The 144179-nt window shown below is 33.5% G+C and overlaps 14 protein-coding genes across 15 annotated transcripts; 11 read left to right on the forward strand and 3 right to left on the reverse strand.

The window, feature by feature from the left end:
* Positions 1-10456: 10456 nt before the first annotated feature.
* Positions 10457-12113, reverse strand: LOC105790598 (E3 ubiquitin-protein ligase ATL4). Its single transcript, XM_012618293.2, has one exon. The coding sequence runs from the start codon at positions 11749-11751 to the stop codon at positions 10729-10731; it is 1023 nt and encodes a 340-aa protein (XP_012473747.1). The 5' UTR covers positions 11752-12113; the 3' UTR covers positions 10457-10728.
* A 2905-nt stretch (positions 12114-15018) lies between these two features.
* LOC105790600 (40S ribosomal protein S11) lies at positions 15019-16717 on the reverse strand. The gene is made up of 6 exons (XM_012618295.2): positions 16573-16717; positions 16447-16487; positions 16263-16363; positions 15578-15722; positions 15358-15447; positions 15019-15270 (listed from the first exon to the last, which is right to left on the reverse strand). Exons 1-6 carry the CDS (start codon positions 16582-16584, stop codon positions 15180-15182), a joined length of 480 nt encoding a protein of 159 aa, XP_012473749.1. The 5' UTR covers positions 16585-16717; the 3' UTR covers positions 15019-15179.
* Positions 16718-17599: 882 nt separating this feature from the next.
* Positions 17600-20172, forward strand: LOC105790599 (ATP synthase subunit delta', mitochondrial). The gene is made up of 2 exons (XM_012618294.2): positions 17600-17984; positions 19651-20172. The coding sequence occupies exons 1-2, from the start codon at positions 17727-17729 to the stop codon at positions 19993-19995; spliced, it is 603 nt and encodes a 200-aa protein (XP_012473748.1). The 5' UTR covers positions 17600-17726; the 3' UTR covers positions 19996-20172.
* A 2897-nt stretch (positions 20173-23069) lies between these two features.
* LOC105790601 (FCS-Like Zinc finger 3) lies at positions 23070-23755 on the forward strand. The gene is made up of 2 exons (XM_012618297.2): positions 23070-23263; positions 23356-23755. The coding sequence occupies exons 1-2, from the start codon at positions 23151-23153 to the stop codon at positions 23516-23518; spliced, it is 276 nt and encodes a 91-aa protein (XP_012473751.1). The 5' UTR covers positions 23070-23150; the 3' UTR covers positions 23519-23755.
* A 4011-nt stretch (positions 23756-27766) lies between these two features.
* On the forward strand, positions 27767-28473 carry LOC128043103 (FCS-Like Zinc finger 3-like). Its single transcript, XM_052635136.1, has 2 exons — positions 27767-27991; positions 28084-28473. The coding sequence occupies exons 1-2, from the start codon at positions 27879-27881 to the stop codon at positions 28244-28246; spliced, it is 276 nt and encodes a 91-aa protein (XP_052491096.1). The 5' UTR covers positions 27767-27878; the 3' UTR covers positions 28247-28473.
* Positions 28474-35927: 7454 nt separating this feature from the next.
* Positions 35928-36584, forward strand: LOC105793100 (uncharacterized). Its single transcript, XM_012622030.1, has one exon. The coding sequence runs from the start codon at positions 35928-35930 to the stop codon at positions 36582-36584; it is 657 nt and encodes a 218-aa protein (XP_012477484.1).
* A 1027-nt stretch (positions 36585-37611) lies between these two features.
* LOC105790602 (rac-like GTP-binding protein ARAC4) lies at positions 37612-39787 on the forward strand. Of its 2 annotated transcripts, none has more exons than XM_012618300.2 (8): positions 37612-37830; positions 37950-38136; positions 38231-38318; positions 38480-38589; positions 38705-38768; positions 39092-39156; positions 39234-39299; positions 39472-39787. In XM_012618300.2, the coding sequence occupies exons 2-8, from the start codon at positions 37999-38001 to the stop codon at positions 39568-39570; spliced, it is 630 nt and encodes a 209-aa protein (XP_012473754.1). In that variant the 5' UTR covers positions 37612-37830; positions 37950-37998; the 3' UTR covers positions 39571-39787. The 2 variants fall into 2 exon arrangements, with proteins under 2 accessions (XP_012473754.1, XP_012473753.1); XM_012618299.2 differs by having other exon boundaries at positions 37961-38136.
* A 13001-nt stretch (positions 39788-52788) lies between these two features.
* LOC105790603 (uncharacterized protein At1g28695) lies at positions 52789-55952 on the forward strand. The gene is made up of 3 exons (XM_012618301.2): positions 52789-53045; positions 53146-53538; positions 55216-55952. The coding sequence occupies exons 1-3, from the start codon at positions 52905-52907 to the stop codon at positions 55747-55749; spliced, it is 1068 nt and encodes a 355-aa protein (XP_012473755.1). The 5' UTR covers positions 52789-52904; the 3' UTR covers positions 55750-55952.
* Positions 55953-58951: 2999 nt separating this feature from the next.
* LOC105790604 (uncharacterized protein At1g28695) lies at positions 58952-60875 on the forward strand. The gene is made up of 3 exons (XM_012618302.2): positions 58952-59221; positions 59319-59711; positions 60225-60875. The coding sequence occupies exons 1-3, from the start codon at positions 59081-59083 to the stop codon at positions 60747-60749; spliced, it is 1059 nt and encodes a 352-aa protein (XP_012473756.1). The 5' UTR covers positions 58952-59080; the 3' UTR covers positions 60750-60875.
* A 6994-nt stretch (positions 60876-67869) lies between these two features.
* Positions 67870-68253, reverse strand: LOC105793101 (uncharacterized). The gene is made up of 2 exons (XM_012622031.1): positions 68058-68253; positions 67870-67994 (listed from the first exon to the last, which is right to left on the reverse strand). The coding sequence occupies exons 1-2, from the start codon at positions 68251-68253 to the stop codon at positions 67870-67872; spliced, it is 321 nt and encodes a 106-aa protein (XP_012477485.1).
* A 34352-nt stretch (positions 68254-102605) lies between these two features.
* Positions 102606-103392, forward strand: LOC128042850 (ankyrin repeat-containing protein BDA1-like). The gene has a single exon (XM_052634110.1). It carries the CDS (start codon positions 102640-102642, stop codon positions 103300-103302), a length of 663 nt encoding a protein of 220 aa, XP_052490070.1. The 5' UTR covers positions 102606-102639; the 3' UTR covers positions 103303-103392.
* Positions 103310-104226, forward strand: LOC105790605 (uncharacterized; the record flags this gene model as incomplete). Its single annotated transcript, XM_012618303.2, has 1 exon — positions 103310-104226. A coding segment is annotated over one exon (792 nt), but the record flags the coding sequence as incomplete, so codon positions are not given.
* A 29309-nt stretch (positions 104227-133535) lies between these two features.
* Positions 133536-134843, forward strand: LOC128043122 (ankyrin repeat-containing protein BDA1-like). The gene has a single exon (XM_052635320.1). It carries the CDS (start codon positions 134142-134144, stop codon positions 134769-134771), a length of 630 nt encoding a protein of 209 aa, XP_052491280.1. The 5' UTR covers positions 133536-134141; the 3' UTR covers positions 134772-134843.
* On the forward strand, positions 134776-135764 carry LOC105793543 (uncharacterized; the record flags this gene model as incomplete). The annotated part of the gene is made up of 1 exon (XM_012622440.2): positions 134776-135764. A coding segment is annotated over one exon (828 nt), but the record flags the coding sequence as incomplete, so codon positions are not given.
* Positions 135765-144179: the final 8415 nt, after the last annotated feature.

The following is a 144179-nucleotide window of genomic DNA, read 5'->3' on the forward strand; positions in this document are numbered from 1 at the left end:
AGAGAAAAGAGTTAGGGAATTAGAGAAATTTTAAGGCATGGAAGTGATATGAAAATATTGTATTAATATGTAAATGTTGTGTATGTTTATTTTGTTAATGAAGAGAAAGAGAAGAGAAGTGAAGAACAAATTAGGGATAAAGGAAAAGGAGTAAAGAAGGAAGAAAATATTTATTCAAGCATTTTATAGTAAGTATATCAAGAATTTCTCATTTAATCAAACCCTAAGTAGAAAATTTTACAAATTGGTTTAGCATTTTATTTGAGATTTATTTACATATGAAAATGATGATTTGATTTTATGGAATTATTTGAATATGAAATTGTATTTTGTTATGAATTGGAAGGAGTACATGTAGTGAGTTTGATGAAAATGACTAAATTGTAAAGAGTGTAAAAGTTAGATAGGTGAAGTAGCTATTGGTACTAGGTATTTAAGTGAAATGTTGAGTGTTAATAAATAAATGTCAAAGTGTAATTTGATGATCGTTAATTCAATTCAAATAAGGACTAAATTGTAAAACTAGTAAAGTTTGAATTGTGTTAATTGTTGAGAAAGTGCAATAAAGCTGTATAGCTCAAATGCCTTTGTAGACAAAATGTGAACTATTAGGATATAAATGGCATACAATTAGCAAAATTTCTATGCGCGCAAGTGATAGTGGCATTACGGTACAAGTGAAATCGGTACTACGTTATAAGTGTTAATGGCACTTCAGTGCAGAGTGACATCCACACATCCGTGCGAAGATGAGGGGAACTTCAGTGCATGTGATCGATATTTCTACATATCCTATAGTTGTAACACTCCTAACCCGTGTCCGTCGCATGATTGGGGTTACGAGGCATTACCGGGCATAACGCCTATTACAAGTGTTTTTTTTTTTTTACCAAATCAAATAATGTACTGTATATACATAAATATTTAGATATACAAAATGAAACAAATAAATTATACCAAATTTACATGCTTAATAATTAATCCAATTACATATACTAACCCACGTTTTGCCATTACAACTAAATCAAAATACACTATACTTATTCCAACCTATAATAATAATTTACTAACAACTTTTATACTTAAAATATACTTACTGTTAACATTTTAAAACTAATCATAACCTAAAACCAAATGACTAAAAAAAAACATATACTATATTGAACATTTCAAAGAACCAAAGATATACACTTTAATTATTTACTAACTCGTACACATATTTATGTATATATATATACCATTAACCAGTAAACCCATAATTCAAAATTATTATAAAGTTAATTATTGCATATACGATTATTATAAACTCTCGATCCATAGAATATTTGTGTCTTCATATATATATATATATATGTCATTAAAAAAATTTCAAGCTTTAGCCAATTATACCATTTTATCTATTAAGATATAATACATGCTCATTAATATAATATAAGCACCAATCCAAATCCCATAGTCACATACATCATCGAATCAAACATGTTCAATTATACTCCATTAATAATTACTATATTCCCAGATACCGAATTACCTCATATCAATATCTTAATTAACAAACCGAACACAAGCATGAAAAAAAAGATAGGTTGTTTTCATAGGGCTATTTATAAGTTCGTGATTTTAAATAATCAAAATTATAAGCAAACCAATACACATTCAACTTAAAAACATTTGATCCATGATCCATTCACATTCGATCCTATAACAAATTTCATGGACAAAACACAAAACCAAATCCATTTGCATCACATTTAATTGTCTATTACAAGCTTACACCATAGCCGAATAAACATAACTAACAATATTAATTCAAACTAATTTATCAAAGATTTAAGGACCTAACATAACTTTATACCTATTTACCATAACCGAACCTATATAATACCAAAACCAAATATTACCACACAAGTAAGACATATTTTTCTAATACCTATCCACACATACATTTCACTTAACATCAACCAATATATAAAAATATACATATACTAATTACTCAACCGAAATCAATATGTCCAAGTTATAAACATCACACTTACTTACCTATCACAAAATTATACCATAATCAAATAGGCATAAATATAAACTCCATTTTAATAACTATTAAAACCATATGCATAGACACCAAACTCGATTAAAAGAAGATAAGCCATTTTCGCATGACTATTATTTACATTTACGAGTACTTGATCCAAAATCAATATTCCAACTATGCTATACATGCCATATATTCAAAATCAACTTAGTAAAGTACCAAAAGAAACTGTCGATAGCGTGATAAGTCTTGCTGATGATCCCCAAGCTCGTAACCACTTCTAAAATCTATAAAGCGAAGAATAAATATACACAGTAAACTTTCGCAGCTTAGTAAGTCATAAGCAAACATTATTCATATTAACATTAATTTCAAACCAATTTGCCAAGCCAGCTAAATCAACTATAACTAAGCATTTAGCTTTAATAAGTTAGATGCCTAAATACTCATATACATGTTTATTCATCATTTCATAAGTTACAACTATAATAATAAGCCAAATCTTCTTATATCACAATTACTTCAATAAGCCAAGTCACTTGGTAATACAAACATACTTACCTAAATTTCATAGCATGGTATAAATACATACCTGAAACTTTTATTTCATTTTCACATTCGGTCTCACACCTAACATTGCTCGTTGAACTGTTCAGAATTAAAAAGGATACGCGGATAATCGAAATGCTCATACAATGCCAACGTCCCAGACGTGGTCTTACATGTGATCACAAATCGACGCCACTGTCCCAGACAGGGTCTTATACGTAAACACAAGTTGATGCCAACGTCCCAGACGTGGTCTTACACGAAAACACATTTCGAAAATCCTATGTGATGACATAAGTATCCTATCTATTCCTAGGGTTCGTACGGGCTTTCGGATACTGAAACCTGATCAAATCAAACTCAAAATACGTCTCTCTTGCTCAATTTATATTCGGCCAACACCAATTAAATTGCATAAAATTTCATTTTTCATGTAATCCATATATATAATTAAATTTAACAGTATTTATATGCTTATAAACTTACCTCAGATATCGACGGACGAAATCGACTAAACAACTACTTTCGACTTCCCCAGATCTAATTCTGTTTTCTTCGGTTCTCGATATAAACATATTCAAATTTAACCCTTTCATTAATCAAATCATTCAATTTTATCCAAAAACACATAAATGGGAAAATTACCGTTTTGCCCCAGACATTTTACACTTTTTGCAATTTAGTCCCTATTGCATAAAACATAAAATACAAAAAATTTGCACACATCATGCTAGGGCTGAATATTCATAGTCTTCATACCAGCCCACACATTTCATTTATTTCTCATTTGAGTCCCTCAAAAATTTATTTTCACAATTTAGCCCTAATTACTCAAATTCATCAAAATTCAAAAACAAAACATGTTAATCTAACACATATATTTCATTTTTCATCAAATAACATCATAAAACTCAAACATTCATCAATGACACATTTCAAAATCATCATCAATTCACAAAATTAAGACATGGGTTTTGAAGTATTCGAAGCAACGATCTCAAAAATGTAAAAATAATCAAAAACCGAACAAAATCCATACCTTAATCAAGCTTTGCATGTGCCGAAAATACCAAAGCTTAAAGCCTTTCTATTTCTTTCTTAGTTTCGGTCAAAAGATGATGAATATGGCTTAATTTTTGTTATATTTAACATATATTAACTTTAATAATTAATTTACCTAATTAACCTTTATATAAATAAATAAACACACACATATATAAGGTTATACTTGTCCTTTGCCACCCACTAACTATATATTGGCCTTATTGCATCATAAATCCTCCACTTGATAAAGGCAACAACAATTAGGCACTTTTAAATTTAACCCCTAAATTTTCATTTTACACGATTAAGTAATTTTCTTTAATCGGTCACTCAAATGACAAAATTTGTAACACCCCTAACCCGTATCCGTCGCCAAATTAGGGTTAATCAAAATACAACTCAGAACAGACATTCATTAAAGTTCAATAATTATAACAGTTACATATGATAAGCTAGGTCTAATATTAAACATGCACAATTTTAAGCTTCTCTTTTGACCATTTAAAACAAAACAAAGACATTACAAACTAGCAAAACCATAAGGAAATAAATCATTTTCGTATGGCTATTAAATTCATATACAATATAACAAATTACGACCTTCAAAATATTTATCTAGTCTGTACATGCCATAGTTAGAATTTAAACATTTTAATACCGAGACAATAGATAGAGTGATGATCTTGCTGACGATCCCCGAGCTTGAAGCTTGATCTTTAAGTCTATAAAACGGAAAGACATAAACAAACAAAATAAGTTTTTATAACTTAGAAAGTCTATAGCATGACAAAAATATATAAATAATTATAAAATTTCCAGGTACACTTAGTGGATTTGCAAACACCATATATGTTAACAAATTCCTAGACAGATGTATACATAATTATCCACATTTAAAACCAAATGTATATACACTTTAACATAAATAGCCGATTTCATCAATATATATATTTGTCCCATGCATACAACCAAATGCTCATATGTGCATATAATCAATCATGTGCATATATACCAAACACATTTCAATCCGTTTGTATACATATGTGCTCATTAAAATTATACCCGAACGCATAGCTAATACATTTAATCGAATATATATATCTACTTATTCTTCAGATACTTATAGATGAATACATTTATATTTAACTCTCAATTTCATACATAGATAATTATCAAACACATTGGCTCAATGTATGTATATTTAACAACCGCATATCACCATATGCATTTGTAAATTCAACAATCGCATATACCTAATGTACATATGCCTTTATTAAATGCATATACCGAATGCATACATTTATATTTAACCAATGCAAATCCCAGATGTATGTGTATACTCATCAAACATGTAAAAAATGAATAATTATGTTTCATCAATTTCCTATAATTAAAATCATAGACATATCAAGTGCATGTACGCACATAAGCTAATGATTCACTAAGACTTAGCCCGCTAGGTTTAAAACTCGATTCAAGACAAGCTTTAAGCCTGCTAGGTTTAAAACTTGATTCAGTACACCGGCTTTAAGCCTGCTAGACTTATAGTCTGAATTTACTTCACCGGCATTAAGCCTGCTAGACGTAAAGTCTGAATTTATTTCACCGAAATTAAGCCTGCTAGACGTAAAGTCTAAATTTATTTCACCGGCATTAAGCCTGCTAGGTACTGAGCCTGAACACTCAATTCACATAAGATATAATTCATTTTCGAGCTATATATGCATACAAAATCCCTGCATAAAGATTCAGCTTAAAATTCATAACTCATATTCTTTGATACACATGAATATATAATAAGCTCGATCATCAATTCCAACTTACTAATTCAATGATTCAATCGAATACATATATATAACTTTATACTATAGATTTCTAATATTACTATCATAATATTCAACTTATATTATACTTAAATAATATACATTTAACACTCGAACATATTAAATAAACTAAGCAAACAATTTCATACGTTTGATTCAATGCAAATCTTATACATATACATTCGACTTCATATGTACATATATAATTCCAAACCTAACTTTGACACAAGAAATTATACTGTCAGTATATATATACATATTCAATTTATAATATACATAAATAAATTCATACTTAATTTCAAAACAAGACCTTATTTATATATAATTCTATACTTATTTTCAAACAAGAACTTGTACCTTTATACATTATACACATACATATTCGAAATTAACACATATATATAAATATAATTGCATACTTATACTCAATATAAGTATTTATTCATATATATACATACTTATTCAATCCAACTTATACAAATATTTGATACACATATATATATATATATATATATATCTTTATATATCTATTCGAACATCATGTAAACATATATAACAAACAACATTAACTAAATTCAAACTTTATTCACACATATACATACCTATGTTCGAATACATCACATACCTATATGGTTCCATACCTAAATTATTTACAAGGACATTGATGTATATATATATTTGTATATTCATACTCATTCGAACCTAACACATACATATATATAATTTTCATACTTTCCATTCGATTTATATACTTTTAATTTTAACTCAACATAAATACAATTGATATTCATACATATAAATTGATTTAATAAAATAAATAGCTAATAGACTTACTTCGGACAGTGAAAAATTGAAACCGGACAGTTAGTTGACGACTTTGGCTTTTCCCCGATCTAACTATGATTTCTTTGGTTCTTGATCTAGACATATTCAAAATGAGCTAGTTTAAATATTATTACATTCAATTTAGTCCAAAAGCACATAAATGGGCAATTTACCATTTGCCCCTGACATTTACACTTTTTGCAATTTAGTCCCTATTGCATAAAACACAAAATACACAAAATATGCCCACACTATACAAAGGCCGAATATCCCTAGTCACATATTTCATTTATTTCACATTTTAGTCCCCAAAAATTTAATTTCACAATTTAGCCCTAATTACTCAATTTCACCAAAAATTCAAAGACAAAATATGTTAATCTTTCACATATCTTCCATATTTCACCGTTAACTAACAAAAAGCTCAAGCGTTCATCAATGGCATATCTCAAAATCACCATCAATTTCTAAAATTAAAGCATGGGTTTGATAGAACACGAAGCAACGATCACAAAAACGTAAAAATCATCAAAAATCGAAATCAAACCATACCTTAATTTTGCTAAGGAAGTGCCGAACATTCAAAAGCCATGGATGAGTTCTTCTCTTCCACTTTCGGCTTTCAAAGATGAACAAAATCATCTTTTTTTTTCATCTTATTTTAACTAATATGTAATATATTTACTAAATGACTAGTTTAATTTTAATTAATTTAATTTATATAACATATATATTAAGGTCACTTATGTAATATGCCACCCACTAACTATTAAATGGCCTAATTTCCATTTAAAACCCTCATTTTTAAGAGACATCTACAATTGGGTGCTTTCAAAATTTAATCCTCTAAATTTTTATTTTACGCGATTAAACTCTTTTTATCAAATTGAACAGTAAAATGATCAAATTTTCATACGAAATTTTCACACATAGCAATTCACTTACTGCAGATGTCAAAAATAATTTTAAAATATTTTTCTGACTCAGATTTGTGGTCCCAAAACCACTTTGTCCGATTAGGGTCAAAATCGGGCTGTTACAAAATTAAAACACGAAAATTTCACACAATCAAATTCATACATAATAAACACAGAAAATAATATTAAATATTTTTTTACTCGGATTTGTGTTCCCGAAACCACTATGTCCGATTAGGGTCAAAAGCGGGCTGTTACAATAGTGTTCTATTAAGTCTACAATTGGACAATAGAAATATAAGGTAAGTGAACTTAGAAATGATATCAATAAGTTATTTGTAACTTGTGGAATTAGTGTTTTACTATAGTTACTATTGTAACAAAATTTGTGCATGATGATTTTAATTAATAATAGTAATATATATACATATGGTTATGTATGTGTGAGTATAGGAAATTAAATTTTTTTTTAAATGTTCAGTTGAATTCTTGATATGCTTACTAAGCTCTCGTGAGTTTAACGTGTTTCTTTCAAACGTGTAGGTGAAGATCATCTCCAACTCATCTCATCACATCTCAAACCTTGGTGGAAGTATGAATTTAAATTTTGGGCATTATATTTGACATGTACATAGGGTTTCATTGAGAATGTTATTTATATTATGTAAAGGATAAAATCGTTGGATATTGATCTTTATTGTGAGCTTTATATTTTGGTTATGTATGAAGTTGTTTTATGTTGAATTGGGTAGTGTTTGAAGTTGGTAATTGGTATATTTGATTGTGGTATTCGATGTTGGGAGGTTATATGGCATACAGAAGTAGTTTTAGGCGTTAGGGAACAAAAACGTGCAGGTTTTGAGGTTGCAGGATTGAGGTCGTGTAACAGCCTAATTTTCAGTGGAGTCAAAAACAGTGATTCAAGATCACTAAATCCGACCAATGAGTCTTAAAATTTAATAAACTAATAATTATGGGTCAAGTGTGAATTTAGAAGAATTTTTGAATTAGTGAATTTTGTGATTTATTGAATTTTGTGATTTAAGTTAGACTGCATGCCCACACTACATAAATAATCATGCAGTTGTCACAAATATTAGAAGTTAATCGATTGACTAATTATCTAATTGACAAAGCAACCATTTTAAGCTATCAAATGTTGGCCAACTATTTAACTAACTTGAACAATTGTAATTAACCAGAAGACATGCAAATACTAAAGAGCAAATAAAGATTAGAAGCAATTCGATCTCACAAATTTCTAGAATCAAACTTCGAATAATACTTCAACTAGAAAAAAAAAGGTTTAGAAACCCATAAAATGAAGAAAACAAAATAAAACTAAAAACGGCTAGGTCTAAGTCTCACTAATGTTAACCTAATCATGTCTATTTATATGACTAAAATAATATAATGGAGAAAATACAAAAGTGTCTTTAATTAAATAAAGTATAGTTTTTTTTAAGTTTTTCGACTATTTTCGCGTCAAACTTTGAAGCCATTTTTGGATGTCTTCCTAATATTTTGGGGCTTCATTCGTGAAATGACTTTACGTAGATTTTTCAATTCCCTACGAATCAATATATTATAGGCTCAAAACGAATATCTGCAGCTCAAGTTATGGCTAAAATATTGAAAATTTTGAAAAATATTCACTAATTAATTTCCATAATTGATGTTTTAATTCCTTGGCAATAGTGTTCTATTTCAATAATTTTACCCAATAAAGACATTAACGTATTATAAACAAATAAATACTTGACAATAAAATATATCATGCACTTATTTGTCATTTTACACATATAAACTTTCAGCTATCAGCTAAGTTTTATCAAACACTTTTAAATAAACAGTTAATAGAATCAATTGGTCAAACCAACCATTGCAATCAGTTGCCAAACAGGATCTAAATTTTAATGTAAGAATAATTGTCAAGGTCATGGATTAAATTAGATAACAAGAATTATGTCTGAATATGAAATAATTATCAAGCATTAACCATTTTTGTCCACTATTTTTTTTTATCTTCAAACTTGATTTGCTTATGCCATGGTATCGCTTATTTAAACACTGACCAAGTCAACTAGTGATGTGAGAGTGTGAAAATTAATAATAAATAAATAAACACCACAATTTGAGTGACAATGAAAATAAAAGAAAGGAAAACTTCATACGCGAAGAGTGGTCATTTTTATGTGGACTAGTTTTTTTTAAATATTTTAATATATGATTTAAATATTTTTAATCAATTAATATTAATTATTTGTAGAAATTAATTCGAATATTAAAATATAATCAATAAAAATTTAAATATATAATATTATATAATTAAAATAAATTTCAATGGAAAAGTAATTACATACCCAATATTAATATTATATAAAATATTTTATAAGGGTTAAAATTGTCTTTTGTTTCTAAAAGCATTTTTGTCAAAAAAATAGAAGCTTTTATTTTTTGGGCACTTCTGACTCCAAAAGTTGTCTGTTTAGTATTACTTATGACTTCAAAAACGTTTTTTTAACTCTGAAATCACTTTTAAGAAACAATACTAAACTAATGCTTAGTTTAACCAATAATCCCATTTAACCTTTTCAATAAAAAAGAAGAAGATGTAAATTGGAAAGAACAGAAGAGGTAAAACTTACATTGGATGCAAGCAACTAATTTGTAAATATAAAACAAACAGTCTAAAATAAAAGAAAAGGAGAATATTTATAACTAAACTACCCATCCCAATGATTTTCTCAGAAAAGAAAAAAAGGTTCCACGAACCAAACCGTTTTATTAGGTTTGGTAGGAAATTGATATTAAGTTAACCAAAAACCAAGACGTCCTTGGTTGGTACCTGCCACTTATTGCAACTACACCTTTCTTTTTAGTACTATCAAATCTATCTCCTTTTTGTTTTTTTTATATATAATTAAAACAAATTACCTCTTTGCATCCCATCAAATGCTTTCTTATAGTAATTCTGATCTTTTAAATTAATAACCATCTATATTCCACACCAAATCTATCAATACCATATTTAAAAAAAATTTATATATAGAGTGAATTTAAATAGGCGATTGGGTTTAATGTTGTACATTTAGTTTACTTTTTATCTCATGTTACAATATTTAATCTCATTATTACTGTAATTTTTACAATGACGATAATAAATGTTTCTTCTATCTAAACTCACGTAACTTTATACTCCATTCTTTTAATACCGTTAGATTTTTCCTTTGGATCATTAAACCAAATTTAACGCGCCAAACTACTTAAAAAATCACCATGGATGGTAAAATCTAAAATGTAAATGCTTTTTTTTATCTACAGCCGATAAGTTAGTAAAAAAGAAAATCACCTGGACTCAAAAATTTTGCTATCTCCACTCCATTTCTCAACATTTATTGCTCTCTCTGTTGCGTTGCGATTTTTCGATCCGTCGGGAACGGAGTGGAATGAGCAAAACAATAGAGTTAACTTATCAAAAAAAGAAAAATGAAGAAAACGGCGCGGACATGTCCATACGACCTCGTTTTTTTATCATTCATACCCCTGAGAACCAACGAAACATTTCGCTGATCTCCTCGCCGATGCGATTGGCCTCCACGTCGTAATCTGCGGTGACAACGCCGGCGATATCGCTTCGTCGACTGCTCCCGGTGAAGAATCTACCTGAGCTACGAAATGACATCGCACGAGACGATAGCGAAGAAGAGAGCCTATCTACGTATTCCTTAAGCCAACTCCTTCCGGTAGCAACCTCACCGGCGAGGCTCGCTTCCGAAGCTGCCTCAGCTCCTCCGACCACCTCTTCTTTATCGGAGACGTTTCTCTGATGAGTTTGATTCCTAGTCACCTCTGATTCTTCCTCGACGATATAATCAAAAGAGCCAATGGAATACGACCTTCTTTGCTCACCTGATTCTGAGCCTGGTTGCCGGAGACTTACAGAACCGATCTCGAGCCGGAAACTATCGCTTCCGCCACTTCCGATCGGTGCGGCTGCGTTAGAAGACTGAAGCAACGACTTCATGAGATCGGACTCGGAAGCGAAGAGAGGAGAGCGGCATAGAGGACAAGTCTGATTTGAAGTAAGCCAAGTATCAATGCACTGGGCGTGAAATGCGTGACAACAGAGAGGGAGAAGCCTGAGCTGATCCTGCTGTTCAAATTTCGACAAACAAACGGCACAATCTCCAGAAACCGTTGAATCACCGTTGGAGCGGCGGCGAGTAATGGAAGAGAAAGTAAAAAGAGGAAGAGAATCAAGCAACAAAGCCGTCGGCGATTGTTCGGGACTGACACGGTGGCTGGCAGCGGAGGCGACAATAGTGGAGGTAGAGGAACGAGAGAGGTGACGCAAGCAACGGCGGTTGAGATGACGCAAGAGGAGACAAAGAGAAACAGAAACAAGCAAGGTTATAGAAAGGATCAAAATGATTATTATAATACTCGGCTTTGCACTCTCAATTGAAGAAGAAGAATGGGAGCGTTCACTGCTATTATTTTCCGAGGAGGCCACAGGTCCTCCAATAACTCCGTATAACAAAGGTGGCGGCGATGCCATTGATGGGTTCTTGGTCCTTACTGTATCACAAGTGGAGGAGGATGACGTGTAAGGAACAGAATTGTATTTGGGGGGGTAAAGGAAGGAGAGATTGGCGTTGTTGGTTCAATTTTGGATGCAAATGAAATGCAGAGAAGGGAGGAGAGGGAAAAGAGAGAAAGAGAGGCAGCATTTAATTAGAATAAACTGTCCAAAACAATGAAGGAAAGGAGGAAGGAGGGGCAGTAAATGGGGTGTCGCAGATTTTAAAGACGCCTACCAGAGGCAACTTAACAAATTAAAGACGCTTCAACGAACAAACAGCTGGCCCATTCAATATGTAAGTAGTACTACACCCAGACCTGGTCCTACTCACTTTCATTTGGTAACTCCTCTGGTTTCGTTGTGCGTTGGAATGCTGTAAAAAGGTCCAATTTCACGTCATCTTTATCCTTTTTTAACAGGAAAATGACAAATCTCCCTGCATGCTTATCTAATAATATTAAGTGTTGCTTAGAGGATTTGTGATCTGATCATTCTCAGTCAGCTGTTAATTTAATTGAATTATATGTTATTTAATTAATTGACTTTGATGATGGGAATTAAGTATTGAATTGATCTTCCTTTGAAAAAAGAGAAAAAGGGTTGCATTGATCTAAAGTAGACAGAGCATAAAAGAATTAGAGGAATAATAGATAGCTTCATAGCCAGACTAGCAAGCCGTTATTCCATAGCATTATTATAAACGAAATAAATAAAAGTATATACACATAGTCTTAGGTTGCAGTGGAACAAGGTGTTTGGATCATGAATGTGATAAAAAAGATAAAAATAAATGTTGGCGTGAATGGTTTTAAGATATGGTCTAAATTATTACCTACTAATATTAAAAAGTCTAACCAAGATTTATATATATATATATATATAGAGAGAGAGAGAGAGAGAGAGCGAGCTGATTTTAGTTCACCTACACCGACAGGACCGGAGGCCGGGGGTTTTAATCTAACAAGTAACAACCAGTTTTGGCTAATGATATGTGTACACACACACACAAAAATGGTAAACAACAGTGTGTTCATGGTTTGGCATGTTCTACAATCTACTAATTGATGATCTTGTTAGATAAACCAATTTAAATTTCCATTTTTTTTTCTTTACTGCTTCATCTCGTAATGTGCAGCAAAGTCAAGTTTCAATGCTTTTTTAGTGTTTTTATTTTTATTTTTATTAAAGTGAAAGGAAATAATAAGGAAAAGCCAAAGTAAATTCCATGCAATTTTTTTAAAAAAACCTTGTAGTTGACGAGTCAGAAAGGTTAGGCCCAGAGTAGAGAAATATATATAGAGTTGGTGTTTTTCTTCTGTTGTATCTGTAAAAGAAGGGAAATTACGACAAGAAAGAACAGCGGTGGAATTGAACAAGAATGATGTTTTTATATATGGGTTAGGACAGCAAAACACCCTGTATTTTAATTCGTCAGAATATTAACCTATCTCATTTAAAGCTTTGATGGTTAATATTTGACCACCAATGTTGAAAGTTTTAAAAATAGAAAAGCTTCGACTCATTTTTAACCTTCTCATTCTTTCCTCACTTTGCTTCCTTTGCACTCATGGAATGTCCCCTGGAATCCTTATTGTTTGGTCCCTTGGTTTCTTTTGAATTTAATCGAAATTCAATATGAATGCAATTGGGATTGTACATTGTTAATTTCTATAGATTTGGATTATTGTATGAAATGCCAAATTTATTTGTGGGTTGATTCAGACATTGGACCAAACAAAGCAATCAAGTAGAGGGGACAATTATCTTTGAATATAATATTATAATTTGGAGACTCATGAAAGAAATGTCAAGAAAAAGGATGTGAATTTCAATCACTCACGCTTTGGTTGGATGTAATGATATATACTAATATTTTTGTCAATCCGAGAAAACCAGGAAATTTCTGGTTGTGGAATCACACCTCTAAAGTAAGGAGTCCATTTCTTACATTTATTAATTCTTGTAATACATACATACCTTTCTTCTTCCATGGATAATTACAATATTGCTTGTTTCTCCTTGTCGTTTTATATGACTTTTCCAACCTCATTAATTTGACTATCTCAATGAAATAACATTTTATGGTGAGAAAATTTTCAAATGTTATTTGTCAGATAATCAGTCAAATTTTTAATAATTGTAGGTATTATTCTCGTAGGGCTAATGGAGGGGATGGAAATGATTTATAATGCTCCCCACTCGATTTGATAATAGATAATAACATTAATCAACATGTGAATTTACATAATTAATGCTATGCTCTTGTGAAGCATATCTCTATATCTTCATGGATTAAGGTTGCTCCTCCTCTCAAGAGGAGAAGGGAGACAAAACTCCAACTAAGAACAAAAAACACCATAGTTAAGGGTTCGATTGTCTGTCCAGTAAACTTTTCTTGAAAGAATTCGCTCCAACAATAATATAAAAAGATAGGGATAGAGATTGTCTAAAGATTGAATCTAGAATCAATGTCCACGATAAACTTAAAACACAAATCCTTTATCGTTCAACTTAGTTCAAATTGTTTTTGAAGGGGTGTAGTTAGATATTATATAATCTAATCCACTCATGAGTCCAAATCAAGCAATCTAGATAAGATAGAAAAATAAGCATAACAGTGAATGAGACGTTGGATTATTGCAAGTTACAAGGAAATAATAAGTAAACGTTAAAGCACGTATATGTCTATATATAGCCATCCTTCTAGGCTTCTGACCTGTGAGCAGCATCGACATGATGGATTGGTTTAAAGGGTGGGGCAAATCCCAGCAAGCAAGCTTAATACAGAATCCCATAATATAATATATGCTCATTTCACCATCTTCCACAGGAGGTATTCCGCCTCAGAAAATAGGCAAGTCATTTTAAATGAAAAAAACGAGGGTTGAAGAGAGCGTAAAGAGGTAGGTTTAGTAGGGGGGGTGAGGCCCATTACTTTTCACCATTTGGATTGGATTTATGCTATTAAAGGACGAGAAGCTTTTATATACTTATGGTTTAATCATCCTCCATTCATCCTGCAGTTAACATTTTTAGTAAATATGAAACCTTGGTAGCACTATGCAACCGAGATTTCAGTTTCATTTTGCTGATTATTTCACTCAGTTCAATTAATTAAAACATATTTATAATTTATATTATATGATTATGGTCTTTAATTAAAGATTCTTGGCAAAGATTCTCTTTTTCCAACAAAAGGAGAAGACAGGCATCATATGTAATACCAACAATCCAAAACCCAGCAACATAAATAGATCCTCTAAATTGTAATAATGGGAGATTTCGAAAACAACAAAATTATGGTTTCCATCAAAATAAAACAGTTAAACCAAAAACCAACCAAAGTTCATACAGCTAAACACACACCTCAACACTACAATTTTTGCCTTTCAAAAGCTAACCTCTCACATGGCTGTAAAAGCTTTCTTCCCACCACCGGAAGACCCCGCTGGATTGACCTTTAGGACATTGAACCTCACCGTCTTCGACAAAGGCCTGCAACAAAGTTGTTTCATAAGTTAAGATCGGGGCACAATTGTGGCAGTAAATATGTAAAGGATAAAATGCAATCAAATAACAAACCTGCATTGCCCGATTATAACATGATCTCCTTCTTTAACACGAAAGCAGGGGGATATATGAGCTGGGATATTGCTGTGCCTTTTTTCGTATCTGAAAACAATTGTGATACCATATTGAATGACATCAATGAGGGCTTTTCATATATGTGCATAACATTCTTCTGTAAAAACCAAAATATCTAGCAAATCAATGGAAATATTAAAATAAAAAGGTATCTTGCCTTTGGTATTTCTTGATGTAGTGAAGGTAGTTCCTTCGGACGATAATGGTCCTTACCATTTTTGCACTATGGCAAGTACCGGCAAGGATACGGCCTCTAATAGAAACAGTGCCAGTAAATGGGCATTTCTTATCAATATATGTTCCTGGACAACATTGAAATCCAATGTCAGTGTCAACAAATGCAATTGTAGAAAGGATGAGGGTGAAGCAACATGAAATAGTACAATGAAAATGAATCAACAAAGGGCTAGACATCCATTAAAATTATGGATGCCCCTTGGCTCTATGACATGAACTGTTTGAGTAAAGGTAAGATCTCAGAAACATGTTAGCCAAAAACATGGCCTCCACAATGTAATCACATCGGTCAAATAAAACCCCAAGAGAAAGCATCTAACATGAAGTGCAATAAACTTACTATATCAATACCCTTAAACAGTTCCAAGCAGAAAACACAGTAAAATGGTGATGAATGTTGTCCCGAAATCTCCAAAAAGAACAACATAGTTAGACTATCTAGTTTAACAATAAAAAAATATAGCAGAGAACAAGTAATTACCATTACACATATTCAGTGATGAACACAAGGAAGCAAGGCTAAGAAGCATATATTCTAATTGCCAAATCAAATAACAATATGCAGGCAAAATAGTAATGATAAGGAAGAGCAAAGCAAAGCAAACCTTCAATGGCCTCTCTGGGTGTCTTAAAGCCTAACCCAATGCTTTTCCAGAAGCGATTCCCGCCCTTTCCAGGTCTCTTTCCTTTCCCAGTTTTTTTAGAGCTGATAGAGGTATTATAATGGTCTGAGTAAGATGAATTAGCCAGAAAGTAAAACATATATAACAATGGAAGAAGCTAGTTCACCTTAAAAACACCTTGGGTTGTTTGAGAAATGCTTTCTCCGTCTAATATACAATAAAAAGAAAGATCAAAGCAGTTTCAACACATAAAAATAAGACAGATAAAAGGCAGAGAAAGAGGAATGTGGACCTGTTCCGCCATGGCTGAGGATTGAAAGGACTACCCGATACACTGCTAAGACACAACACACAAACCCTAATGGCAGGAGGCTGCAACGCAACCGTCCTCTTTATATATGCATATGGGATTTCATTTGCAAATTTCAGTTCTCTGCTTATGGGCTATTAATGGATCGAGTTACAAATAGTCATCGTGTGGGTTGCCTATTTTCAGCCCACTTGGGGAACTATAAGGAATCCATCAATCTTGTCTTTGCCTTTATTTCTTAATGAGCCAGCTTGGATTCTTTCAAGAATTGATGATGAGATTGTGCCATGTCATCTCTTGAACTATTTTTAAAAAAAAGTATTTTTAAAATTTTCAAGTGATAATATAATACGGTACTAAAGTGCCACATCATCAAATTATTTACATTTTTTTCAAGTTCAAGTACCAGCGGATAAAAAAATGTATAGATATCAAAGTGGCCCTAAATGTCAAGTTCAAGGACTAAAAGTTATATAAACCTTTCCAGAAAATTTTGTCAAATTATTCACACTGATCATATTTAAATTAAAGATTTTAAATTGGTCTCAAACTTTAAATTTTCTAAATGAACTTTTAAAATATCAATATTGTATCAATAAGATTTTTCCATCAATTTACCTATAAACTTACATATTAAATGCCAACTCAAATCGAATGTGAAATATATTTAAAACATGAATATTAATTTGTAAACACGTATGTAATTGCCGATTTACATGTTGAATATAACATATTTAAAAAGAAAGAGATCACACTTTTATTGATACTATCTTTTTTTTAATATGTCAAAATAAAAAAATTACATGGGATAAATATATATAAATATTTAGAATTTTATCCACCTGTTTTAAATATGGTCTATACTATTTGATGATTTAATTATAAATTTTGAGTGAATAGTGACGGCCCATGGAATAAAATATATAAAACCCAAATCTTTGGGCTGAGGGTTCCTATAAGCCCAGAATCAATAAGTCCAAAAGGGGGATATTTGAGGGGAGTGGAATTGAGATTCTGCTCTCCGTTTTTCAGATCACATCACAATGCTGTGTTAGAGAAAAGAGTGAATAAAGTGAGTGAAAGACCCTCACACTCCCAGTCTCCGACCTTGCGAGAGCCGAGCGACCCCTCCCAGAATGCTGCGTCGAGCATTGGGGCTCTTGCCCCGACCCATAGCAGCTGCAAGGGCTCGATCCTTTTCCACTGATCTGCCCGCCGCTCACACTGCCGATGCCACCTTCATGGAGGCCTGGAACAAAGTCATGCCCAACATGGATCCTCCTAAGACCCCTCTATCTTTCATGCACCCTCGCCCGCCTACCCCTTCCTCCATTCCTCCCAAACTCACTGTCAATTTCGTTCTTCCTTATGCTTCTGAGTTGTCCACCAAAGAGGTAACATTTGGGTTCCTTTTTTTCCCTAATCGTTCTGATTTCTAGTTAGGGCATTTTCAGTTTGTCTTTAATGCTGAAGGTTAGTAAGGTTGGACATAGAAAATGCTACTGGGCTAAGGCTTTTTTTGTTTTGTTTTTGTTTTTGGGGTCAACAGAATGCCAATGGTGATAAACCCAATTTTGAATATTTTACCTTATAAAGCTCCTATAGGTATATATTAGTGATGATGAAACCATGCAATGCATCTCTATTCCTTACATTGGGTTACATATTTCTGAACCTAAAGTTGTTGCAGTATTGCTCTCAATTTAGAGTTTATTATTCTCTAACTTTTTAACTTCACGGTCTTCTTCACATTGCCTTGGCTGATGATGTATGCTAGACTTTCCAGAAAGTCATTTCTGGATGCCTCATACCTTGCACCGGTGCCCCATTTGTCCCCCCCCCCCCCCCCCCAAAAAAAAAAATCTTTTAAATGGGTTTTTAGTATGTGTCATGTCTTGGTTGTCCAAGCCACTTTAACTACCCCTTTTAGATGTAGGAGTTAAAGTCGTATAACATGCTTGTTCAGTTGTAACTTCATTAAAAATGGTTATTAGAAATGTGGTAATGTTGATAATGGCCATTACAAAGATAGTGAGGGGTTGTGTTTTGATTGACATCTGCTTTGTACTTATGAACTGCATTTCGTAACTTTGTCATTAAGTATAAACAGCGTATTTTGTTTGGACTTTGGAAAGCTGGATTTACTTTAGCCAGATAATTGTAAGTAATTCTGAGGCAACAACAACAAAAAGATTCAGTATTTGGTGCAATATTATTAGAATGATGCCTATTTGTTAACATATTAGTTCCTTAATATTCCTAAATATGTTACGGATTTCTGATTTTAATTTTTTTGTTTTGTCAAGACATTTTGCCATTGAATGGAACCCCTTATAAGTTGTACAAAGATAGTTATTTTCAGCCTTATGATTACAGATTGATTTTGAGAAAGTGGAGGTGTGCAACTCAAAAAGATTGCACCCTAACAGCCAAACCAATAGTGAATCTGTCACTTATTTATGTTCCATCAAGAATGGTGACCATGCTGATATTTGATCAAGTTTTTAAATCCTTGCTGTGATCGAAAGATACTGTATTTTAAACATTCTTCCATTTCCATCTATATTTCTCTCAGAAAATTCCAACACCAAGACCATTAAGGGAATTTCCTCGATTTTCAACTAAATCTGACCTTATATGGCTCTTCCATTCAACTTGGATGACTCAACCTAAGTTCACCGTTGTTTTTCTTGCTCTTTTGCTAAGTTTGAGCAATGGTAAACATAATGAAGTAAAGCGACAATAGTGAACTGTCCCTGCCCTAGAAGCCATTCTGATTGATAATAAATGAAACAATGAAAGAGAGGAATGCATGTGTGTTTTTTATGTTTTTCTTGTTTGTTTTCAATGTGGATTTGGCTGAGGGGCATGGTAGGTTCTCCCATGAATGTTAGGCCTGTGTAATTTGGAACAGTAATGCAACTTTTCATGGTGTTGTTGTACTGCGTAAGAGAAAAAAGAATGAGGTGGATGAAGGGAAAATAATAATAATGTCTGAAATCATTGACTATATGTTGCTCTTTAGATGAATCTCTTAAATCTTGAACTCCCTGTGTCCAGGTTGACATGGTTATAGTACCAGCCACAACCGGACAGATGGGTGTTCTTCCAGGACATGTAGCAACAATTGCAGAATTGAAGCCTGGTGTGCTGTCAGTGCATGAAGGAAGTGAAACTACAAAGTATTTTGTCAGCAGCGGTTTTGTTTTTATCCATGCCAACTCATTTGCGGATATAATTGCTGTCGAGGCAGTTCCACTCGATCGGATTGACGCAAATCTTGTCCAGAAAGGGCTTGCAGATTTCACCCAGAAGCTGAGCTCAGCCACAACTGAATTGGAGAAAGCTGAAGCACAGATTGGGATTGATGTTCATAGCGCACTAAACTCTGCTCTCACAGGCTAACCGTTGTTTGCCATTATGTTCATGGGTTAGTCCATTTGTCCCCTTCTCTTTTAGGTTTATCTCATGGATGCTGATGTTATTCTGAATACAGTGGTTCTATTTGTTCTGAATATTTAAAGAGATACTGCTTGATTAATAAAGAGGAAACTGGAGATTTTGATTTGATATATAATCAAATACACTAGTATTAGTGGTAGTAGCATAAAAGCAGCAACGGCCAGGGATTAAAGCTAAGGGAATTAATATAACAGAGAAAATCACTTCATAAGATCTCAGCACTAATATTTAGCATCTATAAAAATGTAGGTGGTGTGTTCTTTTTGGTCTGACACACTTTGGTATCCGTTTGCCACATTGGGTTTTGATTAAATCTAGAATCAAGTCGACGGAGGGCAAGCTCTTTCTGTACTGTTTTTTTTTTTTTAAATTCAAAAAACTTAAATTTAGAATCTTGCTTAAAGGCATTAAATTTTTTACCACTCAGACTCAAAAGGTGTCGAAGGTGATGATGTATTGTGGGCTATTTGTTGTCCGGTGATCATCCAAGTTATGACTTTAAAATAAAAGCTTGGAACTTGAAGGTGTACTTGCCATGTCAACTTTTATATATTTCATAAATAAAGAAAAGAATTATCGTCACTCCTAAAAACAAGAAAAAGGTGTTTTTTTACTTCCAAATCCAATAAATGATTAAACAAATTCCTGAGCTTGCATAGCATAGCATCTACTCACATTGCTTTTTATATTGTGTTGTTGCAGTTGGGGGGGTTTTCCTTTTAAGAAAGAATACTTGGTGAGAAAATTTTTGCCAATTGTTTAGCTTTGGAATAAATCACGTTACAATCAAAGTTTATTATTAAATATAGTGCTATAACTTCTCTAATTTAAAGCTATACTTACTTCAAAGAAAAAGCTTTACATCCCTTAAGCATTTTCCGTCAAATTGGTTAATCGTAAAGATTTTATAAAGATGCTAATTTTGGCATGGGCAGCTGCAAAAAGCTAAATATTTGATTACCACAAATTTAAAAATACAAAATTGAAATTTGGATGCATGAGGTAATGAATAAAATAATGTGAACTGATATTTTATTATGATTAAACAAAACCGAATCACAATGATAGAGATGAATGCAAGGCAACAGGGTGAATTTATCTTTTCACTTCCATAATCTCCACTCTCCACTCTCCACTCATTTATAAAATTAAATTGAATTCAATTTTCTCTACATACTGAAATTCAAACTATACCTTTTGGACAGAAAATTATACCTTTTTTTTAAAATTAAATATCGCATTAAAAGTGGAAAGGGAAAGAAAAACATTATCCTTGAATCCGACCTGTTTATTTTGATTTGAAAGTTTGTATCCTACTTTGAAATTATTGGCTTAGTTCCTTTGCGTTTTTGGACTGCTTTTCTTACAATGGTTGGAAGCTCAGGTTAGACGTTACTCTTATTTCTCCAAAAAAACCAAATCCCTCCACTTTTATACGAATTAAACAGTTCTAAGGTAAATTTGAATGGAGAAGAAGAAGATAGATTCATATGTCAATCTCTAACTTACGTCAACTTGAATGATTTAAATTCTAAACTTTAAATAATTCTAAATAATTGGAAACAAAGTGACGTGAATTTAAAACTAATACAAAATAAAATAACTTAAATCTAAAACAAAATTGATATGAAATCATCCCCCCCAAAAAAAAAGAAAAAGTTGAAATTACCTAAATTCGAAGGGATCTGATACCTAAACTAGTCAATTTAAAGAGCATTTACTACAGTGGAGCTCCAAAATAGGGGGAACAAGCATGTGCAAGCGGTCCACATCCCGCCCCCACTCAATAATTGATTCCCACTATGGCGACGACTCCACCGTGAGCACCACCAACTCATAAGCCATTGATCTCAATCCTGAGCGCTACAATAAATCCGCCACGTATGATGCGGCAAATAATTCTATGGTGCTGCGCTGGCGATCGAATCGGGACGCAACGTACACGGGCAATGGAATGGTAGAACGTTGGGGGACGCTGCCCGGGTTTCACGGGCAGCATGCATGGACCTTTAGGTGTAATAAAGCCAGCAAGATGATGAGTCAGGCGGGCCCCCTTCTTCGATCGTTTTTGTCGGGTTGTGTTCCATCGGTGGGGCCTACGTCTACTCAGCTCCTAGTTCGTTTTTTGTTTTCCTCTACTTGTGGACCCTACCAATTTCTCAATCCCAGTTGGGAAAAAAACCAGCCAAAAAAAAAAAAAACAAGTGGTCCTCTTTCCTCTGGAGAATTCAGGAACCGCCCACAACTTTGTTTTTCCCCTTCTATAGGCGTAAGTTGATAACTTATTAATATGCACAAAAAAAATATTATTTTATAATTATTGGAGAATTTAATAATTTTATTTTTAATTTATAATCAGTTTTTATAATAATTCGATTTTCATAAATATTGATAATGAAATTAGAAGCCAAAAAAACATGGCATAAACACAACATGGACCATGTCGTAAAATGACAAACGTAATTACGAACATCATTTGCCACAAAGTTTCATTTGATTGTGGCACGTGTTTTAGCTCTCCACCCAAAGATCCAACACAACGTACGGCAGAGTTTGAGTTCATTGAACCAAAACCACAATCACAAGAATCTCTTGGTGGCTTGAAGACAGATTAGAATAATAGTCATCGGTAACCCCAAACCAGTAACTAGTTAAAAACAGACACCTGGCATATTAAAAATAATAAAATTTGATTCCCATTCGTAATCATCAGAGAGAGAAAAAGCAACTCACTTTATTTAATTAATTAAAATATAAAATAAATAGCTTTGGCAGAAAGTAAGAAAGATAGCGTATCAATAATCAAGCATTTTTATAATACCGCTTTTCATTTCCAATACCGCCCTTGGATTTGTGCGTATCATAATGCACTTACTTTTACAACATCGCCACTCAAATTTACACACCTGTCCCTTTTTGGGCTACAATAGTCTTACAGTAGTCCCTGTACTACCTGATTGCACCGAGTCAAAATCTAATCTACAAGCTGACGCTTTCTTTATATATAGCTGCCAACCTTCAGCTGCCCTTCCTCCCTCAACTCACAACACTCTCTTCCACCCTTCTTCACTTCCGGCCACTCTAAACAAGCAATTAATATGTCGGGTTATTATTATTACTCAGGGTGCCCAGATCATTACGAGGCTCATTATCTGGATGCCTGCTCCGTTTGCGGCAAATCGCTTCATAATTCCGATATTTTCATGTACAGGTGGGTTGAATTTTGAATTTTGAATTTTGAACCGGATTTGATTATGAAAGAATCTTGTTTTCTGATGGTTATCCTTATTTTTTAAATTGCAGAGGGAATACACCGTTTTGCAGCAAAGAGTGTAGACAAGAACAGATGGAGATCGATGAAGCCAGAGAAAAGAAATTGAAATCTGGCCGATCTCTTAGAAAATCGGATTCAAAGAGCTCTACACCCAACAAAACTGTTCGGACGGGCATTGTTACGGTGTCGTAATTACATCTTTGCTTCTTCTTTTTTTCTTTTTATAAATGATAATTGTATCATCATCAATTTTGAAAAAAAAACGAAAAAACAAGATCGGGACAAGAAGGGAAAAAGAAAAAGGAAACCTTCAATGGAATTTTGTATTTTCGTTTTATTATTGGGTATGCTGTTTGAGAGGAGTGGATGTTTATGGGGGGGAATCGGATGTGCAGTTTTCATTAATGGAAAATGTGCAAAGATTTATAATTTCTGGTAGTCTTGAAAATTTTGAAGCATTCAAGTTCCAAAGATCCCTCTTTTATTCCTTTCCGACCAATCTGTAATAACGGGACTACGGGAGATCATACCATTCGATCTAACATGTTGTCCCTTTCATTAAGCAAATGGATATATAATTTTTTAAGGGGTATAAGGGTAAGAAGGGAGAAAAAAACCTGATTGATCAGTATTTGCTTAATTCAATGAATGTGGACATGGGTGAACAGTATATTGAGTATTGGGCAATAGCTTTTAAGGGGGAAAATCATATTTTACCGATTTCCTGTAAATTTCGGACCAGAGTTGGAGCTGGAAAGAACTTTTTGTTTTATTCTGTACTGAATGGACCCTCCCTGATTGAATCGTGTCGTTTCCATGATGGTTCGAAGGCATCTCTTCTTTAGCAAATTACAAATGGAATAAATTACCATAGCAATAGACGAAATTAAATATCGTCAAGAACTCAAGAAAAACACAACTTGTCGAGCAGAGAGATGGAAATATTTTCTAGGCTCCCAAACAGAGGAGGAGGGCATACATGACTCCTGCAAGCCATTCTTCGTCTTTGTTCCGTTCTTCTAGTTCAAATGATTTGTTTTATTTATTTATTTAATATCAATAATTGGCTTTCTGAGTCCAAAAAATTGTGGCGATTCATCTTTGTTTAATCATCATAAGCCCAAAACATAGCCCATTTATACTCCATGGATATATGCTTTTGTCCTAAAAGAAATTGTGACAATGGAGAAAACCTGGAAATAGGAAGTTAATTAATGGGACATAATAGAAATTATCGGTCAAGTTTTTGGTAGTCCCTGCACTACTCCATATGCACATGCTAGAAAAGGTTTATATATTGTTGGAATCTAAATTCGTTAATTGTTTGAATTGATTAAGTTGAATCTAAAGTGATTATCTACGTTGTTTGATTTCTTTAAACACAATAAGTAATTTCACTATCTTTTGACCCACAATAATAAAAGTGAATCACGCTTCACTCCTAGTATAGAGACCTCCCCTTTGTACTTAAAAATTAAAACTCACCTCTAAACTTTTCTTTTGAGAATTTAGATTGTAAGCACAATCTTTTTGCACTTCAATTGCACTCAAAAGTACATTCTTCAATGAAACAGATAGTACATAAAACTATTCAAGTTTCTCACATATATAGATGTTTAAGACTTGATAATATACTAGAGATCAACTACAATTCAATCCTTATTAAATAGCAAAATATAATAGATTGATAAAGTGCAATGTAAAGTAGAATCCCTGGAGATATGTCTTCAATGTAATCCCAATCTAATCTCCATATTTTAAAGGATTCGATTGCTTAATCCGATTCAATCAAATCTTCAAAAATTTGTTGCTCCACAATATGAATCTTCAAATATGAGCCAAATACACATCCATAAAATCATTGAAGTCATTGCCCAAGTGATGTGGTTGAAAAGATTTCCAATTCCAAGTATGACAAGTTATGCTGCCCAAGCCTTCCATATTTTGAGCACAATTGATAATTTTTGCTTCACAAGATAAGTTTTAATCTATCTTGGTATGCTTAAATCTCATCAAATCAATTATCTTTAATATAAGGATACACAAGATTATAAAGTCAACTCATATCTTCTTGGATTGTATATCTCAGTGTACAAGGTAAGTAACATAAGAATCCTTGAAAAGTAATCTTGCTTTATTCCATCTTTTCTCTAGTGATAAACATAAGATTGGCTGCATAAAATCCTCAAAAATAGATAACAAATCATCAAAATATTTTGATCAAACATGCCAACAAATAAGACAAGTTATATGTTTCACGCAACGATGATGAAAATGATCATTTCCATCAACCACTTCAAAAACTTATCTCAATATATATATATATATATATATATATTTTAAAATTTAACATCTAATTACTATATTTTAATTTTGAGAGTAAAAATCTACCTTCCATCCAATTTTGCCATTAGTTGGTTACCATCAACATTTATAGTTTTTATGAAATTGGTGCTTATTCTTTAAAAATTATGTAAATAAAAAAAAAGGGTTCATATTTTTTTATAAAAATTAAAAGTTTAAATTCTTATGGGTTGTTTTTCAGATGGAGACCAATCATCAAGCTGATTGTTGAAAACCCAAAGCCCATCTATGGTAGCAATACCATAAAATGGCTATGAAATTGTGAATGAAAGAAAATAAGAAGCAAGCGAGTGAACATGGAATAGTGACACAAAGTCATGTATTTTTAGGCATTTCACATCTTCCATGGTTGGAGAATGAGGGTATAATGGCTTGGAATGCAAATATGGTGTCAATCGAGTAGGTTCTCGAGGTTGGCTGAAAATGATAGGGCCTTGTAGGCGGATTATGGAAGAGCTGCTTCGGTGATTGCCATAGGTGAGCTATTGAAGTAAACTTGTGTTATGGGATAAATTTTTTTTTTTTTTGGTTATGCCTTTTTATATATACATCAAACGAGTTTTAATTGGGCATTGGCCGAATGTAAGGCGGGCGAGCAGTGACTTTGACCCTAATAAAAAATAAAATTGTCTTTTAAGTCTTATTAAAATTTAAAAAAATTTATAAATTAATATAATGATAAAAATATATTTTTATCTCTAAAAAATTTATAATTCAAAATCGACCCTCTTGAATTGATGTTCTGGCTTCGCTGCTACTTTGAAGATAATTTTAGTGAAATTTGAGTATAAATTTATTATTTCTTGAAATTATATTTTTGTTGAAAATAAGAAGATATTTAATTTTTTATTTTTGGGTTAATATATATTTGCCTCCTGAACTATGGTAGCCTCATATCATGATATATGACAAGCACTAATAAAAAATTTAAAAATATTTTACCTTTAAAATGAATCTGGACATATGATTGTCCAAATTCATTTAACTTGGATAACCATTTGTTTAAATTCATTTTGAACTGATTTTTTAGTAAACTTTATATGTTTTAATTTTTATATTATTATTTTGAAATTAAAGATACATAATATATTATTATTTTGAAATTAAAGATACATAATATATATATATATATATTTTAAAATATATAAATTTATAACTTTTTTAGGTGAATATGAACAAATTATTGTTCAAATTTCAACCTGTACAAGTACAAAAATGTGATTTTGTGAAGGTTGGTTAATTAAAGAGACGGAGGGTCAGAAAGGAATAAGAGGATAAGCTAATTAAGAGAGAGAAATAATTTGCTTAGAGTAATTTTAAGGTTTTTAAGAGTTGGTCCGTTCATCATTGTTAAAGGAGTATTTATAGGAGAGGTTCTATTGTCTACAAATGTGATGTGGTAAGATAAATACTAAGTCCCACAAAATGTATAAATGATATTCATGGGCGTGAAGGATGTGCACCATGGGATCCTATTCTATTATGCATTCAATCAATACGAGTTTATTATGCCTAAAAGTGCGTGCTATTGACCTATTTCCAATATTTTATCATAACGCTTATTTTGTAATAGAAACAATCCATCTAGAATACCCGCATTGACTAAACTGTCTAGAGATTTTTGAGTGTAACATTAGCTTGTAGACAAATTTTTTGTAGTTGAGTTCATTGAACCGTAATAAATGCACGCTCGTAAATATATGAAATAATGTAGAGAAGAGAATCTTTTGGTGATTAAAATACTTAAAAATAATATTGATGGGTGACGTAAACCCCATTTAAGTAATTGAAAAACAATGTTGCTTACGAGACACACGCACACCCTTCTTTTTAATTTGATTTGATTCCTATGCATTATCAACAGACCACTTTTATTTATATATTTATAAAAACAACTTCGGCAGAAAGTAAAAAAGATAAAACCAAACCGCTTTTACAAACATTTCCAATCAACGTCTAACACCTCTCCCATTTGTTTGGGCTACATAGTCTTACTGTACTCCCTGTACTACCTGATTGCACCAACTCAGAATCCAAGCTCTCACCTCCGTTTGCTTTATATATAGCTGCCAAGCTTTAACGCCCATCAAACTCACTCTTTTATTCTCTTCCACCCTTTTTCAGCTACCAGCGCCGCCCTCAGCTCCGGCCATACTTTACGAAATTCAACAAGTAGCAAGCAGTTAATATGTCGGGTTATTATTATCACTCAGGGTGCCCAGATCGGTACGGGGCTCACTATCTGGATGCCTGCTCCGTTTGCGGCAAATCGCTTCATAATTCCGATATTTTCATGTACAGGTTGGTTTGCTCTTTAGTATTGATTTTAAAATTCGAATCGTGTTTGAGTATGAAATAATTTTGTTTCCTGATGGGTATTTTTTAAATTGCAGAGGGAATACACCGTTTTGCAGCAAAGAGTGTAGACAAGAACAGATGGAGATGGATGAAGCCAGAGAAAAGAAGTTGAAATTTGGTAGAGCACATAGGAAATCGGATTCCAAGACCTCTACACCCAACAAAACTGTTCGGACGGGAACTATTACGGTGTCGTAGTACATATTTGCTTATTTTTTTCTTAGTAGGGTGATAATGGTATCATCAATTTTGAAAAAAAAAACGAGAAACAAGATAAGGAAAAAGAAAACCTTGAATGGAATTTTGTAATATCGTTTTTTATTGGGGCTGACAGTTGATAAGGGAGGAAGCGGGAGGTATCAGATTGTGTAGTTTCCATCAATGAAAAATATTCAGAGATCTATAATTTCCGGTATTCCTGAGAATTGAAAGCTACCTTTTAATGATGTGTGATAACTAAATTTGAATGAGATCGTAACAAGGCAAAGTTTTGTGCTCATCACGATAGGGTCTGCTTTATTAAGCAAATGAGAAAAAAACAAGATATATCAGTAATTAGTAAATGCAGTGAATGTGTACATCGTTGAACGGTATATTGTCTTGAGCAAAAGCTTTTTTGTCGGATTGAATGGACCCCTGCCTCCTACATACTTTTCACTTGTTTTGTCCCATTCAGTCAACCCTTTTCACCTCATATTAATGGCTTTTTGCCATGCTTTCTTTACCATTTCCAATGCTTATTTGACAAATCTTAACATTATTTAACAAATTACAATATAATAATTTACCATTTTTCAATGGAAATGGAATATATTTAGGGCTAGTGTTTTACTCCTTTTAAAAGGAGAAGTTTGGTTTTAATATTGCTGTTAAAAGTGATTTTGAAAAATAAAATATCTATTTTAGACATGATATTATCAAGTAATATGTAAATAATTTTCAAATTAATAATATTATTATATTTTAATAAGAAAATAAAAATAATTTATTATAGCTTGTTGTTGATATTTTAATATATGAAATATAAATTTTAAATATTTTAAGCAATAAATATTAATTATTTATAAAATTTAATTAGAATATATAAATTATATTTTAAATAATTAAGTATAACCATTAAATATTTGTAATTAGATATTAACACATTTACACTATTTAAAAAAATATTTTTTCTTTTTAATTAATGATTTTAATACATTTGTAATTAAGCACCAAGAAAGAAAAAGAAAAGTATCATGTTGTTGGAGGGGTGAAAAAGTAATTAAGCACCAAAAGTGTTTTTGGTAGAGAAAAAGCTAAAAATTTTAGCTACTCATTTTCAAAAGCTAAAAGTTTCAGTAAAAAACAACTTGTTTAGCACAAAATTTCTTTTAAAAGTATTTTTCAAGCCAAAAAGTACTTTTTTTTTTTAAGCAATACTAACAAATTCCTTAGTTTCTTTCTTATTTCTTATACTTATTACTCATCTTTACTTTGGACAAATCATTTTATAATTCTACCATTTCCCTAAGCCTTTTAAACAAGTTAAAAGAGTATACATCAATTCCTAATGCAAACATCTTCAAGTACATAAGAGAACACAACTTCTCGAGCAGAGAGAACTTATATTTTAAGAATCAAATTGATAGTCTATTAGATCATCGATCTTCGATTCATCCGATTTGATCGATCTATCTAGTTCAAAGTAAATAATTTACTAAAAATAAAAATTTAATTAAATAATAATAAAAATCTAGATCAATCGATTTGTACTACTTCATAAGTTAATTGATATTTTATCACTCTTTGAACTGATACTTTAACTGTTTCTTGATCCAACAGTCAGACCAATCAGTCCAATTCAAACAATACTGGAAAGGAGTCGAAACTAGGGAGTCCACCGCTGGTAACAATGACTAATCCCCTTATTGTGGGTGCTCTCCAAAGAAGTAAACGGTTGGTCATTAAATATGCTCCATTCTCATGGGCAAGGATCAAACCTCCAACTTTATGGTTAAGGGATGATGTGAGCAACAATCACACCACACCTCATGATTAAAGAAAATTGATACAAACTAGAATCAATTGCATAATTGAAGGCTTTAGCATATGATATTTTTAAGTGCATTATCAATACCCATATTGAAAATACATCGGCTAAGAATATTTTTAGCAACATGGCTTTTATGCATAAAGTTTCAATGATGAAACTTGTTTGTATTTCTTTTGTAAAGATTTTTTTTTATTCTATAGGCATTGTCCTATACTTCCTTTGATACTAGTAAGTTATTCATACTAACTAGTGGGTTTGAATTTAACAAAATAAATTCTGACTCAAAATATAAAATTTGTATATAGTAGTGAGTAGAATTGAATTTACAGGAATTAATAACAATCTTATGTGTTTAATAAAAACAAGTTAAAAATTGAGAAGTAATATAAATTCGAAACTAGAATTAAAAGTAATTCAACAATAATTTGGGATTAACAAAATCAGTCTAGTTTATTAAGCAAATGAGAAAAACAAGAAGAAAAGGAAACAAAGACAAAAGAAAACACTAATTTATCAGTATTTGGTAAATGCAGTGAATGTGGACATGGTTGAACAATATATTGTCTTGAATGAAGGTTTTTTTCGGATTGAATGAAACTTACCTCATACATACTTTCCACTTGTTTTGTTCGATAGAATCATCCATTTTTTTTTGGAATATGCTCTTTGTTACATTTCGAAAAATTAGGTCAATTGTCATTCTCTCCTCGTGAGTAGAACCTTCCCGAAGTCATTGCAATTTGTTGTCATTCGCCAATTTTTCTCCATTTTGTCTCCGGATCTCATTTAAGCCTTTTGTTTCCTGTTGAGATTCCTTGGTTGCTTTTGTTTCTTTAAAGATGTTAGTGATTATATTTTGTTTGAGGAAGAAGAACTGTCTCAATGCAGCCGCATCTCGCCTTTGTTCGCCAATTTTCTCCACGGGTCTTGTTGGTAGTTGGTTTTCTACCACTTCAAATCCTCTCAATTTTCGATTTCTAGTATTTGGTTCTCCTTCCTTTGGTTGGGTTTGGTGGATTTCGTCTGTTTCAGAGTTTCTATCGAATGACTAAACTGAGTTATTAGGTTTGCTTTCTTTTATTCTATTCTTAGTTCTTCTCATAGATCTGATTACAACAATTTAGGTTTATTGTGTTGTTTTCGGTTTCTGGTATTTGGTTCTCCTTCCTTTTGCTGGGTTTGGTGGATTTTATCTGTTTCAGAGTTTCTATCGAAGGAATAAGTTGGGTTATTAGGTCTACTTTCTCTTCTTTTGTTCTCAGTTCTTCTCATAGACCTGATCACAACAAAGGTCTTGTGCACACTGATACATATTGATTACCAAGATCTAGCATTTTTTGCGGACTCAAAGGTACATGTGACAGAGGTTTAGCTCAGACGATTAGTCTAATATCCTTTTAAAGGTTTAGCCCGGACGAGTAATTTGACATGTATATTGTTAGCTTGGCCAAGCAATTTGATGTGTCATTAAATTTTTAGCATGAACGGGTAACTTGACACGATTGTTGTTACATCCCTCGCCCAGTCCGGTCGTCGAACCCAAGTTACGAAATGCTTTAGTAAAATAGAGACATTCACATACACAATCATCGAATAAATTTCTTTTTAATGTCAATAAAATTTTATTTAGATCACACACATATAATAGAGGTTATAACATAAGTGAGACTAATTAAGTTTTATAACAAATATCCTTAGTTTCAGGTGATTTATAGTTTTAAACGAAGCACGCCAAGGTGGTTCGCTAGAATATGTCCGTCCAAAGCCTGACCGCCAAATGATTATCCTCCAAATGAATGCAGAAGGTTGTTCGCAAAATCCTTGTACTTAATCCGAGCATCATGACCACGCGATCTAGTCTTGTCCGCGTAATAGGCTTGCTTTTTGGCCATTATATCGCAATCGATGAAGATGACGTGGTTTGCATCTCATTTCCGTCCATACTATCCGCTGAACATTCATATTATTTTATTATTATTATCCACCCAAATAGTCTGCATTTATAAGTTCACCAATTAACTAAATTGAGTTAACATATTTAACACATCCTCCTTTGAGATCAATTTAAAAACATTTCAAATTTCACAATTTTTCTATTTAGTCCTTATCGTCATTCAATCTCTTATACTTAAAATTTCACTACTTCTTTTCCTAACAATTAATATATTTCTTCCACACTTCAGTTCACAACACTTAATCTCACTTATCAGGTTTTGCACATTTCTCAATTTAATCATCTCTTCATCATCTCATGCCATATCTATTTATAACATTATTTTCTTCATTATTTTCTCAAGTTCAACCTCTATTCTTTCTCATATATTTATATTTCATACCTATTGTCATGAATCATACTAAGATTATTATCTAGTCAGGAACAATTTAAAGCTTTTTTCACTATCTTCTCAAATTTCAGATTCACATTTCATTATTTTATATTTTATATTATATATTCTTATATATCTTGTTTTTCTAGACTCACTCATGATCATAGGATTAGTAAACCCGAGTTCTGATACCACTAAATTTAACACCCCATACCTAACCCAATCGTCAAGTCAAGGTACCGGGATGTCACATTCGTTGTTGAAACAACTACAAATATTTCAAATCGATTTATCATATTATTTGATTATTGCATACCATTTTACTCATTTTAGAAATAATTGAATTTATGACAGAACTATTTATGGGTTGAAGGAGCTCATTAAAACATGATATTCAATCAAATATAATAAAGTTTATGAAATTAACACACTTATTAAAGTTTTACAAATAAGTCCATTGGAGGACTTGCACTTTCTAAAGTAATTTACCCACTTTATGTATACTTCATGTTTATTTCTAAATTGTGTCAATTAATTTAATTATTCATAAACTTTTAGCCAATATTCTAAAATCGGATCAATTAACAATTACTCACTTATTATTTTATCAATTCGTTTAAACATTCTCACAAGTATTTATCATTCCATCACTTATAACCATTTCATAACATTTCAAATTCATCTACTATTTTTCCTCCTCCTCTCCATTCCACACCCTTTATGTATATATATTAGAATCTTTAGCTTTTAGTATGACATGCATATACGTAACATTAACTATAATTCCATTATTTACTTTTGTGTTCATATCAAAGTTGTCCACTTGTGTCATAGTTACTAAATCATTTATATCTTGAATTACGAATTTGAAATTAAGACCCGCTTGATGTTTTTGAAACTAGGCTCAAATATTTTTTACCATAAATTTTTAGAATTTCTACTTTAGCAAATCAATCTGATAATTTCTTCAAAATTTCCCTATTCTATTACTTGACAACTTTGACCTTTCTTTACTAAAAATAATTATCTCTTAAATACGGGTTCAGATGATGTTTACTTTAGATTCTCTTGAAAATAGACTCATTAGTAATTTAAACATATAAATTTCATCCCTTAATAATTTTTGTACAAGTTTTTTTATGATTTTCTAAAGTCTACAATTTCATTGCTTACACCATTTCTTTCATATGAAACTATGCTCGATAAAATTTAGTTCCATATTTAATTTGATCTCTAACTAATTTTTATGATTTTTGTGAATTATCAAAGTTAAGTCATTCTTGTTGTCCAAATTATTTTAATGAAAATATTTTCTTTTCATGGTTCTTTTCACTATCTTTTATTCAATCATACATAATCACCATACTTTTGATTAATATTCAATTTAATCACTTATGGTTATGTGTAGATTACGTATTCATTTTTAATTTGAGTACTTTTCACAATACAAATCACAATTTCTCTTACTTACCAATTTAGTGTTTTAAATCTCTATACTTTATCAAATACTTTCTATTTCTAGTTAGATTAAAATACATATTTCATACATCTCATTCACAACATATTTAACTCAATCTATTGAAATACAAGTAGGGTTAGTATAAAACTTATCCCCCTTTGTCAAGAATTTCTTCCTTTCTTCTTCATTTCCTTTCCTTCCCCATCTTCACCACTTTCTTTCCCTTTTCTTCTCTTGCTCCTAAATTGATGAACATATTCTCTAAAATCTCAACTTCATCTTTTCTCTTTGGTGTCTAAGGAAATTTTCATGAATTTTTTGTGAAAATGTGGGTTTTCATGGTAAAGGATTAAATTGTAAAAAAAAACACAACTTTCTCTTCCCTAGCTGTCTCTCACGTTGAACGTGAAAAGATGATGATTTCTTTTCATCTTTCCTCTCTTTTTATACCAATCATTTTCATAATAAAATATTAACAAAAATCTAATTAAAATATTAATATTATAACATTTATCTAATTATTTAATTTAAAATATCTCACATGTCATCATTACACTCTAGAATTCTTTCTCATGCTAATTGACCATTTTACCCTTTATAATCCTTAAAATTTCATCCTTAATAATCACTTAATTTTGTCAAATTGTGATTTAGTCCTCAAATTCTCTATTTATTCAATTTAGTCCTTATTCATCCATTTTCCTTATTTTCTAAACTCTTCCACCCTTAAGATATTTGCACTATTGACCCTTCAAATTTTTATATCTACACTTTAACCCCTCACGTTTTCAATATTTACACTTGAGCCATAGAACTTTTCATATTACAATTTAGTCTCTAACTCAAATTAATATTTCACAACATACTTCTTATTTCAAATTTTTCCTTGGTATCACTCAACCTTTCTTTTATCATATTTACATCTTTTTCTCACTTTACCGGAAAAAAATCAATTATACACTATCAATTTAATCTTGCTTTTATAATATATTGATTTTAGGGTATTACATTTCTCCCCTTAAAATAAATTTTATCCTCGAAATTTCCTTGGTTTTTCTCGACCATGAACTTCATTGTCTTTTAGCAAAGACACTATTTATCTTAATTTATCATTATTAGTACATCACATTTCTTTAATTACAATCAATTTCTTAGACTTGATACATTCTTGATTTCTTTATTCAATTTTCTTTCTTGTTACACTTTAATCACATAATTTATCTCTTCACTACTATTTGTAGTATCTTTTCTCTTAAGATTTATTGAGAACTTTTGTTAATCAATATTATCTTTACATCCTCTCTAAAATAAGACTCGTCAACTCGCTTAATTCAAAATTTTTTCATTCAATTTGGTCCAACACTACCTCTCTCTTTTATGATTGGTTGTTGTATTCGATATATTGAAGAGCACATTGTTGTGTCCAATTATGTAGTTGGTTGGATCCGTCAAGGAAAATAGCAATCGGATTTAATGACTTGCGTGGTTGAGGTTGTTGGTTCGAGTTGGATCCTTCTAGTTCGCAAGACTATCAAAGAGCTGAATAATTAATTTACACACAGAAGGGTTGATGGTTTGAGGTGTCCTCAATCACTTTAACTGACTTATTGGTTGAAGAAGAAGACTTGCTATCAAGGATTGGTTAGAAGTTGAAGCAAAAATCGAGCCCGAAACTAGAATTTCATCATATTGGTTTATTCAATTTAATTTCGTTTTCAGTTTATTTTTACTATTATTTCAATTTCAATTATCTCTATTATTTTTAGTTTTATCATATTTAAATTTCCCTTTTTATTTTTGCACAGATCGTCACCTATCGTGAGCACTATAGTTGCTTGACCGCGCGACCTTATTAAATCGAATAATAATTTTAGATATCCCAATCCGTGTAGGATCAATCCTACTCTCTATACTGTTATTTATATATGTTCAGGGGTAGGAATGTTATTTTTGGTGGATTGAACACCCATCAAACACATATTATTTTTTTGCCCCTTTGTTGAAGCTGTTCGGAAGATCTTTACCTTTAGCTATTGTCGTAAGAGGGAAGGTTTCAAGGGGATGTTCAATTGGTGGAATGATACCAGTCTATGGCTTGATTCTGTTGAAGCCAAAGATCAAGTGGGACTTCTTGCTTACATTTGTTGGAATCTTTGGAATTCTAGGAATCGATTTATCTTCGAAAACAAAAATGAAGATCCTGTCTCCATTTGGATGAAAGCCATGAGGGAAGCTATAGAATTTAACCAACGAGGGTCAGCCCCTGCTCCAAATTCAGTTAAAATCAACTGTGACGCATCTTGGAACCCCTCAAACCAAACAGCGGGAATTGCAACAGTTGCTAGAGACAGTTTTGGGAAAATCATCCAGGGCCTGAATGCTTGTGTTCAAGTGTCCTCTGTTCGGGTTGCTGAAGCGTTGGCGGTACGTTCGGGAGCTGTTTTGGCCGTTCACCGACAATGGTCAAATGTTGCTTTGGAATCGGATAACAAAGAACTTATGACCTCACTTGAAGCGGATCTCGACAACTGTTGGGGATCAAAGGCTATTGAAGCTGATATAAAATCTTTATTAGCCTCTGTTAATTATGTTTTCAGTTTTATCTCTAAATCAGGGGTTGCAAAGATGACTCGAACTTTAGCATGCCCTTTTGATTGGGTTTTGTTTCCACCTGCTGGTCTTGCTCGACTTGTGAGCAATGATTCTGTTTCTTTCTAATGAAGCTGTCTTTGCTTTTAGGAAAAGTGATTGTTACCATTTCCAATGCTGGTTCGAACGTCTCCCTTATTTGAAATATATTAAAAATATTTAACGAACTACAAATTTAATAATTTTAGCTTTACCATTTTTCCATGGCAATGGACGAAATTTAGTTTCTTCGTATCTCTTGTCACTAATCTATACTTTCCGCAACTCATTTTATAATTTTTTCTTTTCCTTCCGATTTATAGTCTTAGTTTGATTGGTATTAATATTGATATTCTTATCAATACAAGATGATATGGATTCGATTGCGGTCAAACATGTTTATCCTTTATTTAACAAATATGGATTAATTGGTGGGTTGGAATTCAACAAAATAAATTCTTACTAAGATATATAGAAGCAAGAAAAGTTGAATCCTCTTGTATTGATAACAATCTTACGTGTTTAATACAAAAAGTAAAAAAATGATGAGTTTTGAAATTAAAAACTAGAATTAAAAATTAAATTTGTCATGCTAAGAATCTAATCAAAATAAAATCTCAAATTGAACTTATGAGTTCAATCATTGATGCAAAATAAATTTCAATACCTTTTAATAAAATTGTTAATAGTTATCGATGTGTTTAGCAATAAATTTCTCTTTACTAAGTCGAGGCTTGCATATCGCATACCAAATCATGCTTTTTTTCATAGATATTAGGATGATTAATCGGATTGCCATTACCTAATCTTACTTTTACAAGACTGAAAAACTTAATCTAACTTTGAAGTCCAACGTTCATCTAGTAAAACCTAGATCCATTCCATTCCAAGATGGTGACAAAAACACAGGAGGTGTCACCAAAATGATGGGGTGACATTAATTTTCCTTAGTTCAAATGTCACTATCTCCTTATCTCCGGCCACTAATTCTCTGAGAAATATAAAACTTTGTTTTATCTTTTGCACAATGTTCAATATCATGGAAACATTAAAGTCTTGGTTATGTCATGCATTGAAAAGCAGTCGTCTCGTCAACCTTCCTACACGGTATGACGGAAAAAGAAAAAACTGGGGACAGTATTCAAACCAGAGTAACATGTCCATCTTTATTGACTCAACAAATTCATTGGAAACCTTGATTAAGTGCTCATAAAAGGAGTAAAAAGTGGAGCCAAAAGTCAAAATTCAAGAGAGCAAAGTCCTCAATCATTTCAATGGAGCCGGTTGTTCACATGCTACTTAAGGGCTTGCTATTAAAATAAAATTCACAAAGGGAGTAAGTATTCCTTTTTCTTTCTCCTTTTGGCTCTCTGACAGCTCAAATTAAATGATGAATCCCTCCATTTAAGTTTGTTTCCTCACCAAGTTCATAAAAATGTTTGGGTTTTAATTCAGAAACTTCTCAGGTTTGAGGAGAGTTCAAACAGAGGGGCATTAGCATACAATGAGTACTGCAAGTGCAGCAACAGCAGCAGCCACATCTACAGCTCAAACAAGATTCATAAAATGTGTTACAGTAGGAGATGGAGCTGTTGGGAAGACTTGTCTCCTTATCTCTTACACTACCAACACTTTTCCAACTGTATCAACTTTTCTTCTTCTTTCTCTACTATCTTCTTACATTTCATCTTTCATTTTATTTTTTAAATTTTGAGTTGCTTTCTGGGTATTTACAGGATTATGTTCCTACTGTTTTTGATAACTTTAGTGCCAATGTTATGGTTGATGGGCAGACTGTGAATTTGGGTCTCTGGGATACTGCTGGTATTATGCTCATCTGCTTTATTCTTCCATATACATTGATCTTATTCAAGTTCTTTTGCATATATCATAAAATGAATACTAGTTTCTTGAGTTAACGTCCATCGATTCGATTATAAAGCGAAACAGATTTTTCCATAATGCTGATAGTAAGAGTTGTTCAGGTCAGGAAGACTATAACAGGTTGAGGCCTCTAAGTTACAGAGGAGCTGATGTGTTTATTCTTGCTTTCTCCCTCATTAGTAGGCCTAGCTATGAGAATGTAACAAAAAAAGTAAGTTTCTCTCTTGTGCTTATGGCTTATGCTAATATACTGTATACTATTACAACTTTTCTGATTCCTTTACATGTTTTGTTCTTTTTTCATTATGGTCCTTGTGCTGGTGAAGTGGCTCCCAGAGCTGAAACATTATGCCCCAGCAGTGCCCATTGTTCTTGTGGGAACAAAACTAGGTGATGAAAATGCCTTTTTTTTTTTTTGTTCTTCTTCATGTATTCTTTGTGCAAATTAAATGAAAGTTTCAAGAACCATGCCTTTGCTTATCAATCAAGATTCAAGATGCTCTCAATAATTGAGCATGTCCTTGGTTCTTTTTTCTCCACTTCTTACACTTACAATCATTCTTTTCCCTTTCCAAACAAGTTATCATTATAAGATAGTCCTAGGTGCATGGTTCATAAGCATTCAAAATGTGAACATAAAGTGCAGCATATGAACATGCCATGATTAGACAAGCATGGCTTTGTTATATTAATAAATTTGAATGGGGATGCAGATTTAAGAGAAGATAGACAGTTCCACTTGGACTATCCAGGGGCATCAACTATTTCTACAGAACAGGTAACCACAGATGTCAAATTTGTTGTATTGTATTGTAGTATTAGATGTTTCAATATTTTTTTATCATTTTTGGGCAGGGTCTTGAACTAAAGAAACAAATAGGAGCACTGGCTTACATAGAGTGCAGCTCCAAGACACAACAGGTTTCATCTTGCATCTGTTAACCTAAAGTGGCTGTTACATACACCAACCGGATTCTTTGTCTTTTTTTTTTTTGTTTGGTCCTTCCCAAGTGAAATCTCAACACTAATTAAACAAACAGGATATTGGAGAAATTAGTGGATAATAGCATTCATTAGTGTTTGAAAATTGCAGAATGTGAAAGCTGTATTTGATGGTGCAATCAAGGTGGTTGTCCAGCCTCCAAAGCAAAAGAAGCAAAAGAAAAGACCAAGTGTATGCCGTGTTCTTTAAAATAAACACCCTTTTGGGACAACAGTGTCAAGTTGACGATGATGGTTCTCCTCTTACTATTCTCTCCATATGCTTGTCTTGTTCTTGCTTGTTACATTTTTCTTTTGTGTTGATTCCGTCAATTATAACCCCATTTATTTATCACCTTCAAGAACTCAACGGATGTTTTGGGTTCTGTAAATTGGCTGCTTATTGGAATGATTTGAGGGCATTGTCATCCTGTTTTTTTTTTTTTTTTGCTTTCCATTTTTGGTTATAGTTGAAGACATATGGCATGGGCTCTAATTGGTATTTTTTTTACCTCAACTTGGGCCATGTTAAGTAATCGTTCAAGGGCAGTATATATTGGGCTTGCACAGTAATCTTTTGCCTAAATTACATTAAGTCCTATGGTACACCTGAAAGAGAGTGTATATATATATATATGAAAAAGTATTTTAAAAATTTTAAAATATATTTCTTATTTAAATAAAAGGAAAATATTTGGTACACCATAGTGCAGTGTTTAGACTTCATAAGAAAGATTAGAAGATTGACAAGTGTCCTAAATGAGTATAGTAAAATATTAAAAGAAAGAGACATGACATATTTTAAAGGTTATTTGTGAAATAAAAAATATATTGTCAATGTATTAAATATTAATCCTTAAATAAATGGTAAAATTTTAAAAGGATGTGATTTTTTTAATGAGAAAATATTTGGTGAAGTACCAATGGAGTTTTAGACTTCACAAGTAAAGTCGAGGGGTTGACAAACGTCTTATAGAAGTATAGTAAAATATTAAAAAAAGAAATACATAATAATTTTTAAGGTTGTCAGTAAAATAAAAATAAATAAAATGTTAGTATATCAAATATTATATATTTATCGATTATGAAAGTGAACCTAACTTTTGTAACTATATTGATTGTTCACCCTAAAATCCACTATCATACATTCGAATCACATGATAGTCTATTTATGGTGGGTAAGTATATAAAATATTTTATAACAACAATAATTATTTTTAATAAATTAAAATTTTAGTTTTTTTAATTGTGCTTGTGTGCAATTAATTGATAGTACTAAATCAATTAAAATTTTATAATAGTATAAATAGCTTATTCTTTGAATAGTTTTAATGTAAAATTAGTTGCCTCAACATACATCATATATTTTCTAAAGAAATCATGTTGTTAGCCAATCTTCTCTTAAAAAATAGTTAATAGTAAGGATGACAATGGAACACGGAGGAGCAAATATTACTAAATTTATTATAAATATAGTTGGTACAGTATGCTCCACTATCTGTCCTTCTTCACTGTGGATGTATAATATTGAAAACCATTATCATCTTCATAAATGTTGGATACATCCATCCCTGTCCCACCTTGCTCCGCTTCAATTTGAATATTGTTACTTATTTTTCATATTTTCAATCTTTTTAAAGTCAAGTAAATATTAAAACATAATTCTTCACAAAAATATTTAAACATAAAGTATATGGAATTTTCTATATTATGTTATTACATTTTTGCCCTTTCAGTTGTTTACATATAAAGATAAAATCGGACTTTTATATAATGAAGTGGGTTAAGGTGAAGTAAGTAATTTCATACTAACTATTTAAAAGAGCCCTGCTCGCATCCACTTTTCAAAAGAAAACATCTGCTATCCATTCAGAGTAAATTGGTATAGAATCTATCAAACGCACTACACCAGAATAGGCTTTTAGCGGCACTTTTTGCGGCGTTTGGAACAAAAGCGCCACAACAAATCGAGCATTAGCGGCGATTTAGCCAAAGCGCCGCTAAAGGTAGAGCATCAGCGGCGATTATCCCGAAGCGCCGCTAAAAATAGGAATTAGCGGCGTTTTATATAAAGCGCCACAAAAAAACCTAAGACCAACGGCGTCGTTTTTGCGATTTTTTAAACCTTTAGCGGCGTTTTTGTCTAAGCGCCGCTAATGCTCGAGTCTTTAGCGGCGTTTTTGTCTATGCGTCGCTAATGCTCGGATATTTAGCGGCGTTTTTTTCTATGCGCCGCTAATGCTCGGGTCTTTAGCGGCGTTTTTTTCTATGCGCCGCTAATGCTTGGGGTCTTTAGCGGCGTTTTTATACAAGCGCCGCCAATGCTCGGATCTTTAGCGACGTTTCTAACTGAGTGCCACTAATTCTCTTGTCTTCAGCGGCGTTTGTATCTAAGCGCCGCTAATGTATTGACCTTTAGCGGCGTTTTTGCCGAAGCGCCGCTAATAGTAACAAATCTATTTATTATATAGTGGGACAATTTAAATTTAAATTATAATTAACAAATAATATTGATTAATATAAAAAGTTTTTATTAAAGAGAAGTCGTATATATATATATAACAACTAACTATTTATAACAGTTGATTTAAACTACTTTACGAGAGAAAATATATTAAATTATGAATAAAATAAAATATAAATAAAACTTAAATTGTTGTATTAATGTAAAGAATATATTAAAAATAGAATTAACTTTTTATAAGAGTAATAAATTTTGGTAGTATATATTGTTCGACTAATTTATACAAAATATATATATATTTTAACAATTAATTAATTATTGAGTATATATATTTTATGATTATATATATTAAACATTTAGGGAAATTTTGTTATGGACGGTATTTTAAGGAGTACGGGGTATAGATTTAAGGTAATTGGGATTTAAGGTTAATTTAGGGGTTAGAGGTTTAGGGGTTTGATATTTAATTAGGGTTAATTTCAACGGTCATGCATATGTTAGGGTTTAATTAATTAGATTTGTTTTTTATTATTTTTTATGGTGAATATATACGTTCTTATATATTTGTAAAATAAATCCAGATGATCAATAAATTTAATTAATATATATATTAATGAAGTTTACTATAGTTTATATTATAATTATTAATAGATATATATATAGGTGCGTGGTAGTTAGATGATCATTTTATGGATGCATGTTAATTTATAATTTGAAGATTGTTAAATGATACAATTAACTAATTAATAATAGTTGTATATTTAAAACATTTAACCCAAATATTTAACGGCCATTTGATATTTTTGATATTATGCATATATATATCCATATGGATATATATATATATAGTTATTAATTATTTAATTTGTATATATAGGACCAAAATAATCTTGGTATAAATAAATAAGTTGGTAATTATGTATTTGTTAAATAAATAGGTAATTAATTATTTAAATGTAAGATCACAAAAAAAGAAATTTAGCGGCGTTTGTATAGAAAAAGCATAAAAGGTAGCCTTACCGGCGTTGTAGTAAAAAGCATACAAATTTTGCAATATCTGACGTCGTTACGTGTTAGGGAATCGTTTCTATTGTGGCGTTTTATAGGTAGCGCCGCTAATATTCTTGATACTCTATCAGAACGGCGTCGTTTCAGTTGAATGATGTACTCTATTACTGGCGTTTTTCGGGAAAACGCCGCAAATATGTCTACAATCTTGTGAAAACGTCACCGTTTGTTTGTGTAATTGAAAATTTGATGTTTAGGTGTAAGGGGGATTTAGGGTTTAAGGGTTATGCTTTAGGGTTTAGGGGATTTAGGGGTAAAGGGTTAGGGGGTTATGGATTTGGGGTTTAGGGTTTCAACGGTTATGTTAGAGTTTAAGTTATTAGATTTTGCGGTATTTTTAATTTTTATATCAAATATGTTCTTATTACTTTCTAAAATATATATTAATAAATTTAATATATTGAAATTATGAGTATATAGTTTAAATTTATTTATTTATCAATAAACTTAAATATTATAAACTTCAAAATTTATACAAAAAAAATTAAAAATGTAATATTACAAATTAAAAGTTTTTACTATTAATTATTGTTTAATCAATTATAACTATTTTATGATTATTAAAGATTTAGGGATTATTTTGGATGGTTGTGCTATTTTAAGGATTAGGGGTATATGGATTTAAGGTTTGGGATATAAGGGTTAGGGGTTTAGGGTTCTGAGTTACGGGCTAAGGGTTAATGGTTTAGAATTTAGGGTTTAGGGTTTGAGGGTGGGATAAAGGTTTAGGTTAGTTTAGATTAATTTATTTAAATAATATTTTAAAAATCAATTTAAAGTACCAATTGATATAAATTATATTAATGTTTTTGTCATTTAAATATTATTTTAAATAGAATTAAGATTAATAAGTTAAAAATATAGTTTGAAATATGCATTAAGCTTTATTAAGCGGCGCGTTTGATTATAAATTCAATTTTAGTGGCGTTTTTGGAAACGCGCAAATATCTAAGAAATAGTGGCGTTTTCCTAACAAACGCCGCAATGGTGTCTTAAAATTTTGGCAAAACGACGCCGTTTCTTTCATCGTGTTTTAACTTATCATTTTCTGTATAAGGCATAAACACAGAAACAAACATCCTTCAGACAAAACATCGCGATAGAAACGAAAGAGAAAGGGCAAAGGAAAAAGGAGAGGAGAACTCATAAATCGGGTGAAAGCGAAGCAACGGTGAGCCAATCTTGAGAGGATACTATCAAGGTTTGAATTTTGGTTAAAAGGTAAGCTTTTTTTTCTTTTAAAAGCTGAATCTTGATTTAGGGTTTGGGTTAGGTCTAATATGGTAAAATTTGAAATATTTTATTCACTAATTCAAGAATATAGTACTATAAAATGGCATATCACCAAAAGCAATAGATTAGGATTTTTATCAAGCTTGAAACCGAATATATTAACTGTAACATATATTACCGATTAGGATTTTTATCGCCATTCCCTAATTTGAATTTTGTTTTGGTTGTATATTTGGGTTTGGGTTTGGGAAGAAGTACCGACCCTGTGTTTACTTTACTGCCAGTTCTTCTCATTGTTGAAGAGTTAACGATAATGATTAACATTCAGGAGGGACATAGGCTTCTAGTTTTGTAAGATGCCTTAATAAATATTTAAAATGGTATTCTTTTGCAAATAATTTGTTATATTTTGTTAACATGTTGCTAAATCGATTATGTGTATTGAAGAATCAATTCATCTTAAAATTGTTCTTTGTAATTTGTTTGAAATCGAAATTCATTTTGAATTGGTCAATAGTTTATTTGTTTTGCTCTAAAATGTTGCTCTAATCATTTTGAAATCGATTATTTGTTTGGTCAAAAGAAGCAAATCTGTCAACCGATAATTGCTTGGCATTCTAAGGTTAATCTTTGGGCACTTAATTTGGTTAATTGGCAGTTTAACGCTGACAAGTTAAACACGGTGTTTGGTTTATGAGAGTACAAACTTTGGGGATTAGGCCTCTTTTGGCGAAAATAAAATTACATAACTCACATGTTAAAGTTGTAGCTGTTATTCTTATGCATCGTTGGAGCAGATATTGAGATTATCTGGTTGCAATAATTTGCGATGATTACATTCGACTTACGCTTATTGGAGATTCCGTGTTGGAAACCCTATTCTTCTTTTGAGATTTCTTGTAAGTTTCTTGACTTACATTTCCATTTGAAAGCAAAATTCTACATTGACATGATCTTGTTTTCGTTATCATACATTCTTAGTTTCTTATATGATTGCCTGAATGTTTATATCCATGTATGATGCTAGATTGTAATAATATTTCATTAAAAATTGCCTTGCATATAACATGTGTCTTGAGAGAGTTTTGTGTGCACTTCACGAGTTAAATGACTGTTGGGACCTCTGAATCTTGCCACTATATTCATTGTGTATGAAGACATCAAACATGTGGAATTTTGGATATTTCAGATGGTTATGCAAGACAAAAGTTTGGCCTACACTTCTATGAATTTGAAGAATTTGTCTATTTTGTGTTTCATAACTTAGTTAATTTTCTTGGATAGCAAGCTTATCATTCATGTCTTTAAACCTGAACATTTACGCGGAATAATATAATTATTGGAATCTTCCAATTGCACATAATAAAAATTACCCTCCAAATCTCTCAAGCCTGGACGTTTCTAGGTTTTTTTATTTGATTCTCCAAAATTCTATCCCCGAATTTTGCTTACTCGCTTAATTGTCATTGATACTTTCTTCGTTTTCGGTCTTTTAACTACTTATTATCAACCGGGTCTCCTTATTGGAATCGGGAGATTTTTCTTTGTGTCTAAAGGTTCGTTATTTACTACTAAATTCTGATTTTGGTTTATCATTTGATTAAACTTTTATGAATAATAATAGAACAAATGTTGGGTTTTTTAAAAAAAAAATCTGGATTCTATATGGTCCCCGGGAGAATCCGTGAAAAACAAACAAGATCATATCGGTTTCTCGATTTTCTTTTCAAGTAAATATTTCGTTTTCAAGAGTTTGCAACTTTTTGCGGCTTAGCGAATCAAGTTTTCTTGCCTTATTTTGCTTCATTTATATCCTCCACTTTGAACCGATTTTGACCCATAATAATTCAGTTTTAAAGGTTATTTTGATTGAGTATTATTTTCTTGGATAGCAAAATTTGTACTAACTATTTTATTTTATTTTATGTCTAACCATTGTAATACATATATAATAAATAAGTTTTTCCTCATATTATTACTCTACTAGCCAAACGAGGCATTATTTTGTAATGATAGCAAAAAATGTACCAAACTTGAAAATGTTAATAATGACGACCAAAATTTTAGAAGTTTTAATAACAATAATAACATAAAGGGAACACATATTCTTGAAAGTTTTAACAACAATAAAAAAAGTAATAAATTTATAATACTTGACATTGATTTATGTTTATTTAGTTAATTAATATTTAAAAGCATAATAAAAGTTTTACAAAACTTAATTAAAAGCAATGGGTTTTGTTTTAGGTTTTAAATGGGTTTATATATTAAAACAATTTAGTTTTTTTCAATTTTCCAATCTGCGATACCTTGTCACCGATAATTTGCATAACTTACATAAATTAATCTCGATCGTAAGTTACATAACTTACATTAATATGATACATAAATTACATAACTTAGTTAATTAATATTATACATATGTTACATAACTTACATTAATGTGATACATAAATTACATAACTTAGTTAATTAATATTATACATAACTTACAACTTACATAACTTATAACTTACATAACTTATAACTTACAACTTACAACTTACATAACTTACAACTTACAACACACATAACTTAATTAGTTAATATACATAAATTACATAACTTAGTTAATTAATATACATAAGTTACAAAACTTAATTAATTAATATACATAAGTTACATTAATTAATTAATATACATAAGTTACATAACTTAGTTAATTAATATTACATATGTTACATAACTTACATTAATATGATACATAAATTACATAACTTAGTTAATTAATATTACATATGTTACATAACTTACATTAATGTGATACATAAATTACATAACTTAGTTAATTAATATTATACATAACGTACAACTTACATAACTTACAACTTACAACTTACATAACTTACAACTTACAACTTAAATAACTTACATAACTTACATTTTTTAATTATTCATAAAACACATAACTTAATTAGTTAATATACATAAATTACATAACTTAGTTAATTAATCAGTATTATACATAAATTACATAACTTAGTTAATTAATGTTATACATAACTTACAACTTACATAACTTACAACTTACATAACTTACAATTTTTAATTATTAAGTAAATTCCATAACTTACTTAATTTTCATAATAAATAACTTACGAACTTACAACTTACATAACTTATCGACATACATAACTTACATAGCATAATTTGACTAATACACAACTTACATAATTGCCATAATAAATAACTTACATAATACATAACTTACGTAGCTTAGTTATACTTATTCCTAAATCCTAAACCCGTGCAATTTATAATGATATTAGGTATTTCCAGAACAGAACTTATACGAAAACATCCCTAGTACTAGTACACAATTTGGATGGGTCCGCCAGGATACGGATGAAGATATTTACGATTTATAATGTAGTAAGCTTTTACGAATATGTATGTATATATTTACAAATAATGATATTTCAACTATTTTATATGTGATATTATTGTTGTAATTGTATACTAAGTTTATTACATAATTTATTTGTATTGCAGATAAAATGCCTAGAAGAAAAGTGCGATCGCACCGCATTGTTCAAGGTACTCTAAACTCGGCGGAAACAAACAGCACTGAACAACAGACTACTATTGGATCTTCGAATGTTCCGGTTACACCTGAGGAACCTATAGAAGATCAAAGTAATTTAACATTTAATTTACATGTGTGTTGAATTCTTGTTTGTTTTTTTAAAATTTCGTATATTACAATACTTTTATTTTTCAGATGAAACTGGTGGGACGCGGAGAGTTCGTGGACGTACAGTACTGAGCGATTTATACGACCTAGATCCAGTCGAGCGTGTCCAAGTATCCAATAATAGCTTTGGTCAGCCTGTTGGATCAGAAGCCCGCCTTTTAGCAGGATACATGGGCATTCTAGCACGGAATGCAAATATGTTGCCAATTAACTTCGAGTCATGGCATAAAGTGCCCGAGAGTAACAAGAACCAAGCTCTCAATAACATTAAGGTAAAAAAACGTGTATGTCATTTATAATACTTGGGTTTAAGTTTCATTTACGATTAATTTCTTAAGTTGTGTTTTTTGTAGGCGAGATTTGCTCTAGAGGTCTCCGATGCTTATGTAAAGAAGGCATTGGGGAAAAGATGGAGAGACCATAAGAGCACTTTAAAGAAACAATATTTTAAGACAAAAACAACACTCGACGAGAGATTACAAAATGTCCCGCCGGGAATGCTGAGGTACCAGTGGGAAGAGGTCGTTAGATTTTGGACTTCGAAGAAAGGAGAGGTATGTGTCCCTTATAAAATTTTGTAATTATTTTGGTGTATAGTATTTCCTAATTAACGTACTAATAATTTCATAATGTAGGATCGTGAACAAGTTGGAAAACAAAGTAGGCAGCAACAAAAATTCACTCACACAGCTGGGTCGAAAAGTTTTGCGTGTGTAGCTCATGCAGAGGTATTTTGAATTTTTTAATATTGGCATATATTTATTACTTTCTATCAATTAATATTTTTACTATTGTATTGTAGGAGCGTCGTCCGGTCAAAAGTTGGACGACTTCAACTTTTTGACATTACACATAGGAAGAAAGATGGAAACGCTATGACTCCTGAAGCTGCAGAAATTATGGTACGTTTGCTTAATACAATTTCACTTGTTTTAATTATTTATAGTGTTTACTTTCTAATTATTTATTTCATTTATTGTAATGCAAATATTATTAAGTTATGTTGCATTCGGTTTTTTAATATATATTGCGTTCCTAACAATGTGATTTATTTTTTAGGAAAAATTAAAGGATAAAAAGGCGGAGTACGAAGCGATTGCTTCCAGTGATAGTTCTGTTCATATTGACGACTTTGATAACCGGATTATCACTGAAGTTTTGGGTCCTGAAAGGTATGATCGGGTTCGATTTCAAGGATCTTTTGTTAACCCATCCCAATATTTTAGATCTAGCTCGCAACAATATATGCCTTGAGAGTCGAAATGTCAAGTTCGAGAGGTTAAGAGACCGGATGGCTCGGATGCAAGCGACAACGGTGAGCAAATTACACAACTTAAAGCGGAAGCAACATCCGAGAAGCGATGTTCAAAGAAGATATGAAGAACTCCACTACAACTTAAAACGGATCAGTGAGAGAAGCGAGGTTCAACGAAAGTATGAAGAACTCATGAAGACTTAGAGCGAGATGAGGCAACAAGAAGCGAGGGAGCGAGAGAGAATGCAATTGCGGCGAGGAAGTAGAGGCTAAAGCGAGGAAGTAGAGGCTGCGAGGAAGCGAAGCGGCGTCAAAAGTTCGATGAACTCAGCAGTGACTCAGAGTATGATGAAGATGTTTGAGCGATCATAACCGCCGCCGTCTTAGATTATCGTGTAAATATATTTCAATTTTGACTTTGAATTATCATTTTAAGTTTTAACATTTTGTAAGAATAATCTGAATTTTATTATATTTATTGATATTTATTATATTATTTGTTTAATATATAGATTTTATTACTTTTAATTTGGTTTAGATATGATTTCTTGATTTGTTTTTTTACGGGAGGTGAAAATATATAAAATTTATTTTACAAATCGCCAAATTTAGTGGCGTTTTTAAAACGCCACTAAAAGTGTTGGTCTTTAGCGGCGTTTTGGTAAAAGCGCCGCTATAGATCGAGGTCTATTAATGGCGTTTTGGGAAAAGCGCTAAAGACCTACGATCTATAGCGGCGCTTTGATAAAAAAACGCCACTAAAGACCCGATCTATAGCGGCGCTTTAACTAAAAGCCGCTAAAGACCCCGATCTATAGCGGCGCTAATACTAAAACGCCACTAAAGACCACGATCTATAGCGGCGCTTTAACTAAAACGCCGCTAAAGACCCCGATCTATAGCGCTAATACTAAAAACGCCACTAAAGACCACGATCTATAGCGGCGCTTTTACTAAAAACGCCGCTAAAGACCCGATCTATAGCGGCTTATACTAAAAACGCCGCTAAAGGTATTAGTCTTCAGTGGCGCTTCTACTAAAGCGCCACTAAAGCTCTTACTCTTCATGGCGTTTATGATAGAAGCGCTATAGACCAACACCTTTAGCGGCGCAATCTTTAGCGGCTTCTTTTGCGGCGCTTATCAAAGTGCCGCTAAAAGTTTCTGCGGCGCTAAAAAGCGCCGCTAAAGGCCTAAAAAAGCGCCGCTAAAAGCCTGTTTTGGTGTAGTGACGGTTTGAGTTTTGTCATCTCTAATTAATGAAGCAAAGTTGGGATGAAATTGAAAGGTTATAAATGATTTAAAACTTGATGTTAAATTAATGAAGTTTTGATCCGAAATTAAGGTAATGCATTCAGCCATCTCTCCAAATCTTTGGTGTCTTTTACTGCCTTCTGCCATAAAAGAGCCATAGCTCCCATGGAATTACTCTTTTTTCTTTTCAAGTTATAAGTAGAAATAATACACTTTAAGAAAATAATATATATATATATATATATATATATTTGATACAAGAATAAATTAGAACATGTCTAAATGAACGAGCTTAGCAGCTTCAACTCTCATCCATGCTCGAATCGTAGATATCCTTCTCCAACAAATCTCGCATAGACAGGGGTGGATCTTCAAGCGTGACCAAACAATTAATTTTGTCTTCGTCCATCTTAGTTAACTGATCTGCAACTTTATTACTATCCCGTGAAATGTGATGAAATTTAATTTGCCAATCATTGGAGCACTATTCATGTATCAACCTAATTTCGGCAATACTACTTATTGCTGCAAGTCCATTCCACAAAACATCAACTAATAACACATTATCACATTCCAATTCAGCCTGTCTAAAATAATATAAATTTATTTATTGGAGAGAATGAGAAGGTGTGGGTCGGTTTTTGATTAAGCAATAATAATGTGATTAAATTAAAATAAAATCATGTCCTTAGCCACCAATACAAAATTTAAAATCCATAATATATTAAAACCACTCCTATTTAAATACAGCATGAGAGAGGGCATCTTATGTGGTATGGTTTGTCAACACCTGCCACCCAATCCTAGATTTTTGCTTCTTCTTTGCTCTTTATTTTATTTTATTTGTCTCTCATTACCAATCTTTTTTATGATTATGACCCTCAAACAAAACTTGGGTTTTCTTCTCTTAAAATTTTCATTAATTGGTTGAATGATAAGTCATACTCAAGATTAATTTTAATGCCCAGGTGACAGAATATGTGTTTCTGCAAAAGCAATATTTTTCGTCTAACTTTATCATATATTAATTTATTATCTCATTATTTTTGAAGGATTTATCATAAATTAATTTAATTTCTAATGTAATTTTGCCTCTATATTTTTTATAATATTATTAATTAGTTCAAATAATTAATATTGTTAACTTTTCTTGTTAAAATATTACATGCTTATATATAATTTGAATGACGTAAAAGACTCGAAACTAATAAATTGTTTTTTAACATTATAAGATAATGGTCAAATTTTAACTTTGACTCCTATACTATGCTAAAACTTAAGATTTAATATATTTGTTTTAATTATTTATATATTTTGGTTCCTCTACTTTATAATACCATTAGTTAGTCTAACTAATTAATATTTTTAATTATTTCAATAAAATGTCGACGTCAATTTTTCTTAAGAACACTAGACTAAAAATATTTTCTAATGATGAGTTCGAAGCAGTATTTATAAGAAAAGAAATCCTAATCAAGTATTTTCAACATTATTTTTATTATTGCATGACTACTAAGTGAATATATATATTTAATTTCAAAATGTCACTCAAGTAAAATTAATAGAAGAATTTTAATAGTAATAACACTTGGATATGAATTTTAAAATTTAAAAAGTAGAAAGATTAAATTCATGAAAATAAAATTATGGACTAATTTCAAATCTACAAAGCATATAGAGACTTAAAGCATATTTTAACTTTCAAAATTTTACTCAATAATTTAATACAAATAAATAATCAACCCAATGCGAAGTGTAAGAATCATATTTGTAACGTATAACAGTAGAATATATTCATTTACAAGTTATTAACCTATAAGTAAAACCTATGCCTTGAACAAATAATAATAATAATAATAAGTAAAATGAAATTTTTGGACCTCCAACTTTATAAAAAAGTAATTTTAACTATTTATTTAATTTTTCACTTCTTTTAATCCTGAAACTTGGATTGTTTATTAAATCAACTCAAAATGAATAGAAAAATTATCGTTTGTTTATTTTGTTGATGTGTCATACACATGAATTACCACGTGTATGCCATGTATGTAATTAATTAATTTTTAAAATAAAAAATTAAATTTTTTATATTTTAACAACTTTTAAATTTTTAAAAAATTTTACAATTTTTTGAATTTTTAAATTTAAAGAATTAATTCTTGACGTAACATCCATGTGGCTATTCACGTGTATTCCATGTCAATAAAATTAACAAATATTAACTTTTTCATCTATTTTGAAATAATTTAACAAACAAACATATGTTAGAGTTAAAAAAGATGAAAAATTAAATAAAAAATTAAAATGAATTTTTTTTTATAAAACTAAAGGCAAAAAAAATCATTATACTTATATCTAAAACCCATGCCAAATCAACGGCTGGTCTGTCCCTCAGCCACTTCGTGTGACCATTCTACCAAAATTATGCATTTGACCGACCTCACCTCCTGTACTCCTGACACACCAAATATAAACCAATGCCTTTTAACTTCATCCTCTTAGCAACTTCAAACCCCAACACACCCCTCTCTCTCCTTCAATGGAACATCCAAAGAAGTTTTCCCCTGGAACTTCCGCCATTGTTTTTCTCCTTTTTGCTGGCTTTCTCTACATATGTGTATGGTCTCCTTCAAACCCTTTACTCCCCTTCGTTCAACCCAGCGGTTCTCCCAAAGATTTTGTAAGTATATATTTATATTAACTTCTCATGTATATATATATATATATATATATATATATACGTGTGTGCAGACTGTAATATCAGATTTTTTTTTATAAAGACTCCCGTAGAGTTCGCTGTGAAAGACGAGCTTGATTTGGCGTTAGAGGAAGCTTCGATGCGGAACAAGACCGTCATAATAGCGGTCGTCAACAGGGCTTACGTCGAGCAAAGCGTTAATGCGGAGACCACAATGCTGGACCTTTTCTTGGAGAGCTTTTGGCTGGGGGAAGATACGAGGCCATTGCTGGACCACCTGCTCCTGGTTGCGGTGGATCAGACGGCTTACGATCGGTGCATGTTCAAGCGATTGCACTGTTACAGGTTGGTGACGGAGGGTGTGGATTTCGGGGAGGAGAAGGTATTCATGTCCCGGGATTTTATCAAGATGATGTGGAGAAGAACTTTTTTCCTTACGGAAGTGTTGAGGCGTGGCTACAGTTTCATTTTCACGGTATGCTTCTTTCTTTGATCTTCTCTAATAGTTCTTTCATTTTCTTGAATAATTCTTCAATTATAAAATAAAATATATTGAATTATAAAATAAAAACTTAAGGCTTAAAATATGATTTAAGTTTCTTGAATAATTCATTTTCACGTAAGTATTTTAATCAAAATAAAATATTTAAATTAATTAATTATATTAAAAATATTAAGTGTTTAAAAATTAAAGTAGTCATAGAAAATTAGGCGAATATATAAATTCTAATTAATAACAAAGAAAAAGAGCTTATAATCTTTGAAAGTTATAATCCAATCCTTAATATGCCGCCAGACCAAGAATTTTATGTTTTATATGAATAATTTTCTCAAACTCGGATTTATTTTCACACTTATGATCATATTTTCAACATGCATTGCTTGGAAATTTATGGAATTCTGGGAATATATGTCCATGGCCATGGGGTTGTAGTGTAGGTGGTCCAATCGGGAGAAATGTTTAATTAAGGAGATATTAAAAATTTGGTTTTGACTTTTCAATACAACGTGAAAGACAGCTACGTCAAGGTAGCATGTGGCATTCTAGGATTGAATGCCACTGATGGTACGTGGGGGAAGGTCATTGAGCAATGGGTGCGCCCCAAAGTTTAGGCAAGCTACTCCCTGAATCACATGAAAAGGGAATATAGGATTGATACGATGAAATAATCATCTTTTGAAAATAAAATATAAATTATTTTACAGAATTTTATCTATTGAATAGGTCTTATTTAACTAACCTGTCATCATTTGTAATTTATTAATAATGCACATTTTAACGAATAACAATCATGTATGCATGCTCTAATATTTCTACTGCCGACACTATTTTAATAGTTTAAAGGGAATAGTTTATTTCTGTTTGTCTCATATTACATTTTAGTCATTTATATTTGGAATGTTACGCTTTAGTCACTTACGTAATTGTTTTGTTACGAAGTGATCACTCTACCGTTAAACTCCGTTACTTCCCTAACGGCAGTCTTATGTGACAGTTGAAATGGGTTTTAAATGTCAACTTAGATGTCTAGTTACTGGGATAAAAATATGTTTTTAATTAAATAAATTAAATTTAGATTGCCATGTAAGACATCCAAGTTGGCATTTAAAACCTATTTGGACTGCCACGTAAGATTACCGTTAGAGAGGTAATGGAGCTTAACGGTAGAGTGACCACTTCATGACAAAATGATAACGAAAGTGACTAAAACTTAACATTTCAAATATAAGTGACTAAAATGTAATCTGAGGCAAACATAAGTGACTATTTTTATAGTTTACCCTAGCTTATATATATATATATATATATATATATATAGGCTTAGTGATTTTCTCTGCTTCATATAATTTTTTATTTTTTATTTAAAATTTTAATCCAATCATTAACATTATTAATATTTTTATTTATCAAGTATATGCTAGGTGGTATAAAGGTATGGTTGTATGTTGGTCACTAACCATGAAAAATGTAACCCTATATCCCAATCAATCAATTAAACCCTGTAATTATATTAGTTGAACCACCCCTATTTCTAGCAAGTTGGTTATATGCCTTTTCTTTTCTTTAACTTTGAAGTGAAAGTTGAAAGTGACATCAAAATCAGGTTATATGCTATTTGTAGAAAGTTAAGTGTTAATAAAATTTTCTCAGGACACAGATGTAGTGTGGCTACGGAATCCGTTGACAAGGTTAAGCCTGAATGAAACCGATGATCTCCAGATTAGTGTTGATAAATACTTTGGCAGCCGACGACCCGAGCATAATTTGATCAACACCGGCTTCTATTACGTCAGATCGAACAACAAGACCATCTCTTTGTTCGACAAATGGTATTCACTCAAGGACAATTCCACCAGGAAAAAAGAGCAAGACGTGTTGTTAGACCTACTAAGACATGGGGTCGTCACCGAACTGGATCTTCGAGTAAGGTTCTTGGAGACGAGACATTTCAGTGGCTTTTGTGAAGACAGTAAAGATGTTGGTGCTGTAACGACGGTCCATGCCAATTGTTGCCGCCACATAAATGCAAAGGTTAGGGATTTGACGGCCGTCCTCCGTGATTGGAAGAGGTTCAAGGCGGCTCTGACTAAGTATCCCAAGGCTGCTCGTAATATAACTAGGAGTTTTGGGTGGTCACGACACGATGGATGCTTGAATTCATGGAAACCTCAAACATTAACTTAAAACATATAGTTTTTATTGATTTATTTTTTCTAATAAAAAAATCAATTGGATTTGATACATCCAGTTTCAATGTGTTGTCAAGGGCATAAGAAATTAGCGGTTGATTGTTTTTAGAATCTTAAATAAACAGTTTTTGTGTGGTTCCATGTAATCAAATCTTAGTTATTTTGATACGAAAATAAAAATAAATTCATATTTAGACATTTATCATGCAAAGTAGCTTGAATATTTTTAAATATCGAAAAGATTGTATGAAAAAGAGACACCATATCATTCTTTATCTCTTACCAATGATTTAATGTTATTTTAACATCTTTTTCCATATAATTGACACATCATTTTGATCATTTTTTAAATCTAGACCTTGAACCTTGGATAATAAACCCTAAACCTTGAACTGTGGATCTTGAACCCTAAATCATGGACCTTAGACCATAGATCCTAAACCCAAAACTCTAAACACTAGACCTTGGATAATGGACCTTGAACCTTAAACCTTGAACCATGGACCCTACCTTAAACCTTAGACTTGAACTTAGACCCTGAATCTTAGACTTTAGACCCTAAACTCTGGCCCCCCAAACCTTGAACCTTGGTCTAGGGTCTGGTGTCCAAGGTTTAGAGTCCATATAGTCCAAGGTCTAGGGTTTCAAGGTATAAAGTCTAGGGTCCAGGTATCAAAATGATGTGTCAATTGCATAAAAAAATACAGAAATGACATTAAATAATTAATAAGAGATACAAATGATATGACATTTTTATTTCATATAATCCTTTCCATTTTGAAAATATATAAAATTATACATTCATAATAAATTTTGCTCTTTCACCTCATTAAAATTTATTGACAGATGACATCATTCACTGTTATAAATTTATGGTATAAAGTCCTTGTGTTTACTTTTCTTTTCCTCTCTCATTTTAGCACTTTTATTTATAACATTCCCTTTAAATTTTAGATAAATTATTTTCTTTTAGATAAAAATTGATCGAAATATTAAATTTTAATGACATTAACGAGATAACTTATCATGGATAATTTTTCTAAAATTTTATGAACATTTTTAAAATTTGTTCAATTTTAAAATATTATTATTTTATTTAAATTTTTATGAATTATATGTGGAGTGTCACAAGTAGCCATGTCAGTGCAGTTAAAATTTTAATATTTTACTCAATTTTTCATCTAAAAGAAAGCATTTTGACTAAAGTTTGAAGGTTAAGGGCCAAAATAATCTAAAAAAAAAGTACGAGGGCCAAAGTGGCAAAATAAGTAAACATTGGGGAGTAAATTAATCATCACACCTTAATTTATATACAAAGAATGCATTACTTTTAAAGTTATAAATATAATTCGCTATTGCCAAGGAAATTGATAATATAAATTATTATTCTTTTCTACTCAATAGATCCATTTATTGATTGAATTCTTACTTTTAAATCTATTTTAACAAAATTGATATGATACATGAAGCGGGATTTAGAAAATTTTGATGTGATAATTGAATTATAGATGTTTAAGGAGTTAAGTTAAAATTATACTATTATATTAAATTATATACAATTTTAAAGGGATCAAATCTTAATTTTACCAATAATTAGTACAAAGTACAATTACATTTAAGATAAATGTGAAAGAAAACTCATATGGTTTGTAATGCCTTATTGGCTTTTTTCATTTTAATGAATTAAAGAACATTGAAATTATCTCGTATCAATGATTAAACTCATGAATCAAACTAAAATTTTATTTTTGGTTAGAGCTTAATCTCATTGATTTTGCTTTCGATTTTAGTATTACTGTTAACAAATTAACAACTCAAATGACCACAACAAATTATCTTAAGAATCATTAAATTTTATACCTATAAAAAAAGCAGCCTGATGTAAATAATAGTTCCAATGGAATCTTCTCTACTACCGGGGATTGGTCGTTTATCCACGAGCCAAGCCATTACTTTCTATTCGTTATTTGTACTAGTACATTCAATAATATAATATTTTAATGCTTTTTGGTGAATTACAGTAACAGGGCAAAACCCAAACAACAAACGTGACTCAAACTCAAGTCACACCTGAGGTGATGAACACCTTTGACCATTAGGACTAAGTATTAATTATTTTTATGATTACATTTTAAAATAAAACACAATCATTTAATCATAAAAGTCATGGGCTTCGCCTATTGGAGAAGTGAAAGGCGTCCTTTAGCTCTTTTAAGAAACAAAAATTCACGAGATGACCACCCAAATCCAACATCACCCTTTGTTTCAAACTTGGTTGGTATCTCTCCACTAATGCTATGAAACCCTAAATTAAGAACTCTCAAGGTCTTTAACCCACCAACACTAACAGGCAATGACCCATCTCTACATCAACTACTTCCAAATTCCACCACCAAATCTATGAAAAGGAAGTCATAAAATTCTAACACTTCCCATACAAACTCCCACTACTTTCCCCACTATTCCTTTTAGTACCAAATTCATAGAATGAAAATACACTGTAATTAGAGCAAGAAGACGAGAGAAAAGCATTTGTATTGTCGACATTACCCTCTCTTTTTTCTTTTCTTCTTCTCCTTTTCCAAACCTAGTTAAGAGATCCTTTCAAAGGCTACTCTAAAACACTATATATAAAGCTTTCTTTTAAGTTTATGCTGCAAGAATTCGATGATTATGGGCTTCCCTTCTAGTTTCGTTGTGTGTGTTCTTTTAATACCCTAACCCTAATCTTTTGACATGCTTATGGAGAGAGAAAACATGGCAGCAAATAAAAGTTGTAAAGAAATAGTTAATTAAGTAGGGTAATTGCTATAACTTGGTGCCAACTTTCATTTATACCTTATTAATTTCATCTTTAGTTTTAAAAAAAGAGAGACATACTTTTGTTGATCAGAATTAGAGTCTCATTTTTAAATCTTATCGTTAAATCAACAATTTAATTATTTGCAGCAAGAAATTAATTAAATTATCAGTTAAACAATTTATATGCAATAAATTAATAAATTAAAAATTAAATGTAATATTCACAGTAAAATTGAAAAGAAAAGAAAAAGTAAAACTACTCTTCCTATTCGTTTACCACAGCACGGCAACATCATGCGGTTAGCACACCAAACCCACGCCAAAAACCAAGTTTAATTCACATAAACATAACAGAGAATAGTAGATTATATTCATATACAAGTTATACCCCAAAACCAATTAAACTGCCATCCTCAGCTATTTCGTGTGACAATGCTACCTATATTATGAATTTAACCTACCTCACCTCCTTTCATTTCATTATAACTCCCCTCTCTCTTTCTCTCTCTTAGAACCATCGTTCAATGGAACACCCAAAGGACTTATGTCCAGGAACTTCTGCCATAGTTTTTCTCCTTCTTACTGGCCTTCTCTACTTATGTGTATGGTCTCCTTCAAACCCTTTACTTCCCTTCCATGAACCCAATGGTTCACCCAAAAATTATGTAAGTATATTTTTATATAAACTTCTTCTCATGTATATTTATATGCGTGTGTGTGCAGAATATAATATCAGTTCTTGGTTCTTTTTTTTTTTTGAAGACTGGCGTAGAGTTCCTTGTGAAAGATGAGCTTGATTTGGCGTTGGAGGAAGCTTCGATGCCGAACAAGACCGTCATAATCGCGGTTGTAAATAGGGCTTACGTTGAGCAAAGCGTTAATGCGGAGACCACAATGCTGGACCTTTTCCTGGAGAGCTTTTGGGTGGGGGAAGATACGAGGGCATTGCTGGAGCACTTGCTTCTGGTTACGGTGGATCAGACGGCTTACGATCGGTGCATGTTCAAGCGGTTGCACTGTTACAGGTTGGTGACGGAGGGTGTGGATTTCGGGGAGGAGAAGGTTTACATGTCCCGGGATTTTGTAAAGATGATGTGGAGAAGAACTCTGTTCCTTTTGGATGTGTTGAGGCGCGGCTACAGTTTTATTTTCACGGTATGTATATGCTTTCCTTCATTAAATTCTGGAAAAGAAAAAATGGTTTCCTCAACGGTCCGTAACTGTTCTTGCCACAAAAGTTTAGGCGGAAATCTCTTTACTGGTTGACCCGCTTCAACATCACTACACGAGTTTACCTTTATGAATAAGCCTAACATTTGTACGACGAGGTTTACTTTTTATTTTTTATTTTTAAATGTTTTAATTACACAAAAATAAAATTAAATAGGTTATATAAATATAAGTGCGATTTATTAACGTACCAAAGCTTATATAAATATATATACGGTCTTAAGTAACCACATTGGATTATTTTATAAAAGATTAAACTTAATTTTATCTTTCTGTTTTTTTAAAGCCGAGGGTTTCTTCCACTAAATTAAAATTCTGCTTAATTTATTAATATTTTATAAATTAATAAAATATTAATATGTTATAATATGATGGTAAATTACCATTTTAATCAAATATATATAGCTTTCAGTTAATAAATTTTGCTGATTCTATTAGGACACAGATGTAATGTGGCTACGAAATCCATTTGCGAAGCTAAGCTTAAATGGAACCGAGGATATTCAAATAAGCGTGGATAAATTTTACGGTGACCCACGACCCGAGCATAATTTGATCAACACAGGCTTCTACCATATTAGATCAAATAATAGGACCATCTCTTTGTTCGAAAAATGGTATTCACTCAACAATTCTACGTGGAAAAAAGAGCAAGATGTGTTGATAGACCTACTTCGACAAGGGATCGTCACCCAGTTGCATCTCCGAGTAAGGTTCCTAGAGACGAGGCATTTCAGTGGCTTTTGTGAAGACAGTCGAGACGTCAGCTACGTAACCACGGTCCATGCGAATTGTTGCCGCCACATAAATGCAAAGGTTAGGGATCTAACCGCCGTCCTCCGCGATTGGAAGAGGTTCAAGGCGGCTGTGACCAAGTATCCCAATGCTGCTGGTAATATAACTATGAGCTTTGGCTGGTCACCGCACAGTGGATGTTGGAATTCATGGAAGCCTCAACATTAACTTAAACGTATTGGTTTAGTTTTGCATTTATTCTTTCTAATAAAAGATAGATCCATTGTTCACGGTGTTGTTAAGGTAAATCTTAGTTATTTTGATGCGGAAATATAAATCAATTTCATACGTCAACATTTATGATGTAAAACTTTTTTTTTTATAGGATAAACAACATTATCGACGTATAAATTTTCACAAACAGTTTATATTTGATACATTGTGAATCTATAAATTTATACAAAAAGTTGTTAACATTTCCTAACTTTATTTATTGTCAAATTACAACTATAATTATTCATAATTTTGAAGTAATTTTATTGTCAAATTAGTTTTACTGAATCTACCAAAAATAATATAAGAGTACACTTAAACAAAAAATAAATAGCAATATAGGGAGTAGGGTCGATCTCACATAAACTAAGATATTTACAATTGTTATTCGGTTCAACCATGACAATATGTGCAAAAATAAAATAAGGGATTTAAATCTATAAAGTAAAAATAATTGAAATAAAAATAAAAATAAAAGAAACAAAATTTAATTAAATAAATTGATATGATTAAATTCTAACTTCAGACTTGATTTTGCTCTGGTTTCGGATCGATCATTGATAACAAATATTCTCTTTCAACCGATAAGTTAGTTATAGTGATTGAGGACGCCTCAAACAACCAACCCTTTCATGTGTAAATTAATTGCACAAATACCCAACAACTAACCCTTACCGTACAAACAACCACGAAACACGTGTCCACAATTTAGCTCTTTGGTAGCCTTGCAAATTAGAAGGGCTCATCTTGAACCAATGACCTCAACTGAGCGGGTTGTTTAGATCTGATTGTTATTTTCCTTGACAGAATTCAACTAACTACTTAATTGGATACTCGATACTTCCAACTGTACGCCTACTAATACAAAATCAACGAGCTCTTTTTAACTTGATGTCAATATAACTTTAAGAGATGACGATGTATCTCTTAAATCAGAGAAACAACAAATACCAGAATACCAGAATGAGAATTTTTAAGTACGGGTTTGAATCTCATTACTATCTGCCAAATTATTTATGAGCCTAAAGTTAGATGAAAAGTTTAGCTTAAAGATTTAATAAAGAAGAATTAAAAGAAAAAAAGTAAAAGTCCACGGGTTCAACGTCCCCCCATTTTACGCGCATATATATATATATTAAAAATATAATAGCCTAATATAAAAAATACCAAAATTAAGATACTATAAAATTAAAATATTATCCTAATGAAAAATTAAAAATATTATTTTTATAAATAGATCCCAAAATAAAATAAAAATAACCAAAGTTTTGTAGGTTCACTAATTTCTATTGAGGTCAAAAATCTTTTTGCCACCCACATTTTTTTATTATTTTCGACTTTTTCGAGTTCAATCACTATAATCTTCAATTCAATCAAGTAAATAGGCATTAGTAAAATCTCAATCTCATAACCGTCTCCCTCAAGCTAACATGTTGATTCACAATTCAATTAAGCACACGATTATCAAATATTTACATAATTAGACACTATAATATCAATTTATGCTAAATTATCAAGAAACCAAAATTAAACAAAAATTTGCAACCATAAACAACTCTTTGTTCAATTTCTTTTTTTTTTAACGAAGAAAATGAAAACCTTGTCTAGAGTGTCACTAAATCTTTTTAAGTGAAGAAGAGTGGCAACCCAAGCACCTCACTCCAATTACTTAATTCGTCACATCTATGGATGACTACTAACTCTACTCATAATTGTTAAGATTAGATGTCTACTAATGTATAAAGATTAATTTGTCCATTTTTTAGTAGAGTTATCAAAATACAATTCAACTTTTAGTACAAGGCCTCTATTATACTTTTCTTGCTAAATAGGTTTTCTATATGATTACACAATTTTTTATTTTATGTTATAAGATTGGACTAGAAGTGGTTTTGACTAGAAATGAAATAAGTCATATGTATATTCATGGTTAATTTTTCTAGTCAAGGTAGAATAGTGAAAAGCATTAGCTAATATTACAAAATCTCAATTTTGGTATTGAATCTTCTAGTGGAAATGTGAACATGGTAATCATATATTTAAAAATCGAGATCATATTGTGCATATCTATGATGATTTTTATGATGGTGTACATGATATATATGGCTTGTGTGTGATCTATAATCTCATGGTTCTATAATTTTGAGATATAGTGAAATATGAAATATATTTTAGAAGCCATAAATAAATGATACCGGGTATGAAAATGGCAATATGAAGCTATTTAACCCATTTAAGTGATGTGCATAGTTTTGATTGTAATCACAAAATGACTACAAAATGTCCATAATAAAAGGAGTATAAATATGTGATGTTATAGTAAAATGGTTGGACAGTTGATGGTCTTTTAATATGACTATGTACAAAAATATATGAAAGACCCTTAGTTTGTCGAGAAATAATGTTATTTGAATATGCATACATGATAAATTTTAAAGGTCATGTATTAATTATGAAGAGAAACTATCAAAATAATAAATATGTTGTCTTATTTCACCAAGGGATTTGAGTTATCTTTACAACAACTTGATAAAAAGACATGATAATAACAATGAAGTGATCAATATGAATTCGAATCATACAAATGATATTCTTAGCATTTTTTGTGAAAGAATAAGTAATTGAACATGGTGAGAATGTTGGTTTTATGAACTTTTAAGACACAAATAAATCTAAAGTTTTCACTATGTGATATAGAAAATTAATATAACTATGTTGGAAATTTGAAAATATAGGGATGAGGTACAAACCCATACTATTTGAGTCACCCATAATGGAAACTTGATTCAACGCTTGGTATAACATCAAGTCTTGAGTTCAATAAGACAAAGTGTATCATCAGTACGTGACTGCTAGTACTATAAAATATTATATAATATATCATAATGGGTGAAAATTGCTAGGTACTTGTAACAATAAGGGGAAAGATGAGTATTACACTCTTAATAATCTCATAACATAAATATATTAGAGTGTTGTAATTACGGGAATACTCTCGATGGGATCTACCTATGTGAGTGGAACTGTGGTTTCTTCTAGGAGCACAAGAGCTTGACTCTAAGAACACTAATAAAAAGAGGTTATGTAACAACCCTAACCCTCATCCATTATTAGAACAGGGTTACGGAGCATTATCAAACTTTACGATTTAAATACGGACATTTCCCAAATTTTATTACACATATTAAGAGTCAATTATATAACACTTATATTGTCCCTTAGATGGACCTTCAAGGCCTAATATTCACCTTAAAAGTGAATAGGGACTAAACCGTGCATTCAGGGAATTTTTCCTAAAATTTCAAAAATTTTCTTAGAAGTAGGGGACACATGCCCGTGTCTCTGCCCGTGTGAACGAAAATAAGCCATTTTACAAGCCATATTTCTCACCCAATTTTGTGTCTATCTACAATCAACATTACATATATCAACAAGCCATAATTAGACATTCAAAACAAGCCAAGGTAAGTGGCTAAACTCAACACACTACATATAAGCCATCATTAAACAAAATACCTATACATGCCATTTTAACCAAAATTAAAACATTTGAAAATACCGATAGAGCCAATGGATAGTGTGATATATCTCCGACAATGCTTCCAACCCAATCAAGCTTCCGATAATCTAAAAAGTAGAAGAAAACAAATACATAAGCAATGAATGCTTAGTAAGCTCGTATAATCTTTAATCATAATACTTCCTTTTCAAATATGAAATTTATACTTATCAAGAATAATCTAATGTTGCTACCACAATACTCATGAAGTTATATTTAACAACTCACTAAGTGAATAAATGTAACAGCCCGGTTTTAGTTAAATCGGAACAGTAGATTTGGAACCACAAATTCGAGGTCAAAAAATTATTTTAATATTATTTTTGGTATTTAAAGCACATGATTATATATGTGTGAAATTTTCAGAAATAAATTTTACTGTTTGAATGCTTAATTTGGTAAAAAGGACTAAATCGCGTAAAGCGTAAAAGTTGTGTTCTATCAGCTAAAGGTGTCTAATAGCTATAGAATATTAAAGTAAAGGTCTTTAAGTGGTAAATAGGTCATTTGTGAGTTAGTGGATGATAGTGGGGTGACATTTGGTGTAATTACTAATGTTTTTAATGGTAAAATAGTAAATAAGTAAATTAATGATAAAATAAATAAAACCAAAGCTAAAATTTTGTCCATATTTTCTTCCTTAGCCGAATATTGAATAAGAAGGACACCATTTATGAACACTTAGGGTTCGGCACACACATAGCTTGATTAAGGTACGGTTTGAGCTCAGTTTTTGATAATTTTTACGTTTTTGAGATCGTTGCTTCGTGTCCTAGCTAGCACATTGATGGGTGTCGATTCCACCAATATAATCCTACACCTAATTTGAAAACTTAAGCAGTATAGGGAGTAGGGTCGATCCCTCAGAGACTGGATTTACTGAAAATTATTTCTCTCTCTCGACCAGATTTTTGTCTGGACAGTTGTCTTACCCAAGAAATTTGGGGGGATAAAATTTGAAACCTGAAATAAATAGGGGAAAAATGCGTAAAAAGTAAAAGCTGAAAAAAATAATAAAAATAGTTAAATAAATATGAATAAAAATCAATTAAACTTAGCTTAGCTTCAGACACGGGTTTTTCCTCGTCTTTGAAGCAGTTCTCGAAATTAGATGAACTCCTCTTTTCCAATAAGCTAGTTATAGCTACCAAGGACGCCTCAGACACCAACTTTTCCTTGTGTAAATTAGTTACTGAACGTCCAATAACTAACCCGTACCGATCAAACAACCAGCGACATGTTCGTGGTTTAGAACTTCGACAACTTTACATTCTAGAAGAGCCTAGCTCGAACCAATGTCCTCAATTGCGTAAGACATTTAAATCCGGTTACTACTTTTCTTGACGGAACCAAACAACAATCCCCACTTGGCACGCCAATGTGTTCACAGAAAACCGATTAGACAATCGATCCTTTCGGAATTCTAACTGTACGTCTAACTACATAACTCAAACGACGTCTTTTTTTGACTTAGTGTTGATTTGACTTTGTGAGTTGATGAAGTCATACTCTTAATCCGGAGAAGTAATAAATACTAAAAATTAGGAATTGAATTGCTCGGGTTCGTAACTCACAGATCTTGACGAAACTAACATCGACCTGAAGCTGAAATGGGTTTAGTTAACTAAGGTTTGGGGCATATTGGAGTTGGTCATATCTTGAGTAGGTTGGATGGAAAAAAATGTTGAAATGGTGAAAAGTGGGTGGCTTAATATGTGGAATAGTTTTAGGTTGCACGTAATGAGGAAAAGGTTTGGAAAAGAAAAATGTAAGTAGTGTAGGTTGGGGACAAGCTAGAAATTAATAAGTTGAAAGTAAAGAAACCAAAGACAACAAATAATTTTGAGAGAATAAAGGAAAGATTGCATTCCAAAGATGAAAACTTGATTGCTAACTTGATGAATGAATGAACATAGTAGCCCCTATTTATATTAGTGGCCTTGAACAAATTTTCCTAATTAAAGGCCACTAGCCATAGAAAATTAAGAAAAAATATTCCCATGATATCAAAAATTCTTACATAATCTCCCACTAAGTCAAAATAAAATTTCAGCTAATTACATCTTGGAAAAATTTCGTTTTGGCCCGCCTTCTTTGCTCCTTTCTTCAATCTAGCCCAATTGTTTCATTTTTATTCTATTTAGCCCCAAATTGCACCACTGTATAAAATTCAATATAAACATGGAAAAATCAGTGGTGCATTCTCATAAATTGACCAATTAAATGACATAAAATATGTATTTTTAGCATTTAATCAAATCCCCCTACTTAATTCATGCTAGTCCCCGAGCATTTTGTATGTATTTACAAAAGGAAAATTTTACTCCATAATAGGGCTTAACCCCCCATGGTTTGCACAATTCAACAATTTAGTCATTACATATTATCATTTCAAATAACCTACCCTAAAAAATAAGAAGGACCTACCCCTCATTTTATTATTTTTGTACTTAGGACATTTTTGAATTTTTTGACGCGAGACATGATGACAATCCAAGCACCATGTTTCGGTTACTCGATTCGAATGTCTCTAAACAGGTTATTTTTCCCTACTCATGATAGCTTGTTAGCGGAGTGAGTGCAAAGAAATTGGACAACCACACAAACCTTTTACGCGAGATGTGATGACAACCCAAGCACCATATTCCGGTTACTCGGTCCAGTGTACATCCCCAATTTTCACTCTCAACGTTCATATCAGAGGAGTATTATTATTATTATTCTTTTTTTTTTCATTAAGTCAAGACAATTGAAAAGTTTATACATAAAGATCTAAATAGCTAAATATGTCAAACCATAAGTGAACCATCCCAATTTATCAAGGAAATTATTTACCTTTCACGAGAAACATGCAAAAAGCGACAATGGATAAGCAAATTAGAATCAATTTATGTTCCCCTCCCCCTACTTATTTTACATTGTCCCAATTTAATTTAAATTAAATTAAGGGGTAAAAAGTAAAAGTAAGTAGGGAAAGGAAAAAGAAACTTCCCATGTATTTCAACGTCGTGGAGGGTGGCCTCGTAGGTGTGTAAGAACGTCTGTTACTAAGGTGCGTAAAGAGTCGAGTCCTTCCTCGATTTGGGTTAATCGAGTTTCGACAGATGTGGAGGGCTTCAACTTTGTCTTAGAAGGTCTACTTGCAAAATAAAATAAAATAGAAGGAATATAAATAAAAATAAAAATAAAAATAAAAATAAAAATAAAAATAAAATGTGTAATTTTTATTTCTCGAATTTATAGCTTAGCTAATGCTATGCTTAAATTATTAAAAACCAAAATTATGAGATTTAGTAAAATAGTCGTGATAAATGCACCAGGTAAGTTCCTAGGAAAGAGAGGTGAGTCATAATGGATATTCTTAAGTACCAAGTCTTTCATTAGACAGAATCGATCTTCGACATGCATTTTCACTTTCCGTTTTACCTTCTAAAATTTTTATTTTCATAAAGGGAAAAATTTGGGTTGCCTTCCAACAACGTTTTGTTTAATGTCGTTAGCCTGACGACCTGTTATTCAAGTTCTGGGATCCTCGAGAACAATCTCCTCAACTATGTGCATTTGAAAATTATCGTAAAAGGGTTTCAATCGTTGACCATTCATCTTAAAGCACTTCCGGGTTTCTTCGCTTTGAATTTCCACTGCACTATTCGAGAATAAATTAGTTATAATGAATGGATCTATCCATTTAGATTGAAGCTTACCAGCGAAAGTTTTTAAGGTGGAGTCGTATAGGAGAACTTTTTGTCCTATTGAAAACTGCTTCCTATTGATTAACTTATCATGAAACGCCTTCGTCTTTTCTTTGTAAACTCGAGCATTTTCATATGTATCATTTCTAATTTCCTCGAGTTCTTGGATGTCCAACTTCCGAGATCTTCCTGCAGACTTCATCTCCATATTACACTGCTTAACTGCCCAAAATACCTTGTGCTCTAATTCGACCGGGAGATGGCACGGTTTATCGAAAATGAGCCGGTAAGGTGACATGCCTATTAGTCTATTGTAAGCTGTCCTATAAGCCCAAAATGCGCTATTTAGTCTCAAACTCCAATCCTTTCTGTTAAGTTTAATAGTTTTTTCCAAAATGGACTTGATTTTTTGATTCGACACTTCAGCTTGTCTGTTTGTCTGTGGATGGTAAGCAGTGGCAATTCGTTGAGTCACTCCATACTTCTCCATAAGTGCACTTACGAGCTTATTGCAAAAATGAGTTCCTCTGTCACTGATTAATGCTCGTGGAGTGCCATACCTGGAAAAGATAGAACTTTTAATAAAGTCAACCACAAACTTAGCATTATCATTGCGAGTGGTTTTCGTTTCTATCCACTTAGAAATGTAATCAATAGTTAAGAGTATATAAAAATTACTGAAAGAAGAAACAAAAGGACCCATAAAATTGATGCCCCACACATTGAAAATTTCGTAAATGTGAATAGGAGTAAAGGGCATCTCATTTCGACGACTGAGATTGCCAACTTTTTGGCACCTTTCATAGGTTTTACAGAATAAAAAGGCATCACGAAATATGTTTAGCCAAAATAGTCCACATTCGAGAATTTTATGTATAGTGCGTTTTGGTCCAAAGTGTCCTCCACATGCATAAGATTGACAAAAAGTTAAGATAGACTGTACCTCTGTTTGCACAGAAGAAAAGTATGGTTTGTATATGAGATATGATTAGTAGACATGAATTGTGATAAATGACTGTGTTAGAATGTGTTGTGTTAGGTAATGCCTCGTAACCCTAATTCAGCGACGGATAAGGGTTAGGGGTGTTACATTTTAATTGGTATCAGAGTTACGATTTAGTCGATTTTAGGACTAAAGTAGCATGTGAGAGTTTAGTTATACATGCCATATTTATATACTGTGATAGTGTGATGAATTCCTAACAATTCAAAATGTGTTTTCGTATAGCAAAGGGATCTTGATCGAGCCGTAGCTAACGATGTTGAAAGTAATGCACCCGCTCCCACTCAAGAGGTAGTGCAATCTGATTCTAGAGTTGTTGCTAGTAGCCACGAAGGAGAGGCAAAGCAAGTATTTTTCCAAATGATGAATGAGTGGTTTACAGAGTTCATTCGAATGAATCTGGCTGCTCAACAACCTCCACCTCTGCAAGTTCTTGTAGCTCCCCAAGTTATTGATCCAATACGCTCGAGTAAGCCACCTGTCGATAAGATTCGTAAATATGGGGCCGAAGAGTTCAGAGCTACTTTGATGATGATACTGAGAGAGCTGAGTTCTGGTTAGGTAATACTATCCGAGTGTTTGATGAATTATCTTGCACTCCCAATGAATGCATCAAGTGTGCTATTTCCTTACTTAGAGATACTGCATACCATTGGTGAAATACTTTAGTATCTGTGGTTCCTAAGGAACTTGTTACTTGGGAGTTCTTTCAGACTGAATTTTGGAAGAAATATATTAGTCAGAAATTTATAGTTCAGAAACGTAAAGAATTCCTCAAGTTGAAACAATGTCGCATGACAGTGACAGAATATGAGAAGGAATTTGTGAGACTCAGCAGATATGCCTGGGAATGTGTATAAAATGAAGCAATCATGTGTAAGAGGTTCGAGGATGGTTTAAATGAAGACATCAAGTTATTAGTCAGGATTATGGAAATCAAAGAGTTTGTGGTACTTGTCAAGCAAGCATGCAAAGCTGAAGAACTCGGGAAAGATAAAAGAAAAGCTGACTTTGAAGCTAAAGATTCACGAAAAAGATCATCGAGTAAGTCATTTCAGTCGACATCAAAGAAGTTTCGAGATGACTTTAGGCATTCAAAGGCTGCTGTGGGTTATTCTAGACAAGATCGAGATAGACCACCTGTGAGTTCGAAAGCGACCTCAATAGCTAGTGTTGGTAACATCAGACCTAATCGACCCAAGTGTAGACATTATGGTAAACATCACCTCGGTGATTGTAGATTGAGTGATCAAGCCTGTTTTAAATGTGGATCGTTAGATCATTTTATTCGTGATTGTCCTGAGTTGGTTGAAAAAAACACTGTACAGAATACGAGACCGAGTAACCCAGTAGCTAGATGTAGACCACCCAGAAACACGAGTAATGTGAGCAGTAGCCAGAAGGGAACTAAAAACACTGCTGTTAGATTTGAAGCTCGTGTACCTACCAGAGCTTATGCTATTTTCGCTCGCGAAGAAGCTTCGTTTCCAGATGTTATTACCGGTACTTTGACTCTCTATGATACTACTGTAATTGTATTAATAAATCCAGGATCAACTCATTCTTATATATGTACGAATTTAGTATCTAGTAAGACTTTGCTTGTAGAGTCTACTGAATTTGTGATTAGAGTATCAAACACCTTAGGCAAGTGTGTATTGGTAGATAAAGTGTGCAAGAACTGTCCGTTGATGATACGAGATCTTTGTTTTCCGGCCGATTTGATGTTGTTAACATTTGATGAATTTGATATAATTTTGGGTATGGATTGACTAACATTACATGATGCGATTGTGAACTCCAAATGAAAAACAATCGATTTGAGATGTCAGAATAATGAGATTATCCGGATTGAGTCAAATGATTTGAATGGGTTATCGACTGTTGATTAAATACTAAAGTTACATATTTTATGTAATTAATTTGGTATATTTATGAGAATGCACCACTAATTTTGCCATATTTATTGAATTTTGTGCGGGAATGTAATTTGGGGCTAAATAGAAAAAAGGAAACAATTAATGAATTGAAGAAAGAAGCGAAAAGGAGGGCCAAAGAAGAATTTTTCCAAGATTAATTAGCTGAAATTTTTGAGTTAGTGGGAGATTATTTTGGGATTTAATTTATTATGGGATATTTTTCTTTAATTTCCTATGACTAGTTGGCTCCTAATTTAGTAAATCCACTAGTATAAATAGAGCTTGTATTGTTCATCAATTCATCAATCAAAAAACATTTAGCTTTTGTCTTTCAATACATTCCCTCTTTTCTCACGTAGCATTGTTGTTTCTTTAGTTTCCTTTCCTTCAATTTTTAATTTCCAGTAGCTAATCACCAAATCAAGCCATTTGCAATTCATTTTTCAATTTTTTTCCAAATAGTCAACCACCCCAATTTAATATATTCCAACCCCCATACTCAATCACATCACCCATCTTTACACCATTTCTACCTTATTTAATTTATCAAATACCAACATGTCCCAAACCTTAGCCAACTAAACTCATTTTCAGCTTTAGGCCGAAATTAGCCTTGTCAAAACCCGTGAGTTACGAACCCGAGCCATTTAACTCCTAAAATTCCAGTACTTATTACTTCTCTGGATTAAGAGTATGATTTTGTCAACTCATAAAGTCAGATCAACACTAAGTAAAAAAAAAGACGTCGTTTGATTTAGTGTGGTTAGACGTATAGTTGGAATTTCGAAAGGAACGTTTCTAATCGATTTTCTGTGAACACATTGGCGTGCCAAGTGGAGATTGCTGTTTGGTTCCGTCAAGGGAAGTAGTAATCGGATTTATATGTCCCACGCGGTTGAGGGCATTGGTTCGAGCTAGGCTCTTCTAGAACGCAAAGTTGCCGGAGTTCTAAATCACGAACGTTTCGTGGTTGTTCGATCGGTAAGGGTTAGTTATTGGACGTTCCATAACTAATTTACACAAGGAAGAGTTGGTGTCTGAGGCGTCCTTGGTAGCTATAACTAGCTTATTGGAAAAAAGGAGTTCATCTAATTTCGAGGATCGGTTCAAAGATGAGGAAAATTCGTGTCTAAAGCTGAGCTCATTCTAATTAATTTTTCTTAATATTTATTTCACGGTTTTTATTATTCTGTTTTCAACTTTTACTTTTGACGTTATTTTTCTGTTAATTTCAGGTTTTCAAATTTTATCCTCCGAACGTCTTGGGCACGCATATTTGCCCGACATAAATCTGGTCAAGCGAGCAATAATTTACAGTAAACCAGTCTCTGAAGGATCGACCCTACTCCCTATACTGCATAATTTGCGAACTAAGGCGTAGGTTTATATTGGTGGATTTGACACCCATCAGTTTTGGCGCCGTTGCCGGGGACTGGCAACACTTATAATTGTTTAAATCATCTTCATGACCAGATCTTCATCCGGAGATCTCGAATACGACCCAGAGATCGAAAAATCAGCACGAGCACGACGAAAATAGACAGAAGCTCTTAAACGTGCAAGTAAAGTAGAGGTTGAGATAGGACAAGGGCTCTTAGAAACCGACATTGAAAAATTGAGACAAGCTATTCGTGCAGAGGCAATTCGACATGGGAAACAAGCCGAAGTGGTTGATCCTGAGACCGAACCACTTCCTGAAACAAAAGAAGTAGAAGACAACCTCGGCGAAGCAGAAAGGATGGCGAACCGAACCATTCGTCAGCTAGTCGCAGCTCCCAACGAGCAAACACCGTTACGCATCAACTATCCAGCCGGAGAAACCCCATTCGAGTTGAAGTCAGGCCTGATCCACCTTTTGCCCACTTTTCGAGGCTTGAAGAACAAAAATCCACGCACTCACTTGAGAGAGTTCCACATGGTCTGCTCAAGCATGAAACCACAGGGACTAACCGAAGATGAAATTAAACTTCGGGCCTTTCCTTTTTCTTTAGTTGATACAACAAAAGAATGGTTATTTTACTTACCTCCAGGTTCTATTACAACATGGGATGACTTATCACGTGTTTTTCTTGATAGATTTTTCCCAGCATCACGAGCAGCTGAACTTAGGAGAGACATAGTGGGAATCCGCCAAACGGAAAGTGAATAGCTCTATGACTATTGGGAGCGGTACAAAAAACTGTGTGCAAGTTGTCCTCAACACGGTTTGACCGAGCAATCACTTCTTCAGTATTTCAACGAGGGTTTGCTCCCTATGGAAATGAAAATGATTGACGCGGCTAGTGGGGGGCGCTTGTCAATATGACTCCTCAAAGGGCAAGAGAACTGATATCCACCATGGTGGTAAATTCTCAATAGTATCGACCGAATTCAGAACCCACAAGACGGGTTAATGGGGTAAACGTTTCATCTTTAGAAGATAAATTGGATAAGCTTACTAATATTGTTCAATCTATGCTTACAGAAAAGAAGAATCGGACCCAACTGTGTGGACTTTGTACTACATCTGAACATCTGACGGATTTGTGCCCAATCCTTAACGAAAACTCAACGGCACATGTCGACGCTGTTGGAGGTTTTCCGGGACCTCCACAAAGACGATATGATCCTTTTTCTAACACCTACAATCCCGGGTGGAAGGATCATCCTAACTTGAATTACGGAGCTAATCCCCGATATAATCCGTCATACCAACCGAGGCCTTTGCAAGCACCGCAACTGCCACCCAAGCCGAGCACATCTCTAGAAGCTATTATGGAGAGACTTGTTGTCGATGCTACAAAATACCAACAAAGGACAGACGCATCAATACAAGAGTTAACTAATCAAGTTAGTAAACTCTCGATGGCAGTTAATCGTTTGGAATCTCAAGGTAAATTACCTTCCCAGACAGAGCCGAATCCTCGGCAGAATGTAAGTGCAATAACTCTTTGCAGCGGAAAAATTCTGGAACCAGTTCCAGACAAAAGTCTTGGGCAAGACAAGGAACGAGAAAAGCAGATCCCTGATCGAAAATCCAAACCAGAATCAGAAATTCAGAAACCAGTTGTGGTGCCACCTCCTTTTCCAGGGAGACTCGCGAACGATAAGAAAGAAAGGGAGGAAAAAGAAATCCTCAAAACGTTCAGGAAGGTGAAGGTAAATATCCCTTTGCTCGACGCTATCAAACAAATCCCTCACTATGCAAAATTTCTCAAAGAATTGTGTACTAGCAAGAGGAGGTTACTAGGTAACGAAAGAGTAAATGTAGGAGAAAATGTCTTCGCAGTACTGCAAAAGAAAGTTCTACCCAAATACAAGGACCAAGGTATGTTTGCTATTTCTTGTGAGATAGGTAATGTAGGCATTAAGAAAGCCATGTGTGATTTAGGGCCTTCCATTACTGTTATGCCTTATCCTATATATAAGATGATTAACGCGGGTCCTTTGAAAAAAACAGGAGTTATTATCCAATTGGCGGACAAGTTAGTCATTTATCCCGAAGGGTTGCTTGAAGACATCCTTGTTAAAGTTAACGAATTAGTTTTCCCTGCAGATTTCTACATTATTAATATAGAGGATGATAACACAACTAATTCGTCTGACATCTTACTTGGAAGACCGTTCCTAAGTACCGCAAGCACAAAAATTGATGTTCAGAGTGGAACGTTGACAATGGAGTTTGATGGCGACATCGTGAAATTCAATGTCTACGAAGCCATGAGTCATCCTAACTCGTTATCAAATATTTCCAGTATCGATAGTATAGATTGTTTAACTCAAAATTATTCTGAATATCATGACTTTGATGAATTGGAAACTGTCTTTTACAGAAGCATTGACATGGATGTTTTAAGTCGTCTCGAGGAGTTAGCAGTTATAGAAGATCCGTTGCGCGAAATTGTCAAACACTTGGAGACGCAACCATCGTTGACAAATCAAGGTAACCAATTTGAACTATTACCTTCCCAAACTAAAATGTTGCCTTCGATTTTGCAGCCACCAACCTTGGAGCTTAAAGCATTACCGGACCACTTCAAGTACGTCTTTTTGGGAGAGAAAGACACCTTGCCGGTAATAGTGTCAAACAAACTAACCAAAGAAGAGGAGGAAAGTCTAGTTCGAGTTCTGAGAGATTATAAAGAGGCTATTGGTTGGACAATAGCCGACATAAAAGGGCTAAGTCCACCCACCTGTATGCACAGAATTTCCATCGAAGATAACATGAAACCAAAAAGAGATGCTCAGAGGCGCCTTAATCCACCCATGATGGAGGTAGTGAAGAAGGAAATCCAGAAATGGTTGGATGCTGGAATGATATACCCGATCTCCGATAGTGATTGGGTTAGCCCGGTTCATGTCGTGCCCAAGAAAACTGGCGTGACAGTGGTGAAAAATTCGTCTGGAGAGCTAGTTCCTACCCGAGTCCAGAATGGATGGAGGGTTTGCATCGATTACAGAAAGTTAAATGCAGCTACCCGGAAGGACAATTTTCCACTACCCTTCATCGATCAAATGCTCGAGCGATTAGCTGATAAGACTCATTATTGTTGTCTCGATGGATATTCAGGATTTTTCCAAATTCTGGTGGCCCCAGAGGATCAAGATAAAACAACTTTCACGTGCCCCTTTGGAACGTTTGCATATAGACGAATGCCGTTTGGACTCTGTAATGCTCCGGCCACTTTTCAGAGATGTATGGTGAGCATATTCTCTGATTATGTCAAGAAAATCATTGAAGTCTTCATGGATGATTTCACGGTGTACGGTAACTCTTTTAACGAATGTCTCGATAATCTTGCCAAGATATTACAAAGATGCCTAGAATTTAATCTTGTTTTAAATTATGAAAAATGCCACTTCATGGTTGACAAAGGGTTAATTTTGGGTCATATAGTTTCCTCAGAAGGTATTGAGGTCGATAAAGCAAAAACATATATTATTAACTCACTACCATACCGCACATCTGTGAGGGAAATTCGTTCGTTTCTTGGCCATGCAGGATTTTACAGACAATTCATAAAAGACTTCTCGAAGATCGCGCAACCACTCTGCAGTCTGTTACAGAAGGATAAAGAATTTAAAATTGACCGAACTTGTAAAGATGCATTTGACATATTGAAGAAAAAATTGGTCTCCGCCCCCATAGTGCAACCGCCGAATTGGAACTTCCTGTTTGAAATCATGTGTGATGCAAGTGATAGAAGTGTGGGAGCTGTTCTTGGGCAAAGAATAGGGAAAGAGCCTCATGTTATCTACTATGCTTTGAAGACATTAGATGCTGCCCAAAGCAATTACACAACCACTGAGAACTAAAGTGATTATCTTTTCTGATCATGCAGCTTTGAAATATTTAGATCTTACCTGTTGGGAACTAAAGTGATTATCTTTTCTGATCATGCAGCTTTGAAATATTTGATAGGGAAGAAGGAGGCAAAACCTCGACTAATTAGGTGGATTCTACTTCTGCAAGAATTCGATTTTGAAATTAGAGATAAAAAGGGATGCAAAAACTTAGTAGCTGACCATCTGAGTCGATTACCGATTCCAGTAGACGACACACCATTGAAAGACAACTTCCCAGATGAAAACCTATTTTCAGCAAATGCGGTTCATCCTTGGTATGCAGACATAGTAAATTATCTCGTTACAGGTATTGTTCCTTCGGAATTACCAAGGTCTAAAAAAGATAAGATCAAAAAGGATGCTCGATATTACATTTGGGATGACCCTTACCTTTGGAAGCATTGCTCCGACCAGGTAATTCGACGGTGTGTAGTAGAAACAGAGGTACAATCTATCTTAACTTTTTGTCATTCTTATGCATGTGGGGGACGCTTTGAACCTAAACGCACCGCACATAAAATTCTTATTCTGTAAAACCTGTGAAAGATGCCAAAAATTCGGTAATCTTAACCGTCGAAATGAGATGCCCCTTACTCCCATCCATATTTGTGAAATTTTTGATGTGTGGGGCATCGATTTTATGGGTCCTTTTATTTCTTCTTTCGGTAATTTCTATATACTCTTAGCTGGTGATTACGTTTCTAAGTGGATAGAAGCAAAGGCTACTCGCAATGATAATGCTAAGACTGTGGTTGACTTTCTTAAAAGTTTTATCTTTTCCAGGTATGGCACCCCACGAGCATTAATCAGCGACAGAAGAACTCATTTCTGCAATAAACTCGTAAGTGCACTTATGGAAAAATATGGAGTGACTCAACAAATTTCCAGTGCCTACCATCCACAAACAAATGGACAAGCTGAAGTGTCAAATCGAGAAATTAAGTCCATATTGGAGAAGACTGTTAAACCTAACAGAAAGGATTGGAGCTTGAGACTAGATGACGCACTTTGGGCTTATAGGACAGCTTATAAGGGACCAATAGGCATGTCACCTTATCGACTTGTTTTTGGTAAACCGTGCCATCTCCCGGTCGAATTAGAGCATAAAGCATTTTGGGCAGTTAAGCAGTGTAATATGGAGATGGAGACCGCAGGAAGGGCTCGAAAGTTGGACATTAAGGAACTCGAGGAAATTAGAAACGATGCATATGAAAATGCTCGAGTTTATAAAGAAAAGACGAAGGCATTCCACGATAAGATGATCACTAGGAAGCAATTTTTAATAGGACAAAAAGTTCTCCTATACGACTCCACCTTAAAAATTTTTGCTGGTAAGCTTCGATCCAAATGGATAGGTCCATTTAATATCACTAATTTATTCTCAAATGGTGCAGTGGAAATTCAAAGCGAAGAAACCCGGAAGTGCTTTAAGGTGAATGGTCAACGATTGAAACCCTTCTACGAGAATTTTCAAACGCACACGATTGAGGAGATTGTTCTCGAGGAGCCCAAAATTTGAATAACAGGTCGTCGAGCTAACGACGTTAAACAAAGCGCTGTTGGGAGGCAACCCAAATTTTCTTTTCCTTTATGCAAATAAATTTTTGGTAAAATGGAAAATGAAAATGCATGTCGAGGATTAGTTTTGTCTAAGGAAAGACTTGGTACTTAAGTATGTCCATTGTGACTCACCTCTCTTTCCTGAGAACTTACTTGGTGCATTTATCACGACTGTTTTACCAAATCTCGTAATCTTAGTTTTTAATAATTTATTTATCGAGTTTATAGCTTAGCTAATAAATTTGAAAAAAAAAATTTCCTATTATTATTATTATTTATTTATACTATTTTATTTTATTTTATTTTTATTTTTGCAGGAAAACATTCCAAGACAAAATTAAATTCCACATGTCAACCCACAAAATTCTTTTTATTTCAGTTAAGGCCCACTCTACCTACGAGACCGCCCTCCACGACGTTGAAATACATAGGGAGTTTCTTTCTCTCTCTTTCTCCTACTTATCTTTACTTTTATTTTTTAAATTACATTGGGACAATGTAAAATAAGTAGAGGGGAGGAAAATATAAATTGATTCTAATTTGCTTATCTGTCATCGCTATTTACTAGGAAAATATAAATTGATTCTAATTTGCTTATCTGTCATCGCTATTTTTGCATGTTTTCGGTAAAAGGTAAAATTTTTCTTTTGATAAATTGGGATGGTACAGTTATGGTTTGACCTATTTAGCTATTTAATTTTTACACATGAAACTTTTTAATAACCTAGACTTAGTGGGTAAGAAATTTTTGGGAATTATGAGTTTGCTTGACTGCTTACCTTTTATCATATGTTAAATCTTTTCAACAAAAAAAAAAAATAAAAACAAAAAATAAAAATACTCCTCTGATACGAATGTTAAGAGTGAAAAATTGGGGTTGTACATCGGGCTGAATAACCGGAACGTGGTGCTTTGGTTGTCATTACATCTCGCGTAAAAAAGTTCGTGTGGCTACCCAATTTCTTTGCACTCACTCTGCTAACAAGTTATCATGAGTAGGGTGAAATAACCCGCTTAGAGACGTCCGAATTGAGTAACCGGAACATGGTGCTTAGGTTGTCATCATGTCTCGCGTCAAAAAATTCGAAAATGCCCTAAGTACAAAAATAATAGAATGAAAGGTAAGCCTATCAAGCTCTCATAAATTCTGAAATATATTTACTTACTTCTTAGGCTAGGTTATTTGAGATATTAATGTGTTAGGATTAAATTGTTAATTTTTGCAAACCATGGGGGCCAAGTCCTATTTGGAGAAAATTTTTCCTTTTGCAGATACATACAAAATGCTCGAGGACTAACATGAGCTAAGTAGGGGGGATTTGATTAAATACTAAAGTTCATATTTTATGTAATTAATTTGGTATATTTATGAGAATGCACCACTAATTTTGCCATATTTATTGAATTTTGTGCAGGAATGTAATTTGGGGCTAAATAGAAGAAAAAGGAAACAATTGGGCTGAATTGAAGAAATAAGCAAAAAAGGAGGGCCAAAGAAGAATTTTTCCAAGATTAATTAGCTGAAATTTTTGAGTTTGTGGGAGATTATTTTGGGATTTAATTTATTATGGGATATTTTTCCTTAATTTCCTATGACTAGTTGGCTCCTAATTTAGTAAATCAACTAGTATAAATAGAGCTTCTATTGTTCATCAATTCATCAATCAAAAAACATTTAGCTTTTGTCTTTCAATACATTCTCTCTTTTCTCACGTAGCATTGCTGTTTCTTTAGTTTCCTTTCCTTCAATTTTTAATTTCCAGTAGCTAATCACCAAATCAAGCCATTTGTAATTCCTTTTTCAATTTTTTTCCAAATAGTCAACCACCCCACTTTAATATATTCCAACCCCCATACTCAATCACATCACCCATCTTTACACCATTTCTACCTTATTTAATTTATCAAATACCAACATGTCCCAAACCTTAGCCAACTAAACCCATTTTCAGTTTTAGGCCGAAATTAGCCTCGTCAAAACCCATGAGTTACGAACCCGAGCCATTTAACTCCTAAAATTCCAGTACTTATTACTTCTCCGGATTAAGAGTATGATTTTGTCAACTCATAAAGTCAGATCAACACTAAGTAAAAAAAAAAGACGTCGTTTGATTTAGTGTGGTTAGACGTACAGTTGGAATTCCGAAAGGAACATTTCTAATCGGTTTTCTGTGAACACATTGGCGTGCCAAGTGGAGATTGCTGTTTGGTTCCGTCAAGGGAAGTAGTAGCTGGATTTAAATGTCCCACGCGGTTGAGGGCATTGGTTTCGAGCTAGGCTCTTCTAGAACGCAAAGCTACTGGAGTTCTAAATCACGAACGTTTCGTGGTTGTTCGATCGGTAAGGGTTAGTTATTGGATGTTCCATAACTAATTTACACAAGGAAGAGTTAGTGTCCGAGGCGTCCTTCGTAGCTATAACTAGCTTATTGGAAAATAGGAGTTCATCCAATTTCGAGGATCGGTTCAAAGACGAGGAAAATTCGTGTCTAAAGCTGAGCTCATTCTAATTAATTTTTCTTAATATTTATTTCACGGTTTTTATTATTTTGTTTTCAACTTTTACTTTTGACGTTATTTTTCTGTTAATTTCAGGTTTTCAAATTTTTATCCCCCCGAACGTCTTGGGTACGACAGCTGCCCCGACATAAATCTGGTCAAGCGAGCAACAATTTACAGTAAACCAGTCTCTGAAGGATCGACCCTACTCCCTATACTGCATAATTTGCGAACTAAGGCATAGGTTTATATTGGTGGATTCGACACCCATATGAGAAAAGGGTATAAAACTTATTTTGCTTATGTTCTTGATACAAAAGTGACCGAAAAGAAGATTGAATATGTGCCATTTGTGTGTAAATATCCAGATGTATTTCCCGGATTCGAGAAGTTGAATTTGGTATTAAACTAGTGCAGAGAACTACTCCGATATCAATAACTCCATATAGAATGGCTCCGATCAAGTTAAAAGAATTGAAATCTCAGTTGCAAGAATTAATCGATAGAGTATTTGCACAACCGAGTTTCTCTCCCTAGGGTGCTCCGGTATTATTTGTGAAAAAGAAAGACAGAACTATGAGAATGTGCATTGATTATAGACAACTCAATAAAGTAACAATCAAGAACAAGTATCCTTTGCCCAGAATAGACGATTTGTTTGATCAGTTGAAAGTGGCTACTGTGTTCTCAAAAATAGATCTAAGATCTGGTTACTATCAGTTGCAAGTAAAAGAATCTAATGTGCCAAAAACTGCTTTCCTAACGAGGTACAGACATTATGAATTTTTTTTATTTTCATTTGCGTTTCTTTACTTTCCACACTCATTCCATATGTATAACACACCAGTCATAAGCATATCATTCAACCATAGATACAAGCTAGTGCATTTAAACATAGTCCTTTTTCGAATTAATCACACGATAACTCATTTTATAAAAAATTACATAACTAAATACTTACCATTATTTCATGAGCACAAGTATATTTTTATTTGAGCACTTAACCTTTCAACGCATCATATAATAAACATATTACCATTTAACCAGTAACTTGGCACTTGTCTAAGCGTCAACAGCAAAACTTATTAGCATACTTGAACATATTTCATATAAATTCAACATTGATAAACTTATTTTATCAACATATAACACTTGAGTTTATTACTCATCACAACTTACATAATTTCCATGTATCAACATATCAATATATTGATATATATACATATCATGACATATATCATTCTCTTACTGTTTCTTCATATACATATATCATCCAAAAACAACTCTTTTTATTTTACCATTCGAATAATGACTTACGAATATGAGTACATCATTTTCAGAAGCCCGAAGGCTGAACAGAAGCTCATGAAAGCTAAACAGAAAGTAAACACAAAAGTTCATAACAAATGCTGAACTTCGGTTTACTTGGATAATTTGCCGTAAATTCACCTGCTACATTTTCTGTCAATTCATCATTTACATTCCTAGTGCCATAACCCAATTATGGTCTTATCATCAGAATGCCATAGCCCAGCTATAGTCTTACATATAAACATTGCCATGCTCCAACCATGGTCTTACTTTCATAGTGCCATAACCCAGTTATGGTCTTATCATCAGAATGCCATAGCCCAGCTATGGTCTTACATATACACACTGACACGGTCCAACCATGGTCTTACGTTCATAGTGCCATAACCCAATTATGGTCTTATCAGTCAATTCATCCTTTGCCATAGAACGATTGTACTCAATCCCGCGTTCAATCCAAACTGAGTATTAAATTCGATAATATATTTCCAATAATAATTCAATTCTAACAATAGAACACATATATAAAATATTCATCACCAAATAACATTCACTTTAATCAAAATTATACAGAATATAGTTCATATGAACTTACTAGGCTAAATTGCAGAAATACCAAGATACAGGGGTATTTTGGTAATTTTTCATTTCCTTGATTTTCCACCGATCTTGATCTAAATTAATATTTCATTCAATTTATTAATTTAAATAATAAAAAATTCATTTCATGCAATTTGGTCATTGTTGATATTTTTACAAAATTACCCTTAAAATTTACTTTTATTCAATTTAGTCCCTAAGCCCAAATCATGCAAATTAACTATTTTAATGCAAACCCATGCTAGCAGAATATTCATGGAATTCAGTACAGCCCAAATTTTGCAATAATTTCACAACAAACCCTTTTATTTTTACTATTTTAACAAATTAGTCCCTAATAAAAAATTCATCAAAATTACTTAATAAAATACTTTTAAATATCAACCAACATCTCAAATTTATCATTTAATAACTAAAATCATATAGATTCATCAATGGCAACATTCAAAATCTTTAACAAAATAAAAAATTAGAGTAAGATTTAGTTGGATCTAATTGTAACAATCTCAAAAACATTAAAATTACAAGAAACGAGTAAGAATTGAACTCAAATGAAGAAAAATTGACGAACTAGCTCAAGGAGCTCTCCCATGTCTGTTTTTGAATCGAAAATTGGGAGAAGAATAAAGAATTGCCTAGAAACTTTCTAATTTCCCTTTTATTTTATTTTATTTTAATTTCAATTTAATTATAATTTTGCCATTAATGGCTTATTTTATTATTTTTTCCATGTTATGCCGCCTCATTTTTTCATTTAGGCATAATTTCTGTTTAGGTCTTTCTTTATTTATTAATCAAGCCATTTTGTCACATTATTATTATAATTAGCAAGTTTTGCACCTTTTTCAGTTTAATCCTTTTTAATTAATTAACTATTGAAACGTGAAAATTTTTCAACGAAACCTTCATACTATCTTAATGACACTCCGTAAATATTTATAAAAATATTTACGACTCGGTTTATAGAAACGAGGTCCCGATACCTAATTTTCTAAAACCACTTGAACTAGAGTTTTATCACTCGAATTTAATAATTCATTATAAGACATAAATTACTAAGTCAAAATTTTTTTAAACCATATTTGACTCGTAAATATTAAATAATAAAATTTACGACCTTACTTGCCAGATTTGGTGGCCTCGAATCATTATTTCTGACATCACTGAAAATCGAGCTATTACAGGGGTTACATGCACATAACCATAACAATGTCCCTGGATAGTGTGCATTGACTGGTGTTGAAATTATTGTGTGAGATGTGTTCGGTCAATCAAATGAAATAACTGGTTTAAAGCATAGTCTACCATGCAATTTCGATTAACTTTAATATGTTCTCATTAAGTGAAGGTTCAATCGTAAAACATTTTCATTTATGTAATTGATTTTTAAGATTCTCAAAATCTGAAATATTTTGAAAATGGGGAGAAGGGACAAAACACCATTAAAAGCCTTTTTGTTTAAATTTACCGAAATGGGCACAGTATTTTATTATTTATCGGAATGGCCCTTTTCCCCGAAAGCGCGTCCACGTCAGTGCAATGCCAGGGGATGTGGCAGAAAAACGTGTCCCTGAAAGCGCGCTTTGCCTACGTAGACATAAATTGCTCCCTTAAGGGCGCGTTTTGCTGCCACATAAGCACACTTCTAGGGACGCTTTTTGCCCATTTCTCCCACGTTAGGTTTTGGGGTTTTAAGGTTAGGGTTAGGGTTAGGGTTTAGGGTTTTTAGGATTTTTAAGGTTTTAGATAAAAAATTAAACGAATAAGGGATTAGGGTTTAAGGTTTCTTAATTAAATTAATTATATTTTTTTCAAAATTAGATTAGGTTTCGTGTTTATGGTTTTTTAGAAAAAATCAATTAAATTAGGGTCTAGGGTTATGTGAGTAATTTAATTAAAAATTTATTAAGGAAATCACTCCCACATGGACGCGTTTTTGATACAGTAGGTCCTGAAAAAATAATTTCGAGTTGATGTTTCTGAGCAAATAGTATAAAAAACACTTCAAGCAGGATGCTTTATGAGAAGAATTTTTGAAATCGCTCCCGCGTGGACACGCTTTTGCTACAATAGGTCTTGAAAAAATAATTTCGAGTTGACGTTTCTGAGCAAATAGTATAAAAAACGCTTCAAGCAGGATGTTTTATCAGAAGGATTTTTGAAATCGGTCCCACGTGGACGCGCTTTTGCTACAGTAGGTCCTGAAAAAATAATTTTGAGTTGACGTTTTTGAGCAAATAGTATAAAAAATGCTTCAAGTAGGATGCTTTATCAGAAGAATTTTTGAAATCGCTACCACATGGATGCGCTTTTGCTACAGTAGCATGTTTGGGCTAAGGTTGTAAATGAGACAAAAAATGTTCTCAGATTGCATAAGTTACAGCAAAAACAATTTAGAGAGGCTAAGAAGGTTAGAAATTAAAGATGAGTGAACGTATTAGTGTTGTTGTTTACTATGGTGGTGAGGTTTGCCACACCGAGAACGGTGTTGTTTTTTTATTGGAGAATACAGTGCGACTGGTTTTTAACCAGAACATAAATTTGATAGAACTTCGTAAAAGAATTAGGCGTAAAATTTTTGAAACGACGCCAATGAAAGTTTTGTCTATTACGTATCGATTTTGTTCTTCTACTGATCCGGTGACATATGACTCGTTCGACATAAAAGGTGCTCGCAGCTTGGAGGCAATGGTGCAGACCCATCTTGCTAGTGGAGCACCTTATATTGAGTTATATGTACAATTTACATCGCTAAATGATGTACTTACGACTGGTTTTCGAGAGGTATACACGACCCCTAGCGGACACTTGGTTAGCAGGTTACAAAACACAGAACAGGGTATGTTTGGTAGTGGTGTGGAATGTACATCCCTTGTAAGACACTCTGTCAGTGGATGGGACATGCACGTCGGTGGCTCGATGTATGATGCTGGAAATACGTACTAGGGAATGGCATCCAGTTCTAGTGGTTGGCAATCTACATCCAATTGGGGACGTTATGAAATGCCCAAAAGAAGGGATAATGTACTCCCTACGACATCCACCGGTGAGGGGACCTCTTACATTGCAGATGATGCTAGGTTAGAAGATGACTCCGATGTGGATCCACCTCGAGAGCCCGGGCCCGATGGTGCAGAAGTTGGCTTATTTTCTAAATAGAAGCCTATTCCAATAGAACCTGAAGATGCTGAAAGGAGTTCAGATGAAGAAGAAAATCCACGATTCAGAGCATACTCACCTCCAGCCCACATGCATAATGTCGATCTGTCAGCAGATGATACGTTGGTGTTTCTAGAGCTACCACACCGGGTGAATTGGAAGTTGATAATCAGTTTTCCAACAAGGATAGTTTTATTGGTGCTTTGAAACAACATAGCATCACCAACGGCATTAACTACCACGTGGTTAAATCCAAATCGTATAAACTTGAGGTAAAGTGTGCCATGCAAGACGGCACATGTTTATGAAAAATCTAAGCCTCGTTGAGGAAAAAGACAGGGTTGTAGGAGATAAAAAAGTATAAAGGTCCACATACATGTGCTGCACGTACAGTATTGACGGTTTCTGAATAATATTGTTATTATGTTATGTTGCATTATTTAATATACTCAATTTATAGGTATTTCACAAGATCATCCCAAGATGGATTCAGCTATGTTAGCTAGCTTGATACTACCCACGGTTAAGGCAGATCTCAGGACTTCAGTTCCGGTCTTAATTGCCAATAATAGTAGTCAAATGAGGTATACGCCCTCTTACTGCAAAGCTTGGATAGCTAAGCAGAAAGCGTTGGAGAATATGCATAGTGGGTGAGACGCTTTATATAATGAAATATGACAGTGGTGTCAAGTGCTAGAGAGATACGTCCCAAGTCACATCACAGACCTTGAAACGGAAAATACGTACTACAACGACTGATTGTTACGTGGATTCCAAGTGTTCAAATGCCTGTTTTGGACCTGTAAGCAATGCCAAGACGCATTTTTATACTGCAAGTCGTTTGTACAAATTGATGGCACCTTTATGTTTGGTACGTATACTCATCGGCTATTGCTTGTAGTGGAACAGGATGACGGTGGGAGAATTCTTCCAATTACGTTTACAATTACACTGGGAGAGTCATCTGATGACTGAGATTTCTTTCTCTCTAGGTTAAGGAGGCATGTGTGCCCCCAACCTGATATCTGTGTTATTTCAGATTGGGGTACAGGTATACTAGCTGCATTTGATCGACAGGGAAGCTTATGGCAGCGCACACACCATCGATATTGCCTAAGGTACGTTGCTTCCAACTACTACAGGCAATATCCATCTAAAAGCGAACGGCGACAAGTGACCAACATGGGTATTTAGTCTCTATTAATATTATTTCATTTGTCATTTTGAATTTATTGTAAATGAAAAAGTGGTATGTAATATTCGCTATGAACTTATATTGGCAGGGTATGAAATAAATAAAGACCGTTTTCATGAGATGTTGTCAGTTTTGCGTTCAATTAACAGCGAAGGCACGGACTACCTTTGCAACATCCTGTGCCACTGCAAGCAATAGCCGATATGGTCATATGACCTCAAACCTGGCTGAATGCATAAATTCTGTTTTAAAAGGAACGCTCCATCTACGTGCGAGAGACATATTTTCGTTTGGTGGCACTATTTCCAAAGCGAACAGCGAGTTATGCAGGCCAGATGCAGGGAGGCCATGTATGGTGCAGTAAGGTAGTGCAAGAAATTAGAAGGCCAAGGCGCGGGTGAACACCATGCACACAGTGTGTCACGATCAAGACAACTTATGGTTTCGCGTGACAAAGTTTGACAGACCGCACCAATGTGTTATCAGTGGGCAATATCGTGTACACTTGCGAAATAAGACTTGTGACTGTGGGATGTTTGATGCACTTCGTTATCCATGCGCTCATGTAATTGCAGCTTGTCAGAATCTCCATTTGGATTCGATGAGCTATGTCGACAAATTGTACAAATTAGAAAACATGTACAACGTCTGGAGACATGTTTTCCCACCGATCCCAGATGAACGTAAGTGGCCGCCCATATTGCTTGCTCCTTTTAAGCTGTTACCGGATAGAGAATTGCATCGCAAACCGAAGGGTCAACCTTGCTCGACTAGAATACGTAAAAATATGGATATTCGAGAAACAACCAGTCAAGGCAAGTTGTGCTGATGGTGTAGGAATCCAGGCCATACAAGCTGATCATGGCCAAATTGCAATAGTTGAACGTCATTGTAAACAACTTTCTATTATTAAGAATATTTGCCTATTTGTGAAATGAAATAATATGCCAAGTGTTCAACATATTGAATTATTTAAAATAAATTTTTATTATTAAGAATATTAACTATTTTGTATTTTATTACATCAAATAATATCAAAATATTCAAAATAAACTATTTTGTATTTTATTACATCAAATAATATCAAAATATTCAAATTAAACTATTTTTTATTTTATTACATTAATATAAACTATTTTGCACAAATATTTTAAAATAAAAATCAATCTTCATGCCCACCGAATTCAATGCCACATGGCGGTCGTCGACGGTTACGTGTTGGATTCCTTCTTTGTCCAGCTTTCGGCAGGGGTTGTGGTTGGTCCGGTGGAGATTCTGGTTCATCCGGTAGGGGATCTGGTTGTTGATGTTGGGATGATGAGCCAACTTGATAGAATAGTGAATGTGAAGGTGTTTTCATCACCAACGGCGAAGGTGTTTGAAACCCATATGGTGATGGCATTTGGTAAAAAGAAGAGCTCCCCGACGGCCCCTCTTGCGATCCTTTCTGCGACGATGGCCTATACATCGACAGTCCAATTGGCATAGTTAGAAATGGAGATGAACCAGGCCATTGACTCTAACCTTCCATGGGATTAGAAAAAGGAAACATATAAGGGTTATGATACATAAAAGGGCTAGGATACGCACCTGGCATCATCTGAAAAGGCTGTGTCGTGGGTATCGTCAGTTGAACTACTGGGTCGAGTGACTGTGTTGGTGCTGTTGCTAGGCCTGATAAAGTTATGGGCGTTGATGATGGGCCGTGTGAATTTCTGGGCCTCATTGATAGGCCTGCGTCGTCGTCCCTTCTTATTGGATTTAAAGGGCCATGTCGTTCCCTTTGGACACGCAATTACAGCTGCCTCTTATCTGGCGAGAGTAAATACGACTTCCCATTGATCCTAAACCATGGCTTGTATTCCGGCATGCACGCTTCTGGAACAACGACCGGTTCCCGAGTAGGTATATAGTCATACCGATCTTCCCATATTTGGATGTAGTGTGACTAGAATCTCGGCCAATCCGTATGCAATTGCCGTAGGTCGATTTTGTGATGATCATCTAACACATCAAGTGCCATGGGAATCGGTTGTCGGAATTCAAATTGCCGTAATACTCTGTCCAACTGTTGCATCTCTACAGTCGCAAAGTTGACCAATGGGACTTTCACATGCTAACCGTGTCGATTTTGGAAGTACTCATCCGGAATTACTGCCCGAATTGCCAGATCCTCGTATGCGGTCCATTCAAACTATATGACCATGATGGAAATATTAGTTATGTACTAAATACTAAATACCAATCGATTATCTCATTATGGAAATATCTATTTTATTTAATACTTACTTGTGCTTCCGACCGTTGGTCCAATAGAAGCCGTATATCTTCAAGAGAGGTAGATAATCGAGCATAACTTGCCGGATGGTTTCACCTAATTAAACAAACTTTTTAGCATACTATTATTTTTAAAAATCTACGTAATAATTGTAAAATCTAATATAAAATTTATCTCGTTATGAGTGGGAATGTATATGGGTGGTCCACTCGAGGACGTAAAAATAAAAAGTGAAACCATGCTCATTACTGCAGTAGTGACAGGCAACCTCCGATTTTTGCTTTACTTGGTCGCGTCACCCCGCACATCTCTCGATATAATGTTGCCAACACGGCAGACCCCCAATTCAATTCACCAGCTGCTCTAAAATCAACGAGTTTCAGCAGCCATCTTAGATATACGAGGTTCCGTGACAAGTTCGACATCAGATAAACTCCAATTATCTGAAGAATGTATGCCCGAGCATATCGGATTCTTTCTACTTCAGTTGAATCATCATTCGGATTTGGGAATGTGTCTCGTAACCAGCCCATCTCGATCTGACCTCCGTTAATTTTCTCTGGAATAGTGCCCAAAAGCTCATAGCACATCGCTCCCCAATCTCCAGATTGAACAAACCTGGTGACTGGGTACCCGTCCCCCAGCAATCCCAATTGCAGATTGACATCTTCCAAAGTGATAGTGCACTCTCCACATGGAAGATGGAATGTGTGCGTCTAGGGTCTCCACCTCTCAACCAACGCACTGATAAGTTTCGGGTCCAACTTGCATCCCTTGCTTACTGTCGCCACATGCCAAAAACCCACTTCCCGCAGGTAATTCTCTACCAACGGTGATGGAGGATCACGTATATTCTGGATATAGCATTCCAATATCCGATCTACAGGCTTTTATAACAAATAATAAATTAATAATTATTTAAAAATGCATAAATAAAAAATCTTAAATAATATTTAAAAAATAAATTTAACACTTACCATTTTCATTTGTTTGATGGATATGTGCTTGTTATCAAGACGAATCAATTCTCCGGCCATTACTAAATTCTTACAAATTTTTACGATTTAAAAAAATTTAAAAAAACTAATTTTTTTAAAAATAATTAAAAACAGGGATTTAAGAGAAAGTTAAGAGGAAATTGAGAGCAAATTGAGATTAAATATGGATTTGAGAGAAATTTGGAAGGAAATTGAGAGCAATTTGAGAGGAAATTGAGAAAATAATTGAGAGAGTATTAATTTGTGAAAAAAATGAAGGGCTGGGGGGGTTTTTATAGTTCTTTTTACCATTGGGGGTGCTATCGTTCAAAAAATGACGGCTGGCACTGTTCACGTGCGGGAAAAATACGTCCTCTGGGACGCGCTGACGTGGCAACAAAACGCTTCCACGTCAGCGCGCTTTCTGTCCATGTGGAGAAAGCGCGCCCTTGAGGACGCATTTTCCTGCCACGTACCTTGACATTGCACTGACGTGGATGCGTTTTCGGGGTAAATGACCTATTTCGATAAATAATTATTTACCGAGCCCATTTCGGTAAATTTTGAAACAAAAGGCTTTTAATTGTAAATATATATAGTGTTGGAACATTTTCAAATGGGGAGAAGATTGTTGGAACATTTTCAAAATATATATAGTGTTCCAATAGTTGCAAATAAAAAGTTATAAGTAATCAAACATTATGTCTCTTGGTTATTAACCAAAAGTTGTTACTATTCATAGTGATGAGTTATGTTTCTTGTTACCAAAAGGTATGTTACTTAATTATTAACAAAAAGTTATAATTATTCAAATAGATATCTATTGAAGAATTGTGTTTATTGCTAAAAATGTTACTATCCATTTAGATGGCTATACCTTTATGAAGAGAGAGGAACTCCTATAAATAGGAGTCAAATTTCATTTGTTTGACACAAAAAAGATAGAAACTTTTGTTTCTTTTGATTCTCCTCCACTTTTTATTATTGTTAGATTATTTTATAAAAAAATTACTACAAAATTTCTTTATGGAAATTGAAATTTTTGCTATACTGCAGTCAATGCTTAATGGATTGTTTTCGTTAGTGCAAAACGTAGACAACTATTAAGCTTTATTGTACCATTGAGGTTTATTTTTTAGAATTTTTTTTGCATACCAAAATATAGGTGGAGGCAAATAAAAACTTAAAGAAAGTGGTATTGATACACACCTTGAAGTCTTCATTAATTTTTCATAAGTCTAGTTTGTCCCTGGTTACTGCTAGTTTAAAAGAGAAAAAAGAGACAAACATAGATACCCCCTGCTTTTGAAAGAGGCGTACATCATCCACTTTGATAACAGAAACAACTATATATTAAACTAAAGAAGAGATGGTGGTGGAAAACTGAAGAATACATTTTGTGGTGTGCATATGTAAAAGAGTATGGATCGAGTGAGTGGTGAGGAGAACATGTAGTCAAAATCTTCAGAATAAAACATGTAAACAAACACCCATTAGCAAATATAAAATTACAAGCCAAGAGAGGTTAGAAAGAACATAGCTTTGGGCTCTACGCATTACACTTTTGTTCATCTCTCACCCCTTTGACTAGTTTTTTTACACTATTAAAGAAACAAACTGGAATTCTAAAGTCATAAATATCTACTTTAGAAGTGAATTCTCTATTAAACTCCAATATTACCATTGGAAAACCATCATTGAGATCTAAATTTTCTTGTTCTACATAAAAGAAAACTGCCCAAATTTTCGAAGAGATTATTATAGAAACCAAACCTCGAAGAGATTATGCTAGAAATCAAACCGACTTTTAAAGTCATCTAAGCATGCAGATAAGGTGGCTTAGTAACTTGGCAACTTACTAATAATTTTTTAAGTATTAAGTATGTAGATGAGGAAGCAAAGAGATTGGCTTGCAAGGTGGATAACAAGTTGTCAAAATTGGTTTACAACTTGGAAAAATCAATAACGTGGCAATAGTGACAAATGATGATAATGATAAATGAGCTGGAAGGTTCATGAAATATTAAAGGATAAGGATGATAGGATAATTATGGCATCAATGTTTGAATAGTCTTAGGCGAAAAAAATTGTTAATGTCGGTTAAACATTATTATAAATATGGTTCATGGGTTAGTATAATAGTTGCTGAAATGTGAGTGAGTATTGAGAGAGAAAAAATGTAGTAAAAGTGAGAAAAAATTGTGAGAGATAGAAAACTAGTAGTAGCTAGTATAGAGAGAAAAAGAGAGTTTGTATTTGTATTGTGTTTATTTGTGAAAAATAAAATTATTATTTCAGCTAGTAATTTTCCGTTACACTTCCAACAAGTGGTATCTGAACTAGGTTTGTGTCGATGTCACAATGGCAAACATGATTCTACCGCAGGTCCCAAAAGTAACAAAGAAAAATTATAAGAATTGGAGCATCCAGATGAAGGCATTTCTCGGTTTTCAAGATTGTTGGAACATTGTCGAAGAAGGATATTTCCATCTTGAAAATGCAGTTGCCGAAGCGACTTTGACAAACAAAGAAAAGAGAGTATTGAAATAAGCTCGTAAAAAGGATAAGACGGTGTTGTTTTTTACTTTTCAAGGTATTGATGAATCAACCTTTGAAAAAATTTTAGATTCGAAGATATCAAAGTAAGTGTTGGGAAAATTTTGCAAAAATCCCTTCAAAGAGTAAAAAAGGCCAAAAAGGTACATTTACAAACCCTTAGAGCCGAATTTGAGACGTTGAAAATGAAATTTTTAGAAAGCATTGATGACTATGTCCCCTAAGTGAAAGCGATGGTAAATGAAATGAAAAGAAATAGAGACATAAGAGTAATGGGAAAATTTTTGTGGTCATTAACATGAAAATTTGATTATGTGGTGGTCGCCATTGAAGGAATCACAAGTTCTGTCACAAATATCAACGATGATCTTATGGGTTCCCTCCAAGCCTATGAGCATAAAATCAAGCAAAATAATGGTATTGAAAATTTGAAGCAAGTCTTGTAAACTAAGCTGTCCTTTAATGAAAGTGGAGCTAGCAATAGTTTTGGACAAGGTACAAGGTACAAGCAATCTCGGAGGATATCATGGAGGATAAAAAGGTAGAAATAGAGGTGGACAAGGAACTGTGGATAGCAATCAATCATATGGTAGAGGCCAAACAAGTGAAGAATATCAGACATCAAGTCGTGGATGAGGAGTTTGAGGCTGAAGTCGAGGTTGAGGTAGAGGTAAATTTCAACAAGGAAATAAATCTCAAATACAATGTTATAAATGCAATAAATATGACCATTTTAGTTATGAGTGTAGATTAACTCCCAAGGTTGATGAGAGAAATCAGCAGCTAAAGAAGAAGAAAACGTGGAATCTAGTGTATTTTTTATAAAGAAAGTGAAAAATCAAGTAAAAATATTTGATATCTTGATAATTGTGTCAACAATCACATGTGTGGCCAGAAAGACTTATTTTCAGAGTTGGACGAGAATATTCAAGGACAAGTAATGTTTGGAGATGAATAGCACGCCACTGTCAAAGGTAAAGGCAAAGTTACAATTACATAAAAGAACGAGAGAAGTACATATCAAATGTTTACTGCGTACCAGCTTTGAAAAGAAACATCATCAACCTTGGTCAACTTCTAGAAAAATGATATGAAATACAAATAAAGGATTGCATGCTCGCTTTAAAAAATAAAAGTGGTAAATTAATTGCCCAAGTTGATATGGACGCGTAACCGTCTATTTACTATTGGCATTGAATATGGAGAAGTGAAGTGTATGAAGAATCCAATCAATAATGATTCATGGTTGTGGCAATTAAGGTTTGGGTATCTTGGATTTTTTGGCCTAAAGCTATTGTTAAAAGAAAAGATGGTAAATGAATTTCTAGAAATTAATCCTCTTAATCAATTGTGTGAAGCTTGCATTAAAGGAAAACAACACAGACAGAGTTTTGAAGTTAGAAAATCTTAATGAGCTAGGAGACCATTGGAGATTGTGCACTTCGACATAGCAGGTCCCTTTAATATACCATCATTTGGTGAAAACATGTACTATCTTAATTTTACTGATAATTTTAGTAGAAAAACTTGGATATATCTTCTTAAAACAAAATCAGAAGCATTTGACAAGTTTATCAAGTTCAAAGCTATGGTAGAAAAATAAAGTAGACATTATATTAAGATATTTAAAACTAATAGAGGCGGTGAATATTCTTCAAAACTATTTGAAAGCTTCTGTAAAGAGCGTGAAATTATTCATCAGTTATCATCTATGTACACGCTACAACAAAATGGAGTTATTGAAAGAAAGAACCGCATTATTCTTTATATGACAAGAAGCATGGTTAAAGGTAAGCATTTACCAAGAGCTTTCTGGTCTGAAACTGTTCAATGTGCTGTTTATTTATTGAATCAATATCCAACAAAAAGTGTGAAATACAAGATGCCAAATGAAGCCTGGAGCAATGAAAAGCCAAGAGTCAAGCATCTAAAAAATTTTGGATGCATTGCGTAAGTTCATGTTCCTAACCAGATAAGCATGAAGCTCGACGATAAAGAAGTGAAATATATTTTTATTGGTTACAAAAAAAGAAATAAGACATATAGGTTATACAACCTTCTCACCAAGAAATTTATTATTTAAAGAGATGTAGAATTCGATGAAGCTGATTATTGGAGATGGAACAAAGAAGAAAAGAAAATTGAAGGATTATTTTTTTAGTGATGACAAAGACGACTTCATTAATCAAGAACGAGGTGACGATCAAAGCCTTCCATCAAGTCCTATTACAACAATCATCACTAATTCGTAGCAGTACTAGCAGCTCAGAGGAAGCACCTGCAAGAATACGTAGTTTACGCGATATTTATGATCTCACAGAACCCATAGAAACAACACTCGATTATTCTTTATTCTACTTAATGACAGAATGTGATCCAATAACATATGAAGATGCAATTGAAGATGTCAAATGTAAGAAGGCAATGGATGAAGAAATTGCAGCAATAAGAAGAAATGACATATGGGAGTTAACAAGTCTACTAGAAGGACATAGTCCAATTATAGTCAAATGGGTGTACAAGACGAATACCAATAGAGAAGGAAAAGTGGAGAAATACAAAGCAAGACTAGTTGTAAAAGGTTACAAGCAAAGATATGGAGTGGACTATGATGAGGTATTTACTCCGGTCACCAGAATTGACACTATAAAGATTCTCACGGCAATTGCAACACAAAATAAGTAGAAGATTTATCAAATGGACGTGAAGTTAGCATTCCTTAGTAACTACCTAGAAGAAGAATTCTACATCAAACAACCACATGGATATAGCAAATAAGGACAAAAAGATAAAGTTTATCGCTTAAAGAAAGCTTTATATGGACTGAAGTAAGCCCCAACAACATGAAACACAAGAATAGATGAATACTTTCAGAAGAACGGGTTCATGAAAAGCCTATACGAGCATGCCCTATATACGAAGAAAAATAAAGTTGGTGACATCATGATCATGTGCTTATACGTGGATGATATAATGTTCAATGACTTTAAGAAAGCTATGATTGAAGAATTTGAAATGACAGATATTAGAGAAATGTCATACTTTCCTGGAGTCGAAGTGAAACAAATGAAATATGGAATATTTGTGTCTCAAAACAAGTATGCAAAATAGATTTTAAGAAAATTCAAAATGAAAGATTGCAAGCTGGTAGCCATACTAGCAGAACTGAGAATTAAATTAAGTGTTACTTCATCTAAAGAGTTGGTAAATCCAACCTTGTTTAAAAGTATCGTTGGAAGTGTTAGAATTAAGTGACCCAAATTCTTATTTAAATTAAATATTGTGGTAAAATAAAATAAAAGTAAAATCCCTATAGAATTATACTTCTTTTATTTTATTTTAGAATAAGGTTTTTTAAACCTTATTAAACTCCATCTATTTGATATTATTAGAATAAGGAGTTTCACTCCTATTAGAATAAGGTTTACAAGCCTATAAATAGGCATAGTCTACTCTTGTAATTACTTCGAATTCGACATAGTGAATTTTCTTCTCCTCTGCCCGTGGTTTTTTCCCGAAAGGGTTTCCATGTAAAATCTGTGTGTACTTCATTTTTTCTATTTCTTTTTCTTTGCAATATATTATCATTACCGACATTATATTTTTCTCAAATTAGTATCAGAGCTTCTAGATTGTTCATCTCAAATCACGGTAATGACGTCTTTGAAGTACGAAATTTTACTGTTGGATCGCAACACCAGATTTACGTTGTGACATATAAAGATACAGGCAATTCTTGCACAGATGGACTTAGAGGAAGCCCTGCTAGGGGTAGATAAGATGCCTTCAACATTAACGGAAGAAGAGAAGAAGTGCAAGGATCAAAAGGCACTAACACAGTTACATCTGCATTTGTCTAACGAAATTTTACAGGATGTGATGAAGGAGAAGACCGTCACTGGATTATGGAAGAGGTTGGAACAAATATGTATGTCAAAAACTCTAACTAGCAAGCTGCATATGAAGCAGCGTCTTTATGCTCATTGTTTGGAGGAAGGTGCATTTGTGCACGAACACTTAACAGTGTTTAAAGAAATTCTCTCAAACTTGGAGGCCATGGAGGTTCAGTATGATAAGGAAGATCTAGGGCTGATTCTACTTTGTTCGTTGCCCCCGTCTTATTCAACCTTTAGAGATACAATTTTATAAAGCCGCGAGTCTCTCACAGTTAATAAGGTTTATGATTCTTTAACCTCGTATGATAAGATGAAGCATCTTGTGGTTAAAACCAACTCTCAGGGAGAGGGTCTTATTGCTCATGGGAGACAAGATCAGAATGCTGATGATGATCGTGGAAGGACACAGGAACGGAATCCTCGTAGTAAATCTAAAGATAGATCGAAGTCTTCAAACAGAGGTAAAACTTGTAACTTTTCCAAGAAGAAATGACACATTAAATCTGAGTGCTATAAGCTACAGAATAAGATCAAAAGGGAGGCTACGGATCAAAATGGAAAACAACTAGAAAATTCTGGTAAAGCTGATGTTGTAGAAGATTACAGCGATGGTGAACTTCTAGTCACTTCTGTCAACAATTCTAAAGTGAGCGAGGAGTGGATCCTTGATTTGGGTTGCACCTTCCACATGAGTCCCAATCGAGATTGGTTTACAACTTATGAAACAGTGTCTTAAGGTATTGTGTTGATGGGAAATAATGCTTCATGTAGAATTGTAGTTGTTCGAATAATTAGAGTTAAGATGTTTGATGGAGTTGTCAGAACACTCAATGACGTACGACATGTTCTAGAATTAAAGAGAAATTTAATTTCGTTGAATACTCTTGATTGAAAAGGGTACAAATACACAGCTGAAAGTGGGGTTTTGAAGATTTCCAAAGGTTCCCTCATTGTGATGAAAGGGCAGAGAAAGACTGCCAAGTTATATGTTTTTGTGGTTCTCTCATTCATCGGTGATGCAGCTGTCTCACCCTCTTCCTTGTTAGGTGATGATATTACTAAACTTTGGCATATGTGCCTAGGGCATATGAGTGAGAATGGTATGGCAGAATTGAGCAAAAGAGAATTTCTTGATGGGCAAGGAATTTGCAAACTGAAGTTCTGTGAGCACTGTATTTTTGGGAAGTAAAAGAGAGTTCGATTCACTAGAGGAATCCATAACACGAAGGGAACATTGGAGTATATTCATTCTAATCTCTGGGGGCCATCCAGAGTACCTTCGAGAGGTAGAGCTAATTATATGCTAACTTTTATTGATGATTTTTCCATAAAAGTGTGGGCGTTCTTCTTGAAGCAGAAAAGCGATGTCTTTTTCGCATTTAAGTCTTTGAAAACCATGATTGAAAAACAGACGGGAAAAGCAAATAAAATACCTCCGCACAAACAATGGCTTAGAGTTCTGTTCTGATGAGTTTAATGAATTGTGCAAGTTAGAAGAGATCGTGAGACACTTGACAGTTCGTCATACTCCACAGGAAAACGGTGTTGCAGAATGAATGAACAGAACGATCATGGAGAAGGTTCGATGTATGTTGTCAAATGCCAACTTACCAAAGTCATTTTGGGCCGAAGCAGCCTCTACTGCATGTTTTTTGATTAACCGATCTCCATCTGTTGCCATTGAGAAAAAGACTCCACAAGAGGTATGGTCTGGTAATCCTATTGACTATTTTGATTTAAAGATTTTTGGTTGCCCTGCGTATGCTCATGTTGATAATGGAAAATTGGAACCAAGATCTATTAAATGTGTTTTTCTTGGTTATAAAGCTAGTGTAAAATGGTATAAGTTATGGTGTCCTGAAAATAGAACAGTTGTGATTAGCAGAGATGTTGTTTTTGATGAAATTGCTATGCTACCTAACTTATCTCTTAAAGACTCTTCTAATAAAGAAAATCAAAAGCAGATGGAGAATCAGATTAATCTAGAATCTACAACAGAATCGACTACTAAAGCCAGTACAAAAATTCAAAATAGAGTTGCTTCTTCGCCACAATACTCTATTGCCAAAAATAGAACTAGAAGAGAAATTAAACCTCCAAAGAAGTATGCAGAGGCTAATCTAGTTGCTTATGCTTTAAATGTGGCTGAAGATATAGATGCAAACCAAGAGCCATCTAATTATTCTGAGGCGGTTAGTTGTGAAGACTCAGAAAAGTGGATGTTTGCTATGCAAGAGGAGATGAAATCATTACACAAAAATGAAACATGGGATCTTGTAAAACTTCCTAAAGGTAAAAAGGTTGTTCGTTGTAAATGGGTGTTTAAGAAGAAAGAATGGACTCCAAGAGTTGAAGAACCCAGATATAAAGCAAGGCTTGTTGCAAAGGGTTACAGTCAAATTCCAGGAGTGGACTTCACAGATGTGTTCTCTCCAGTTGTGAAGCATAGTTCAATTCGAGCTTTGCTTGGTATTGTGGCCATGCATGATTTGGAGCTTGAGCCGTTAGATGTAAAAACTGCATTTTTGCATGGAGAACTTGAGGAGGATATTTACATGCAACAACCGGAGGGTTTCTGATCTCGAAAAAGAGGACTATGTTTGCTTGTCAAAGCAGTCCCTTTCTGATTTAAACAGTCTCCAAGACAGTGGTATAAGAGGTTTGATTCCTTTATGACTTCTCATGATTTTAAAAGAAATAGCTTTGACAGTTGTGTTTACTTTAACAAAAATAGTGATGGTTCTTTTGTGTATCTACTCCTTTATGTTGATGACATGTTGATAGCAGCGAAAGATAAAGGAGAGATAAGAAAGGTCAAAGCCCAACTAAATGAAGAATTTGAGATGAAAGACTTGGAACCAGCAAAGAAGATACTTGGTATGAAGATTCTCAGAGATAGAAAACAAGTAAATTGTACCTAAGTCAAAAGGGGAACATTGAGAAAGTTCTTTGCAGATTCAATATGCAGAATGCTAAGCCTGTTAGTACTCCTTTAGCAGCCCATTTCAGACTTTCATCAGCTTTGTCTCCACAATCAGATGATGAGATTGAGTACATGTCACATGTTCCATACTCTAGTGCAGTAGGATCTCTCATGTATGCCATGGTTTGTTCACGTCCAGATTTATCATATGCAGTTAGTGCAGTTAGCAGATACATGGCGAATCTCGGTAAAGAAAATTGGAAAGCAGTTCAGTGGGTTTTAAGATACTTACGAGGTACTACTGATGTTTGCTTATAGTTTGGAAGAACTAGAGATGGAGTCATTGGGTATGTTGATGCTGATTTTGCTGGAGACCTCGATAGAGGAAGATCTCTCACAAGTTATGTCTTTACAATCGGAGGTTGTGCAATCAGTTGGAAAGCCACTTTGCAAACTACAGTCGCTTTGTCTACCACTGAAGCTGAGTACATGGCGATTACTGAGGCTTGTAAAGAAGCTATTTGGTTGAAGGAACTCTTTAGTGAACTCAATGAAGACCTTCAAATCAATACAGTATTTTGTGACAGTCAGAGTGCCATCTTCCTTACAAAAGATCAAATGTTTCATGAGAGAACAAAACACATTGATGTTCGGTATCATTTTGTTCGTGATATTATTGCTCGTGGTGATGTTGTTGTGAGCAAAATTAGTACTCATGAAAATCCTGCAGACATGATGACTAAGTCACTTCCTATAACAAGTTTGAGCACTGCTTAGACTTGGTTGGTGTTCATTGTTGAAAATAAACCCTTAAGGGGTTTTTTGGAAGAGGTGGAGAAACTTGTTCGTTTAGAGTTCGTGATGAAGAAATTGTTCATTAAGAATTTGCGTCAAGGTGGAGATTGTTAGAATTAAGTGACCCAAATCCTTATTTAAATTAAATACTGTGGTAAAATAAAATAAAAGTAAAATTCCTATAGAATTATACTTCTTTTATTTTATTTTAGAATAAGGTTTTTTAAACCTTATTAAACTCCATCTATTTTATATTATTAGAATAAGGAGTTTCACTCCTATTAGAATAAGGTTTACAAGCCTATAAATAGACATAGTCTACTCCTCTTGTAATTAATTGAATTAGACATAGTAAGCAATCAAATGTTATGTCAATTGGTTATTAACCAAAACTTATCACTATTCGTAGTGATGAGTCATGTTTTTGTTACCAAAAGTTGTGTTACTTAATTATTAACAAAAGAATTATAATTATTCAAATAGATATCTATTGAAAAATTGTGTTTATTGCTAAAAATGTTACTATCCATTTGGATGGTTATATCTTTATGAAGAGACAGAGGAACTCCTATAAATAAGAGTCAAATTTTATTTGTTTGACACACAAAAACATAGAAACTTTTGTTTCTTTTGGTTCTCCTTCATGTTCTATTATTGTTAGATGGTTCTATGAAAAATTATTGTAGAATTTCTTTATAGGAATTGGTATTTTTGCTATTCTCCAATCAATGCTTAATGGACTATTTTCATTAGTGCAAAACGTAGACAGTCATTGGAATTTATTGTACCCTCAAGGTTCATTTTTTAGTAACTCTTTTGCAAACTAAAACATAGGTGGAGGCAAATAAAACTTTAAAAAAGGTGACATTGATACACAGAGTCTTCATTAATTTTTCATAATTCCAATTTATCCCCGGTCACCGTCTATTTAAAAGGAAAAAAAAAAGGAGAGAGACAAACATAGATACACCTGCTTCTGAAAGAGGCATACATCATCCACTTTGATAACAGAAACAAATATATATTAAATTAAAGAAGAGACGGTGGCGGAGTCCGCTTTGTGGTGTGCATACGTAAAAGAGTATGGACCGAGTGAGTGGTGGGGAAGAACATGTAGACAAAACCTTTAAAGTAAAACATGTAAACAGACACCCATTAGCAAATAGAAAATTACAAACCAAGAGAGGTTAGGAAGAACATAGGTTTGGGCTCTACGAATTACACTCTTGTTCATCTCTCACCCCTTTGACTAGTTTTTTACACTGTTAAAGAATTCCAACGTCATAAAAATTTACTTTAGAAGTGAGTTCTCTGTTAAACTCCAATCTTACCATTGGAGAACCATCATTGAGTTCTAAATTTTGTTGTTGTACAAAAAAAAAAAAACTGCCCAAATTTCCGAAGAGATTATGGTCTAGTGGTGATTCGAGTTGTTTAACAGAGCAGTATTGTTGGAGACCCCGTATTCTACACGTCAATGGTAGGAAAAAGAAGTGAATAAAGAGAGTAAGAAATGGTAGGAGCTAAGCATATTTAAGAAGTTCTTGTATTTACGTAACCTACATCAAACACACTTAACATTCTTGATATTAGGCAAGTTCAACTTGTTACAATATAATCATATTTAGCAAAACAAAAAGAAGCGAATTCTCTTTAGTTCACTAATTATACCGACACTCTTATCAGAGTAAATAAAACTTGAGTGGACATTAAAAAAAAAAAAAAAACAGGAGAAACCCTCTTTATCAGATTCTCTTCTCCAAGTCTTAAAGGTCGAACAGACTCTGGAAAAAAAACTTGAAACAGGTGAGTTGAGCCTCGAGTTGATAAGGGAATGCTCAAAAAGCCATGAAAAGGAAAAGCCAGAAGCAAAGAGATTTTCTATTTTCTTTTGTTGGATGTTTTGGATACTAGAAAATCTGCTTCAAAACAACGTTGACGTTTCATATATAAGAACATCACATCTAAGCCAAGGGAATAAATAAACAAACAAAAATTTTGGTTAATTGGTCAGGTTACACCATTTATGGTAATTAATGATTTAGTGGCTAAATTGTAATAAATCGATAATTTTAATAATTATATCATAATTTTGTAGAATTCAGTAAGTAAAACGTATACATAAATTATTAAATTTGTAGTTCACCCGAAAGCCAAACTATCATTTTCATATATTGTTAGGCCACTGCTTATTTATTCTTTGCCTTACAGTGCGAGGAGAATTATGACGAAGATGAACGTTTTCAGATTCCATCTTTCTTTTCGTTAATATACAATAAGGACAAATCTTTCAGATTTCTACAAGTTTCTTTTATGCTGCTTTCCATGTAACAAAAGTAAAGTACTAGTAAAAAAATAAACATATCCAACTTAAGACAATTACTTCTTTTGCTTGCTTGCTTGCATTGCAAGCCAAATATGGCTATGTTTCAAAATTCCATTCCTAGTCCAATGGGCAACGGTTTACTTTTCCGTCAAGCGTCATGGTTAAGATTTTCAATCATCTAAAATATACAGAATTGTTCCCTTGAACAGGGAAGCTGATACTGCATTTTTCAGCGCTGCCAAGGGTAACAACAACAACAAGATCAAGTAGAAATGGAATCAAGGTTGTTCGAAGCAGCTCGTTGTGGAGATATATCTGCATTTCACTCATTACTCGAGGAAGATCCATTTCTGCTCGACCGAGTTGCCTTAAACCCAGTCTATAACCCTCTACACGTATCCGCATTAGCAGGACAAGTGGAAATCACAAAGGAAATCGTGAGCAGAAAGCCGGCATTCACTAGGGAGCTAAACGAAAATGGTTTTAGTCCTATACATGTCGCTTCAGCAAATGGGCACATTGAGATAATAAGAGAGCTTATGAGGGTTGGATATGATATATGCCTTTTGAAGGGAAAAGACGGCAAAGTTCCACTCCATTGCGCGGCTTTAAAAGGGAGAGTGGATGTTGTTAAGGAACTGGTGTGGGCTTGCCCCGAGTCTCTTAAACAAGTGACAGCCTGCGGAGAAACCGCCCTTCATTTGGCTGTGAAAAGCAATCAGATTGAAGCTGCAAGGGTATTGATTGAGGAGATAAGGAGGTTACAAATGATGGAAATCTTGAACTGGAAAGACACCGAGGGCAACACCGTTTTACATCAGGCAACCTTCAATAGACAACATGAGGCAAGTCTAGTTACAATTACTTTCATCTTTTCTTATTCATTTTTTCATTTCTTGGCCTACGTTAAGCTAAATATGATGTATAGCATATAGATTGTGTTGTAAGGAAAGGACCAATACTGGTTTGCAGATTATAAGTCTATTAATCGGTGGAGAAGCACTTGCTTGTGGGGTTAACATAAATTCCGTAAACACCAGTGGATTCACACCGAAGGATGTTCTGGATCTTTTGCTCCAAACTGGAAGTGATTTTCATGATATTCATATTTATCAGATGTTTCAGCAAGCTGGAGCTGTGACAGCTCAAGAAATAACAAGGGACCCTGCTTATTTCCGAACTCAAAGGGAACCCATAAACACCGCGTACATAGTTCAATCTGCTTGTTCATGGAACCTATGGAAGGAACTAATGAAAGAGGTGGCGGAATCGTCAACCGAAACCCAAAATGCACTAATGGTGGTGGCAGTCCTTATAGCATCGGTCACGTACCAAGCGATTCTCAGCCCTCCGAGTGGTTTTTGGGATGCGGATAAACTAAATTCGCAGACCGTCACAGTTCAAAAGAGAACCATGATGCCTGGAGAAGCTGTGATGGCAGATGACCCTGAAGTTTTTGCTGTGTTCATTGTGTTCAACGCAATTGGTTTCTTTGCATCGCTTGCGATGATATCTCTGCTTACAAGTGGATTCCCTCTGAGAGCAGGCTTACGGCTGGCCATAATTTCAATGACGGGAACTTACGTAATAGCAGTGATCTACATGGGTCCGACGAAAATGAGGGAAGTGTATATAGTGGTGATTTTCATGGGGCTTCTGTTTGTTGCGGAGTTGGTACGGTTCACTATGTGGTTGCTCAAGAAATGGGGAGTTCTTACTGATACAAGGAGCTGACCGCATTAGACGAATCCACTCAAATGAGTTTTAGAAGTTGGTATCTTTTGGACATAATTACATGTTCTGTAGAATATATTGTCATGTACCATTGTTCATAACATAACATGAAAGCAAAACAAAAAAAAGGAATCTCATTGTTGAAATTTTATCTTAGATATTGGAATTAAGATGTTTTTTTAATCAATAAAAGGAGCCTTAGCATAGCAAAAACAAGGGTTCGATATTATGGCTAGTAAAACAAATTCTGAATTCGAAAGATCATTCGTGTAAATTCGAGCTCGTAATGATTCTAGCTTGAAAAAAAATCGAGTTCGGAAGACTTTGAGTCCAAGATCAATCTGACCCGAATTTGAAATAAATCTAACCTAAAGTTCAAAAACAACCTAAATTTATAACTAAACAATCATAATAACCATTAATAGTTAATGTACTTTTATAATATTACTTAAAATAAAAAATATGAATAAATAATCATTCTTTATTTTATTTTATGACAATGTATACGTAAGCCTTGTGTATTTATTTTAAAATTTTATGAATAGGAAAAATAATTAATAATAATTTTTATGTTAAATTATAAAGTGAAACAAATTTTTAAAAATATTAATTTAATATAAAATATTTTAATACTATAATTATATATGTATAATAAAAATATAAAATTAATAAAATTTAAATTTAATAACAACATAAAATATATAATGACAAAATATATTAATTTAACAATATGATAACTTGTGTTATACTTATCACAAATGACTAAACATGATTTATTTACAATATTAATAGCATTACTAATAAATTCAATTTTAAATCATATATTTTAAATGAAAATAAAAATTAGAAAATTTAAAAGTTGTTTGAAAAAAAAATTGTCAAATAGAATATATTAATAAAAAATATATTCTGAAATTCATAAAATTTTGTAAAATCGCACAAATATATAAATCAAAATTTTAGTTCAATTACATAAAACTAAGCCATACTAAGGATGGGTTTGGATGGGCGATTGAGTGCGGTGCGGTGCGGTGCGTTTAACTTACTTTTTGTCTCACGCTACAGTATCGCTGCAGTATCTAATCTCACCGCCACCGCTGTTTTTACACTAACCGTAGATAAATACACCGCCCATCCAAACTCACCCTAAGTCCAACTCCAAAGTTCTGAACATGAGCAACCAGACACTGCATTTGTTTTGTATAACAAGATTTATGAATAATTGAATGGATTAGGGCATTAACAATAAACTTTTTAGCATTATATTGGATGATGCTAGTAATATAGATATAATATTATACAATATAGTAGGAGGGTTAACTTTCAAATGTACGAAAAGTATAGAAATTCAGAGCATATTTCAAATAGTATAATAATAAACAATAGTATATAATGTACTACTATTATATATATATAACTATTATTATATTATAGATTATAATGAAAAGTATAGTATTATATGATATTATAATGTTTAATCATTGATGCATATATATAAACTATTAATATTTTATATATACTATATGATATATATGATATAGCATTATATAACATAATAGGAGGGCTAATTTTCAAATATATGAAAAATAAAGGGACTTAGAACATATTTCAACCAGTATAATAATATATGATAATATTTAATATATAAGGTACTACTATTTTATATAATAATTATTATATTATATATTATAATAAAAGATATAGTATTACATGATATTATAATGTTTAATCATTGATTCATATATATAAACTATTAATATATGATATGATATGATATAGCATTATATAATATAATAGGAACGCTAACTTTGAAATGTATAAAGTATGAGATTTAGAGCATTATTCAACCAATATAATAATAATAATTGATATATTATGTACTACTCTACTATTATAGTATGTGATATAGTCTTACATGATTAAATAATATATTTTCTAAATATTAATATATATAACTATTATTAGATTATTATAAAAAATATAGTATCAATAGTTATGGATAATTTAGTATATTAAAATATATGTTTATAATTATAACTAGTAATACATAAAATATTATTATCTTAATAAATTATTATTTTATTAAATTAGATTTTGAATTTGGCTTTAACTTTTACAAATTGTATTTGTGTATCGGGTTTAATTTCTTTTATTTCGGGCTTGAGATTTGCGCTACAATTAGTTTATTTTGAGTTTGGGTAATAATGAGTATATTATTTGGGTTTAAGCTTAGTATAATATATTTGAGTTTTAGTATAAATATTTTAGAATATAAATATTTGGTTTATAAATTTAATAAGAAAATAAAAGTTATTTGATTGTCAATATAATATAATATTTACAATAAAAGATATTTTCATTAATTCATATAATATCATTGAATAATAAATTTTACATACAATAAGCACTTTAATTATTTTATATGAAAGAACTCTATTAGATATATGTAATTTGTGCATTTTATCAGACAAATTTGAATTGTGTTACCATCGTATAAAAGTAAAATGGATTATTACATTTAAAATTAAAATATTTATAACTTATAAAATTCAAAATTATTTGAATCCATGAAATCCTGCCCGACTCGATCCAAGCCCGAATTAGAGTCCGAAAGGTCCGAGCTCAAGAAAATTCGAGTCCGTAACAGACCCGAACCTGAGAAAGCCCAAGCCCAATAAAATCAAAGTTCAAAATAAGCCCAATCTGAGCTCTCCTGAGCCTACCCATTTGCCAACTCTATTTGATACATAGTAGTCCCAATGGCATCAAGCAAGAAAGTTCAAGTGGAGCATCATTACGAATATAAAGCTAGTCACTCAAGTTACAAACATCTGAGGGGGAAGACAACTATATTTCCCATAGAGAGACCATCTGTATTAAGTTTTAGCCAACCAATTTGCGGTTTTTACCAATAGAAGAAAGGTCCACGATAAATTCATAGAGACGGAGGTAAATATCATGTACCAATTTAGGCTCCATTCTAATTGCTATCTATGGAGTGCGCCTCTCATTTTACACACGTCATTGCAACGAGAAAACTAGTGTCGTGTTCCGACGACGCAACACGGGACGTCACGATGAGGAGACATACAACGTTGCAATGACGCGACGTGTTCTCCACATAAATGAGTTTCTTCTCTTAGCTAAACTCTACTATCTTTTCCTAGTTAAACTCTGATTATACCATAGATATTTTAGTCAAATTAGTTGTCACGTGCTAAAATGATATGCGAATTGTGCATGTATACACGTTGAATCAAGTAATAAAGTGATAAGTGAGATTGTCTCCATAGGGATCAGATTAGTTATACAAATGGTCAAGTTATTATAATAAAGTTAGATTAATGTTATAGCAAAATAATGATAAGAATGTAATGGTAAACAAAAGGAATATTAATGTGAACAAAATGTGTAATTGATGAATAATTGAAAATGTTATGACAATGCAAGAGTAAAAATGTAATGGCAATTACGAAAATGATATATACGAATAATAGTAACTGAACAAATAAACAACTAAGGATGCGATGACAAAGATACTACGACAAGGGATAAGGTATATACGATGTTGATATAGAAGGTCGAGATTACTAAGAATCTACCCTTATTGTCAGAAATTCCTCGGCAAAATTGCAATCAATATTGCTCAAAAGAGTTCTAAAGTGGTATGCTTCTTTTGATAGCAAAAACTTCAAGTTACCTTACCCGTGTCTATAGGCCTTTAATACGGTACCCTGTACTATTTCCTTCTGTATGAATGTTGCTCTATGTCTAGAGTCTACTACAAGCATCCGTCGAGTACTTGATCATATAATTCAATTTCGGTCTAACTAATCCAACTTTTTCAAAGTTAAATTAGTTTATGGGCATGCTACACAGTCGTCTATGTCTAGGGATTGCACGCATACAATTTAGAAATAAAAACAATTGAATGAAATAGTAAATTAATTCAGATCTATGCTTCAACCATTAAAGAAAATAAATGTTTCACCATGTAATCCTAACCCTATGAGATTTAGCTCATGGGTTGGCAAATAAAATTCAAAACCAAAATATCATTCAACATCGTTTTCATCAAATCAATTCACGAAGAAATAGTTAAGAAATAACAGAAGAACGTCAAGAAGATAACTTTCGCGTGTCCAAATCACACTCCAATGGCACAGTGTCCTGTGGTGGCTGAGAGGGACTGCCTTCGTCTTCCTCTTTCCATCTCTACTCAACTGCTACCCTCTAGTTTCGCCTATGGATCTCCACACTTGTTTGCCTTTTTGGGTTTCCTCCTTTGGCTTTTTATAGGCTTTTTCCCTAGGGTAAATCCAACAACTCAAGTTTATCTTCTCCTTTTTAAATTCATTTTTCAACAACCCAAGATTATCTACTCCTCTTTTTAAATTCTTTTTTCTAGGATAAAAATCAACAGCCTAGGATTATCCTCTCCTCTCTTTTAGTTGGGCTAAAACTGGTATGCGTTGAGTGTTGACTTGGTTTTCTTGGAATTGCCAAGGTATTCGTACTGACAAAATGTCCAACCTTTTGCCATGACAAACCTTCACTCTATTTCTTGTTCCTCAACCTGCACCTGCCAAATCACCAAATATAGCTTTACCATAAGCAATTAAAAGTACGTAATATTTAAATACAGTCCAAGCTCCTCATGCAATGATAAAAATACTAGTGAAATGTCCTAACATGCTACTAAATGTATCTAAGTACAAGCAATTGACTAGGTCTAAAGGCATGAAGTATAACTCTTTTCAAGAGTTATCATTAGCCTTTTAATCTTAGCATATAAAAAGGGCCTTTAGTAGCCTTAAGAAACAAAAATAACACAACACAAGATTTTATGAGCACATTAAGAAGAGAACTTTGAGAGAGCTTTTAGGGAATTTTATGTTTTAGCGAGAGAGCTTGGGATTCGGGGTTTAGGGCTTGTTTTAAAAAAATTTTCATCTTGTACTATTTGATTATTTACTCATTAGTGAAGTCTTCTTTTGCCTATAATTTTTTATCTTCTTCATCGGAGGAGTTTTTTCATGTAAATATTTATGCCCAGTTTTCTTTATTTCTTCTTTCTCGTTGTTTATACGGGTCAATCCCCAACGCTATTCGCTGACAGATAATGATTATTATTCCCCACAATGTCAAACCACTAAGCTTGTGTGATAGGGCAGTTCTTAAGAACATGTTCAATGGTTTCTAGATGATTTTTACAAAAAAGAGCAAGGGCCTTAAGCTTGAAGTCTTTTAGAGGTGAGAGATTTTTGTAGGTAGAACTTTAGAGGTGCATTTTCAAGTGAAGAAATGGAATTAAGGTGGCAGCTTAACTTTCTAAATAGTGGTCTATAGCCAAGACATTTATGACATTGGATGCCTTTATTCTTGTCTTTCCCATTATCCTCCTCGACATCAACACATTTGCTCTTATTTTTAGGAGTGTTCTTTGATGTCTCAAACTTCTTGAACCTCCTAGCTTACTTCTTAAAAGCCTCGTTGAAGTTCTGAGTAAGTAGATCAATTTGCACTTGAAGTTCTTCTATAGTAAGGGCATTGGAAATTGGCATTTTGTCAGCAAATTGGAGTGTAATGTTACTTTCTTCCTTAGACTTAACCTTCTTAGGCTCATCCAGATTCAACTCAAACGTTTGTAAGGATCCTATCGACTCATCAATCTTTAAACTTTTCAGATCTTTGACCTTTTCAATGGCAGTCACTTTGACAAAGAATCTTTCAGATAGTGACCTTAAGACTTTCCTTACCAATTTAGAGTTCGAATACTCTTCTTCAAGGTCGAAAGCCTGATTTGATAGGTCACACAACTTGACATAGAACTCGTTACTTGTCTCAGAATCTTTCATTCTCAAGTCTCAGATTTGGTGGTTAGCATTTGCATCTTAGATTGTTTGATCGTATCAGTTCCCTCATGATTAGTTTGAAGTGTTTTCCATGTTCCTTTGCAACTATGCAATTTGAAATATGCTTGAAGTCTTGCATATCAATGCCACAAAATATGGCATACGTGGCCTTAGATTTTGCATTTGCAACTCTCTCTTCTTCATTTGTCCACTCAACCTTAGGCTTAGGAACCTACATCTGTATCAACAGTAGGAGCTTGCCAGCTAGTGAGAATAAATTTTCATGCCTTTTCATTGATGAACTTAATGTAAGCTTTCATTGTAACATTCTAATAAAGATAGTTACCATTCTCAAGCATAAGGGGACGAGTAATAGACAAACCTTCCATTTTTAGTAAAAAGCAACATCAAGATTCATTACTAGATACATTAAGTGTTTGCTCTGATACCAATTATTGTTACCTTAAGTTGCTTATTTGCTCAAAATAAAAATTTCAATAGAAGTGCTATTTTACAGTGGTCATTACGGTTTGGTATTTCGAAAAAATTTACAAATAAAAAAAATAACACAGAGATTTGTTTATTCAGTTTGGTTTTCATATGCTTATAGAGCCTAATTCAATGAGTAATATTAATATCTTTTACAAAAATAAAATAAGTGAATCAATCTCTACCACTCCCCAAGTATAAAGATGTCACTTTTGTACCTAAAGACTAGAACACTCACCTCCAAATCCTCCCCTTAAAAACTTGGGCAGTAAACACTTTACCAATGTTTATACTATCTTACCAAAACGCTCCTCAATGAACAAATTAGAATGCACTCAATAAGCCCTTATTACATAAGCTAGACAAGCCTCAAAGCATATATCAATTTCGGTTTGCTAACATAGAATCTAGGTGAATGCAAAGTAACTCCTTGAAAATAACTAATACATCAATAATAATCAAAACAAAATCACTCGAAGATATGCTCTCCAAAATCAACAGCACTATCTCGATCAAATCTTCTCATTCCAAAGACTTAATTGATTCACTTGAATCCAATCCAATCTTCAAACTCCAATGATTGGTTGCCATAGATGGACTAAAGTATCTTGAAAATAACAACATATAACCAGGCCTAAAGATTTTCTTCATTAAATTGTCAAAACAAATAAGGTAAGTTTTTAATCACCTTAGTGACAGTCTGTATTTGGCACTGACGAGTGCCACTTAATCATTCTCAACTCATTTTGCCTCAACATAATATAAATTATTGTATGTATAGATTATTCAAAATATGTTATGTATATTAAAATTAAATCTATACATACAATACTTATATCTCTAAAAATAATTTAAAATGCCAACAGATCATGTAAAAAAATTAATACTTATCATTATATAATACTCAAAAATTTTAAAACAATAAATGACCCGTGCATCGCGTGAGTAAGAAAACTAGTTAAATAAATATTGTAATTGTAGAAATACTTTTTAAAAGAATTAATTAGTCTGTTTTAAAAATAATATTTTAAAATAGTATTTTAAAATTTTTTTAGAATTAGTATATTTTAAAATTAAAACATTTGGAGTTATTATATAAAAATATTTGAAATTATAAAATCAAATCCTTATATTAAAACAGAGGTTAAACTACATGAGTCAATTCATCCATAACATTAAAGTTAATTCAAAAATAATAAATTAATATAATGATTAGAAATAAATTTTAACAAAAAGATATTTTTGAAATATTACGTTTAAAATTTGACAATTTTTTGAAAAAAAAAAAAACTATTGAAATATGTTAAAAGCATGGGAGGAACAAAATAGATCAATAGTTGGCATTCAATAAAGCCACCCTCGCAACACTATGAATTACCTTATTAAACCCCTACAAACCCATTGGAATGATAAGGAAGTGCATTTGAGATTTTAGAATGAAGCAGTTATAAATAATCATGCCAAATTCAGAGGTATCATTATGGCCATGGTTTAGCGCCTTAATATAACCCGGAAGCAATCATATACAAACATAACATTATCAAGCCCCAGGGACTTCACCCAAGTAAGTGCTTCCCTAACTGGAATAACTTCAACAGTATGAGGCTCATAAATACCATGCGAGTAACTTGTGCTGCAATGGCAAAAAACTCCGCTGACATCCCTAATCACCACTCCCCAACCTGTCACTCCTTGTCCAAACAAGGTGGACAGCTGCTTCTCCGGCTATTTTACCCATCTAACCCAAAAAAATTAATATTTACAAAAATGACTCTAGTTCAAAAACATTCACCAAAATGACCTGAAATGAACAATAGATTTGGGTTTTGGAAACCCAATGGTCGGCACTACCTAGTGTTTTGACCTTATCATTACCTGATGATTGTGTCAGACTTTAAAAAAAAGTTATTTGAGTTTGGGAAATCAATGGTCGGCACCAGGGTATTTCTTTGTTAAAATCGTATCATACTGGTATACAAAAATACCAATACTTAAAAAAATTGATGCTGGCCAGAAGATGGCCGACACCAAGTACAATTTTCGGTTCCCAAAGCACATTTCTTTTGCTTTGGGACACTGATGGCCAGCACCAGTGTATTTAAAAGAAATTTTTGGGTGCTGGTCATGTAATGGCCGACACCAAGTACAATTTTCGACTCCCAATGCATTTTTTTATTTTGGAACACTGATGGCCGACACCAGTGTGTTTTAAAAAAAATTAGGTGCTGGCCATGTAATGGTCGGTACCAAGTACATTTTTTGCCTCCCAATACAATATTTTTTTTTACTTTGAGACACTGATGGTCGGCACCACCTATTTTGGGTCCTAACATTTTTTTTTTTGGTTTTGGGAAACTGATGGCCAACACCAACTTTATCACATTAAAAAAATTATTTTTTCTTATTTTGGAACACAAATGGCTGGCACCAAACCCTTTATATAGTGGGTAGTTTGGGTTCTAATAATGTAAATGAATGAGAATTTTTTTTAAGAAAGCCATCAAAATGAGAGTGTTTTGTAGTATATCATCAAATGAGTTTTTGTAGTTGATTGTAGATGGGAGTTTTTCATAGTGTACAACCGAATTTCGGGGTTAAATTATATACTGTCATGTTTTAACGGAGTTGAATTATATACTGTCATGTCCACCTTAAAGGTTATGTCATTAAGGGTTGGATGATTTTCTGCACCATAGATCGCTAACCGAGATGTCTAACGCAGATGGACATTATTTATGGTGCAATAGCATTTATTTCGCAACTTGTAAGTGGGGTACCGATGCAACGTAGACCTGATTCAAGCAGAAGACGACTAATTGTGAAGAAACTAATATTCAAAATAATTGTATTATTTCTATAGAATGTTTGTATTTTTTATACCTGTAAATTTAATTTCTTGCGTACTATTACTTATTCGAGTTATATATTTTTTATTAAATATTTCAAAGTCATTTATTCAAACAAATAATTATTTTAAAAAATTAAACTAATATTAAAACTAAATAATTACAAAATAAAGTAAATATTTACAGATAAAAATTAAAATTGTCATGATCTCGACGACGTCCACGGCACTGGCGCGTAACGGTCTGACTGCCTCCGTCAGCGATGTTATGCACCTTGCTGAGGTGTTTGATAGTTGCTTGGTCCGTCCTCCGATGTACTTAGAAAAGTAGTATAATCATATACACCATAATCGGGAGTTAAGGGGTATTGCGTGACCAGAGGTGCGGATGGAAAAATATCATTAGTAGTAGGTGTACGTGCTTCCCGATCGAGCTTCAGGTGGTATGAGGACAATCTGGACCGTGTTGAAAGTTGAGGCTTGGGGTCGTCACCAAAAATATCCTTGAATGATGAAAAAATTGGGGCTCGGGATTGGGCTTCAGGTGGTGTAATGACAAGCTGGATGCTTCATATTGGGGCTCGAGATCGGGGTTCGAGGCAAAGGCAGAGTCAGTTTCGGTGTTCCCAAATGGTGGAACTCGGTTATGGAGGGTCGTACGTTCCTCTTTTGCCATCAGGAAGATTACGGTTGCGCGTCTTCCAGGACCAAAATATAACGACCTTGGAATATAAAGGTCTTTCCGTGTGTCATATACCATTTTACATACTCGCGCATTGGAGAGAACCCTCCCACTAAGACATACAAGGGAGGGCGCCTCGAATGTCGATCATTCCACAGTAAGATATACGGTTCATGTTTTTCCACCCAATTTAAAGCGTCCCGACCCGAACCTTTTTTATCTATTTCGTGGACTTCTTTGATGTCGACTGGAGGATTCGGAATAGGTTGTGCGCAACCGAACTACCTCAATACTCGACCTTCATCGTGCCACTCAACAATATGGAAATGAATCAACAGAAAAATTGACACGAACAGTTGTTGCTGCTCGATAACTGATGATGGTATGAACGTCGCGATCTCTTCCTCGACATATGACATCCATAGCAACTGCATAATTGCATAATATAGACAACACGTTATTAGTTAAATTTTTATGCAATTATTGTATTTAAAAAAGAAATATTCGGAAGCATATTTTACGCCATCCCTAGAATGAGTCTATATCATCATATGGTACACAGGTACGGTGAACGTCACCCGATTCCTGGTACAGTTGCCCATCTAAAAAAACTAATAAATTAGAAGATTATTTTTTCCATGCAAAAATGAGTATACTATACTTTACAATTAAAAAATAGATGGCAAAATTGAACAATATATTTAGTTGTTCATGAGTGGCTACACATACGGTTGGTGGCTCATTGATGCTAGAAATGACATTCGGTATAACGCCCAAGACTGCAGTAAAAGGAAGCAACCGCCCATTGTTTTCGAAGATGGCTTTGTCGCTCGACAAAGCTCGCAGTATAAGCATGTCAATACTGCAGACCCCCTACTAAATCTTCCAACAAGCTCGAGATCCTCTAATAAGGGGAGATACATAACGTGGACTTTATTTTGATTGACCTCTAAGAATAGTATCCCACCTATAAGTTGTAGAATGAACGTTTTTGCAGTGTAGATAATGTCCATCTGTGTTGGACTGCTCAAAAGATGCTGGAAGTTTTCTCTTAACCAAATAAATTTAATATAGGTTAATCGTCCTTCCTCATCATTGGGGGCACTCTTCCAAGTAACCACTCACAAGTGCCTCACGGATCGAGCACTTTTCCAAGCCCGATCACTGCTTCGCCGTTTATAGATATCTCCAATTGGACTATTACGTCTTGCAGTGTAATAGTTACCTCCCCACACGAGAGGTGGAACGTATGTGTCTTCAAGTGTCATCTTTCATCTAATATTAGCCCGCAGCTCAAATATCTAAAAGTACGTAGCTACCCCAAAACTCGCGACATTAAAATACGGCAAAACTCTTCGATCAAAAAAATAATCGGGATCATGCAATCAAGGTCTCACAATTCGGTACAGATCCTGCATTTATAGTAAATATAAATTGTTTTATTTCTCGTTTAAAAAAGAATTTAAATGAATATTTAAAATTAAATATAAATTGTTTTATAGTAAATATAAATTGTTTTATTTCTCGTTTAAAAAAGAATTTAAATGAATATTTAAAATTAAATGGAACATTTTTCTTCTAGTTTACCTTATTCACATAGGCTGCAATGTGGTTGTTGTCATTTAAAATAATATTAGATTAGGATCCATGGAGTGATCGGCGGTAGTCGACGGTAGTTAACGGTGAATGATCGTTGTCGAAGGTGTTTGGAGGTGATCGGTGGTCATTGATCGGCGGTCGGCGGTTTTGGGTTGAAGTACCCCATTTATAGTGGGGGACCATAGTTGCTAAGTAGGAGTAAAATTGGAAAAAAAAATTGTTTTAAATTCGCTAGGCTAGTGCCGGCCAATGGAAGGCCAAATTGAGCCATGACAATGTTGACGCAGGCCTGACACAGGTCCTGTCCTTTCAAATTTTTTTTCATTTCATTTCCATTTTATTTCATTTACATTTCCATTTCATTTAAATTTAATTATTTCTCATTTCAAATTTTTTTTCATTTCAGTTTTTGTTTTCGTTTCAATTTATAATTTATTTTCATTTAAACTTTCATTCCATTTCATAATCATCATTTCATATTCATTACAAATTACATTTCATTTCATTTCATATTCATTTAACATTTCATTTAATTATTTTTTTCATTTAAATTTATTTTTTCCTAACATACAAAAAAAATTCATATTAATCATCGTAGTCTCATTTCAAGTTATCTTTTTCAATTCAAGTTTTTTCAATTCATTTCATATTTTTATATTAATTAGAAGTAGTCTCAATATCAAGGGCATTTAAAATTTTTCATATTTTATTTAAATATTTTCTCAATTTAAATATCATTCCATTACAAAATTTTAAATTTCATTTAAATTAAAAAAATTTCTCATTTCATTTTATTTTAATTTTTTAGGCCTGAAATGTTGGGTCAAATCGTAGGCACCAAGCCTGCTGGTGCCGGCCACTAATATTCCATTTCCCAGGCCTACCACAGACCTAACGCAGGCCTAGCCTAACATGTCCTTTCATTTTTTTTCATTTCATTGGTATTTCCATTTCATTTCCATTTCCATTTCATTTAAATTATCTTTTTTTTTCCATTTAAATTTAATTTTTTCCTCATTTCATTTAAATTATCTTTCTTCCCATTTTAATTTTTTTGTCATTTCATTTAAATTATCTTTTTTATATTTAAATTTAATTTTTTCTCATTTCATTTAGATTATCTTTCTTTCCATTTTAATTTACGTTTTTACATATTAATTTTTCTCTCATTATAATTTATTTCATTTAATGTGTTTTAAATTAAATGTGTATGTATATTGTATTATATTTAATCAATTGTATAATTTGAATAAAATATGTCATTTGTATAATTTTTCATATTTTTACAATGTTTTTACAAGAACATGCGCTCAATAATATATCATTCGTCATCTTCGAGTCCGACATTACAAGACGATTGACCGGAAACATAGACACGATGTGGGCAAGTTGATCGGTTGTGTCCGGATGTTCGACACACAGTGCACAGTTTGGGTTCGCCCGTCTCCTTGACGTCTATATCATTTCGAATTCTCGTCGATTGTGGTCGACCTTTAGGATGTCTACAGAGACTACAGTCACGCACCATTCTGAATTCTCGTCGATTATGGTCGACCTTTAGGAACTTCCTAGTTTGAGACATCGAGGATTACAGGAAATTCGTTCCCCTATATACATAATGTGCATTGCAACGTGTAGATCTCGTCTATGAATTGTTCAACATTTAAGTTTGCTCTCGCACACGCTGCTTGAACATGCATACATGGATATCGAAGAGTCTGAAATATCCTGCACTCGCATCGCTTGTTTTGCAGATCAACTGCGTTCGAACTAGGTGGAAGACACGAACGACGGCCGATGTACTCTTGAACTCGAAAAGTCTTCAAGTTGCACGAATACAATTCTGCGTTCATTGTTTGTGCCCTTCAACTATTTACCTCTATGGCCTTTCGAACAGCCTCAACATACACGTGCTCGGCCTCGATTTACTTAGCTTGTCTCAATCCCATCCTAGGCATCAATGTGGCCAACCTATAGAATGTTACCGAGAAAATAGTAGAAATCGGTAGATGACGTGTGCGCCTCAATACAGAGTTGACTGCCTCTACTAGGTTGGTCGTCATCTACCCATACCGAAACCTCTTATGTAACTTTAAGTCCATTGTCAGTTCTCCATGCTACCCAACCATGTTTGGAGATCTATTGGTAAAGATGACATCTGAGATTCAAGTTGCCTGAATCTTCGCGGTTCTAACTCATGAGCTGTATAAGCAATTTTGAATTAGTATTTTAAAAACTTATAGGCTGAAAAAATTTGAAAAGGAATTTTTGAAATAAATACAAACAAAATTTTTTTTACTCATCTTCACGAGTTCTTTTTTCCAATCTTTATTCTTATAATCTCTGTGAAAGTTTGCCGCGATGTGCCGAATGTAATAAACAGACCTCCACAGAACCCCCGATCGTCTTATCGCAACAAGTAATCCTTTTGATCTATCTAATATAAGGTAAGTGTTGTCTTTTCTAACAACGTCCCTCCGTAGATTTTTGAGGAAAAATTCCCAAGACTCGAAGCACTCACGCTCCACGATGGCGAAGTGATCGGAAGTACATTTCGGTTGCCTTCTTGTACAACAGCAATTAAGAGTATTTGTATGTATTTACTGTACAACCAGGTACTGTCCACCTGCACCATCGACTTGCAGTGAGGGAATACCTTAACACACGGCTCGAATGTCCAAAACAATCGGTGAAAAACTCGTTCCCTGATTGTATCTCCCCGTCCGGGCCTTTATACGACAGTATTTTCAAATCATTCACTGTCCCAAGCACATACTCCCGCATCTCGACTATCCACCCTTGAAGCTCGTTGTATAACGCATCCCAGTCACCATACAACTCTCGCATCGCCATTTACTTTGCCCACCAAGCCTTTCGTTACGACACTTTATACTTGAACCGAGCTTACATTTTCGCAATAAGGACCAACACCTAAATGGTGGGTGACCCTTTCACCAAAAGGATGATGTAGTTACATATAATTTTTGCATCTAATTTTCAATGGTCTTACAACATACGAACAAATATGCATGTGTGTGGGCCTTCGAGTTTCCTTATCATCCTCATTTGTGTCCGCTACATTAACGCGGCTCGAACATGCCAGTTACAACCACTTGAGGCTTTCCAACATTCTTCTACGTACAAAGACTGCGTCGACTTCGTTACTTTATAATCCACACCTAACTTCAAGCTAAATTGTTTTATAGCATGTAAACAATCTTTTTTGTTATAGAATTATTGTCCTACGAACAACTCTTCATAGTTGTATATTCTAGGAACTCATGTGCAAGAGCCGCATCAGGATCCACGTCGGTCATGAAGGACCCTGGATTATTTCTTATAACTATACCAGGGCCCGTGTTCCCAGCCGAATGGGGGTTTGCATTTTCACCCTCTACCAGCCCTTCATCGTCTATGTCTTTAGGGATGTCATCAAAATCGGGGTTACTGAAATCATCGTTGGGATCACGGTGGGACTGATCATCATTATCGGACCCTTCATCACCATCTTCTATGGTGGCTAACACCTCTGGATGGATCTTTAGACGAGTACACGAGTTTAGGATGTTATACGAATTTCCACCGGTGTTTGGATTTTCAGGAGTTGGCATTGACCGTCCAAAACCCGACTGATCTTTCCAAGAGACGTTAAGATCAAAATCAATTCCAAAGCGCTGGCTTGCTGGAATTACAACTTGAATGGGATCTGATTCAGCTATCTTCGCGAACAACTCAACCGGGCTGGGATTTTCTATCGTAAGGGGGCAATAAATTGCTATCATTGTCACTAGATCATCATCATTTTCAAGCTTCATTTCTGAGAATTTGAGTGGATCTGTTGAAACCAGAAATTTGTAAAATAGTTTCAACTTTTCTTTTCGCAACGGATTGCTATCTTTGTACTGATTTTACGTTTTAAATCTGCCAGCGAAACACGCTTGTTGCATCTCATTCCTATTTTTTCCGACTTTAAAATACACAGCCTTCTTCAGTTGTATTTATCATTTCTTTTTTTAAATACACTGGTGTCGACCATCAGTGTCCTAAAATAATAAAAAATTGCCTTGGAGACCAAAAATTGTACCCGGCACCAAAAAAAAGTTTTTTTATTAAATGTACTTGGTGCCGGTCGTTACATGGCTAGCACCTAAATTTTTTTTTAAATACACTGGTGCTGACCGTCAGTGTTCCAAAATAAAAAAATGCATTGGGAGTCGAAAATTGTATTTGGTGCCGGCCATTACATGACCAGCACCCAAATTTTTTTTTTAAATACACTAGTCTCGGTCATCAGTGTCCCAAAGTAAAAAAATGTGCCTTGAGAACCGAAAATTGTAGCTAGTGCCGGCCATCTATTGGCCAGCACCAAATTTTTTTTATTATTGTCTTTGGTGCCGGCCATTACATGGCCAGAACCACTTTTTTTTTAAATACTGGTATTTTTGTATACCAATATAATACGATTTTAAAAAAAATACCTTGGTGTCGGCCATTGGGTTCCCAAACTCAAAAAAATTATTTTTTTAAAGCCTGACACAATAATCAAGTAATGATGGGGCCAAAACACTAAGTAGTGCTGGCCATTGGATTCCCAAAACTCAAATCTACTGTTTATTTTAGGTCATTTTGATAAATATTTTTAAACTAGGATCATTTTTATAAATATTAAATTTTTTTGGATTAGATGGGTAAAATAACCTGCTTCTCCACAGCACTAATTAGGCTAGAGACTAACAAAAGCATGCTTTGAAGAGGACCATTTTTGCAAAAATGCATCAGCAAAATAAATATTAAATTCGGAAGATCGTACATCTTTTGCTTTCTAACAAAATAAGTTCTGATGAAACCACAATGACCAAATGGTAGCTACGACGCGAAACAACCAGTTCACATCTGTATGCTGCAAGCACTGTTCGATAAAATTTTTATTTCTTAAATATTATGTTTAAAATTTATCTCATATTATTAATAAAATTTATTAAAAGAAATTACAATATATGTTAACATATTTTTATTGATAGGGTAAGAAAACTAGGGTAAATTTATACTTATTATAAAATCTCTCATTGAGTTGGTGTCACAAATTAATCATACATAAACTTAGTTAGGAAATAATTAATATATTCTTTCTTTTAAATGATAACTAATATTATTATGATGGTGTTTTTGTCTTTTTATACTGGGATAATAAATTTTTGGCCCACGTAATTGGTGGCTAGGTCCACTTTGGTACTTGAATTTGGGTTTTGTCAATATTTGATGATGTGGACAATGTTCTTGGAATATGACTGGATTGGCGGGTCAAACCAACTAGTATACTGATACAAACAAGAGGTTGAAACGATTGAATCGGAAAATGCTTGAAAATGGTAAAAAAATTGGGGAAAAAAACCAATAGTTGAGTAGATTCACTACACCAAAACAGGCTTTTAGCAACGCTTCTAGCAGCGTTTAGACAGAAAACGCCACTAAAAATCAAGCTATAGCGGCACTTCTATAAAAATGCCGCTGAAGGTCGATTATTAGCGGCGCTTTGTAATAAACGCCGCTAAAAATAAGCATTAGCGGCGTTTTTATAAAAGCGCCGCAAAAAGCCAAAGACAAACGGCACCGTTTTCTGATTTTTTGGGGTCTTTAGCGGCGTTTTCTGTAAAAGCGCCGCTAATGCTCAGGTTTTTAGCGGCGTTGTTTTAAGAGCGCCGCAAAGAGTCTAAACCCAACGGCACCGTTTTCTGAGTTTTGGGGTCTTTAGTGGCGTTTATGTAAAGTGCCGCTAATGCTTATGTCTTTAGCGACGTTTTTTTAAAGCGCCGCAAAAAAGCCTAAGCTTAACGGCACCGTTTTCTGAGTTTTTGGGGTCTTTCGCGGCGTTTATGTAAAGCGCCGCTAATGTTCAGGTCTTTAGTGGCGTTTTTTTAAATGCGCCGCAAAAAGCCTAAGCCCAACGGCACCGTTTTCTGAGTTTTTTGGGGTCTTTAGCGGCGCATTTATAAAGCGCCGCTAATGCTGAGGTCTTTAGCGGCGTTTTCTCAAAAGCGCCGCAAAAAGCCTAAACCCAACGGCACCGTTTTCTGAGTTTTGGGGGTCTTTAGTGGCGTTTTATGTAAAGCGCCGCTAATGCTCAGGTCTTTAGCGGCGTTTTTTTAAATGCGCCGCAAAAGCCTAAGCCCAACGGCACCGTTTTCTGAGTTTTTGGGGACTTTAGCGGCGTTTTTGAATAAGCGCCGCTAATGCTGATGCCTTTAGCGGCGTTTTTTGTAAAGCGCCGCAAAAACATTTTATCTATCTATTTGCTATGTAATTTGTTTATTTATATTAATTAAAATCCAATTTATTTTAATTGAATATTTGTTAAAAATGAATAAATTTGAAATAATGACACGTAGATATAATTTGAAATAAAAAACATAGAAAAATATTTGTTAAAAATGGAGAAATTAAAATTCTATAATTTAATTAAAATAATTTTAAATTTTTTGGGTACATAATTGATTGATTTTTAATTTATATATTAAATAATTTCAAATATAATTTTAAAAGATACGATAGTATTAATTTTAAAATATTTAATTTAATTATCATTATAGTTTAGGTAACGTATATATATGGTTAATTTAAGATTTAGGGCGGTTAATTTAAGAGTTACAATTTTAAGGTTTAGATTATGGAAATAGGGTTTATTGGTTAATTAGGGTTAGGGTTAGAGGTTAAAGGTTAAAAGTTTAGGGTTTATGGATTCGGTGTTAGGTTAGAGTTTAGTGTTTAGACTAATTAATATATTTTAAATTATATAATATTAAATAATGTTTAGGGGTTAGGGATTTAGGGTTAGCTAGGGGTTTAGGATTTAGATTAATTAGTGTTTTTTATTTATATATTAAATAATGTTTAGGGGTTAGGGGTTAGCGATTCGGGGTCGAGTTAGGGTTTAGGATTTAGATTAATTAGTGTTTTTTTAATTTATATATTAAATTATGTTTAGGGGTTGGGGGTTAGTGATTCGTGGTCGAGTGAGGGTTTAGGGTTTAGATTAATTAGTGTTTTTTAAATTATATATTAAATAGTGTTTAGGGTTTAGGGGTGGGGTTTGGGGTTTGGGGTACTTAATTATGGTTAAGAATTAGTGATTTAAGGTAGATCAGAATAAGGTTTAAGCTCAGATTAATTAGTTTTATTAATTTATATATTAAATATGTTCTTAATAATAAAATAAATATATTTAAATTATGAGTATATATTACTAAAATATATTAATTTATATATTGACCGCTTATATATTAATGGTTAAATTAGGGTATTAAGGTTTATTTGAGACTTGTTAAATGATACAATTAATTAATACTAAATTGTCTGAAAAATATTAAACCTTAACAATTTGATATTTTTATATGAATGTATATATATATATATATATATATATATAAATATATGATTAATTATTTAATTTGGACAGGACCAAAGTATAAGAAAAAATAAAAGGAAATAAAAACAAAAATTTATAATTTCATCAAAAACTTTTAAACATTACTTAAAACTTTAATAATTATTTACTAAAAATTTTAATGAAAATACAATAAATAAATAAATAAATAATGTGAAATTTAGCGGCGTTTTTAGAAAAAACGCCGCTAATATATACAAATTTCCCAAAACGGCACCGTTTTGTTAAAAGAATTTAAATTTTTTAGTGGCGGTTTTGCCAAAAACGCCGCTAAAGGTGGACATTACCGGCGTTTTTTTTTAAAAACGCCACAAAAAAAATTCCAAGCTGGTTTGATACGCCGTCGTTTCAGTTTATGGATAAAATTTAAAATTTGGAAAAATGGTGCCGTTTCTTTACGTGCTTTAAAATATTAGTGGCGTTTCTGTATAAAACGCCGCAAATGGGAATGCAATAGAGGCGTTTGTTTTAAAAACGCCGCAAACGAGACTTAAAATTACCTTAAACGGTGCCGTTTCCTATGAGGACATTTTGACTTAATCCCTTCCCTCCGTCTCCTTTACGATTATCTGAAGAAACTTAATTAGCAGAGGCACAGCAGCGATTCCATAGGGAAGAAAAAAAATTAGCAAGAAAATAAGAGGAGTCGACATCTCAGGAATCAACAGAAGAGAGAACATCGATCTTTACACCATTGTTGGGCAAAACTGTGAGATTTGTATCCCAGGTAAGCCATTTCTGTCGATGACCGATTAAAATTTTAGGGTTTTGTTTTTTTGGGTTTAGGGTTTCGATTAAACTGATTCTGTCATGGAAATTTGTGGATTCGATGAATCGATTGGGAATGGGCAATTTGCGCATATTTTTAACGTGATTAATTACAAATTTGTTGAATATTTTTTGTTTATTCTGTCGATGTTAATTACAAATTGCGATTAAAAATTTGTTTATTCTATCGATGTTAATTACAAAATTTTTGAATATTTGTTGAGTTGAAATCATTACGGAATTCATCTATTTGATTTTAAAGCTGAAGCTTTTGAACCCACACCTGTATTTTATTCTCCCCCTCCCATGGTTCATATGCCTAGATAGGAAGACAATACCTAAGTCTGATTAAAATTCAAATTTTTCTACTCAATCTCCCTGTTCCTATCACCTTAGCTCCCCCAATTTCCTATATTACCATTTGATTCAAGAGCAATAAAATCATTAACCTCTAGCTAGATCCATTAGAAGGTCAGAAAAAGGAGGCTAAGAGCTTGTTTAATAGCATGGTGAATAGAGGCTTGAAGCCTGTAGTAATTGTTATTTCAATATGGTTCATTTCTTGTGTCAAGGTGGGGATTTTGAGGCTGCCTTGAAAATTTGTAAGGACAGTATGGAGAAAAAATGGGTTCGAAATTTTCGACTATGAAATCACTCGTGAATGGACTTCGAAGCATATCTAAGGTTGAGGAAGCTAAAGAACTTATCAAGAATGTTAAGAAGAAGTTCTCGAAAAATGCGGATTTGTGGGATGAAATCGAGAAGGGTTTGTTGTAACTAGGGTGACAACGGCATAGACTGTTCTTTAAATAATGACTATGAACTATTAGAGCTAGTTAGGTCTGGTCTTAGCCATTTTATATGGAAATGAAAATGAATTGGACAGTTTTTCATTATAGGGACGGATCTTTTTTCCTTCTGTTTGTTAATTAGTGAAAAGCTTGTCTTTTCTGAACTTGGGTTATTTAGCAGTGGAATCCACCACTTTTAAACAGTAATGTCTTTCTGAATGAAATCCTGTTATCAAGTTGATATTTATAATAGAATTGAAGCTGCTGGTTCGGCTCTGCTTACTGATAAAACTTTACATTGATTTCAGTCTAGTGAAAGTTCTTCATATTTGAGGTCAGTGAGGTGGGAAGCAGTTCAGTTCATTGGATATAGTATTTTTCTAACAGTTCAGTTACTGGTCAGAGCAATAAAATTTGGTTTTTCTAACAGTTCAGTTACTGGTCTTTTTAAAATTTAAAATACTTTTTTTATATAGTATTTTTCAATAATTTAGTCATAAATTATTAATTTTATACTCTCAAAAAATAAGAAACTGACTATAAATTAAATAAGAAATAGGTTTTGGTTAGTTTGAATAATTGCGGTTTTAAACTTCTGAACCGAAAACCAAATTTGTTTAACTATAACCCGAACCAAATTTTGCAGTTGGAGTCACTTTCCAGCTTCCTTGGGTTCTTTTTGCTCATTCCAATTAATGCTTTTATTCTAGATACTTCAAGTAATAATTTCACATATTACACCAAGTTTATCATGTCAACATTTCAAATCCACATGGTACTCATAACTGCTAAAACATAATAGATTAAAGTCAAACCGAAGCCCTCAAGACAAGAGAATTCGACCTATAGAACTTAACCAATATTGTGGGTAAATAAGAGGATATATAATTAAATTATTTTTTCTCTAATAAGTCATTAAGAAAAATAAAAGTCGAATTTGGTTAATAGGGTTCATTAAAAATGAATTAGGCTTACATTTGCAACCCAACGAGCCTTAAACCTAGGATTTAGGGGGAAAAGTACTGGAATATATATATTTGGCACTTAAATTTGTTCAAAAAAATGTATAAAAAAATTAATATTATACATAACTTGATTATTTAATATTATACATAAATTACATAAATTACATAACTTAATTAATTAATATTATACATATATTACATAACTTGCATTAATATTATACATAAATTATATGACTTAATTGATTAATATTATACATTAATTACATAACTTATATTAATATTGTACATAAATTATATGACTTAATTAATTAATATTATACATTAATTACATAACTTACATTAATATTATACATAAATTATATGACTTAATTAATTAATATTATACATTAATTACATAACTTACATTAATATTATACATAAATTACATGACTTAATTAATTAATATTATACATAACTTACAACTTACATAACTTACATTAATATTATACTTAAATTACATAAGTTAGTTAATTAATTAATATTATACATAACTTATATAACTTACAACTTACATAACTTACATTAATATTATACTTAAATTACATAAGTTAGTTAATTAATATTATACATAACTTACATAACTTACAACTTACATAACTTACATTAATATTATACTTAAATTACATAAGTTAGTTAATTAATATTATACATAACTTACATAACTTACAACTTACATAACTTACATTAATATTATACTTAAATTACATAAGTTAGTTAATTAATATTATACATAACTTACATAACTTACAACTTACATAACTTACATTAATATTATACTTAAATTACATAAGTTAGTTAATTAATATTATACATAACTTACATAACTTACAACTTACATAACTTACAATCTACATAACTTACATTTTTTAATTATTAAGTAAAGTACATAACTTAATTAATTTTCATAATAAATAACTTACATAACCTACAACTTCTTACATAGCTTATGTGACTTACATAACTTACATAGCATAATTTTCATAATACTGGACTTACATAATTTGGGTAATAAATAACTTACATATAATACATAACTTACATAGCGTAACTATACTTATTCCTAAATCCTAAACCCGTGCAATTTATTATCAAGATTAGGCTTCAAGAAATAAGAAATGGACCGGTCTTGGATGAATTTGTCAAGGGTAAGCGACGGTTACCGAAATGGAGTGCAAACTTTTCTAAATTTTGCATTTCAATATGCAAGCCAAGAGAACATGATTCTTTGCCCGTGTACGAAGTGTGTCAACATAAACTGGCATTATCGTGAAGTTGTATACGAGCATCTAATTGTTGATGGGTTTGTTCGTGGTTATAAACAATGGTTTTTTCATGGAGAATGCCCGCCTAGTACTTCCTCTTCAAGGATGGATGTATCTTATGACAAGATCGCCTACCATCATCATTAGAGGGGATGACATGGAAGGGATGTTATGGAAGCATTTAATATTCACATCATGGTTTACTGATCGTTCCCACCGACTTTGTGCCATCGATGATTGTAATCTCGGTGGAAATGCTTTTACCGAACCCGGAAGAAACCAACATCATGAAGAGCCGAATGGAGAAGCGGCAAAGTTCTACGCGCTACTTAATGAGATGAACGAAGAACTATATGAGGGATCGAAATTTTCAAAAATGTCTTTCTACATTCGTCTTTTCCAGTTAAAATGTTTGGGAGGGTGGACCGGAAACTCATTGACAATGCTGTTAGAGTTTTTGAGAGAAATGTTTCCGCTTGTAAAAATCCCTCAGTCATGCAAAGATATGAAGAAAATGATAAAAGACTTAGGTCTTGGGTACAACAAAATCCATAGTTGCCCGAATGATTGCATGTTGTACTGGGGCGATCGGAGAAACCAACAGTGCGGTCATGTATGCGGCGAATCCCGTTGGATGAATAGAAACACAGAAGATGGGAACGACGATGAAAATGATGCACAGCCAAGAAAGAAGCCGGTCAAGATTTTACGGTATTTTTCGCTGATACCAAGGCTTCAAAGGCTTTTCATGTCGTCGAAGACAGCGGAGTCAATGACGTGGCACCATGAAGGACGAACCGATGATGGATTATTAAGGCATCCGGCAGATTCTTTAGCTTGGAAATCATTTGACAATAAATTTCCAAGCTTTGCAAGCGATCCGAGGAGTGTCAGGCTTGGCCTAGCATCTGATGGATTTAATCCTTACAAGATCATGAGTATCGCATACGATTACATGGCGATGGTGCTTGTTCCTTACAATCGCCTCCGTGGATTTGCATGAAGCAATCTTCCTTATCTTATCTATGATTATCCACGAGAGAAAGGGCCCGGAATGATATCGACATTTATTTACAGCCACTTATTGAAGAGTTAAAACAATTATGGGCTGGTGTCGAGACATACGATGTCTTTGAGAAAGGAGAACTTTAATTTACGTGCGACTTTGATGTGGACCATTAATGACTTCCCGCTTATGCCAATTTATCCGGTTGGAGTACCAAGGGTCGTTATCGTGCCCTGTTGTCTGCACAAACATGTTCGCAATGGTTATACAATGGGAAGAAGTTCTCTTACATGGGGCATCGTCGGTGGTTACCGAAAAATCATAGATTTAGATTTCAGAGTTCGGCATTTGATGATGCATCAAGAGTTCGTAGAAGCTCCTTCGTAGACAAGTGGATTTGAAATCTTGTTAATGTTGGAAGATATGAATTTCAGTTATGGGAAGATGAACCAACCGGCAAACACGCAAAGAAATAGAAGATCAAATGATGAAGCTGATGATAACTCCGATAGAGAGGACGATCCTAATGAGGCGGACTTGTGGAAAAAAAGAAGTATTTTTTTTGAGTTACCTTATTGGGAGCACCACCTTTTACGACACAATCTTGATGTTATGCATATTGAGAAAAATGTTTGCGAGAACATTGTCTGTACAATTTTGAATGTAGACGAAAAATTAAAAGACAATCTTCAGAGTCGACTTGATTTAGTTCAGATGGGAATTCGACCTGATCTTCATCCGAATCCACTTCCGAATGGTAAATATCGGTTGCCGCCTTCAATTTTCTCAATGTCGAAGACAGAGAAAGAAGTGTTCTGCATGGTGTTGAAGGATATAAAGGTTCCAGATGCGTATGCATCAAATATATCTCGATGTGCTAGTGTTAAAGATCAAAGACTATATTCGCTAAAGTCACATGACTATCACATCTTGATGCAAGATTTACTGCCAGTTGCTCTAGGATGTTGTATTTCGAAGAAGGTGACGTCTTGTATAATTGAACTATCCAATATAATGAAAGCCATTTGTGGCAAAGTTTTGGATGTTCAAGAACTTCAGAAGGTACAAGATCGAGCCGCTTTAACTCTATGCAACATGGAGAAAATCTGCCCACCTTCCTTCTTCACTATTATGGTTCACTTGATAATCCATCTCCCGCATGAAGCAATTCTTGGCGGACCCGTTTTCTATCGATGGATGTATCCCATAGAAAGGTGTTAATTACAATTTTGTAAATTTTCATTCATTCACCCATGTGCCTTTAGTTACAACTTTTGACAATGTTGTATATTGTGTTTAGGTTCCTATCAAAATTAAAGTCTTATTGCCGCAACAAGCGTTATCTAGAAAGATCGATTGCTGAAGGCTACTTGGCAGAGGAATGTATGACCTTCTGTTCAAGATATTTGGAAGATGTTGAAACAAGGTTGAACAGACCAAATAGAAATGCTGGACTCACGGATCGTAACTTTGCCGACAGTTATTTGTTCCAAAGTTTTGGAGAACCAATCGGTAAAGTTGAAATTGCAGAATTAGATGATTTATCGTGGGTACAAGCACATCGATATGTTCTGTTTCACCACGAATCAATGGAACCTTTACGCAAGTAAGTTCTAGAAATTTGATAAATATTTATCATTTCAAAACATATTTGTAACATAGTGAGTACAAACAAATATTGAGATCTCGTTCGCGCTCCCGAAGAACACAACATCGAGATATCAATAAGTTGTTTACAGAATCTTTTCATGAATGGTTAAGTCAAACGGTATGTAATTGGAGCTTTCACCGACAAATAATAATATTTATTCAAAACATTTTTAATTACTCAGTTTTCTTTCCATTCAATAGGTTTGGAGTGGGAAGAACGTCACCGACGAAGTTAAATGGCTTTCCCAAGGTCCAAATCGGGTGGTTAAAAGATATAGTGCATTCCTCATAAACGAATTCAGATTTCATACAAAATATCGCGAGAGATTGAGGAGAACGCAAAATTGTGGAATAGTTGTTAATTCCTCAATTACAAGTTATGCTAGTGCTAGGGACAATAATCCTGTGGAGGGAAATGGGGAATATTTTGGACTTCTTACTGACATAATTGAGTTGGATTACTACGGCAAATGGAAAGTTGTCTTATTTCGAGGTGATTGGGCCGATGTTAATACTGCACGTGGAATCAAGCAAGATCAATTTAGTTTCACAATGGTAAACTTCGCTCGATTGATTCACACAGGACAACAATTGATTGATGAGCCGTATGTATTTCCTTCTCAAGTCAAACAAGTTTTTTACTCAAAAGATCCAACTGATGAGGGTTGGTACGTTGTACTCCGTAACATCCCTAGAGACTTGTTTGACATGGGCAGTGGAAGTAGAGATGACATTGACGACAGAACACAAACTTTACCATTTCCAGAACAGAACTTAACGAAAACATCCCTAGTACTAGTACACAATTTCAATGGGTCCGCCAGGATACGGATGAAGATATTTACGAATTATAATGTGTCAGCTTTTACGATTATCTAATTATATTTACGAATGATGTTATTGTTGTAATTGTATACTAAGTTTTCAACTAATTTATTTATATTGTAGATAAAATGCCTAGAAGAAAAGTGCGATCGCACCGCATTGTTCAAGGTACTCCAAACTCGTGAAACAAACAAAGACCTTGAACAACAGATCGCAATTGGATCTTGAATGTTCGGTTACACGAGGAACATATAGAAGTTCAAAGTAATTTAACATTTAATTTTCATGTGTCTTGACTTCTTGTTTATTTTTTTAAATTTCAGATATTACAATACTTTTATTTTTCAGATGAAACTAGTGAGACGGAGAGTTCGCAGACGTCAAGATCTTGAGCGATTTATCGACCTAGATCCAATCGAGCGTGTCCAAGTATCCAGAATAGCTTTGGTCACTGTTGGATCAGAAGCCCGCCTTTTAGCAGGATACAAGGGCATTCTAGCACGGAATGCAAATATGTTGCCAATTAACTTCGAGTCATGGCATAAAGTGCCCGAGAGTAACAAGAACCAAGCTCTCGATAACATTAAGGTAACAAAACGTGTATGTCATTTATAATACTTGGGTTTAAGTTTCGTTTACATTTACTTTCTTAAGTTGTGTTTTTTGTAGGCGAGATTTGCTCTAGAGGTCTCCGATGCTAATGTAAAGAAGGCATTGGGAAAAAGATGGAGAGACCATAAGAGCACTTTAAAGAAAGAATATTTTAAAACAAAAACAACACACGACGAGAGATTACAAAATGTCCCGCCGGGAATGCTGAGGTACCAGTGGGAAGAGGTCGTTAGATTTTGGACTTCGAAGAAAGGAGAGGTATGTGTAACTTATAAAATTTTGTAATTATTTTGGTGTATAGTATTTCCTAATTAACGTACTAATAATTTCATAATGTAGGATCGTGAACAAGTTGGAAAAGCAGTAGGCGACAACAAAAATTCACTCACACAGCTGGGTCGAAAAGTTTTGCGTGTGTAGCTCATGCAGAGGTATTTTGAAATGCTTTTAATATTGGCAGATATTTATTACTTTCTATCAATTAATATTTTTACTATTGTATTGTAGGAACTGTCGTCCGGTCAAAAAGTTGGACGACTTCAACTTTTTGACATTACACATAGGAAGAAAGATGGAAACCCTATGACTCCTGAAGCTGCAGAAATTATGGTACGTTTGCTTAATACAATTTCACTTGTTTTAATTATTTATATAGTGTTTACTTTCTAATGATTTATTTCATTTATTATAATGCAAATATTGTTAAGTTATGTTGCATTCTTATTTTTAATATATATATGCGTTCCTATCTATGTGTGATTTATTTTTAGGAAAAATTAAATAATAAAAAGGCGAGTACGACGCGATTGCATCCAGTGATAGTTCTGTTCATATTGACGACATTGATAACCGGATTATCACTGAAGTTTTGGGTCCTGAAAGGTATGGTCGGGTTCGATTCCAAAGATCTTTTGTTAACCCGTCCCAATATTTTGGATCTAGCTCGCAACAGTATATGCCTTCGGGGAGTCGAGCTGAAGCTGAAGTTCAGAGGTTAAGAGACCAGATTGCTCTGATGCAAGTGACAACAACTGAGCAAATTACACAACTTAAAGCGGAGGCAACATCGAGAGAAGCTGATGTTCAAAAAAGATATGAAGAACTCCAGCTACAACTTAAAGCAGATGCAGCAGCGAGAGAAGCTGAGGTTCAACGAAAGTATGAAGAACTCCAATGACTTAGAGCGAATCTGGCAGAAAAGAAGCAGAGGCGACAGCGAGAGAAGAACAGGCTGCAGCAAGGGAAGCAGAGGCTAAAGCGAGGGAAGTAGAGCAGCGTCAAAAGTTCGATGAACTCCAGCAGCAGCTCCAGAGTATGATGAAGATGTTTCAGCAGTCGCAACAGCCGCCGTCTTAGACTATCGTGTAAATACACTTCAATTTTGACTTTCAATTATCATTTTAACTTTTAACATTTTTGTAAGAATAATACGAATTTGTTTATATTTATTGATATTTATTATATTATTTGTTTAATCCATAGATTTGTTACTTTTGGCTGGTTTAGATATGATTTCTTTTGATTTATTTTTTACAGGAGGGCAGAAAATATAAAAAAAATTTACAAATCTGCCAAATTTAGCGGCGTTTTTGGTAAAAGCGCCGCTATAGATTAGGGTCTTTAACGGTGTTTTTGCGCGAAGCGCCGCTATATAGACAAAGGGTATTTAGCGGCGTTTTCTGGATAAGCGCCGCTATAGATCAGGGTCTATTGCGGCGTTTTTAGGAAAAGCGCCGCTAAAGGCCATGATCTATAGCGGCGCTTATATAAAAAACGCCGCTAAAGACCCTGATCTATAGCGGCGCTTTCAACAAAAACGCTGCTAACGACACCAATCTATAGCGGCGGTTATATTAAAAACGCCGCTAAAGCTCTTAGTCTTCAGCGGCGTTTGTGATAGAAGCGCCGCTATAGACCAACACCTTTAGCGGCGCTATCTTTAGCGGCATCTTTTGCGGCGCTTATCAAAGCGCCGCTAAAAGTATTTGCGGCGCTAAAAAGCACCGCTAAAGGCCTAAAAAAGCGCCGCTAAAAGCCTGCTTTGGTGTAGTGATTTTTAATTATTTATTTAGTTAGTAAAGGTTTAACAATTGAATTGATCAAACCGATTGAATCGGAAATTAGTGGTCTAACAGTTTAACTATTGGTTCGATTATTATAACATTATATATGACACTCTCAAATTGTTCCACGTTATCACTTAAAATTTTATATAAATTTTTAAAATTTCAAGTGATTATGTGGCACAATCTTAGAGTGTTACGTTATCGAACTTTTATATTTTTCAACTTTAGGGATCAAAATAAATTTAGTTATCAAGTTTAAATACTAAAATGACTAACAAAAGTATAAGTATTAAAATAAACCTAATTACAAAATTTAAAGACTAAAAACTATATTATCCTTTTATAATATTATATAAATTTTAAATAAAATAACTAAAAATCTAAAATAAATCAACTAAAAATTACACAAGTGTTTAATAAGACTTATAGACCATTCCTGATTTTTTTTTTTTAAATAGATATTCTTTTACATAAAATGTTTGATATTATGTACGTATTATCCGACAGACTTCGCTTCTATTTGTTTAACCCGCAAAGTATCCAAGTCACCTTTGATCTCTCTTCCCGAGGGTTGCTTATTTGGTGAAACGTGCATGGGTTTAGTTTATTTTTCTCTAGGTTTGCGCCATTGCACCAAGCCACCAACTCCCACCATCAGCTTCTTCCCCGTCGATCGGTGTTGCACCTTCATCGGATTGGTTCAGTGCTTCCTTGGTAGCTAGCTGCGTGATCAACGCATGTTCTTTGCCTTTCCTTTCAGTGAGAGGAGAATCATGACGAAGATCAACGTTTTAGATTCAATCTTTCTTTTACTCAATATACAGTAAGGATTTATAATCTTTCCGATTTTAAGTTTCTTTTATTCTGATTTCCAGGTATCAAAAGTAAAGTACTACTCGAAAAAGAAACAGATCCAGTTTAAGAAAATTATTTCTTTTTTGGCTTGCTTGCATTGCAAGCCAAAATATGTCCATGTTTCTAAATTCCATTTCCAGTCCAATAGGCAACAATTCACGTATTCCCATGAAGCTTCATGATTACGAATTCAGTCATATAAAATATACCGGATTGTTCCCTTGAACACGGAAAGCTGATACTGCATTTCTCAGCACTGCCAAGGGCAACAACAACAAGATCAAGTAGAAATGGAATCAAGATTGTTCGAAGCAGCTCGTTGTGGAGATATATCTGCATTTCACTCATTACTCGAGGAAGATCCATTTCTGCTCGACCGAGTTGCGTTAAATTCAGTCTATAATCCTCTACACGTATCCGCATTGGCAGGACAAGTGGAAATCACAAAGGAAATCGTGAGCAGAAAGCCGGCATTCACTAGGGAGCTAAACGAAAATGGTTTTAGTCCTATACATGTTGCTTCAGCAAATGGGCACATTGAGATAATAAGAGAGCTTATGAGGGTTGGATATGATATATGCCTTTTGAAAGGGAAAGACGGCAAAGTTCCACTCCATTGCGCGGCTTTAAAAGGGAGAGTGGATGTTGTTAAGGAACTGGTGTGGGCTTGCCCCGAGTCTCTTAAACAAGTGACGGGTTGCGGCGAAACCGCCCTTCATTTGACTGTGAAAAGCAATCAGATTGAAGCTGCAAGGGTATTGATTGAGGAGATAAGGAGGTTACAAATGATGGAAATCTTGAACTGGAAAGACACCGAGGGCAACACCGTTTTACATCAGGCAACCTTCAATAGACAACATGAGGCAAGTGTAGTTACAATTACTTTCATCTTTTCTTATTCATTAATTCATTTCTCTTAGATGTTTCAGTTGGGTGAATTTGGATCGGATTACTTTAAGTGGTACTGGTTTGCAGATTATAGGTCTATTAATCGGTGGAGAAGCACTTGCTTGTGGAGTTAACGTAAATACAGTAAACACCAGCGGATTCACACCGAAGGATGTCCTGGATCTTTTGCTCCAAAATGGAAGTGATTTTTATCATCATGATATTCATATTTATCAGATGTTCCAGCAAGCTGGAGCTGTGAAAGGCCGAGAAATAACAACAGACCCTGCTTATGTCCGAACTCAAACAGAAAACCCAAACAGGCAAATAGCACAATCTGCTTGTTCATGGAACCTATGGAAGGAACTAATGAGAGAGGTAGCGGAATCATCCACCGACACTCAAAATGCACTAATGGTTGTGGCAGTCCTAATAGCAACGGTCACGTACCAAGCGGTTCTGAGCCCTCCAAGTGGTTTCTGGGAAGCTGATAAACGAAAATCTCAGACCGTTACGACAGTTCAAAAGAGAACCATGAATCCTGGAGAAGCTGTAATGGCGAGTGACCCTGAAATCTTTGCGGTGTTCATTGTGTTTAATGCCATTGGTTTCTTTGCATCGCTTGCCATGATATCTCTGCTTACAAGTGGATTCCCTCTCAGAGCAGGCTTAAGGTTGGCCATACTTTCAATGACGGCAACTTACGTAATTGCTGTAATCTATATGGGTCCAACGAAAATGAGGGAAGTGTATATAGTGGTGATTTTGATGGGTCTTCTATTTCTTGCGGAGTCGATACGGTTCACCGTGTGGTTGCTCAAGAAATGGGGAATTGTTGGTGATACGAGGAGCCGACTGCGTTAGACGAATCCACACTGTTTACAATGTGCAGCTTCTTTTTATTGCATGATGAAATGAATCAGTTCATGAGAGAGTTTAGAATTTTCATTGTTATCTTTTGAGCATGATGACTTGTTCTCTAAAAAATTGTGTCATCATTGTTCCTTGCATTACATGAAAGCAAAACAAAAGAATCTTTTTTTCATATATAAGGTTGTTAAAACCGGACATTGAAATTACTCTTAACACTACATCATTTAGTTGTTGGCATGAATCTCTTATTCATATGATAAATTAATTAAATTATGCATTTGTTATACTAGCTCGTATAAAAAGGGTCAAAGTCACATACCAGGTAATTGCCAAACAATTCAAAATAAGATAGCTTTATGTTAGATTGGTACTAACATGCATAGACTGAAAAGCTAGTAAACTGACCTTTGCATAACCCTACCAGTTTTATCGGGTCATGATAAAGGGATCAACCAATCTATTCGAAGGATAGCCCCAAGACAACCACAAAGACCAACTATGAGAGTTACACCTCCATGTTCATCATTCTTGTTGTTATCCTACTAAGATATTCCTTTGCTTTCTCCATTACGTCACACCTTTTTGTTAACTTAAGCATTTTTGTTGATACACGATATCAACAAGGGTGGAGAAAAAGGAGTGGGGGTGGTATTGAAGAAAGCTGATTCACGCATGCTAGGGCTAAGAGCCGAAAATGTCGGAGAAAGATGAGTAGGAAAATGGAGAGGAGCCCTCTCTATGTTGTGCTTTGGGGTATTTATTGGTGGATGATAGTTCTCACGTGGTCCTCTTGAAGAGAGTGCACTCGTTAGTAACGAATGGCTTAACACAGGATCCGACCAAGTGGTTAAGGACAAACGGGCCACCCATGAAGGGGTACAAGGCACATGAGTAGTTGATCACTAAGTGACCATCCAGACACTACAAAGTGAGGGCGCTGCTTGCGAGTCTCTCTGGTTGGTTCTCATGTTGCCACGAGCCCCAATCAAGGTAGGGGTATAGCAATTTTAAAGCATCATGGAGCACAAGTTCTAACATCCCCTAACTTACCTGCATCTTGTAAGAAGCATGATAACCTCACCCCAAATTAAAAGTCCAAACATTTAACCTCAAACTAATCCACCCATAGAGAAAGCACAAACAACATTCGCAATTGGCTTAATATTCAATTTAGTCTTCGAACTTTATCCATTCTCACTTTGGTACCTAAATGTTTTTGGCCCACTTTAGTTCTTAAACTATCATTTTTCCATACAGTTTAATTCAACCTTTTTAACGACATTAAAAAAACTATTACAGTGCTTATAACCAATAAAGAAGTGACATATGGCAATATATTTGTAACACCTTTAACCCATATTCGTCGTCAGAATAGGGTTATAGAGCATTATCGTAAAAACATAATTTACAATAATCCATTTCCAAACATTTCATAATCATAGAAAAATTCATTCAAACACATGCACATCATCCCTTATTCGAGCCCTCGAGGCCTTAAAAAATACTTTAGAAACGATTCGGGACTAAATCAGGAACATATGAACCTTAAGGAAAAAGTTGGAAAAATTCACACTGCGGGGGTCGCACGCCCGTGTCTCAGGCTGTGTAACATTCGAAATAGGAGCACACAGTCGTGTCCTAGCCCGTTTCCGTGCCTGTGTAAGTCTCTGACTTGGGTCACACGCCCATGTGTCAGGCCATGTAACTCTTGAAATGGCCTCACACGCCCGTGTGCCAGGCCGTGTGCTAGGCCGTTTAACTTTCGAAGAACAACCATTAAAACCAACAGGGACACACAGCTGTGTCGCATGACACAAGGCTGAGACACACACCCGTGTCTTAGGCCGTGTGGACAAGAAATAGGCCATATTCAAGCCATTTTTTTCACCCAATTCCTACACATACCTACAAGCCAATTGCACCTAGAATTAAGGCACCAAAACATGCATAATAAGACCATTTCAATAGACCAAATAACCATACAACCAATATGCCAAAAGGCACCTCAATCATAATTTATAAAACCTATCTAAACATGTGTATATTTATCCATAATTCAACCATACATAACTACTTATTACCAAACCAAACTTACCATATATGACCACATTTATGCCAACACAAATAGCTCGTAACTACATCAAAGCATAACCCTACTTGGCCACATTATGAACCTACCAAATTTGGTCACTCAAAACATACATCCACTTAGCCATATCAACATCAACCATCAAAGCATCAAAATGCCAAAAGCACACCAACCATATACCACCATACGCAACTACTTATTACCAAAGCAAACTTACCATATATGACCACATTTATGCCAACACAAATAGCTCGTAACTACATTAAAGCATAACCTCACTTGGCCACATTATGAACATACCAAATTTGGTCACTCAAAACATACATCCACTTAGCCATATAAACACCAACCATCAAAGCATCAAAATGCCAAAAGCACACCAACCATTACCATTTATACATGCCAAAAACAACAACTAAATCATTAACTGTAATACCCTCTACCCGTATTCGTCGCTGAAATAGGGTATGAGGCATTACCAGATTTTACCGAATAAATTTTTCATTATTACGAGTTAAATACTATTCATTTATCGAAACATGTCATGACGTCCCTTGGATGGGCTCCGAAGCCCAAAACATACATCGGGACCAAACCAGGATTAAATCGAAACCATAAGAAATTTTTTTCGCAAAATCCCAAAGTTTTTTTTTTATGAACTCAATATAACCCCTTTATAAATATCTAATCTTCCCTGCAATTTTAAACTGAGACCAATCCAACACAACCAATCCATTTCAACATATTTTCAAGATAGATTTAACATATTCATAAGATAACATCATCACATACCAAAATCAAAATTTGTTAGCCATACCAATGAATAACCATTCATTCATTTCACATTAACATTTACTATACTAGCTTGTACATGCCATTGATTTCCAAAATAAAGTTTCTTTATATATCAAGATCTTGAGGTTGATAGTGTGATGCGTCACCGACCAAATCCAACCTCCAAGCTCTTAACACTACAACACAGGGGTAAAGGAAACAGGGTAAGCACTTTGTGCTTAGTAAGCTCATGTAACAAGAATTATACTTACCTAATATTTTCAATACAATGCAATAAACATTCACACATCCATTCAATGCATTATTCCCTTAACATGCACAAACTCAACATTCAAGTTAGTTCAATAATTTCCATATATCAACAATATATATATCATGATTGATGAGCTCATCAATCCATGATTTCAATTCCCTTGTTATTTTTCCATATTTATCCCGATGAACTACTTAGAATTTCGATGGATTTTCAGGGGTACACCTAAGTGTACAAATTCGGGTCCGTCAATTCATATTCATGTGCACACATTTCCATTTCAGAGAGCACACTCTCGCGAACCTCATCCATATAGCGGGATTACCAGTCTAGGCTAAATCCCCTGCAATATAAACTCATAGAGTATTATCGGGATTACCAGTCCAGGCTAAATCCCCTGCAATGACAATTACTCTAATGAGCTTGGATCTGAATTACCAATCCAGGCTAAATTCAGACCCTAATTCGGATTACCCGTCCGGGCTAAATACATTTTCCACATATTCTTCGGGAGGGCTATATCAGGATAGGATCACCCGTCCGGGCTAGATCCTTTTTACCGTCAATTCCTTTTCAGAGATCCATCGAATTTTCCTTCCATTCAACCGGGATTTCTTCCCCTTTTTATCAAATATATCAATGTTTCATCAATTTTCATATAATGAACATTCAAATCATATTCACATCAATAACAAACATTTCAAGCATTTAAGAATATAAATCAATTACACGAACTTACCTCGATACTTGTTTGTATGCAAAAATCTACTAGTTCCGAACTTTTTCTTTTCCCCGATCTAGCTTCGTATTTGAATTTTCTAAATTTAAATAAATAAATCTAATCATTAATTTAATACATTTCATGTTCATAAGTAACATTCTCTATAATCCCATTATTATTTATAGTTCATTTAGAGCTGTCTTCTTGAGTCATAGTCACTAAATCATTTATATCTTGAGTTACGGAACTCCAAATTAAGATCTACTAATTTTACATAAAACTAGACTCACATATCTTCTTACCATAAAATTTTTATAATTTTGGTTTAGCCAATAAGTACATTTTATTCTTTAAAGTCATCCCTATTTTGCTGTCCTACGGTTTTGACCCTTCTACACTAAAAATTAATTATCTCCTAGTATGAATTCAGATGATGTTATCGTTTATTTTTTGAAAATAAACTCATTAAGGATTTTAAACATATAAATTTAAACCCATAATTATTTTTATCCAATTTTTATGCTTTTCCAAAGTCGAACAGGGAACCCGAAATCATTCGATATTGTCTCACAAAACCTATTATATCTCATGATTTATAATTTCATTACTTACACCGTTTCTTCTATAAGAAACTAGACTCAATAAGCTTTAATTTCATATTTTATTCATCCTCTAATTAAATTTTCAAAATTTATGTTGATTTTTCAAAATTAACCTACTGCTGCTGTCTAAAACTGTTTTAGTGCATGATGTTAATTACCATTTTTCCCCTAAGCTTTCAATAAATGATAATTTCGTCCCTGCTCAATTAACCTCTCAATTGAGATGATTGTTCTCAATTAATACTTTATTATATCACTTTAAACTACTTTATAACCTTTGGAAATCAGAATTTTAGCACTGGACTTTGATTCCAAACCTTTTCACAATTAGGTCCTATAAGTCAATTTCTATTGAAATTACCTAATAAAATCATCTCATAAACAAATTAAAGCTTCAATATCATGCTATTTCATCATAAAATTCCATAACATATTCATAGAAACTTTCAATTTCATTCATAAAATCAAAAACTAATGAATTTAGTATTAGGACCTAGTTGTAAAAGTCTTAGAAACACAAAAATTACAAGAAAAAGGCAAGGATTAACTCACTTGGTGCAAAAATTATGAGATACCAGCTTGAATAAACCCTTAGGACGTTTTTGGCTGATGATAATGAAGAAAATATGAAGAGAATTCTAGATATTACAAGTTGGTCCCATTTTTATTTTAGTAAATTTTGTTATTTTCCCATTTTGCCCTTATTTCACCAATTCTCCTGATTTTTCTCAGCTTATGCTGCGCAAAATATCTTCTTTTGGGCTTATTTGCAATTTATGTCCCTCCTCATTTAACAATTGAGCTATTTAATCCTTCTAGTAACTTTTACACCCTTTTCAATTTAGTTCTTTTTACTTAATTAACTACCCAAACGTAGAAATTTTCTAACGAAATTTTAATACCATAATACCAACACTTCATAAATATTTATAAAAATATTTCCGACTCGATTTTATGAGATCGAGATCTCGATACCTTATTTTTACCCAATTTCTTCAATAATTATTTTTTCTAACTAACCACTAAATCGGTAAAATTTTTCTATCGATATTTTCATATGATTTTCCTATCATATCAATATCCGTGCAAAAATATTAAAATAAATTCCTCTTTAAATCGGATTTGTGGTTACGAAACCACTGTTCCGATAACCTTAAATTTAGGCCATTACATTAACCCAATTCCACCTATACATGCCATTATAACCATGATCAAAATATCAAAATCTACTGATATAATCATTGGATAGTGTGATAGGTCTCCGACGAGCTTCCAAACCGATTGAGCTTTTGATAATCTTAAAAACATAGAAAAGAACAACATCGTAAGCATCTAATACTTAATAAGTTCGTAGATCGTGAACAATGCTTACCATTTCAATGCATAATCTTAAAAATAGACATGAATCAATCCAACATAGCTTGGCACAAGCCTAAGCATCATCAACAACACAAGTTAGTGATTAAACACATAACTTAGCAAAATCGTCATATGATAAGATAGATTTCATGAACATAGCACATTTGAACTCATTCTTTCCACAACATAGTTAATCATACTTTTTTTATCATTAATACATACCTTTCTATAAATTCATAGTATAGTCAATCGGAACTCTTACCGTTCCTTCCATTTACATACCCGTTGAACCACTTAGAATAATATCAGATACGCGGGAAGCTCACACAAAGTGTGGTAACACATGATTGAAACCATTTCCTTTCCTTTTCCTTTACATAGATGCTCACTCGAGCCATAAATGAGTCTACTTACACAAGCTAACGGTCGAAATGTAGCTACACAATGCCGCTCACACAAGCTAATGAGTATCTACAACAAATGCCGGAACTCAACCATCGGTAGGACATTCAGGACCAGCACCCGAAACATGGTAACCGTAATGACATGTCATTTGTATCTTATATAGAAAAAATTAGGTTGGCATATTTTGGTTAGAAAAATGGTGAATTTTCATATCATGAGTTTAAGGACTAAATGGTATAAAGTTAAAATGTTAGGAATAATTTTTTTATTTCATATTAAAGTGAATAATAAATTAAATTTAATGATTTTAGATTTTTTGAAATATTTAAATGAATTAAATTACTATTTATATCAAGAAAGAATCAACCAAACGTGAATTAGGGAAAACAGAAGTTTATCGGAATAGTTCTCGACTTTATTAATACAACCGTTGTAATCGAGGTAAGTTCATATGAGATATATGCTTATTAATTATTGATAGATTAATTTTTAGTTAATTTTATGTTAAAAATAATTGATTCGGTAATAATATGATGACTTGTATACTCGACGGTTTATAATCTCATTTGAACCTAAAGAATGCTTAAGATACAAATGACATCTCATTAGGGATTATATGTTTCGAGTGCTGGTCTTGGATGTCCTATCGATGACTGAGGTCTTGCATTTGCTACGGATTCTCCATAGCTCATGTGAGCAGCATCGTACAGCTAACGTCCCGACCCATAACTCGTGTGAGTAGGCCCATTTCACAGCTCGTGTGAGCATTGTTGAAAAGGTTATGGTTTTATAGAAAGGTGTTCCTGAGTATTTGATGTTATTCTATATGGTTCAACGAGTAAGTAAAGGAATGTAAAAGCTTATATATGAAATTATAGATAACGATGATCTTACAAAATGGTAATGTGAGCTTTAATAATGCATGGAAAAAGAGCATTAATCACATATGTGATGCAATGTGAGTAACTATAAATAATTCATGTTGTATACCATGTTCATAGAGGATATATTGTTAATATATATACTAATGATGTGAATTGTGGTGTTAGGAAAGGCAAGTGTTATATGATTTAATGAGTATGATTGAATGATTTAATATTAAGGAATGGTAAGTTTAAGTTTCTTTATACGAACTTACTAAGCATTATATATTTACGTGGTTGTTGTTCCTCTATTTTGTAGATCATCGTAAAGTTCTTTCGGTTAGAATCTTGTTGGAGCCCTATCACACTATTCATCGATCATTTTTGTAGTTTTTGAACATTTTGGCTCTGGTTATAAATGGTATGTACAAGGCCCATATGTAATAGGTGTCATGAATATGTTCCTTGGTCCATTTGGTTTTGTCATATCTTTGGCGATTATGTTTTGGGGTGGACTTGTAAAGCTTTGTAAATAAGTTTCTTTTGGTCACTCTAAGTGACATGTAAATGTATGTTTTAGACATGTTTATATGTGTGGTTGAAATGGTTGAAATGTTTATGGTTGTAGTAAAGTAAGCTTATGCTATGGAGTGAAAGTAAATTGTTTTAAGTTGAGGTACCTTTGAATGGCATATTGGTTAGAACCTATAGGTTGATTTATTTGGCATGTTCGTGTGTGTTCAATGAGTGTTTTGAACCATTGAATGTATATCTAATAGGTGTGTTTGTATATGTTTGGATACTTATTACAAGTGTTACGTTTTAAGTTTGGTATAAGCTTAATTGTGTATGTACCTTTAATCTTGGTGTGAATATGTTCATATAAAATTGTTTTGGTCATTTGATATAAACCGTATTTAAGTGTTTGAATCATGGTATGAATGGATGTGAATGATTAGGAAGAAATGATAAGTTTGGCATGAGTTTTATATATGAACTTATGAATTTGAATGCAAATTAGTTGATGTGTCAAATGAATTGAGATTGATAATTGAATTGTGGTGTTAATAAGGACACATTGGTTAGGCACTTAGGTTGATTGTTTTGGCATGTTTAGGCTTGTTTAAATGTGTTTTTAAAGTATGGAAATGGTTGATTTTGATTTGGCTTGGAACCTAAGTGTTGGATGAAAGTTTGCCTTGTTTTAGAAGTTTTTTAAGGTGCACACGGCCTGGGCTATTCCACACGACCTGGACATACGGCCATGTGTCTTATAAATTTTTAGGTGCACGATATTTCAAATGGCCACAGTTAGTTACATGGTCTCGCCACACGGCCATGTGACCCCAGTTTCCAAAATTTTTAAAATTTTTATATATTTTTCTATTTTGATTCAAATTAGTCTTGAATTGTTCCCAAACTATTTTTAGGGTCTTGTAAGCTTGATTTAAGGCCCGTAAGTGTATGTTTACCCTGATTT

This window comes from Gossypium raimondii, chromosome 8, assembly GCF_025698545.1.
Source record: "Gossypium raimondii isolate GPD5lz chromosome 8, ASM2569854v1, whole genome shotgun sequence".
Lineage (NCBI taxonomy): Eukaryota > Viridiplantae > Streptophyta > Magnoliopsida > Malvales > Malvaceae > Gossypium > Gossypium raimondii.

What these genes read in the sequence shown, in the direction of transcription:
- LOC105790602 (XM_012618300.2), top strand. Translation starts at nt 37,999, where the DNA reads ATGAGTACTGCAAGTGCAGCAACAGCAGCAGCCACATCTACAGCTCAA. An exon ending in ATGAGAATGTAACAAAAAAA is followed by an intron (nt 38,590 to 38,704) that starts GTAAGTTTCTCT and finishes GTGCTGGTGAAG; the next exon opens with TGGCTCCCAGAGCTGAAACA. An exon ending in TCTTGTGGGAACAAAACTAG is followed by an intron (nt 38,769 to 39,091) that starts GTGATGAAAATG and finishes ATGGGGATGCAG; the next exon opens with ATTTAAGAGAAGATAGACAG.
- LOC105790604 (XM_012618302.2), top strand. Translation starts at nt 59,081, where the DNA reads ATGGAACACCCAAAGGACTTATGTCCAGGAACTTCTGCCATAGTTTTT. An exon ending in ATGGTTCACCCAAAAATTAT is followed by an intron (nt 59,222 to 59,318) that starts GTAAGTATATTT and finishes TTTTTTTTGAAG; the next exon opens with ACTGGCGTAGAGTTCCTTGT. An exon ending in GCTACAGTTTTATTTTCACG is followed by an intron (nt 59,712 to 60,224) that starts GTATGTATATGC and finishes TGATTCTATTAG; the next exon opens with GACACAGATGTAATGTGGCT.
- LOC105790598 (XM_012618293.2), bottom strand. Translation starts at nt 11,751, where the DNA reads ATGGCATCGCCGCCACCTTTGTTATACGGAGTTATTGGAGGACCTGTG.
- LOC105790599 (XM_012618294.2), top strand. Translation starts at nt 17,727, where the DNA reads ATGCTGCGTCGAGCATTGGGGCTCTTGCCCCGACCCATAGCAGCTGCA. An exon ending in CTGAGTTGTCCACCAAAGAG is followed by an intron (nt 17,985 to 19,650) that starts GTAACATTTGGG and finishes CCCTGTGTCCAG; the next exon opens with GTTGACATGGTTATAGTACC.
- LOC105793101 (XM_012622031.1), bottom strand. Translation starts at nt 68,253, where the DNA reads ATGGAGATGAAGTCTGCAGGAAGATCTCGGAAGTTGGACATCCAAGAA. An exon ending in CACCTTAAAAACTTTCGCTG is followed by an intron (nt 67,995 to 68,057) that starts GTAAGCTTCAAT and finishes CGAATAGTGCAG; the next exon opens with TGGAAATTCAAAGCGAAGAA.
- LOC105790601 (XM_012618297.2), top strand. Translation starts at nt 23,151, where the DNA reads ATGTCGGGTTATTATTATTACTCAGGGTGCCCAGATCATTACGAGGCT. An exon ending in TCCGATATTTTCATGTACAG is followed by an intron (nt 23,264 to 23,355) that starts GTGGGTTGAATT and finishes TTTAAATTGCAG; the next exon opens with AGGGAATACACCGTTTTGCA.
- LOC105790600 (XM_012618295.2), bottom strand. An exon ending in CAACCCAAGGTGTTTTTAAG is followed by an intron (nt 16,364 to 16,446) that starts GTGAACTAGCTT and finishes TACCTCTATCAG; the next exon opens with CTCTAAAAAAACTGGGAAAG. An exon ending in ACCCAGAGAGGCCATTGAAG is followed by an intron (nt 15,723 to 16,262) that starts GTTTGCTTTGCT and finishes AATGTTGTCCAG; the next exon opens with GAACATATATTGATAAGAAA.
- LOC105793100 (XM_012622030.1), top strand. Translation starts at nt 35,928, where the DNA reads ATGTTCAATTGGTGGAATGATACCAGTCTATGGCTTGATTCTGTTGAA.
- LOC128043122 (XM_052635320.1), top strand. Translation starts at nt 134,142, where the DNA reads ATGGAATCAAGATTGTTCGAAGCAGCTCGTTGTGGAGATATATCTGCA.
- LOC128043103 (XM_052635136.1), top strand. Translation starts at nt 27,879, where the DNA reads ATGTCGGGTTATTATTATCACTCAGGGTGCCCAGATCGGTACGGGGCT. An exon ending in TCCGATATTTTCATGTACAG is followed by an intron (nt 27,992 to 28,083) that starts GTTGGTTTGCTC and finishes TTTAAATTGCAG; the next exon opens with AGGGAATACACCGTTTTGCA.
- LOC105790603 (XM_012618301.2), top strand. Translation starts at nt 52,905, where the DNA reads ATGGAACATCCAAAGAAGTTTTCCCCTGGAACTTCCGCCATTGTTTTT. An exon ending in GCGGTTCTCCCAAAGATTTT is followed by an intron (nt 53,046 to 53,145) that starts GTAAGTATATAT and finishes TTTTTTATAAAG; the next exon opens with ACTCCCGTAGAGTTCGCTGT. An exon ending in GCTACAGTTTCATTTTCACG is followed by an intron (nt 53,539 to 55,215) that starts GTATGCTTCTTT and finishes AAATTTTCTCAG; the next exon opens with GACACAGATGTAGTGTGGCT.
- LOC128042850 (XM_052634110.1), top strand. Translation starts at nt 102,640, where the DNA reads ATGGAATCAAGGTTGTTCGAAGCAGCTCGTTGTGGAGATATATCTGCA.